The sequence below is a fragment of the Macrobrachium rosenbergii genome, chromosome 56 (genome assembly GCF_040412425.1).
Source record: "Macrobrachium rosenbergii isolate ZJJX-2024 chromosome 56, ASM4041242v1, whole genome shotgun sequence".
Classification (NCBI taxonomy): Eukaryota; Metazoa; Arthropoda; class Malacostraca; order Decapoda; family Palaemonidae; genus Macrobrachium; species Macrobrachium rosenbergii.
Window position 1 is genome coordinate 65,329,924 of NC_089796.1, and position 129,711 is coordinate 65,459,634.

Below are 129,711 nucleotides of genomic sequence, written 5' to 3' on the forward strand. Positions count from 1 at the left end.
GGAGGGCTCTTTAGGCAAGAGATTTTTCGGTGGTCGTCTCCAGTATAATTCCTGGCACTGATTTCCCAGCCATCAATAGGCACAACTCTTTGAAGGTCACACCGCTAGAATTGGAGAGGATAATGATGGACATCTAGCTTCATTTTTAAAATTCAGGTACACCCCACATGCCGTGATGAGAACAACTTTTAAATGTTAATTAGCTTTAAGTTATCAGGTAATCAGTCTCTGGATCATTTTGTGCCTCTAAAGACTTGCCCTTCCTTCAGCTTCCTGCCAAGATCTCTCAGTCCTATGTAAGGGTGTTTGACAAATTATCAATAGCAGACTGCTTGAACATGTACAGCAATCTTTCGTGAAATGGAAATCCCATACAGTCCTCCTACTGTATTTCGAATGAGGAAAGCACCCCAAGAATTTGTGGACTTGCTACGACTTGACTGTTAGCTCCAGTTGCTTCCCTTAATCTAGAGACAACTCTTCCATTTATGTTGAGTGTCATGTAACGATTAAGCAGTCCTGCCTAGCTGACAGACCTGAAATGATTTGCCAGGATAACGCCAAGATAACCAAGACTTCTCTTTTAAATTTATTATCAGCAAGATCATTGTAATTAAGTGAAGCAGACCTTTGCAGCGTTGGTTTCTTGTATGGATACACATACATACCAGCCATTAACATTTTCCTTGTTTGGTAGTTATTGTCAGTTGTGCACTCTGAAATTTCTTTTAAGACTAAAACACATTTTTCTTCAAGTTAACTGTTTCACCCCTCAACTTTTGAGAGTTGCTATTATGTTGAATTTTTGTAAAGGTCTTTGTATATAGTATGAGTTTGTGGTCCTTGGAGGAAGCCTCAGTAGAAAAAGAGAAAATTCTCGTAGTCTTTTCCTTATGGCCATTTTGTTTCATTAATTTTTTTACCCTTTGGAGAACCCAAGAGTTCAAGTCTTTTTATTTGTGAATTTATGCTTAGTCAAACCTGGGCAGGAGTGAAAACATTGTTACTCTGGTGATTTAAGTTTTGATTTTGTGAAGAGGTGATGGAACCTTCCCATTGTGATTGTGGAAACCTAATGAAACATTCTCAAGAGGTCAAAATCCTCTGATTGCATAAGAATAGGTGAGTGCAGGTGCCATAAGTGGTAAGGTTTCATCTCCACACATACCATAATGCCCAGGGTCTTACTCTAATATCTGTGGTCTTCCAGCAGTCTTCTCAATGTTATTCCTAAGCAGTAGAGTAGCTAACTGCTTGATAAACTAATCAAATGGACATAGCTGTGACTATACAGGGAATGAGTTTCCTTCCAAAGTAACTGGTGTGGTCATTATTACTGTCTTTTGTTGCTTTTGCACCTGGTGTATATTGTGTTGAAGATAAACAAAGTGTGTGGAATACCATCTGTTGAGGAAAGTAGTCTTTGTAACATCATTTATTTGATAAAAACTGTCAGTCTTTACCACTTCTGATTCAGTTATTTTGCCAGCATAGAATGGACTGTTATCTCCACCAATGGTGAAGAAAGCTCATGTAAAATACAGGTTTATATAGGTGGGAAGTATCAATGTTTTAAGATTTTAGATATTTCAATTATCTGAGAATAGACAAGAAATCTTAGGAGTTTCTGGGATTTTTATTTTTAGTTGATTGTAGAAGGAAAAGTTATTTCCTGTGATGTATCTTTAGATTTTTTTTAGTAATTTCTTGAAACAATTTTCTTTTTGTTTTTCAAAATGCTAGTTAAGCTTTTTCAGGCAGAAGATAGGTTATTTAGCATATTTTTAATCGATCATTTTAAGCTCTACTGAACAGAATAGAGAATTTGGATACGAGTCTCAGGATAAGGTACATCTTCACCAGAACTTCCAGAGAACTCGGTTAGATCCAGGTCCATTATCTGAAGGTAGTTTCCAAGAGAGATGACAATGTTTGTGTCAGAAATTGTATTAAACTGTGCTGCACAGGCGTAATAGTGCCTTCCCAAAAAATAAAAACTAGGATAATGAATTCAGAAGATAGCGGCAGATTTAGCCTGCAAATAACAGCCTACATTTTGTTCAGAAGTCTTATCCAGCTTTCAAAAACATATGTCCTTAATGACTACTGGTTTCCTGCTGTGTAACAGAGCATCTTCGAAATATAGAATTCTTGTAAGAACTTGGCTAGGGAATGCCACATGTTATGATGATAATGTTCAAGACATATCTAATGGAGTTTCTTGATCTAGCATGAGGTAGATGATAATCCCTATCAGTTCATTGTCTCACTGGTTCTGGATCTCTTCATTTGCTCTCTGTCACCAGATTTTTTCATGAGGAAATTTATTGGACTTTGCATATGCAACATATCTGAAATTGCATGTTAATCTAGTCATACAAGATTTAATGTGGTAAATATTTAATTTGTAATGACAGAGTCATGATTTAGGGCCTGAAAAGATTATTAATATATTCTCTTTTATGTATGTATGGGACACATTATTATGAATCAAGGGAATAAGAACCTAACCTTATATTTTTGAAGTATCCCCCTGACCTACCATCATGAGAGGATGACTGACCATTGTGTTAGTATGCTCTGACAGATCTTTCAAGTTTTCATATGATGAAAACTGAATTTGAGCCTTCCCATTAGGCTTATTATCTGGGAAGCCTTTCTCAATATCTTAACTTGAATGTCTCATCTTTTCATGCATGCATTTTGAACTGCAACAATGTATGCAGCAGACGACTCACTAGTGCTCATTTGCTAACTAGCAGGTTATCATATAATGTACCAGAGTTTATCAACATAGGGCTCAGAAAGTCGAGTTTTATAGCTATATGCCAGAATCTTTACAGGTTACAGTAATAACAGGATTCTGTAACTTTCATTTCAGAGATGTTTTATATTTAGCTAACATTGTTCTTCTGAAATCTATGCAAAGCCAATTCAGGAGGAATAACACTGTGGGAATTGTGCAACTTTGGAAAATAGCGCTGACAACCATAGTTTATAATCCCACAGGAAAGTACCTGGGGTATTGAATCTGGGTATAATTGTTTTCTCCCATTAATGCTTATTTGGTATTTTAAGATTTTCATGTGTATTGCACAAAATTTATTTCATGGTGTTCATTATTTTTTTTTTTTTTTTTTACATACATAGGGAATATTGTTTATTAAAGGCCTTGAATTTAATTCCTGTTTGGGGTAACTGTTTAGATGTATAGTGAGGTTTTCTGTTACTAATGAAAGGTCTATCTTCATTGATGTTAATGTTTTTATACAATTCATGTTGATCTTTAAAGGCACAAAAAAAATATTTCAAGTATAGTCCTACCTCTTAAATCTGGCACTCTGTGGTCTGGGAACTCCCAAGATCTCGGACGTTTTTGAATAAGCTTCCATAGTTCTTGAGCGGCGCTGTGTTTCAGTTTTTGGATTTCTTTGGATTTAGGAACTAAAGCTTGCTCCATAAATAAACAAGCACAGTTTACTTCCACCAGAAACATTGTGAAACTCAAAAACAAACATACAGCATACAAAAGAACCGTAATCTATGTACAGTATATGTACTCGTGTATCATGCGATCGTTAAAATTTTGTCCAAAAACATTTCATCATATACAGTGTGTATAGTGCAAGATGTAGTTTCAGTAGATTACACTAGGCTAGGTTTTGTATGCCTGTCTCAGTTTCAGTAGATACCATTGATAATGCATATTATATCTGAGTTAACTTTTAACCAAGAAATAGGCCTAGAACCAAAAGTTCATTAGGTTAAATGCAAATCTTCATACAATAAATCAGGCTCGCCAACCTTGTGACTTGTCTGAGAATTCATTACTATTTCTTATAATTAACAACCACTTACTACTGTGTGCAAGACACTGGTATAAATAACAAGTACTGACATTAACAATTGAATCAAGAAACAGCCGTTTGCCAATGTCAGTTACCGTAACTAATACAAGTTTATAAAGGTTTGCGTTATAGTTATCGACTTGTTACAACTTGCAAAATTTCCATGGTGACTTCCACAAATAGAAATACAATAAATTTTTATTCCCTTTATTCATCCTTCACGCAATGGAGAGGCAAGTGTTATGAAAGTATGCCACAAAATTGACGGTAGTAGCTTTGGCTGAAGAAATGAATTATGCGCAGGCCACAAAAATGTTTTGGAAGAGGCAAAAGCAACATCCGATGCTGGGAAAGTCACACCTTTACTTCATGTAATTTACTGTGTATTTCATTTAGCAACTAATTGTTATGATAATGTCGGTAAAATGCAATAAATTGTAATGTTCATAAATTATAATACGATAATAATTTGACAGTAATGCATGAAGTATAATTACATACATTACATAAAATAACAGTTTTATTAAAATTGGCATTATATTCTTAATACAACATTACAAGACTGCAAATGGTGCTTGATTGCTGTGTCCAAAAATTATAATGCGATAATAATATGACAGTAGTGCATGAAGTATAATTACATACATTACTTAAAAGTTTTATTAAAATTATCATTATATTCTCAATACAATATTACAAGACTGCAAATGGCGCTTGATTGCTGCATCTATAAATTATAACATGACAGTAATGCATGCAGTATAATTACATATGTCACGTAAATTTTTAATACAACTGTATTATTTGACTTGCAAATGGATATGTCAGTTTAATCTCTCTCTCTCTCATGTGAAGGCTTAAAGAATCAAAAGCAGCAGATTTTCATGTTTTTGTTGAAAACAAAAGCCAGAAAAGTGTGAAGTGCTGGAAAACATTGAAAGGTGCTAGATCAGAATTCAACAGTGCACTTAAATAGTGGTTTAAGCTCCAATGTAGTGAAGGTTTAAGCATTTCTGGGGAGATACTTATGCAGCAGGCCAGAATTTTCATAAGGAACTAAACCTAACAAATGGCAGCGATTACTGATGAGCTTTGTTCAACTTTTGATAACAACAATATATATATATATATATATATATATATATATATATATGTGTGGAATGAGCTGGCAAGACTGTTTTACAAAGGGGATTTTGTAGGGGTGATTTCAGTGATCAGGCAGTGGCCTTGTCCCAAGGGTACTAGTTTTAAGAGGTTGGACTGTATTTACTAATAGAGTGCTGTTGTGATTTCTTCTAAATTAAGGTTTTATGAGAATTTATCTGTAAGTACAACTGTTCAATAACTTGATTTCTAGGTATCATATATGTATATATTTTGTTATATTTACATTGATATATCCTTTATAATGGAAGCGTAGCTGAAGGGTGTAATGTTTATCCCTCAAAAGGAATAATCCAGGCATAGAATTAATATACTGTAACTGTAACACTGCCAAAAAAATGGTAAAATGTTTTTAAGGAAAAGTCAAAAGTTTTTAGTTAAACTATTTCATGTTTTTGTTGAAAAATATTTGAGTGAGAATTTTAGTTTATACTTTTTTCTCATTTCAAAAGCATCTTCATTTTCACCTTATCTTCAATACATCACCTCTGACTATAGACTCTTGTTACTTGTGTTGACTGTAATTTAAAACAGTTGCTATGAATGATCTAAGGATACAATGTACTCTTACTGCCCTCTATCTGTGTTAATACCAGTATGTCATATGATGAGATTGTATTTAATCATTGTCATTCCTTGCACTCATGTGAGTGATGCAACTGCTACAAAAACTCACTATAAAATTATGGGTTTTGCTGGTAAGCAGTGTATGTGAATGCTGTAGCAATTTGTGTTGGTAAGTGTATATGTATGTATGTAAGTGGAATGTACTTAAAAAAAAATTTATTATAAAACTTGATCACTGCCAGTGACCTCTCAGATTGTAGTTTGTATGTGTATACAGTGATTGGATAGATGCTTTTAGCACTGCCATTACACAAAGACACTGCCATACCAGGGCATCTTCTCCACACTTCACTGGAATCTAAAGACATTTAGACAGTGATAAGTTCATGAAGTGTCTGTGACAAAGTTTGATTTAAGTTGATGTAAATGTTAGAATGTAAGAGGTTTTTGTATTGCATGTTCTTTAGTATAGAAAATGTATTTCCCAAAATATTATGCCAATGTTTAGACATATTGTTGAAACAATGACCTGCAACATTTGTAAATTTTATTTACTTAAGTTGTACTTCGTAGGTTTTACTACTTCCATGCAGTTATTAATTCCAGATTCCTGCTTTGTTATTGCCAAGTTAAAATCATTGTAGTGTAGTACTGTGACAAATAAGTGATTTACCGTAAGGCTTCAATAAGATGAATAGTTATACAAGCTCTAGAAAGGTTAGGTCAGCATTATTTGTGAATAAAAGCAGTATTGTTTTAATAGAGTATGACAATATTCAAAACTTTACCTTTTCTTTTTACACTGCAGTGATGTCATTTTGTTTTAATATGAAAGATTAATATTGATGAGAAACATTCTTACCTGTTCTTATTCCCCTTCTGAATTATCATTTTTTACCTGTTCTTATTCCCCCTTCTGAATTATCATTTTTTTACTGTTCATTTTCCGTAATTGGATGCTGACCACACTGAAACTGAAAAAAATGAGTTGAAAATGGTTGTGAAGAACTAGAAAGTGGGTTAGCTGGGCTGTTATGTTTGTGCAAAGATATGAAAGAATCCTTCATGGACTTTGAGAAATGAGAAAATGCTAAGCCAAATAATGTGAAGTAAAGGTCACAAGATGTATGTGTAAGAATTTAATAAATGTGCCTGACCATGTAAACCAGCTGTCCAGAAGCATACAAGACAGAAGAATGACTGACTTGTTGAAGTTAACCCAACACAGAAGCAAAGCTGTGCTCTTCTAGCCAAAAGCTGAATCCAAAATTGGCATTGCTTTCATTGAAATAACAACAGATGCATTACAGGAAACCATTCTTGCCAAGCAGGCATAACATGTTCGAAAGTGAGGAGCAAATTACTTGAGTATCCACAGTATTAGGAGCTGTCAGATAATTGGGTAGAGCAAGTGCTAAGCTGAGGGAGAGATTGGACAGAACAAGAGCCAAGCAATCAGGCAAGAAGATAAGTTTAGTAGAGACCAAGCAGCTGTGGGAATTCACTAGAGAACTGGTGCTCCTGAACCTTGATGAGATGCCTTACATCCAGATGCCACCTGGTTGAAGCAGAACTCTTGTCCTTCCACTCCCAGTACGTACTCGTTTTCATAGCAAGTCCACTCACCAGTAGATCAGTCCCTATAAATGTTGCAGATGAAACCAGGAGAACATCACTGAATTTGGTAAATAACACCAAGTAGGTGAGGGTTTGTTTCCATCAAAGATTTGGAAATAAGATAGACCCAACCTGGCAAAGCCTCAACTGATTTGCTTTGGTCATACTTGTGATGTGATAAAACAGAAAGTAAACAGCTCCAATAAACAAAGAATGGCACAGTAAGTTCAGATCCAGTACATACTCTGTGCATCAGAAAAATAACTAATAAATATCTGGACAAAAACATTAATAATAAGTACCAATTTCAACCAAAAATTAAGCAAAATACAAAGAGAAATATTTAAGTAAGGAAGCAATAGTTATCCGATGAACTTGCTTTTTACTTCCAATCAGACTCAGCAGGAGTTACCACCAAAAGTGGTAATAATCCCAAGATTTATTGTAATTTGTTTCACAAAACAGATGAGAAATGTTTAGAATGGACGAATTACAAACCACAGAGCACAAGAAGGGAAGTTCAGTGACGAGAGAAAAAAAAAAAAGCCTGGAATACTTGCATTTCCAGGAAGACACCATCTGTAGGTAATCACTTAACTAATAACTTAATTTGCATTTCTGTTTCTTTCTCATTAAAGTAAGTTTAGTGAATGATCCTCCTGCAAACAGTATGACTTCTTCCTTCAAAGACAGCAGACTGGCCCTCCATGATTTGCAAACTTGATATGACAAACATATTCTTAATAGTTATGTAGACAAGAAATAAACACCACAAACATTGTCCCATTCTGCTCTCCAGCCTTACCTCATAAATCTAAAGCCTGTCACACATTTTTGTAATATTTCTGCATAATGCTTAATCAGTCAAAACTTCACAACAAATAAATAATGCCAACCGAAAGTAAATCACCATCAATAACAACTCACCAGTGCCTGGTCAAGAAGTAAACAACAACAACATGTACAGTTTAATTAAATGTACACAGCATGACAGATGGACAAACCCGTAGTTAATTAAATAACTAAAGAAAACACTGTTAAAGTAAAACATAACACTGTATATTAGAGAATTCAGTGTTCTGGATGTCTTGTAATGGTAAAAGGATGAACAATAAAACATTCTTCTGAATTAAAATACAAATCATTGGATGACAAGCAGCTTCATGTATAAAAAAAAATCTCGACTTGGCACACTTACACCAGCAGGATGGCTCATCTGAGGGCAGATATTACTTGAATACACTGACTGCATATGCCATACAATACCATGAGCTGCCTTACAAATGGGGTCTTATCAAAAATTATTTTTTTTTAAAGTTGATGTTTTACATCAGTTTATCTACATAAATAAATAAAAACTTTTCAGAAAAGTCAAAACATCACTTCTTAGTGTATTTCACGAATACTAAACAGATTTGTGAGATTGGTGTTGTGATGAAAAACTGTACAGTATATAAAAAACTAAAAACCATAATTACATTTCTTGAGACTACCCAATATCCTCACTTACCACTCTCTTACACTACAATACACTCCTCATATTAAACCTTTCTTTTTCTTGTATTCTTCTAGATTCAAGGATCTTCTCGGAGCAGAATTGATGGAGTTACCATTAGTGGCTGGACCTAGGCTTCCTCTAGATGAGACGGGTTCTGACGCTAGGTAGCATGGAAGAAGATAACCACTGTTAGGAATTGGAATATAAAATTTAGGCCAAAGGCCACGTGCTGGGACCCATGAGGTCATTCAACACAATGTTTAAAGAAATTGTTAGGAGAGGTGGAAAGTAAGATGGAAAAAAGTGAATATGAACTCAAGTACAGTAAAAGAAATTAAAGGGAGTTTGCAACTGGCGGCCTCAGGGATGCAACAAAAATGTACACCAGCAGAACTAACCCCCTCAGGAACAACTGTTAGGGTGCTACGAATTAATCTCTGAAAAATACCATTTATATCGGGAGTCTAAGAATGTGAGCATGGCATAATTTTATATTACCATTTAGAAAATTTCTCTTAACAAAAAGAAATTGGAAAAAAGAAGAATAGTCTTCTCACCTGGTACAGAAACATCAGTCAATTTTGACATCAAAGTCATGAGCAACAAACAGATCTTCAGCTTGTACTCTCTTTAGCTCCTCCTCTTTCCTACTTTCATCTTCCATCTTCCTTTAGCCATTTCTTCTTCCTGTAAAATATTCAATATATATTTGCAATTACACTGTACAAAAATTTTCTCTCTAAACTTCTATAAAATACAAGAGCACCTCTCTTAGTTGCAAGAACTATATTTACAAAACGTTAAGTAAAAATGACAAACTCTTGTAATTTTTATTAATATTAGATCAAATTCAATCAGGAAAACTTCCTTGCTGAAGGTGTGGTGGTAAAAAACCTGATACTATGAGGGAAAATCAACTTCGGAATACTCAAGGCCATATATGGAGGTGTCATAAAGACTCAACATTCAATTATAAGAAAAAAAAAAAAAAATCACAGCAACATCTCATGATAAAAATCGTCTTGTCCACTAAACTGCTTACTAATACAGGAAAAGACTTCACTTCTGAAAGATTCTGCCAATGTTTCTTTCACAGAAAAAAGTGGCCAAAATATTTTCATTCAGTGCTGGTTGCAATTACAGTGTATCAAATTGTACACTTCACTCCTTTCCATTATTAATCCTAGCCTGTGTAAATGTCTTTACCTTTTTCTTCTTGATTCCTCCATTTTATTTTTTTCACGCTCTGCCTCAACGAAAGCATCTCGGATGAAACGATTTCAGGTTCTTGGTTGGTTACCATAGTTGGTCTTGTAAGACGTCTAGTGAAGGGATCATCAATCTTCATCCTTTTTAGCTTCAATCTCTGCCTGAGAAAGCAAAACTGTTTATTAGTAAAGTAAACTTGAAATGATCTCTCAGTTACTGACATACCAACAGAAACATTCCAATCATATGGGTTACAAACAATAACATGAAAATACATTTTTCAATAAGTACAAGACATAAAATTTTTAAAAATGAACACAGATAAACATACTGAAAAATTTTTTTTTTTTTTTAAAGACTGAATTCTTACTAAATTACAGTCATCCCTCTGAGATAGGATTTGATAGTGCTGTAGTAGAACTGGAGAGCAACCTCTAGCCTATGTTAGCCTTCACCCAAAACTTGCACTTTACTTAGCCTACCATATGCAAACAATTCTTTCTTTCTTTAAAATCTTCAGCACAAACCCATATGGACAGGAAATCAGCCTGCAGAGAGATAAGTTATAGGAAAAGCGATAATATGCCAGGGTAACCCAATACACCTGAATTCAGGAAACGTAGCACAAGGCAGGAATGAATTTGCTTCCTTGTTGTGATTGGAAGACAAGTATTCCACAATTTGCATTAGGCAAACTATCCCATATTTTTAGGGCACTTCAACTAATTTTCAATTCCTAATCATCAGACTCCTTTCCTCATTCCATACTATTCTGCAAAACAGTCCCCAGTGTACAAAAGTGTCATTTTCAGTTTGCTTCAAAATCATCTCTACAATGATTCCTCGCAAACTAGTATTTTCCTTCTCCAAAGTTTCTTTATTGTCATTCAACTTCAAACTAATTCATTCATAAGCCGTTCAAAATATCACCCTCACTTCTCACCTCATGACCCTCCACAAATATTCCAGCAGCAATGTCAGCCTAATGTTATTACTCCTCATTTCTTCCCATGACAGGTATCTTCCTCTTCTTTTATTCCACAGGAGTTTAATAAATATTTCTGTAGGTTACCGTGACATACCCTTTTTCAACACAAAAAGGTGTCATAAATTATTCGAGTACAGCATAAGGGAATAAATTAATTAAAACTGTCAAACAATCAGCCTGTCATTATGACAAAAAGTAAAATCTCCCTTTCCACAGAGGCCTCTGGATCAACATGATGTGGAATGCTATTGAACACCCAATGGCCTGTTTTATTACTGAATTTGTCTGGACCACAATAAGGATAAAAGTAATGGGTTGGATATAAACAATTTTTTTTCACAGAAAATATAGTTTATAGAAATTACTTTTGCACCATTGAACTTGTACAGAATGTGAATACTTTACCATAATATTTTCAGCCTTTTCAACATTATTTTTTCTATTTCTTTCATTAATGTCTGATATGGCTGCAATGAGTCTAGTGCGCTTTTATCCAAGCTGTTTGCTTTCTCATGAAGTCAGCTTTTCATTTAGTTTTCTACAGTCTGAAATGGAAGAACATCTGCATTAAAACTCGGCTAACAATTCATTTTCCATTCTAAGAAAAGGAGCCTAAAAAGATATGTAAAGGTAAATTCTATTACACCTTCCAAATACCAACATTAACCGAATTAAGCCTGCGGTTTGCATTTTTGCAACGTGTGCATGCCTGCATGCTTTTCATCATGCAGCATGTATAAACAAATGGGAATTGTCTACAATCTCACCCAGCGTCTGACCAAGGACCGCCATAAACTTGTTAGATGCTGCTGAAGTATTATATCCTTGAACTAATTTTTTCAAGAATTGCCACTAAAATCAATAAATTGCTCCAAACAATTTACTGTATCAGTATACTGTATTTTGAATATTTCTCCTTTAATAGTTTCTCCTGCTTACAGAAGTAATTCATCAGCTCTAGAAAAATAATTAGTCTCATATCTTCTTTCAAAATAAAAGAAAATTGAAATTTTCTTGGCGAAGTGGAGGGCATCCCATCATTGTTGAGAGTTGCATTTTTCGCAATGACAGGAATATATGGCAAAAGATGATTCCGCTTTTGGCAGTATACAACTTTTTCAGTATACAACTTTTCCTATAACTACTTCACATTTTTATACAATTTCTGTTAACAATTACATAGTTCCCATTACAACAGGAGAATAGTGTGAAATTGTTTATGCAAAACTATTTATCATAATATTAAAGGCGTAGGCAGTGATGGTCAATTGTATGGTCAATGCTTCAATATATTAGGGATGATTTCATTTTTTTTTTTTTCTGGAATTATAGGCGGTTCCTGCATGATTATATATGGTGTCCTCATCAGCAGGACATCCTCTTAGAGAAGCACATGATACTCTCCCGCCATGCTCAGGAGGGCGCCATATATAATCACACCAGGACCGCCCATAATTCCAAAATAAAAAGAGGTGAAGTCATCCCTTATATTGAACTAATTGACCACGACTGATCATTGCTACCTATGCCTCCTGGAAGCCCTACATATTGGGAGAGAGAAGCCCAGTCTAAATACTGTACCACACAGGAGACCTTCTTCCTCTCGACGTTGGCACGAAAGGCAACAACCGCCAATGCCCCAGCAGGTGTACCAGTCAGGAGTGTCCATCTACTGGCAGCATTCCTCCTAGAACCACTAACCCCACCCCGGCATTCTCCAATATTTGCACATGGGAAAGGGTACAACCATCAGTGTATGGGAGAAGGCTTCTCTCAGGGATGATAATCCCTAGTGACCAATGAAAATTCAGTGCTGCTCTTGACTGCACGCTGACCCACTATACATACCTCCACCTGCACCCCTTACCTCCAGATTCATTCATCTATCTTGAGGACGACCATCGGGCTAGTTGGAATGTGAATAAAAAAAAAAAAAAGGAACGAATATAGGCAGTCCCTGGGTTACATCGGAGTTCCATTCCTGAAGCACAATGGAAGTCAGAAAATGACAAAAGTCGGAACACCATATTAAAAAATTTTTAAAAATAAAAAAGTGATTAATTCCCTACCTAAAAAATTTATAAAAATGAAAAAAAAAAAGAGAATTCCTTACCTAAACAATTTATAAAAATGTGAGAGAGAGAGAGACTGTCTGCCCAGCACCCTTCCACGTCAATATGACAAGTTAGGCCTATATCCCTCTTCAACTTATCGTACCAGAAAAAGACTGGGAACGCCACAGAATTATGCTAAAATCTGACCAAATTTACTATATTTCCCTAGTTATTGAAATGCAAAAAGTTGTAATTATAGCAAAGGAAAATATGAAAAAATGAATAACAAAATGTCATGTTTGCTCCAAACTATAAAAACAAATGCAACATTGCACATGTTACCTAAGCATAAAAATCTCTCTCTTATCTCACAGCGAGAGAGAGAAACTTATGTTGGCTAAAGGGAAAACAGGTTTTAAGCATTGCCCCTACCTCCTTGAGTGAACCTCTGGTGGCTGCAGCTACCTAAACCAGTTTTCTCACCTGTTTTATAGTACCTACAGTTATACCTTAGAAACTAGTTCGATCTTACTGTATGATGCAAAAAGACTGAAATAGCGTGACTTCAGAACACCTGCTGGCTTCCGGAACTGATTTTTATTGAAAATATTTGAAAGCACTTTGTGAATCGGAAGGACATAAGTCTGGTCGGCGTAACCCAGGGGACTGACTGTACCTTGAAGATTCAAATCCATCTGCTGTAAGTCTATGGGTTTATCACACTGTATTTCAATATGTACACTTGTACAGTAGACAATAAAGCTGCTGTTCCCGATACCATTTCACATATTCCTCTTTACTGAATTACAGACACTAGCCATTTGTTGACCAATATCAACAATGAAAAAAGTCATAAGGAAAATTGGGAAGACTCAATATAAGATTAATTTGCACAATGCAGACATCCTTTTTAACAAGGCATGCTTAAGAGACGGTCTACTTACTACTTATACTGTATACAGCAGATGGACGAAAGCTATAAGCTCTGTACAAATAAATTTTTAATATACTGTAATATACTGTTCTGTAACAGGAATTTCATTGTGGATTTTACCTAACATTTATGTTATATACATACAAGCACTTTTTTATATATAAAGTACATTTATAGTACATTTATTTTTTATATATATATATATATATATATATATATATATATATATATATATATATATACAGGTATTCCCCTACTTACGATGGGGTTAGGTTCCAAAAAACCCATCGTTTGTTGAAAAAAATCGTAACTCGAATATGGCCTAGCCTACACTAGGGTAATCAGTACCATCTATACATATATGGTAGCCTAGCCTACACTACACAGTATACTTTATACATATATGGTATAGTAATTATTAGTGTCAGCTAATTCTGCAGGTTCAATGCAGATTGACATGATAAGTCAGTATAAAGAGAAATTGAATAACAAACAAGGCCTAGCCTGCACTTTCGTATTTCATATACGGATGCGCAAATCCCTGGCATAGTAAATTTCTCACAATGAAATCAGCTGATCCTACCCACGCTTCTCTCTCGTATCTTACATTTTTTTTTATAAAATGTAGGATTACATTATTGGAAACACTCTTTCGTACCCTCTTTTTCTATAAATTTTTTAGTTCCTGTACTGTGCATGCGCAAATCCCTGGCGTAGTAAAATTCTCACAATGACATCAGCTGATCCCACCCACGCAGGCCTGGCAGGCCACACTTCTGTCAGAGACCATGCGTGCGAGGTTGGGTAAACACGTGTGGTTGTTTACATACAGTGACGTCAATAGAGAACAGTTTCCAACATGCTTTCGCAAAGTTTTTACGGTAAAACTAGCGGAAAACGCATTAGTTCATCACATAAGAGACGTCTGGATTTTAGACAGGGCTCTGAATCCCATTTTTCATTATTATATACAGTATATCGATATTTAGAGAATTTTGTTGGCTTTCTCATAAAAAATAATTCATTCGCCTAACTGTTATAGCTTTTGAGCTACGAACGATAATGTTGACAACGGTAACATTTTTTTTCGTTTCGAACAGCTTATAACGTCAAAATGAAACTGTTGCCATTACCAAAACCATTTTTCTTGACTCTAACTTTATTCCTCAACCTTTCCTCTACATTTTTGTATATTTACAAAGTAATTTCTATGAAAAATATCCGAGCTAGGGCTCTTCAAAAAAAAATTTTAGCGATAATTCTCACCGTATGCCGGGCAGCGCGCTCTGTTTCTTACCCTATTTTCTATCAATTTTTCACCAACTGGACTTATTCGTTTTTCATTCTTTTATATGTCGATTTTTAGAGAATTTTGTTGGCTTTTTCATAATAAATAATACATTTGCCTAACTGTTATAGTTTTTGAGCTACGAACAATAATGTTGACAACGTTAACTTTTTTTTCGTTGATCAACTTATAACGTCAAAATGATACTGTTGCCATTACCAAAGCCATTTTTCTTAACTCTCCCTTTATTCTTCAACTTTTCCTCTACATTTTCATATATTTACAAAGTAATTTCTATGAAAAATAACCGAGATAGGGCTCTTCAAAAAGATTTTTTGTAGCGATAATTCTCACCATACGCTGGGCAGAGTGCTCTGTTTCTTACCCTCTTTTCTATCAATTTTTTCACCAACTGGACTTATTCGTTTTTCATTGTTTTATATGTCCATATTTAGAGAATTGTGTTTGCTTTTTCATAAAAAATAATTCATTCGCCTAACTGTTACAGCTTTTGAGCTACGAACGATAATGTTGACAACGGTAACATTTTTTTTCATTTCGATCAACTTATAACGTCAAAATGAAACTTTTTGCCGTTACCAAAGCCATTTTTCTTGACTTTCCCTTTATTCTTCAACTTTTCCTCTACATTTTCGTATATTTACAAAGTAATTTCTATAAAAAATAACCGAGATAGGGCTCTTAAAAAAAAAATTTTTCTAGCGATAATTCTCACCAAAGGCCGGGCAGTGCTCTGTTTCTCACCCTCTTTTCTATCAATTTTTTCACCAACTGGACTTATTCGTTTTCCATTGTTTTATATGTCGATATTTAGGAATTTTGTTAGCTTTCTCAAAAAAAAATAATTCATTCGCCTGACTTTCATAGTTTTGGGTTACTTAACGAAAATATAAAAATAAGTAAAGATTTTTTTTTTTCGTTAAATAACTCACATTTTTTCGTATTTAGAGGGCTGGGACTCTTATTCTGACTATTCCACCATAAAATATAAACATTTAGAAAAAAAGGACAGCAAAATGAATGTTGTTGACATAAAATTTCTATTTTTGCTGAATTTTTGAAGTTATTTTTTCGCACTATCGAGCGGTCCCAGACACATTGGGACTCATGTACCCTCAGTGATGTGATAACTATACAGATAGGAAAGGGTTAAGATCTAAGTGCAAGAAATATGAAGAAATTATAATGTCCAGACATTGTTATTTATGAATCTGGTAAAAAGTGACCATTAGATCTATCTATCTATCTATCTATCTATCTATATCTATCTATCTATCTATCTATATATATATATATATATATATATATATATATATTGACAATAAAACTAAAATGAACTTACTTCATCATCCCCCTTCTGAGATGCCATATCCTTTTCTTTTAATAACAAAGTTTTTGCAACAGCAAAGTTAACTGGGTTGCTCTTAAATCGTAACTTCTCCTCCACCATCTGCAAAAGAAAAATTATATACAGTCAGTTACTCGCAGCAAATCAGTTTTGAACAATTCAAACCATTTCTCATTAACCACAACTAGCAATAAGTCAAAATTAAAGGCTCATTATAACAGAACATTTATAATGAATGACTAAGCTTGAGCCTATATCTATCTACCTACAATATATATATATTTCAAAAACCACAACACACAAAAGAATGTTACTGATGATAAAAGATAAATCATACCTTCTCTATGTCATCATTACTGAACTGGTAATAAAGCAGATCTTGAATGTCCTTTTGCTTCTTGTCAATGCTTTCCATTAATGGCAACTCTGTGCCATGAGCCGCACAGTCTTCAACCCACTTATTGTATTCGGATTCGGAAAAAGGTTTGTTGCTAACAAACTCCAGACGAAACACTCGCTCTTGTGACCCATGTCTGAAACAACAATATCTCCTCTACAACTTCTAGACAAACTATTTTTTAATATTTCCACAGAAAAAAATCTAAATTTCACCTTAAAAAAGCAAAATTAACTTAAGGGGTGATTTACCAGAGAGAGAGAAAGGGAAAGCAGCCAATAATTTAGCCACTGATCCACAATCTCAAGGACAATTTCTGGACTCTGCTGCCTCTCAACTGGTCTGTTTGCATCAGGAACACGAGAAGTATGACTTACTTTTCAAAAGAAGTTATGGTGAGTTTTTCCCATCACTTGGAAATTATTTTCATTATTATATTATCAGGAATAATATATCAGTCAACAGGGTTGACTGTATTTGTCCTTCTTCATTGTCTTGTTGAATTTACAATCCTAGACAATAATCCTTAAAATACATTATCTAAAGTTAGTGCAAATTATGTTGATGATAAAGTAGCAATGGATAGTGTTATTACTAGAAATGTAGTTAATTCAACCAAAAATAAGACTAAAAAAATAAGACTAGCACATGACTCACTTTAAACGCAGACCTTTGTTCGTCTTTGTGTTACCTAGTTGATAAATTTTTGCAGTTTCACACACTTCAGCAATTTCTGCAACCTGAAAGAATTCAGAGGGAGTCATGTCATCCATTTCAAAAGCAATACTAAGAACAGCAATATTGTACAAATCAAATTCCACTAAATTATTTAATCTGGAATTACTTTTTAAGACAATGCTTGATTTAAAACTGAAAAATATAAATTTTCATAATAAAATTCATTACAGTAGAGCCCTGGTCCTCAATGCTAATCCGTTCCAGAAGCGTCGAGATTTGATTTAGTCGAATTCTGAATCAATTTCTCCCATAAGAAATACCTGAAAATGGATTAATCCATTCCTGACCACCAGTCATTCCCTCAACCTTGCCTTTTTATATAAAACATTGCAAAAATTACAATTAAATAAGTTCAGAGTTAAATAACTTACTGTATCAGAAGCACTTTTTACATTTTTAAATGCATACTCTATAAAAAAAAACTGGCCTACGACCAATGCGGCCGTATTACCATTGGTAGACCGAGCGCCATAGGCTAGGCTAGGTAGCCTACAGGCACTACCAGAATGTACTGAAACGGGTACGCACAAAAAATGTTAATAATAATAACATTGAAAAACAAGCCAGTAAAATTAATAATACAGTATTAAAAATAAGCCAAATTACTGTATATCTGTTATCATAAAATTAAGAGAAATTTCCTAAGTTACGTCGGCACTCGGCATCTTGTGGCATGAGCGGATGTAAACAAACCAAAGCGCCACCCTGGTGGCATATCGCTGTATTAATTACATAAACGTTGTTTACGTTCAGTATTTATGGTAAATTTCATAGTCTACCGGAATAGTGTACAAAATCACTGTAAAACATCTTTCAATGAATGTTATGATACCCTAACATATTGGGACCCATGATTGGGGGACAATTCAGTGCAGAAAGCCAAAAAAATGATGATATACCTGTACAAGAGTGTACTTCTCCCAAAAACAGCAGCAGCGTGTGTGGGCTTTAATGCTTTTCAATATGCGTGGGAAGAACGCTTCCAACAACACCAACTAGCGGCGGCCAAAAGAAACTCTTTTTTTTTTTTTCTTTTTACAAACATTATATGATTTATCGGGTTGGATTCCGGTTTGTTGTTCGAGCTCCGACACAAAATTTACTTGACATCTTGTGTCGAAATCCAATTATGTCGAGCTCTGGTACGGTCAAGGACCGCGTTTCTGCTGTACTTGGATACTGAATTGAACTGAATATACAGTTTAGGCCAAAGGCCAAGCGCTGCGATCTATGAGGTCATTCAGCGCTGAAACGGAAACTGACAGTAAAAAGGTTTTAAAAGTGTAACAGGAGGAAAACCTCGCAGTTGCACCATGAATCAATTGTTAAGAGGGGCAGAAAGTAAGTTGGAAGAAAGAGAATATGAATGGAGGTACAGAAAAAGAAATGAAATAGGTTGCAGCTAGGGGCCAAAGGGACGCTGCAAAGATCCTTAAGTAATGCCTACAGTGTACTGCATAAGGTGCACTGATGGCACTAACCCCTCCCCCCCAAAAGGGTATTGGGATACTTACCCACTGTTAAGGATAGCTTGTATCTCCATGTTGATATGCGAGTTGGCATTCAAACAAAAGATCGAGTGGCTACCTGGATGACTGTCTAGTGCACCTGTTCTCCACCAGGTGTGTTTCAAATCTTTTAGTCACTGTCAGAATTCTTCTTGACAGCCACTAAGTTGTGGGGAGGCTAGGTGGTGTCTACTTTAACAGTAGGTAGTATCCACATATGTAGTTTTATTATGAAAATTTATATTATTTGGGATGAATCTTTCTTACTGTTAAGATAGCTGATTCCCACATTGAGAAGATGGTGGGTAGTGCAGCTAGACAAAATCTGCTCATCTTATAGAGCTAAAGGTTTCTTGCATGAAACCCAAAACATTCTTACCTGATCTGGAATCCTTTCTGGATCTCACTACTGCCAGAAGTTGGATTCCAATGAGGGAGCAAGGCTCTCATATGTGTGCAGCGAAGAGCAGCCATGAGGAGAAAACTGCTTCAATTCAGCCAGAATGCAACAGAGGTGGCACGAGGGGTACCCTGTGGCTGGTTCCAAAAGCTCTATAAAACGAGTCACTAAAAATAAATACCTTTTGATATACTGTACAGGTTATTCCTTTATAATATATGTACTTCATGCTCCTCAAAATATTAAAACAGGATTTAAACCAAAAAACCTAACAGATTGCTCTATCTTCGGTTCAGGAAAAGACTTTACCTGCTACTAGTAGCAGACTAAGGGCTTTACTGTTTTCAAACCTGATTCTGCATATTAAGGTAGTGAGCAGCATAAACCAAATTGCACTTCTACTGCCTCACATTAATCACATCCTCATGCAACAATTGTCAAAAATAAGTGGATTTGCAACAGCTCTCACATTATGAATGTTACCTTCAATAAAGGTAAAAGGTATGGAGCTAGTTCTCATGCACTAACTAGCCTAATAAAATACATCACAGAGAACCTCATGTTCTTTGACAAAGATGTTCTACATTTCTAAAACCACAAATAAAGGTTAACTTTGCCTCCTCCAAACTTAACCCTTGACAAAGACATTCCAGGTTTTCTAAAACCACAAACAAAAGGTTAACTCTGTCTCCTCCGGGAATAACCTTTCACAAAGGCATTCTAGGTTTTCTAAAACCACAAACAAAATGCTAACTTTGCCTCTCCCAGGGTTAACCTTTGACAAAAATATTCCAGGTTTTCTAAAACCACAAAACAAAACATTAAACTTTGTCTCCTCCAAGCTTAACCTTTGACAAAGATGTTCTAGGTTTCTAAAACCACAAAACAAAAGGTTAACTACTCTTCCAGGCTTAACCTTTGACAACGGCACTTTAGGTTTTCTAAAACCACAAAACAAAAGGTCAACTTTACGTACTCCATGGTTAACCTTTGGCAAAGACGTTCTAGGCTTTCTAAAATCACAAAAATAAAGGATAACTTTGCCTGTTCCAGGCTTAACCTATTGAAGTACGTTTTAATTGCCCCAACAGGACAGGGAAGTGTTTCCTCTTCTTTCCCACCAAAGAGGTTAAACTAAAATTCTTACAGTTCTCAGAAAAACTTAGCCATAACACCATTCTCAGCTCTAAGGCAAAAAGATAAAATAGCATTCCCTTTACAACAGCCTTACAGAGAGTGCTTTCCATAAATTTAAAAGAATCTGCATATAAAATTTGGACCTGTGTCTAAATTCCAGAGAGATTGATATAGAGTTGTAGGGGCTTCAATCTCAACTGATCTCAACACCTTAAGGTGCTGATCATGGACCACTAACTTTGAAAGTAGACAGCAAAAAACTCTTACTATATCTAAGAAACCAGAGAAAATTTTGATGTCTACTGGGGTACAGGTGCTGAAAATTCCTCAAGAACAGCATCCTGAGCAATACACAAACCACGGCTTCTGATACAAGGCCATGGTTGTTTTCCACATGATTAAGGATAAAACCCATGATAACTTTGAAAATCTTATTGGGAGATGGTTGAGCATTTCCATGTGGTTAAGTGTACAATGCAGAAGTTAGTGGCAGTGCATGGAATTCGGTAGTCTGAGTCGAATAAGAGAGACATCTACTAAGAGAGCTAGAAGGTCCAAAAATCAATTGCTCTGAGGCTAATAGGCCTCTACAGATGTCACTGAACAATTCTTGTACTTGAAATTTGCTCAATAATTTCCTTAGAGCAGATAAAGAGGGAAGGTTTGTGAGCATGAATTAGGCCAAACTTTAAAGAAAGACATCCACTGCTCAAGCCTGAGGGCCCTCAAAAGACTAGTAATCAAATGATTGTTCCTGTTCATCTGCATGCTAATACGTCCACATTTGAGGCTCCTCTAATCCTGCAGCAAAAACAGTGTCTTTCTGCAGAATGAACTATCACACAAATATCGTGTTATTCATTTCACTCAAAGAAGCAATCTTTCTGCTATGACTTAGTTTCTAACCAGGGATAAACCTACTAGGAACCTTCAATGGTCTTTCCACCACCCTAACGTCTTGTATGCTTTACCAGGTGTAGTGTTGACCATTCTATGGTGTATTGTAAGTCAGTGTAACGACACTTGTCAAAATTCTTTGTTTTGTGTTACAAGACAGAGGGAAAATTCAAAACGGATGTAGGTTTAAAAATAAAATAGTCAACTCTTAGTTTCAGCATCCCTCCTACAGAACCTGGCAACAATGAAGGTCCTGGATTATTCTGACAAATTCTCCAGTGAGGCCATGTTTCCTACAATGAAAGCTCTTACCACATAAACTTCCTTAAGGGATAAATTCTTCAAGAAGCAAGTGCCTATTGTTCTCTGACAGATAAGCCTTTGGAATACTGTCAAAAGAGTTGGCCATCTCGAACCAGTTGACTCAGTTGAAAAGAATTCTTGCTCCTAAAAGTCAGCACCATCTACATTCAAGGCCTATTATCTTCAAAACATGTTTGCTCAGGCTGTTGAGGCTACGTATAATGAGGACAAAGAGCTCAGAACTTTTTGGAAGTAATTAGAACTAATGGCAGAAGATTTAATTGAGCTTGCAGATGAGGAAGAAGAAAATGAAGAAGAGCCAGAGCAAAAGTTACGACAAGGACAATGGCAGAGACATTTGACTCAATTGAACATGGTATGAAACTGTTCGGTAAAATGGATGTGAATCTGGAACGATTTGCTAAACTAAAGTTGCGAGAGGACTTCAAGACGTTCTTGCATGTTACAGAGTCTTTTACAAAGAACAAAAAAAATATACTGTGCAAGCTACAATGGATGCCTTCCTTAAGAAAATGACTCCAGTGCCTTCTCCTTCCACCACATTTGAGCCTCAACCCTCTACATCTTATGAACTAACGGCCGAAGTAATAACAGCTGAAGAGGAGAGAATTGATGAACCTGCTGCTTATCATCACCATCCTTGGGGAGTACAGTACATGTCCATTTCTTGTTTGTGTTATGCAATTTCTCTGTTTGTATTACCATAAGTCAATCTGCACTGAACCTCCAGAATTAGCTGATATTAATAATTACAGACCAGTTAAAAATAAAAAGAATTAACAGTAAAATACAGTACCAGACATGTATAGTTTATATTGTGCAGTGTAGGCTAGGCTACCGTACATGTATAGATTATACAGGCAGTCGCCAGTTATTGGCGGGCTCGGTTACTGGTGATCCAGTTTTACAGCGCTTGTCTAGTGATGACGATAACTGGATTTTCGGCACCGATATGCGCCGATCTCCAGTTATCGGTGCTAATTCCCCGTAATCGGTGCTGATCCCCAATTGTCGGCAGCACTGATCCCCTTCAGTGCCGATAACCAGGGATTGGTGCTATCACTGCCGATTTTCAGTTATCGGCAATTTTCGGTTATCGTCACGCTGTTGGGAACGGAACCCCTGCCTATAACTGGGGACTGCCTGTATTGTATAGTGTAGGCTCAAGCTGACTCCGACTTACGATATTTACAAGTAACGATGGGTCCATTGTAACGCTTCCCCATTGTAACTTGGGGACTACCTGTATCTAGCTTGGAAACAACAGAAGATACTGTAACCATGGTAGGTTTGGAAATAGAAACATTAAGTGAGGCATAAGTAAGAGATTTTCCGACAGCCAAAGAAAAACTATATAAAGAACGAACACGTGCATTTCCACGGAGAAAGAGGAATAGGCTAGCAGACAAGGATTTAGAATGAGGAAAAGATGAAGAGATTGGTTACCAATCGACTGAGTCGACATAACATCACAATAAGTACAACTCACTGCAGGCACATTATAATTATAACACTGTCTATACCTATATAATTTGTCCTATTGGTGCTAACAACCTTATGCTAGGTACCAATGATGGTAGAAGTCACATACGTAGTGATGATTAACGTTTACCAAAACAATCTTTCGCTACCGCATTATACGAGACTCAAGAGCTTGAAAAACGGAGAGGCAGGTGACGGAGGGCAAAGAACAACATTGCCCCAAGAACCAACCCAATTCCCTGACAATGGACTCTTCCAACTGTCACAGACAGCTCTAGGCTCAGGCTACAAACTGGCGAGGGCACTGACACCTTACCTCTTATAGGGAACGCAAAAATGGTCGCGCACTGGGGGGACCCAGAATGGTTCCCTAGCCAATTCAGACAAACCTTGTACTGACCAAAATGGTATTTTCATGATAAAATTAAGTTTCATATATACTTACCAAGAAATGATATAGCAATGCTTTTTCACTCACGCAGCAGCTTAAATTTAAAAAATCACGGTAGTGCTTCTATTGTTTTTGTGTAGTGACTACCCAACCCAATATTGGGGAATAATAGGAACAACAAAACAGAAAAAGTCACTTCTTTTGCACTCTCATGTCCATGAGAGGGGAGGAGGGAGGGCTCCGATCTATAATTACTTGGTAAGTATATATGAAGCTCAATTTTATCATGAAAATACCATTTTCATATAAGTAACTTAACAAGTAATTACTGTATATAGCTGAATCCCACACTGATAGGAGGTGGGATCCATGGACATATTCTACTCAAAAAAATTCAGTCATGTTGTTTCCTTACCTGGTAAGAGAACTACTGCAGGTGATTACTACCTCTGGTCAGTGCTCATCTTGACCTCTAGTGACATACCAGAACAGCTGCAAGCCATCTCTACTTTTAAGTGGGGGCTTTGGAGTAAAGGACAACTCCGAATGCTCGCAAAGCATAAGAACAATTGCCCTTACCCTGGGTGCAGTACCAAAAAATAAAAACCAGACAATCCTGTCACCTACACTGCAATAAAGTTAAAAACCATCACCCAACCACTAAAGACTGGTGGGGACTCCAAGTACAAAGTACCCCCCACCTGCTCCCCAATGACTCGACACCCTACTTCAAGGCAAAGAGATCAAGAACAAAAAGGAATGCTTCTTACGCTTCCTCCCCCAACACCATGCCAGAGCCAAGGTACAGGCAGTCCCCGGTTTACAGCGATCCAGTTTTACAGCTCTTGATTAACGTGAGAACAGCGTTTAGGTGCAGTCCACGTTTATAGCGTGAGCAATATCTAATTACTGACGATGCTATAGGCGTCATTGGCAAATTGACGCTTTGGCGTGATGACTAAAAATCGCTGAAAAAGTGTCGAAAATCGCCGATTTTCGGTTATCATCACACCCTCAGAACGGAACCCTGCCGATAACCAGGGCCTGCCTGTACAACAATTATAAAAAACTGACTGAAGGGCTGCTGTAAGTGATATATTGTGCCTGAAAACATACAAGGTGGCGACCGCTATAACCTCATGAGCTCTCACCTTAAAGGCAAGCAGGATGTCCTCCTGGATTTGTGAGTGAGACTCTGTAATAAGATCCCTAAGAAAAAATGACAGTGTGTATTTTTAGATAAGGGATGAGAGGGACTTCCGACAGAGCACCAGAGATTACTGGAAGGGCCTCTGATTCTACTGGTTCTGTCTAGGTAATACCAAAGGGCCCTAACTGGGCAGAGGACCCTTTCCTCTTCTTCTGGACCAAAGATGTCTGTAAGATTCTTAATGGTGAACGAGCGCAGCCAAGGATCGGATGGTGTCTCATTCTTTTGCCAAGAAACTTAACATAATAGTACAGACTACGTCTCCCTGGGCGACACCAATTCGCTTGTCCATAGCTTGTAGTTCACTCACTCGTTTGGCAGAAGCCAAGGCTACAAGGAAGAGGGTTTTCTTGATTAAGTTCTTAAGGGACATGGAATGGAGAGGCTCAAAAGCAGGGCCCGTTAACTACTTTAGAACTACAGTAAGTATGTCCAAATTCCAAGATACGGAGTCAACTCCTGACTGCTTGGAAGTTGCAAAAGACTTAAGGAGGTCGCCAAGATCTTGGTTAGAGGAAAGATCTAGACCCCTGTATTTAAAACTGAACCCAGCATTGCTTTGTACCCCTTGATGGTGGAGGAAGAGAGCCTCTCAGCGGTCCTCAGGTATAGGAGGAAGTCCGCTATCTGAGATATAGAGGTTTTAGCAGATAAGGTGTTAAGACTGCTACACCATCGTTGGAAGACTGCCCACTGGTGAAGAAGCTAGCCTTGAAAATCCCTTCGCTCTGATGAGTCTCCAGACAGTCTGAAGCCTGTCAGAGCTAGAGGGGATAGTCCTTGATGGAATCTCCAAAGGTGGGGCTGTCTGAGTAGACATGGATCTTGCAGGATCAGTCTCGTTAAGTCTACTGAGAGCCTCAGGAAGTCTGGGAGCCACTCCTTGAGAAGTCAAAACGGAGCTACCAGGGTCATCGTTATGGTGTGGTGGTACTGAAACTTGAGGACTTCCCTCACCATGTTGAACAAAGGAAAGGTGTTAAGGTCCAGATTCGACCAATTTACAAGCATGGCATCTGTTGCCCATGCCCAAGGGTCCAGGACCAGCGAACAAAAAGGTGAAAGGCGATGATTTTTTGATGTGGGAAACAGGTCCACTGTTGGTCTTCCCCACAGCTTCCATATGTTGTTACAGACCATGGAGTTCAAGGTCCACTCTGTCAGAAGGATTTGTCCATGACTCAGCTCGTCTGCCAAGACGTTCATCTTCCCCTGGATGAAACAGGTGATTAGCCTCACCCAATTCTGGTCTGCCCAAATGAGAAGTTCCTTCGTGGCTTCACAAAGGGAGAAGGAATGGGTCCCACCTTGTTTCCTTACATGGGAAAGCGCCGTGGTGTTGTCTGTGACCTTTTCCGCAAAGGACAATAGACCTAGATGAATGGCTGTCAATTCCTTTACACTGATGTGCATTCTCTGTTCCGGAGACAACATCCCAGAAGCTTCGAAGTTCCCCAGAATGGCTCCCCAGCCTAGATCTGAGGCATCTGCAAAGGAGTCTAGGTCAGGGCTCGCCTATCTTTCTTCAGATTTCCACCATCGCAGGCCCGATTTTATTTCTGTTGTTATGGGGAACATCACAGAGTCCGGTTGCATCTTTCTGTCCCAACTTGCTCTCAGGAAGAACAGAAGGGCTCTCATATGCAGTCTTACTACATTCACAAACTGTTCAATGGGAGAGAGTCCCCAACAGACTCATCCATCGATTTGCTGAACAAGATGGGAGCGAGAGAAAGCTGTGTACTGTCTGTAAGCAGGACTCAACTCTCTTGGGGTACAGAAAAACCTGAAATCTCCGAGTTTATCCTCATCCCTAAATAGAGAATCTCATGAGTCGGAGACATCTGCGACTTCCCTAAGTTTATCAAAATGCTTGACTCTTGAGCAAGGAGAAGGGTTCTCTGAAGGTCCTTTGTGCACTGTTCCTGTGATGGTGATCAGAGAAATCAGTCGTCCAGGTACAGTCATATGTTGATGCCTAGAAGGTGCAGCCACTTCGCAAGAGGGGCTAGTACTTGCGTGAATACTTGAGGAGCTGTAGAGAGGCCAAAACATAGGGCTCGAAATTGAAAGAGACTGTCTTCGAAGACAAATCTCAGATACTTCCTAGAGACTGGATGAACAAGGATATGGAAACACGTGTCCTGCATATCTAGGGTGATCATCCAATAGCCCTGCTGAATGGATGACACCTACTGACTTGTCTCCATTTTAAACTTCGTCTTCCGGACAAAGAAGTTCAGAGTGCTGATGTCAGGACAGGTCTCCAACCCCAAGATGACTTGGGGACTACGAAAAGGGAGTTGTAAAAGCCTTTCGTTGAACAGTCTTCTACCTCCTCTATGGCTCTCTTCCTTAGGAGGTATGACACTTCCTCTGAAAGAGCCGCATACCTCTCGGAGCTTTTTGAGTAGGCTGTCAATGAGATCAGCGTGGGCACTAGTGGAGGGTACTCCTTTAATGGTATCGAGTAGCCCTCCTTCAGGATCTTGACTGCCCAAGGCTTCGCCCTTCTGACACTCCATCTCTCCCAGAAAAGAAGGAATCTGGCTTTCACTGGCACACAAAGGACTGATGGATCATTTCTTGGAAGATGGTCTGGACAAAGTCCTCTTGATAGACCTTGCTGTGAATCATATCTTGGAGTGAGTTTTGGGAAGGGAAACTCTATCTGCTTCCACGAAAGGGCCGCTCTTGCAGTGGAGAGACGGATTTAGTAAAGATAGACGAAAGCTCTTTGGGGCACTTCGATGACTGAGCCAATAGGTCCTGAGTTGACTTTTTCTGTAAGTCAGTCGCTATTTCCTTCAGTGGACTGGGGAAACAGATACTGCTGATCTAAAGGTGAATACAGTACAGTAAAGCTGACTTTTGAATAGAGGTCACTCCCTTAGTGGTGAAAGAGCACCACAACTCCCTCTTCTTCAGCACTCCTAGAGAGAAAAGGGCTGCAAGTTCCAAGGAGCCATCTCTTATGGCTTACCTGTGTACAATAGTACGCCCAGCCAGTCTGCAGAAAAGTCCGCCACCAAATCATTACAGTCCTCGATTTTCCCAGGAAGGGCCCTGACTGTCCAATCGAGGAAACTGAAGACTTCAAATACCTTGAAGATACTCTTCACCAGGTGGTCTAACTCCAAGGAAGTGAACATTACTTAAGCTGACAAGAAGACAGAGCGGCAGGCGGAGCCAATCAGACCTGAAAAGTCACCCTGGAATGAGGTAGCACCTACCAAGGATGAAGCTTCTCCTGTCGCCTAAGACAGGTATCCTGGCTGTCCATCTTCTCCTGTCGCCTAAGACAGGTATCTCCTGGCTGTCCATCTTGACGGTGGGAAGGCAAAAGTGCTTTTTTACCTTGCTCTCTTTTTACTAAGAGCATATCTTCCACTTCCTTAGGTGCTTTCCTTGAAGAGGAAGAAAGGACCATCTTGGGAAGACAAATGCTGGCATCTGTAAGGCTCCTCATAAGGAAAGTAGAGGCGGGCAAAACTGGAGTGGCTGGCTGAAAATGCGACAAAAGTCACTAAGAAGTACCTCAATAGAGAAGTGTATGCTGATGGAGCTGGATCTTGTGCTAAATCTTCCTCAACACAAGAGACTGGGGACAGGGATAAATCCTTGGTAGGCTTATTCCCAGCTGGAGCCTTTTGAAGTAAACTCAGGCCATCAGCTCTTCACTTTACACCTCCAGTTCCTCGTTGAACAGCTCGATACATCGTTCTCAGCTAGCACACTGCTGGGCCTGCCATTGAATCTCGACCGTTAATGAAGAATTAGAGAATTTATTTCTGTGATAAAAATTCATTTTCTCGGTATAATGGTTTGGATTACAATAAGCCGATAGCTTTTGTTAGGCGAGCCGGTGAGCTATGACTGTCACCGATGGGCGGAGTTCAATTCCTAGGCGGCTGATGAAGAGTTAGAGGAATTTACTTCTGGTGATAGAACTTTACTCGGCTACAATGTGGTTGATTCCACAATGAACTGTAAGTCCCGTTGCTAAGTAACCAATTGGTTCTTAGCCACGAAAATAAGAATCTAGTCCTTTGGGCCAGCCCTAGGAGAGCTGTTAATCAGCTCAGTGGTCTGCAAAACTAGGTATACTTTTTTTTTTTTTAATGCGAACTAATTGGTTCTTAGCCACGTAGAATAAGTGTAATTCTTCAGGCCAGCCTAGAAGAGCTGTTAATCAGTTAAGTGGCCTGGTTAAACTAAGGTATACTTATTTTGAAATGCACCAAAAATGGATCCACTACAGGTGCAGGAGAACTTGAAGAATGTAAAGAGGTAGACAGGTGCTTGACAGGTGGTGCCAAACTCTTAGTAATTTGCGCTGGCGCGCGGAGGCTGACAGTGGGCGCTTCGGAGCTGGTGCTGGGCGCTTGGTGACTGGAACTGGTGATAACTGCTCAGGAGGAAACACTGGGCGCTTGTGTGGACATTTAGACAAAGAAGAGGAGCATTTCTTGACTGAGAGGCTCTTGGGCACCAAATACTGGTGGTCTGAAAAAGGAACGCTCCGGAGAAAGGTATCCTGGGCTACGCTGGGTACTGCAAGACGGTTGAGGGCTGAGAGGAAGATCTCTAGCATGTTTACACGGGATAGGAGAAGTCTCGTTGCCGTAACGTCTCTTTAGGGGACAGGACTCACCAGGAAACTGCCAAAGACGCCTCTTGTCGAGGCTGGACAACTCCGAGTCTGAAGACAACTGATGAACAGTGAGGGAGATGCCCCTCCAACTGCTGTCTGACACTGAGTTTGCGACGGGTTCTACTGAGGGAGCAAATGCCTGTGGGTAAACCCCACCGACCTCCTTTGGACCTCCGGTATATCTTCTCCCAGGTTTAGGGGAGTGTGACAGGGACCTTTGTCTGGGAGAGTCAGTGGGACAGACAACCACCTACTCCACTGGCACTGGCACTACAACTATGCACTTGTGCATCAGTAGTCGGGCCAGAGGTCACCAGCGTGCTCCTCTCGTGGTAAGGCTGCCGAGAAGAGGAACACAGGGACTGCAACAAGGACTCATCAGTCATTCAGAAGACATCCAGGGCTCCAGAAGACTAGAGTCCTTCCTCGCTTGGATCCGCAAAGACCAGATAAGGTCAATGTGCCACAGCCTCTGTGTGCTTCTGAGAACTTAGTTAAGTACAGATCAATACAGGCAGTCTCGGCCATCATGGCCTGAAGTATCGCAATCTGATTTACAGGGATTGTCTACCAACAAAATCGCAATTGTCTGCTTATCCATACTTTGGCACCTGTATTACAAGTGATATTACCACAGAGGCGCCGATTTTGATTTTAGGTTATCACATATCAGCTGTGAATGTGAACTCTGCTTCATAACTGCATTCCTTTATTGACGGAGGCTGAAAGATGTTTGACTTTAGGTACAGAAAGGGTATCTCAAAATGGGCCATAGATTTTCCAAGAAGAGGGTAGAGACTCATAACCTCATTTCAAAAGGCCCACTTAGTCTGGTAGAAGTGGGATAGAAGAATGACATCTCTTCAAACTACATTATCGTTGTCTCGCTCATTGTGTTAGGCCCTAGAACTCTACAATAGGCAAAAATCTGGGCAAAGTAGTGAATTTATATTTATTTTATTATTTACTGTTTATATTTTAAGGCTTTATAAACCTCCCTATACTCATGAACCTTCCACACTGTTATTAACCTTCTCACACTGCTATAACACATCCTGGCACTTAAACACTTCTATATGGCTTGAATATACATGTAATAGTTCACGGAACAAAAGCATCAACAGTGATAAAATTCTCTTGTGTATGTAGTACATGTTACAATGATTTACTAATTTTCATATTAATATTAATATTAATATAAATACATTAATATGTTATTTCACTTACAGAATCCGGAGCGGCTACAGTTTACCGGGGCAACCCTATCTTCAACCAATTTTCTAGTCAGAACCTACCTCTAGCTGGCGGTATGCTCTGAAAGGAAAATTGGCGGAGGGACACACAACAAAAATGGCGACAAGACAAAAACTAATATTTATCACAAAATTTTAGCGATCATTTTTTACACATTTCTGATTTCAGTTTTGGCGTGGTGGAACAGCGCTTCACGCCTTATCCGCATTTTGAAAGATGCTTGGTGCTACCATGTTCTGTGGCGGTAATTTGAGCTGTCGTGCTTCCACAGGCTTACAGGGGAATGAAATTTTACTAACCTCCTAGTTACTCGACGATTACTCCCTAACCAGAGAATCCTACTGCAACTCCCTACATCATATATGTAAAAAACACATGTACCTTATTCGAAATTCCAACTGTCGGACCATTCTGGCAAGTTGATTCTTCTTTTGTCTCAGACAACAGGCACTGGCTGTTCTGTTTGTGCCGCGACATCCCATGTTTTATCTTTCACAAGACTAACTGTTCTTTCCTTACACTGTTCACAGACTAAAAAATCCTAAAAAGGCACTTTTCTGAAACAAACGCACTTACTTTCATTGTCACATAATTTAACTAAATATGTAGTGACCGGTTTGCAGCAGCACCATGAACGAGATGGATGGAAGATGCCATGTTAACAGTTTGAATTCTTGAAAGAATGAATGGGTCGCGAGTCAGGTTGATGTCGAACTTCTTACCTATGCAACGGGATTTGGTTATTGCGCGCGTTGCCGGTAAACTGTCAACTACCTCAAATCCATTTAGTATACTGTATTACTATTTTGATATGTTACCATCAGAATATGTATTAAAAAGATCAGCTCTACATTTGTAATAATGTTCACGTTCTGAGAATCAGCTGACTAAGCTGCTCACCTACCGAAAAGAATTAGAAAATAAACAACTTTATTAATGGACTATTTTAACCTTTTGTACTGTACATAAGTTTATGATACAGCAATCATACTTCATTAGAGAGAGAGAGAGAGAGAGAACTGGTATTTACTCGTTTAAACAAGTCTCAGTATATGGGCTTCTTGGGACAGACTAAGTCTTGACTTGACAAGTTAGAGGATGAGAGCATACAGTGACCTTTGAGTTGCTTATATGAAATTCGATTTTAAATATTTTCTGATTAGATGAAACATTAAGTGATAAATATTCTCTTTCTGTACTAGCCCATAATATGTGGCGATAAATCAGAGAAAGAAAAAATATGGCAAATTTAATAAAAACAGTTAAGCAGATGTGGACAATGGTTTCTTTTTATACATGTATTACAATAATAATATATCAATATAGTCTGTTCTGTGTTTAAATAAAGTTTTGAATTTTGCTGTTTTTCATTTAAAGAGAGAGAGAGAGAGAGAGAGAGAGAGAGAGAGAGAGAATCAGTTTTATGTACATTGGTTTGTGATTTTTGATTTTAATTTAGCATTCTAAATATTTTTGTCGTGCTTACAAAAAAATGAGGAAAAACACGTTAAAGAAGAAAGAAGACATTAATAATAATTTTGAAAAATGGTAAATCATTTTTTTATCATAAATATATTTAGTCATGAAAATAAAATTTAGTTTAGAAAATGCTTATTTCCTACCACAAAAATAAAAATAATAAATAAACGCAAACCCCATGATATGAAAAAAATCTGTGATGGTATATATATAAAATTAAAAAATCCACGCTGCAGTAAGACGCGATGGAGGACGCCGCTATATGGCGGTGACTGTAGTTTAAGCAATAAGTCTAGCAGAAAAACCTTGAACTGGTGCTTTCTGAAGCTTCGAAGGTTCCTTGAGGTGGCAAATAGTTCACAGACGATTGGGCCCATGGATTCCGCAGTTTCCGCCAAACCAGGGAATGTAAGGATGTACCTGCTGTCAGTTCGTCCGCAAAACCTTTAGACGACTTGAATGAAATCGCATCCTATCTGTTAACAGTACAGTACAGGTTCTCTGGAGAGAAAATGAGCCTTTCTTCTCTATGTATACGCTAGGAATGAAATCCTGTCTAGAGAGAAGTACCGCAGTCAGGGTGTAAACTAAGATCAAGAAGCAATGAAGCTCCCAAGAGAAATACTTACAGCTCTCTAACATACGTGAGAAGGATCTATCATCCAGGGAGCATGATCCGGAAAGTTTCTGGTTCACCTGTGGGTTCCTCGACCAAGATCCAAGGTGTAAAGTTGTAGACTAGGTCTGGGCTTAGAGGAAGAAGGGAGTTCCCTTCTTCATCTATGTATGTACAGCCACCATTGTAAGTCAAACTTTAATCCATGGTTATGGTAAAAAGGTGATGGTGTCTGACTGTGTTACCTTGTTCCAATTGTAACCAAAGTACTTCGAAAGTCAAGAGTGTCCTTCTAAGTAATGACTGAAGCAAAGTCCAAAAAAGAGGTTAAACAAAGAGGAGAGAGGACTTGTGAGAAGACGTTGAGTATTGAGTGGAGAGTAGGTGCCTGGCAAAGGGGACTGGTGCCGACTACTTGACAGCTGGAGCCAGGCGTTCCATTGGGAACTAGCGCCCACGAAAAAACAAGTGTTTTTAATGAGAAAACCTAGGTGCCGATCGAAAATTGTGGAGGCTTTACAAATTGTGTGTCATCCTTGTGCAGGGGCCATGCTATTCTCTGCACTGTTGCATGCTTCTGGGTAGTCGAAGTGTAGAACATTCACGATCTGCGCACCAACCTAGATCGTGTCATCCTTTGTACAGAGACATTAGAAGCTTCAGAAAACATCCCAACTTCTTAGTAAATGTGTACCTTCCAAGCGGAGTACTCTATTATATACATACTGACGGGCAAATACCACGACCGATTCTCGGCCAACGATAAAGTACGGTTATTACTTGTCACTTGTTGACACGATAAAGTACGGTTATTACTTGTCACTTGTTGACACTTATCTAGGTCCTGCACCACTTCCAGTGCTTGCAGGGCCTCCATTATAAAATTAAAAGTTTATTCATCAGATGTATTGCCCTGAGTATATAAATCAAAACTACATATTCCATCTACTATTTGATATTCCATATCACAGCATTGATAAATAATTCCTTTTGAAAGACTTCAAATCTCAAACTGCCTCAGTTCAAGAGGAAGCTTGCTATATAATCTAGGAGCTGCATATTACACCCTTCTCTCTTCTTTCTGCCCTTACTTTCAATTTCTCTGCAAAGGAAAATGCATGAGGGTTAGTATATTATTTGCTGATAGCTGTAGAGTATACCTGTACTAGGTTCAGTAAACAAAACATAAAAATGCAAATCTTTGGCCTAAAGGAATGACAAAACATTCAAAATTACTTTTAAGGCACTTATATAATGACAAACTGCGAACAGTCTACACCCTGTAAACCCTAATACGTAAAATCTAGACTACAGGAATGGCGTAAGATGCAAAATTACTTTTTGGGGAAAACTACATCAGCTGCTACTTAGAGTAGCCTAAACAAAAAAGTTTGGCTGGATTATTAAAGAATGACTAAACATTCAAGAATTACTTTAAAGCAATTATATCCAGTGGCTTTGGAGTGCCTATGCCTGGAACGCACCATCTGAAAATTAATTTTTAATTCAAAATTATACAGAAGGCTTGCAGAAGTAATCTGGCAAGATGCAGAATTACTAGGCAAACTCCATTGGCCAAAGGCAAAAAGGCTTTTGCCTGATTACCCTAAAGAATGAGAAACATTCCCAATTACAGGCAGTCCCCGGTTAACAGGGGGCTCGGTTAATGGCAATCGGGTTTTATGGCACTTGTCTAGCAAAGAAAAACGGCAATTTTAGCCACCGAAAATCGCCGATTTCCATTTATCGGTGCCAATAATTGGGTATTGGCACTGCTACATAACTAACAGAGGCGCCGATAACTGAAAATCGGCACTAATAAGCCCCAAAAATCGCTGAAAAAGCAGCGAAAACCGCCGATTTTTGGTTATCACCACACCCTCGGAACGGAATCCCCGCCAATAACCGGGGACTGCCTGTACCTTTAAAGCAATTATATCGGCAGCTTGCAAGTGCCTATGCCTGGAAAACACCATTTGAAATTTAATTTTAAGGCAAAATTATACTGAAGGCTTGCAAGTAATCTAGGCCCGGTAACAAACATAATGCAAAAGTTCCAGCCTAAAGAAATGGCATAACACGTACAAGGATTACTTTAGGGCAGAGTTGTTATGCTCGGCGCGGCTACTTAAGCCTAGATGTAAACAAAAGACTTATAGACAAAATTCTGTTGTTGAATCAACTTAATAATAACAAAACAAGGAAAAAACTCATCCTGAGATTTCATGAAGGTTACTAATACACGTTCCAGTAGATGCGTACACCACCAAAATCCAAATATTATATCTGGAAAATAATGAATACACCTGCCGCCATACTCACTGTTCACCCGAGCATGGCAGGAGCAGATTGAAGTTATCTGCTAAAGCAAGTCGTTCCTAATATTCCCACTAGTGGGCAGAACTGGTCACCAACACACACGTGTGAAGTATTACTTGAAAAATTTTGAATTCAAGCCACCGTGTAAGTGAACTAATAGCTATGTAATTACTTGGTAAGTTACTTATATAAAAATACAGTTTACATCCTATTCTAACTTCTCAATATGCTTTTCCTGAACTGAAAGGAGAGTGGAATGTGGAGCTAAAGAGGAAGTCTCAGTACTAACTAAAGCATTAGCAATGGAAAAGCCTAGACTGAGTATGAGTACCTATAGAAAAAGGACCTGGAGAACGGGGAGAAATGACAGGTTGGTGACCTCTCCTAAGTAGTTGCTTTTGCAATCTATCTACTTCTCTTCCCTACACTAGCAAACTTAAGCAGAACGCGCTTCAAAAATCCCTACTTCCTCACATCTACTCTCAAGATCACACTTTATACCACTGCAGCCAGTGCAAACAGTGTTATCTCCTAAAAAATCAGTACAAACAGTGTATCTCCTCAAAAAAAATCAACATCCTGCTAAGACAGTACAGCAATCATTTTTACAGAACCTGGTGTTCTTAGTCTTGATTCCAGTGGAAGGCATCCTAGGAAAAATAATGTACAGTACTGTGATAGCAACAAACAGCCATGAAATACCAACAAGCGCCTATACAAAATGGCGGCAAGGAGGATTCTGACAAGAGATAAAACACTCGAAACACACCTGGTGGAGTACAGGTGTACTAGACAGTCATCCCAGCATCCATCTGATCTTTTGTTTGAATGCCGACTTGCCTATCAGCGCGGAGATGTAAGCTACCTTTAACAGTAAGAAAGATTCATCCTAAATAATTCTCATGCTAAGAGTAGGCAATTGTAGTGTCAAAAAATTATTCAGAAAAAAAATTATAGTTTGTAGAAATACAAGTAAATTACTTATAATTAACACTATTGTGCCTAAAAAATGGTACCAGACAGCGGATCACTCTTAAAACAAAAGAAAATGGCAACTAGCCAGCAACATGGCATGTGAGGGCAAATCTCAGTCTTGAGCAGATATAAGTTTATTCATGTTGCCCAATCCATGAGCTATGAGAAATTAGCAGGGCTAGTAGGTGGCAACTCATATTTTGCAGGTTTATATGGAGATTTTGCTTTTAGAAAAACATACTGGCTGCTCAACTTAGTAAAACAGGTAGCCTAGAAAATTGGAAAGCAACAGCACGTAATTCAAAGCACATATGATTGTGAAAAATCATACTTCACAAAACCCAGTATATGATACAAAATAAAAAAGGCACTGCAATACCTGAAAATTCAAAGAAGTAATGCAGCACCCATTCCTTAAAAAAAAAAATTGTACTCACCCTATATACTGATCTCCCTTGATGAACACCGATGCCTACTCTGACAAAACAGCCAAGAACAGTTTTTCCAAAAATTGGCAGGTGGACAAAGCGTTCTAACTTATGTCGGGATAAGCGTACTTTTTCAAGGTCCTCTAGACAAGAAACATATTTTGGCCCTTCGTCTCGAGAACGATAACTGTCGTTAGATCTGCAAAGCAATTAACAAAGACCTGGTGAAACCACAGTTTAGAAAGAAGTAAATTATTCATGCTTAAATCCTCAAGTTGAAGAAATGGAATCTTTTCCCGATAAAGTGCTTCTATATATCCATGTAAGTGGTCAATCTGTTAAAAAATAATGCATGCAGAATTCCTCAAAGACTTAATCCTCCACACAGTCCACAAATTCTTCAAGTACTCTCAATGACCTGTCACATTACAAGATCCTAAAAACATAAATCACAACCGCATTATCAAATTTAATTTTAACCTACTACAAGTTGGCAACATAATGAAACATTATTCTTCAAGGGACATAAAACGTTGTTTATGATAATGTTCTAAACATTTTAAAAGATAACAAATTACCTCTTAACTGCAAAAAGGAAATGAATGCATTAGTAATAAAAATTAGCACACTACAATGGCATGCTTGAAATGGAGTTAAATTTACCAAGGAAAAGCTTAAATAAGAGTCTTAATAAGGGAATAACCTGCAGGACATAAAATGTTAATACCTACACATTAAAAAAGAATTACAAACTGATAAACCCTGACCTAAACCATGGACGACAAAGGAATAGAACTTGGTAACTTCCAATAAATATTTATTCTTAAGAATACAATATGCACTTACTTGTAAGCACAGTGCCTGTTAAGGTGTAATATATAATGTAAAACATGTTTTACCATCAATGAAAGCCAGTGTGAGTTGTAATGACTTCACTAGAATTATTTTATACATCAAAATAAAATATATAATTAGTGAAAGTAGTAAATAATGCAAGAATATAATACTAACTTCACATTGGTAACAATAGAATATCAAATTTGTAGTAAAGACAGATTCAAAGCATATTCATTTCACTTTTAGATCTATTAACGCATTTTAACCACTATCACATTACCTGAAACTAAGAAAACTAAAAAATATTAACATTTGGTTGAAAAGAGAAGTCCTTGGAAAACGTAGTGACAAAAATGACTAACTTTTCACAAAAGTCTGACCTACTCACACCTTAAGAGCTAAAACCTAAAAAAAATACTTTAGGAAAAATTACGAACACTGCTGATGGCTCCACGAAGCAACAAATTATCAAAAGCACAGAGGGACAAGCTACACATACAAAAAATACATTAGGACATTTATTAAAGTATTAAGATAAGCAATAGCCTAACAAGATGTGTGGTCCATGAAAATAACTGAAAAATATTAAGTTCTCTTAAACAGAGTAAAAGTAACACACTCGTTTCTGTCTTGATAAGAAAATCCAAAGTAAGTATTTGAAATAATCAATTTAGGAATGTAGGTCACAGCTTAGTTTCTGTTATTTCTTGTGTACTATAAGGCAACAAACTACAAACTAGCTAAGGTATTCATTCTCTTATCTTTGAAAAATACAAAACTGTTAACACTTTGAAATGAGTAGAATTTGTGTGAGAGAGAGAGAGAGAGAGAGAGAGAGAGAGAGAGAGAGAGAGAGAGAGAGAGGAGAGAGAGAGAGAGAGCGGGGTCCATTAGTACAAGATTTCAATAATGTGCTTCATTAGTTCAACTACAGCTGAACTGTTTCAAGGAGTAATTCACTAATTTTTCAAAGTCCAGGTTCAGTGCAGTTAATATTCAAAGTCTGGGAAAAATACTACTGTACTGTCAACACTTCTGACAAAATGTGAAATTCACCACAAATTTTCTGCTTATGACAAAAATGCAACAGTGTGTTGGTAAGTTCAAAGGGTCTCTGAGGCACATGCGGGGGAAATGTAAGCATTATCACACGCACACTGTTTCACTGCCTTGTGTACTGGGCAAAACAGCTTTTAATTTTTGCAAGATACTACCTGCCAGCTTTGAATTTCTTGGGAGACACATCACTGTCACTGGAATCGCTAAAAGACGAAGAAGAAGATACAGAAGAGGAGGAGGAAGTAGAAGGCAGAATCTTTGACTCTAGCACCTTTTTGGAGGGTACTTGGTCCACTCTTTTTGAGTTAAGTTTATGGGAAGTTCCACCATGCTTCAACTTGGCAGACTCACCAACACTACAACCAATAATGACCATCAAGAATCATTTATATCATGTGGGTTTACTGAGATTACTATTGAACAGAAAACTGAAAACAGGCAAAAAAATTTCAAAATAAAATGTATTTAAAATAAAATGTATTTCAACTGTGTAAAATTCTACATCTGAAATACAAAATTCTACATTTGAACTATCAAGTAGATAGTCTTGAACTCTGTAAAACCAAAAGTGAACTGTAAAAGCATATGCTCAGAGGTCAACTGAATAATTACATTTTCAAACAAGAGACTGTGAATCTTCAATGTTTGATCAACACCACTCATGGAATATACCTTAGCAAAGAAAAATTTGAGCAACTGAAGGTTTGCAAGAATAAATTCTGATAAGAGTTTATCAAAAGGAATGTAGCCAATCATATATATATATATATATATATATATATATATATATATATATATATATATATATATATATATATATATATATATATATATATATATATACTATATATATATATATATATATATGCATAACACAGACTTCTTTGCTACCCAACCCATCATTTATTAAGAGAAAGCACACTTGAAACTATAGGAATTAAAGTGGTTTACATAAGTACAAATAACAGTGTACACATTATATAATTTTCTTTAGTCTATATTCAAATCCACTGTGGATTACTATAAATAATGAGTTAATCAGACCCTGATTCATTCTTAAATCTCATATGGCTGACCCAAAGGGGTTTGTTCTTAATTATATTTAATCTTATTAAATGCACTGTGGAAAGTCAAACCTCTGGATATAACTGACAACAATGGACTAAGATTTGTATTCTGTTATAAGCAGGCCAAACCTTGAGAATTCTATCAAACAAATATCACCATAACATCAGCCAAGGTATGAGGCATGCTTAAGAAGGAAATATTTCACACTAGAAGAACAAAAATCCATGACGATGTACGGAGGGATATCGTTCATGCGTTTCAGACTTTTGACTATTCAAAATTTATGCTGCCAGAACAAAATGAACATCTAGAATGATTTTCTCAACTATACTTCACCCCAAATGCTTGACCATTTTGTCTTGATATATTTCTACAAGAGACATTTTCTAAAACTTTTTGTTTCAAATCTGTGCATTCATAGATAATTACAACAAATATCCAGAACCTGAATTACAGTACACTCATCAGTTTAAACAGAAAGCAATTTGCCTAAACAGTAACCCTTCTCCACCCACCGTCTTTTGGCATTTTCTTTGATACAAGCTGACTTTTCTATACATAAGTAGTATTTCAGCCAGTATTTACCTGAACTAAAGAGAAAAGTAACTCTTCTCAGACAGTCATGTAACACTAAACCCAATATAAATTAATCTGTGAAGATCAGAAACTCCTTACAAAGCCAAATGATGGAATTTATTATTTCCCTCAGAATTCCACTTTACTTGTAGGATATGTGAGATTAGCCTTTAAAAAATCAGCTACTATACTTTCTTCAACAACTGTCAGCATACAGGCTGGCTGCCCACTGGAAAACCTACTTCCACACAAGATTCTTCAAGTCATTTGGTGTTGTGTTAAAGGAAACATGTTCCCTCAGTCATCGTCAGATTTCAGTTTATGGCCTAAAAATGACATTGAGTATGATGAAGGAAAAATACATAGATAAGAAAGTTTATCTCAAGTTTTCTACTTCAAAATCAGATCTTGCACTAAATTCACTTATTCAAATATATTCTTGCTAACTTTACATTATGTCAATGAACAATAATCAATATTTTTTATTGTTTTATGTATAGTAGACATAAACCCACTACTTTACTGATGCTACTATGCCTGTTTACAGAAGCCTACAGTTATTACAAGTTGTCTTTTCCACCTAACCCTTAAGCACTTCTGTTAAGGCAGGTGCACTGGTTAGGTGGACTGCCTTCTACAATAATCACTCAGAAGAGAGTTCTGACCTGACAAACCAGTTAAGGGGCTTGCCTTGGGTACTATGGGAATTCCTGGTAATACCAAATGTCAGATTAATGGATTAAATGTTCAGTACTCTTAAACATCTGATAAAATGCTGGAGAGTGGTTATCTTTATATGAATGGTCTTTGTTTTTCTCCCTAGAAGAATTTTTTTTTGAGCATATTCTTCAAATACTGTTCAAGAAATCGTCAGCTGTGGTTCAATAAACAGCCTCCAAGTCAACTTCTCAAGACAACCTTCAGCAGGGCTTCTTTTTTGTTTAGAACAACAGACATTAATATTTTGACCTACATACAACAAACCAAATCATTCCAAGGAGGTTGAGGTCAGCCAACCAGTCAATTCTATGATTTTCCCAAGCAAAGGCCAACTAATTATTAAATAACCCTTACCTTTAAACTAGGAAGGAAAAGTTCTGTCCTTTGTTACAATAAACATACCCAGGAACACTCCATGGAGATACTAGGCTTTCAACCAGTGGCTTTTCCCGATGGGTTTGAAGCAAATGATGCACATACTAACTCAAAATACACCTACCTCTCAAGGGCTACTTCTGCAGATCATAGCTTGCCATCTCAAATTGCAACTTCTGGTATATCCTTAACAGACACAAGTTCTGATGTTGAACACAACCTCCAAGAGATTTCAAGCTGATCCTGCAAGTCTCAATCAGCCAATTGGGAGCTTTATAGCAGCTAGATCCTTCCACATACAGACTGAGGCTAATTATAAGTAACGGTTTTCTTTGCAAAAAATTTATTTTAAACTAAATTTACTACACAAACAACCATTACTTATAATGCAAGTTGCCAGTACCAGCCCTGCTATTTTTTATAGCTTGTGGATCGGAGTACATAAACTGACACTTTTGGCTATCCACAACATTGGGATCTGCCCATACGTGCTCAGCGAGAGAGCTGACTGTTGCTTTATTTTTCCAATGGATCAAATAGTCACGTGACTGGTTTTGCATCCAAAAAATATACAAAATATGATTTAATTCAGTCTCCACAATATTATGTAGGATTAGCACAGAAACTACCTATAAAATAAAACCGTTAGTGGAAAAAGTAGACCACCTTATTTGTAACCTGAATAACAAAACATCGCTGGCATAACTAATGAACCCAAAAATAAAAAGTAATATTGAAATGGCATCTTTAAAAAACTTGCCAATGTCAATTTAAATGGAAGGGCCTGTCAATTAAAATGGAAGGGCCTGTCAACTTGAGTAAAATGTCCCTGGAAAAATTACCACTATAAAATGCAGGATCTTGGTTCACCTCAGAAAATAGTTTTTACGACAGTATACTAAATTTAATACAGTAATATATTCAACATTAACCCTTAATGTACGGGCATCATCATATGATGATCTATAACAGGTTTTGAGTGATGGGCGGGCTAACTCATATGAGTAATAATATTAACCGCCATACGATTTGGATGAATTTAGCAGGAAAGATGTTCATATCACTTCAATGGTCAATAAATGACTTATGGTAAATGTAGTAGCTCAGCACAGGACTGAGGGGGATCAGTGTGCCTTGAGACTTGATGGGGGAATGTATTGCCCCTCTCTATCCCACGCCATCTTTTTTATTTATTTGCTCATAAATACACCCAGAGATTGCTGTTGGTTTTAGTTCTTATATTTTACGATAGTTGTCAGTATAATTGTAATTTTACCAAGAAAAGTGCAAAGAAATATTATAAAAAACATGTACAGTTGTCCTTTGATATATCGCGGTCTCAATGCATTGCAGATTTTTTGCTATACCGCAGGATTTTGCTGTATTTATTATTTTTATTTTTGTGGTAAAATGGGCATTTTATAGCCTAAAATTTTTATTTTTATGACTAAATACATTTTATATGATAAAAAAATTACTTACTAATTTTCAAATATTAATATTAACGTCAAAAGAAAAAATATATACAATGCTGAATTAAAATCCCACAAAATTACAAAACAGCTTACCAATGTACATAAACACACCAGTATACAATCTTTTAATAAAAAAACACAAAAATTTGTTTCAGAGTTGAAACTAACAATTTTTAACTGGAGCTTAAACATAAGCACTTAACTTTCTAGTTTGGATGTTTCCATGATTCTTGCTGATGAAAACAGTAAGGAGCACTGAACCATCATGCACGTAGCTTGCACTAGCAGAGGGTAATGGAGCTGGTCTTTTGCCTGCCCTGGTCGTACACAAGACGACAGATGCTCATGTGCAATAATCACTTCTTGCATTTTTTGACATAGGAAAACTGGGTTCAGCTTTGCTGAAGATAAGGGAAGTCCCCTCTTATCTTTGAGTCCATTATACTCTATTACGTGTCACAGTGTTTTCATTATGACACAATACCCGGCTATAAGACCAGGCTAGAAAAACATTTCTTTGATACTAATCTAGTCACCATGGAGCACTGGCACACCATGGGGGTTAACTCCTTGAGGACTCAAGAGCTACTACCAAAAATAGGTTTTTCCTACATCAAAACCTGTTATTTCACTTACAGAATAACCTGTAATATTAATCTATTATTACCGAATATATGTGAAAAAAAAAAAAAAAGACCATTGTCCCAACATCTGTGTTTCTACCGAAGGTACATGTTGCCATATTCTTTTTTCTGATTTACTGAACTGTGCTTTATTACAAGTTTAGTATAGTAGTTGATTGTATGATTATCACACATATAACAGTACACAAGAGAATGTTTTATCACTGTTGATGTTTTTACTATAATCATCATAAAAATATTTACAATCTAAATTTCATTTCTCATCCCCAGCTTGTCAAGTCAAGACTTAGTCTCGTCCCAAGCTACTGTGCTGAGACTTTGTTTATATGTAGTAAACACCAATTCTCTCTTCTCTCTCTGGGACAATAGTTATTTTTATAAATATTATGATGATAACAGATCAAAATAATAACACAGTACAGTCATACCCCGAACTTATGCGAGGTTAGGTGTTTTTTTCTTAAATTGGCCAACCTTAAAGTTTGCCCGGTCTGCGGGTGTGCTTAATATATATTTAGCCAGACTCTTAAGGGTTAACTTAAAAAAAAAAAAAGTCAGAAGAGCAATTCTGGGGTGGATACCTACCTCCAAGTTGGCTATACTTACATGGTGAAATTATCACGTATATGAAGACCTGCACATAGTAGCAACAATGGATACAAATAAATAATAACATTAATCAGTCCCTGGTCATACGAAAAACTATAAAAATTTAGAGAAATTCTCAATAAAAAAATTAATTTCAATTACCTTGCTGAATCACTATCACTATCGGAAGAGGAAGAGGATGAGGAGGAAGACGATCTTCGCTTAGGTGACTTTTCAGACTTTGTTGACTTCTCACTATCTGAACCACTATCATCAGAACTAAATACTTCGGATGCCTGAAAAAGAATCATCTGGTGAAATACAGCACTTTTTTGATAACAATGTGGCACCACATGAGAACACAAATGAATGATCTTGTAAAAAAAGGTGATCAAATTACTGCTACTTTTGATACTATACAAGGAATTGCAAGCTTAACTGGGATGTTTAATATTAAATTCTTTCAAAACAAATACATTTTTTAGATCATGTTTAATAGTAAATTCTTTCAAACCAAATACGTTTTTTAGATCAAAAAGCAAAAGATTTTGAAAACGTTAAATTGTTAGTCATGGTAGACCTCTCAGCATTTCTAAATTTTCACCATTGAAAACCAGTGAGCATTTAATCCTGAATGAGTGCATATATCTCTAACCAATAATAGTACACTTCACTATGTCTTATCTTATAACCTTAAGTACCAAGAGGTTAGCATTCATTGTAAAATGAACCAAACTTTGAATGTTGTGGTTGAACTACATAACTGTTTCATCTCCAAACTGAATTACTTCATTTGCTGGTTCACATGACACCTCTAATATGGGACTCTCTGCAGCAGCCACACTTGTAATCCCTTGGCTTTTGAAGCACTGCACAGAATGCAACACAGAAAACAATGACATCTTGCCCCAGGAATATTCTACAAAACTACTCTGATCTGCATTCTTGTAGAAAAAATGTACTGATAAAAAATGATCAACATACAGTACTTTGTTGTAATTCCATTAGAATTTTTGCACAATGGCACTTGAGACTTGGGGGATCTCTAGGCAATCAAAATTGTCAAGCAATTCTTAGCCCTGCAACCAAAATTTGACTCAGTTACACATTGAATGCTTTTTCTAAAAATAAATTTTGAAGCAAAATTGACACATGTAATATACCATAAAAAAATTAACCACTCACCCTTACTAAACAGAATTTAATAGACTAAAAGAATACTATCAAAAGACTTTTCAAACATCGCTGGCACTTGCTGCCAACTGATAAATAAGTTCCTTGTGATTTACTAAACCGAAAACAGCATTATAATCTATTTGAATTACTGTACTCAAAATCCTTAGCAAGGTTCTCTTGCAAATGGCATATCAAGTCTAAAACAGCATCGCAAGTACCTAACTGATTCTTGTGTGCATACTGACTATCAGCTAACAATCCTTTAGATTTCACATACTTATATACAGTAAACCCCCGTATTCGCGTTCTCATGGTTGGCGGACTCACGCATTCGCGGGTTTCTCTGTGGAACGTATCTAGCCATTTTTCGTGGAAAATTTGCCCAATCGCGGTATTTTTCAATGAGAAATATTCACTAATTACTGTATTTTCATATAATTTTCATGAATAAATGCACTTTTTGCGATACAACTATTAAAAGACTCAGGTACAAGCATTTTTACAGGGTTTTTCTTGGTTTAAGCTATCAAAATGGGCAGTTCTAAGTGTTTTTAGAGGGGTTTTAAGCATTCGCAGATTTGACCTATTCGTGGGGGGGGTGTTGGACACATCCCCCCCGAATACGGGGGGTTCACTGTAGTAGCTTAAAAGTAAGTTTTTCAGCAACTTTGGAGAGCACAGGGAGAATAGAGATCGGCCTGTAGTTACTGCAGTCTGCAGATATGCCACTCTTTGGACCAGGCACTGTATTACTAAGCTTGTGCTCATCTGCAAAGGTACTACATTGACATAACCTATAGAATCTACTACTCTTGGGAGACAACACACTAGAAACTTTTTTAAAAAACAAAGGGAAGAAATCATCAGGATATTCTCCACCCCTGCTATCAAGATTATCCCGAATTTTCTTAACATCCCTAGGGCGAAAAGCAAATGTTGTAAGAATAGGTTCAGGATGACAAGTATCAGGAAGAGGGACATCCTCAGCAGACTGCTTAGCTTCAAAAGCTTGATGAAATAGTTCCGCCTTTTCCCTAGGACCAGTAACCAATCTACCATCTCCTGTTAGTAGTGGTGGAATGGAAGATGAGCCTGACCCAAAGATAGATGATGCCAATTTGGTCCACCACAGATGAGGCTGAGTAATTCTTTCATCATCCTCTTCAATGAATTATTGTGATTTCTCTCAGCTGTATGGTAAGTTCTATTTGCAGCACTCAAGACTCAACAAAAATGGTGTAATTTTCATTTGAACAATTTTAGTCTCCATGGATTGAATTTGGCTTGTTTGTCGCTGTGGGATCTTCTACATTTATCATCAAAACAATGGATGGTCATTTGTCCTAAATTTGATGACCTTTCTAGGGTCATATCTTATTAAAATAGCCATCAGTATTTCATTGAACTTCTTGGGATCAGGATCAAATGTAGCTCTTGAAATATCACGTCCCTGACACGCTTCATCAATGCAAACCCAATTGCTTCTGGATTTCAGCCACACCGTTTTTTCCATGAAGTGATTAGGAATACAGGATACCGACTGACAGATACATCCATCTCAATGGTGCAACGATCAGAAGTGCTTATAAATTCACAGACCTTGGACTTCACAATAGCTGGAACATCTGTGAATATGAGGTCTAATCTATTACCAGAAATGTGTGTGGGTTCCTCAATTAGCCGGATAAAATCAGAGGATACACAGGACTCAAGAGCAGACCGGCCATGTTAATCTGTGGAATTTGAATTTAGCTAGTCACTATGCTTTGCATTACAGCCTCCACAAGTAATGAATGAAGCTTTTGAATCATGTGACTGAGCCATACTAATCCTTTCCAACAGACAGTCATATACAGAATTGTCGGCACTTGGAATGTGGTAAACAGCAATTACGTAAACATTGTAGAAGTTACTGAAAATTTTAAAACAAATTGGTTGTCTAGACTTAGTGTACACAGCTACACCTAGCGCTGTGGGAGGTTACGATGATAAATAAAGTCAGGGCCATCAAACCCCTCTGACTTGTTACTAGTGTGACATCGACTTACAGCAACATCAACTTACAGCAGTTTCGATCTTACGGCGCTGTAACTTGATATTGCATCAAGTTACGCCGATGTAACGGCAAAATTAGTCATCAAGTTCAAGGTGCTGTAACTTGATGCAACATCAAGTTATGGCACTGTAAGTGCTGTTAAAGCGCCAATAATGGTGTGAAACACTGACTTATGGAGGAAACCAACTTAAGGTGTGGCGCTGGAACAGATCTCCCGCCGTAATTCGAGGACCTACTCTGGAGATCAAGAAAGTTTGACCTTAAGCCCCGAAAATTTGAGTAAAGTACTTTGCAATTTTTCTTACTGTAATGAGTAACGGGCCCAAAGTTCAACTAAATGTCTCCCGAAAGAATTAAAATGATGAATATAAAATCAGTATCAAAACTAATACATAGACTCTCAACAATAGTTACACTGTAAAAATCAACAGAACAATAAACAACAATACAACTAACAACAACAGTATTTACATTATTTACAAATATTCTGTTGAGAGTATAAATAAACATCACCATACATCATTGAAAAAAGCGCTGGAAGCAGCTGGTCGACAAGGTGGGGCTGGCATATCTTGTAAGGCAAAAGACATCCGCCAGGTTTGCCACAGCGGGGGGAGGACAGTCAAGATGGATTTAGAAATAAAACACTCAGAAGACAAAGATTTGGTAAAGATGAAGACACTTTCTAGATAATCCACCAAGTAACTTTTGCTTTCTCATCAACCTGTCCTACACACCTTTCAAAAAAACAGGAAAGTGAACACAAATGAGGATAAATGCCTGATTGTACCTTCAGGCAAGGGAACTCAAATCCAAGGCCATGGAAGGTCATGGTACAATGGCTATGGAGCAGTCCAAGGTTGGAGAACAAGGTTTGGATTCAGAGTAAGCTCTTAGAAGGGTTGCCTACCAAGGATAAAGAGTCCCTTCTATCCTCTGGTTTAATTTTTGAGTGTCCTCTTAAAAGAGTTGCCTACCAAGGCTAAAGAGTCTCTTCTACCCTAGCTTGTGTAGGCAGGGATGTCACACCCTGAAGTGAATTCAGATATACAGTGGACCCCCACCTGTTTCCGGTTCCGGATTCACAGCTTCACCTATTCGCAGATTTCTCTGTGGAACATATACACATTCGCAGAAAATCTGCCTATTCGCTGTATTTTTCATACAGAAATACAGTACTCACAGATTGCTGTATTTTTGTGGGGGGTTGTGGTACGCATTCTGCTGATGTTCACATTCTCAATGACATCAGCTGATTGCATTTTACCAACATCATCACTGCCATTTGTGTTGATTAAAACTTAATTAGGTGATACATTTTTTTTGTGACTAATCAAAGCTGGGTTAAAAATGCATCTTATCTTTTTTATGATTGCAGTAAATTCTAAAATTAGTAAAGTTGTGATTTCATCAGCACCCAACACTGCTTTTGCCAATTCCAAAATGTTTTGTACGTCATTCATTTTTATTTTTTGCCAGTGCTTAAATTCAGTGCCATACTGTCCTAAGACCTTCTCAATTGAGTGAAAGATTAATAAAAGTCACTATTTTTACTAATGGAAGTCACCAATGACAACTGGCAAATTTTTAATTAATCAGTGTGATGAAACTTAATAAACATACGACAGTTACAGTAACTAACATCGGCAAACTGCTGTTTCTCGATTCACTAACATCAGTGCTTGCTGCTGTTCATGACAGCATTTTGTGTGGCATAGTAAATGGTTTTTAATTACAAGAAATAGTAATTAATCATTAGACAGGCCATCAGTTTGGTAAACCTGGTTAAATGTATGAAGATATGCATTTAGTCTAATGAACTATTGCTTTTACGACTATAAATTCATCAAACGCTAACTTACAAGTAATGTGAAATTGCGCTGGCCAAAATTAGTCCCGGATTAGTGATGGAACTGGATTAACAATAGCTGGATTAGTGATGGTCGACCTGTACTATATAAAGTTGAAAAGTAAATTTCAAATTTTATCCCTGTACGGTACTTGATGCTGTACTACTTTGAAAGGGACTTGTATTGTGCGTACTTTCTGGCAAACATAAGTGTGATACAATACACTGTCACACTTGTTTTAAAAATAAGCGTAATAAATGCAATGAGTGAAATGAAATGTTAACATGACTGATTAAAGGGACATCTACTACCTTGAGTTTATGTTTGGATTTTGAATCTTCTGCATCAGAATCTGAATCTGCCGTTTTTTCTTTTTCTCTGTCTTCTTTTTTCTTTCTCTCTTCTTCAGCCTTCTTTTCTTTCTTCTGTTTTTCTTCTTCCGCTAGACAAAGAAAAAAATTTGTCATGAAAATCTTACGATAAAAAAGTCAGCCTTTTGCAGATTCCAGCTTTGTCCCATATATGTCAGAAACAACACAAGGTCGCTCACCTTTCTGAAATTTGTTCTCCCTCTTTGCCTTCAGGGCTGCAAACTTGTCATTTCGTCCCTGAGCCCGTTCTTCCAACACCTTCTGTCTGTCTGATAAAACTGTTTGCTTCTTTTCCTGCAAAAGATAAAAGGAGAGCAATTACAAATGTAAACACTGCTGTGGCTAAAAGACCGACAAGTCATGCTGACACAGCAGGAGCATGACATAATGTGCATCCTATATAGAAGTATGTTTTTAGGCAGACATTCCAAGTTCACTTTTAACTTTGCAATCAGATAACCCCAACTACTGTATATCATTTTTATGCAAACTTATATAAACCTTTTATCATTCATTATTCTAGTACATAAAGAGAATACAGAACATCCTTATAATCTTTTTTAAATTTACTGAGTCCCTATATTTATCTCTCAGGTCTAGAATTTAAGATGGCTGATGATTCTTTGCTCCAACAACAGCTTCCAAAATTTTACCCTGTTTAATGGTTACCCCTTTTCCTATATATGGGGGCAGATCTGAAAATACCAACACCACCTAAATTGGAAATCATGGAAACCTGACGAATAGTAAAAGCAAAAGTAAATAAATAAATAAATAAATAAAAAAAAATAATGTTCACCCAGACACCTACCTTAGGTTTATCACCATCTTTTTCTTTCCTCTTCCTCTGCTCCTTCTTCTTGGCCAATTTTAACTTTTTCTCAATTTCGAATCTGGTCCTTAAAACTTCTCTTTTTTCAATACGGTTATAAATTTCCTGCTCACGTTCCTTTTCAGTCATTTGTTCTAAGCGGGCCCTGTCTTCATCATCTCCAATCATGTTTTCATCCAAACCATCATCAAACTCTTCGTCTAAGTCATCGGACTCGCTACTTGCGCTGTCTGATACTTCACCTATGAACAATCAGTCAAAAGTTAATAATAATATATGTATTTTACCACAAAATGTAATAAATTTTACCTGAACATATTCTAACAAATAAAACGTCTGAGATATGTCATGAACTGAGAAGTGCCCCATAACCTTTTTAAAATATTCATTTTTTTCCACATATGTGATTTGTATAGAGCGTGTTGGAATGAATCCAATCTGATATGCCACATCTATCAGTGAAGACTGACAATCACAGCCCTAAAACAATTACTTATATCTACCATTTCCACCAAGAAAATTATTCCCTGGTCACAAATCAGTGACTCAGGACATATGTCTACTGCAAGACCTAGCACATCATCCACAATTACTCAGTATTCCTGTGAAGTTGGCAACCATTTATTGACAAGCTGCTATGTACACATGACAACATGTACGCAAGATACTTGAGGAAAGCGGAAACAACCAAGTGGGTGCTGTGAGCAAGTAGGGATGATTGCATTGTTATGTGGCAAAAAAACCCAAAGTTATCACAGATGCTCAAGAAATGTACCAGATGTTGTCACAGATGCTCACAATTTCAAACCTGAAGTGGAGAAGAGGATTTCTGATACCAAAAGCTATTAGTGAAAAGTGGAATGAGAACTGTGCCATTGTGAAAGGGGGATGGACTTTGATAACTTAATAAAATCTGATACTGAAATTGAGAGGACAATAGGAAAATGAGCAGTACAGCCAGGTTTAAGTGGAAAAACGATATCATACCATTGATTAAAAAACAAGGCATCTGTAAAACCAAAATCTGCTATAATCTGCAGAAATGGGCAATTCAATGAAAACAGGGGAGGGGAATACTTTGAAATATGTCACTACAAAACTAGACATTTTTAAAGTAATTTGTATCTTTCCTAACATACAAACCTGAAGGTTTTTACATAGGATATTGCTCGTGAACGCAAGCTGGAATGGCCGTTAACTTTCAGAACTTGTCGGTCTGCACTCCACTTTGCCTTTTGGCTCAGGTATCAGAATGAGGGGTGGCAGAGGTGGGTCATAAATGTAAAGACCTTCATGTTTGTATGTTAGGAAAAATACAAATTACTTTTAAAATTTGCAGTTTATTCCTACACAAGTACAAACCTTCAGTCTTTAAATAGGAGACTTACCCTTTCGTGGGTGGATTCTGGGTGAATCTCTAAACCGACTGGTAGTTCTACTCACCTGGGTCTTTCATCCTGGTCTCTAAGAGCTGAAGAAGAAGTCCCATGCCTCTGATCTGTTGAACATATGGAATGTTCAACTGCCAGACTTCTGGGCCTTTTGAATTAATGAATTTGTGTCATTATTTTAAAAAATATCGCAGACAATAAAAGGCTAATACAACCAACAGGTTTGTTTTATTGTCAGCCCCTCTCTCCTTGCTAGAGAGAGGGGAAGCACTTGCACCTAATAATCTACTCTAGATTATAGACAGGTTACTCAGTTATCTAGACTCAACCTGCACGGCCTGCCAGTCCAGCATGTGATGGCTCGCCACCTGCCTCTCCACCCTAAGGGAGAGGGAGGTAAAAAGAGAAAAGGGAGGAGGCCAGTCACTCACACACACACACACACTCTCTCTTTGCTACCGCACACCTCAGGCGAGATGCAGTGGTTCCCAAACTATCTTACCTGACGCCCCCTTTTTGCTTCCAGTAGACCCATACGCCCCCACTCCTCTTTTTTTTTATGAAATGATTCTTACATTTATTTCTTAGCATTGTACAGGAAAACAGATTTCTGTTTGTATTACATTTAATAATGAAAGCCATTCAAACAAATAATAGTACATTCAGTAACTAAAAAATGAAAACATTTGGTTCAAAGTGAGCGAAAAAGTTTGAACATTAGCAAATTGGCAAAATTGAGTTGCAATTTTAAGAACAGATAATTTGAAAACATGGCATATAATATTTGGAAATACTTATGAGACTAAAGGCACAATTTCTGGTCAAATTTAGTGAGATGGATGCTGCTGCTTCTTCCTCACAAGATCAGAAATTCTAGGATTGAAGGATGACAGCGCACAACGCAAGTCATTTCCTACATCAAGTCGGTTAAGTGCTGTTTTGTTTTCAGAACAACAAGAGCTGAAAATCCTGTTTCACAAAGATAAAGTAGAAGAAAAGGGGAAGAATCACACAGTGCTTCTTCACCTACTTTTGGGTACATGGGAGATATTTCACCCCAAAACTCTTCTAACTTCATTGTTTCAAAGTCCTTTTAGCGCTCGGTCACATTTCAAATCGATGGCTTCCTCTTGCAGTGATTCCAGTAGCAACTCTACATCAGTATTAAATGGATTCTGCACCAATGTCCAAGAGAATTCTCCATTGAGACATCTGGAAAATAGTGTATAAATTCCCTCAACAAGGAATCCAGATGTGATAAAACCTCTTTTGTCACGTCATACTGCTCAATTTCTCTTCTCAGACAAGAGCTCATTCAGATGTGAGAACAATGAAAAGTTCCCAACTTGTACTTTTCTTTTCCAAAGATGATTTTTTCGGTGAAAGCTCTGATTACATCAGAGTGTGCAATGATGTTTGTGTTTTCTTCCTTGTAACTTCAAACTGAGGTTGTTGATAGCCTCAAAAAAAGTCCACAAGGTATGCTGGTGAGAGCTGAAAGTCTTCCTCTCTGAATGCTTCATACAATTTGTCTTGTTTCTGCTTCTGCAAGAAAATTTCCACTTCACCCTTGAGTCGTAAAGATGACTCAGCATGTTTCCCTTGGAAAGCCAGCGGACTTGATGTGAAACAGGAGAGTCTTGTAATCAGTGCCCAGATCTGTGCAAGGAGCTGCGAAAAGCCTAGAATTCAAAGAACTATTCTTTACAAAATTCACCACTTTTATTGCCAAATTCAGTGAACTGCGTAGATTACTTGGCAGAGTTTTGCTTACTAATGATTGTCTGTGGATAACAAAGTGAGTCCCAGTTACAGCAGGATTTTTTTCTTTCACCAGTTTCACAAATCCAGGCGAGATCAATCATTGCTGGGGCACCATCAGTACAAACACCAACTAATTTTTTCCCATGAAAGACCGTACTCATGGAAAAACTCATGCACCTTTGAAAAAAACATCAATGGCCTTTGCTGTTGTCTCCAGTGCTGCTGAGAAAAGAATTTCTTCTTTCACAGTTCCTTCATCCACGAATCGAGAATAAACAAGCAGCTGGCAGAGGTGAGCAACATCAGTACTTTCATCGCACTGTATTGCAAAGAAGCGAGATGCTTTTATTTTGTCCAAAACTTGTTCTTTTGTCTTCTGAAAGTTCATCAATGCGATGCTTCACTGTGTTATCCGATAAGAAATTTGATAACTTTCTTTGGCTTTCTTCCCCAAGCACAGTATTTGCAGCTCTCAAAAGGCAGGGCTTTACAAGAGTCTCCCCCAGAGTGAGGCTTCTTTGCAATAAGTAGTGACAGCTCGTAAGATGCTTCCACTAGTTTTCCACGTTCTTGATGAAAACACTGCTTGAGTCCAGCTTCATATGATTCAGCTCATGCAGTTTGGCTGTGAAGAACTCCTTTGGCTTTTCTTTAATGCTTTGTGGTTTGTGCTCAAATGTCCCTCAGACGACCAGGTCTTAAGGCGTCATTGCTGAGGACTGTATGGCATATGACACTGAGGGAGATGAATTCCATTCCTCTCTGCAACAGTGAAGCCATACTTGATATATTCATCAGAATACTTTCTTTCTTTTGCTCCAGAAAAAGTTAAGTACTTTCTTTTAACTTTAGCTCCAAGACTTATTTCGTGGCTAAGAACCAGACATTTCTGAAAGTGAAAATAGCAACAAATTTATAATCTGCACCATGGAACAACTAAGTAGTTATATAACATACCAGTATTCATACTGGCATGCACACCACATTCATATAACATAGGTCACACAAATGGAAATCATAAATCTGTAACATACCACAAATATTCAGCACACAACGTGGTTTATATCTTAACAATAATGACAATGAGAACAACAGCGGAAAATACAACGAGAAGAAGCAAACAATGTAAAACTACACGCACGAAAATGCTCAGTTATACAGTACACTTAATTTGTCACACACACTTAATTCGCCGCCTATACTGGAATCAACGCACACACTTCACCACATACAGTACATTCAAACTAGCATACAAAACTCACAGCGTATTATTCACCTTTCACACTTTCGATCAAAACGAGTATTTCACACAATCAACAAGACATTCCATACTGCATCGTTCTACCCTTGCAAATCGTCAAGGTTACAATGTCACTCATACACGCCCACATCCTCCCCGTTCACCATATCATATACTACACATAAAAACACATGTAATTTCAGTTGACCACTGCTACAACCACCATCAATACGCAACTGACAACAACCATCGATACACACGAACAAATATTTCAGATATGATGTAAGAATGTGCTGAAAACGTTGACACAATTATATGCAGCAGAACAGCCATTGTAATATCACATATGAAATCACAATAACCTCCATAATCACATATGGATTGAAAGAGTTAAATAAATCCCTACCGTGGACAAGGGAATATGTGCTCGGGTTGTGGGATGGAGTATTGGGAGTTTGTGGCGGAGTCCCTAAGTGGCGTCAGTTGGTTGGTATCAGTGACGTGTCCAAACGTGTTAAGAGAACTAGCTTAATAGAAAACGGGTTGGGTGACTGCTATAATTATACTTTGCATGTATGTAATGACAGATATTTGTTCTTTTAATGATTTTATTATTCTATTAAACAAGTAATTTCGAGCAGATGACTTCACGCCCCCCCTTGTATCGTCCTCACGCCCCCCTAGTGGGGCACGCCCCCCCAGTTTGGGAACCACTGCTCTAGGGGAACCAGGTGAGCTACACAACTTGTTGAGCAGCCACCACAAGAAACAAGGAAAACGTGTCCAAGGACCTGTGGGGAACATCCTGAAGGTAGAAGGACGTGAATGTGGTCTGTTGAGACAACACTCCTGCCCTTAATACATGTGGAACCAACAGGTTCTCCTGGAATGCAAGGGACGGACCAATGCCCCTAAGCTCGTGAGCGCCTGCTCATAATGTACTCCCACCCACCTCATCAGATGTAGAGTATGCTCGCTTGAATGTCTCATGAAGACAGGAAGAAATTGTTTTTGGACACCTCTTTCTTGGTTGAGCCAGTACTAACAAAGAGTCATCAACACCAAAGGCCTGAGATGTTGAGTCCTCTTAAGGTAGTGCCGCAGCACCCTACCTGGACATAGTACCGTACCTTCTCATACTGATCACCACCAACAAAGTCCTCTAGGGTGGGGATCAAAAAGGACTCGAATCTGGAGTCCAGGACCAATGGATTCTGAGTCTCCGCTATGAATTCCGGGACAAACTTGAGCACGACAGATTCCCATCCCCTTGAGTGTTTAACACTGAAGGTAAGTCCACATAGCTCGCCAACTCACTTCTCCGATGCCAGGCCAAGCAAGAACAGTCATGAGGGTCAGATCCCTGTCTGATGACTCTCAAAAAGGCTCAAAGGGCACACAGGGTAAGACTATTCGAAGCTTCTCAACAGCATAGAGATCTCCCACGAGAAAGAGATTGACACCTTTCAAGCGAAGGACTTGGCCCTAGGCAGGAATGTAGCCCTTAATAGCTGAGCCGGAGAGAAGCTGCTCTCTGCGAAGAAAGACAAGAAAGTTGGCTACCTGCTGAAGAGATACCCCGTCGACAACACCAACCACAAAAGATGGCCCACTTCCCCTGGTGCATAGCAGCAGAGGATTACGAAAGTATCCACACATCTCTGTTCCTGTGCGTCAAGAAAAACCTCTCGCTCGCAAGAGACGCTGGATAGTCTCCAGGCATGAAGTGACAGTCCTTTTCATGGCCTGGTGATGCCTCTCTCTGTGCGGCTGGCATAGCAGGTTGTGCCAAGGGGGAATCTCTCTCAGCACCTCAGGAAGTAGAGCTAGCAGGTCTGGATACCATTCAACGTGTGGCCACTTGGGAGCCACCAGGGTCATCCTGAGATTCGAGGAGGATCACAACCCTGTTGATCACCTGATGAATCAGACAAAACAAAGGAAAGGCGTAGGCCTCTAGATTGTCCCATGGGTGCTGGAAGGCATCTTCTAATACTGCCCATGGGTCCAGTGTGTTCAAGCAGAACACCAGCAGCTTCCTGTTTTGCTGGGCTGCGAAGAGGTCTATCATTGGGAGGTCCCAAAGATCGTACAATCTTTCCGCAATGTCTAGGGGTAGGGACCACTCTGTCCCTATCACCTGACCCTGGCGACTGAGCTTGTCTGCCACTATGTTCCGGTTCCCCTGAATGCACCTGGCTGACAGCTCTACCGAGTGTGCTGCCGCCCACTCCTGCACTCGCATCACCAACATGTGGAGCTGAAGGGAAACCAGTCCTCCCTGCTTGTTGATATATGCCACTACCGTGGTATTGTTTCTCATTAACACCATGGAGTGCCCCATCACTCGATCCTGAAACTCTTGTGGTGCTAAAAGAGCTGCCTTGAGTTCCAGGATATTGATGTGGAGGTGTCAGTCATTCCGGTTCCAAACACCGGAAACCAAAAACTTCCAGGTGTGTGCCACCATCCGTGTCGATGTACATGAATCCGAAAACAGAAGCATCCCGGGAGGGGGAGTGTTTAATGGCACTCCTGTTACAAGGTTCCTGTCATCTAGCCACCAGGCTAAGTCCTTCCTTGCTTCCTCCAAGAGAGGAAGTCAGAAAGAATGGGGAATCCCTTGCTGGAGACCAAAACTCCTTCATTCTCCACTGAAGGGAATGACGGTGAAGCCCCCCATGAGGGATTAGCTTCTCCATGGATGACAGGTGACAGAGAATGACTTTCCACCGCTGAGCTGATTGCTCCTGTTGAGACAGGAACAACTGTGCTCCCGTATCTATCAGCATGCCCCAGATACTTTACCCTATGCTTAAGTATTAGATCAGACTTCTCGAAATTGATCAGGACCCCCAGGTCACGACAAAATTTGAGAAGTCGGTCTCTGTCCTGGAGCAACTGTGAACGAGAGCTTGCCAGGACTAGCCAATCATTGAGATACCTCAGAATATGTGTCCCGTGTGAATGGGTCCAAGCTGACACATGGGGGAATACTCGGGTGAACACCTGGGAAGTGGTTGGGATATCAAACCCCCCACATTCGGCTCCCCCAGGAGGCCTAGGGAAGACCGTAACTCCCTAAGGCCCTCGGGCTCCACAACACCTGAAACATAAGTTGGGTTAAGGGAGGCACTCTCCCTTTGCCCCAAGGAGGATAAATCCCCCTCCGAGCGAATGGAGACTGCCGGAAAGGAGTCCTACTGGGCAACGGCCCCCCAACACTGACTCTCTACTGACGAAGCAGGAGGAGACAGCGAAGGGGAAACAGCTCCATTAGGAGTAGCAACAACAGGAGGAAGCTTGGCCAGGGGCAAGAAAGAATCAGAGAGAATCCTTAGTGTCACCAGCAGAGTATTGCACTCTGACACTACAGAAACTTTCTTCTCTCTTCTTTTTCTGGCCAAACTGCACTCACTGTTCGGATGGCCAGACCCGACACTCACTACATGGGCTTGAATGGTTGCAGTTATGCTTCCTGCATAACTTATCTATTTCCACAGATGAGAGGAAGTGATTACAGTTTGTTTATTTCTGAGCAGTGTCTCAAAATGGTTTCCTCTCCTCAGGCTGTTGTAAGTTAGGGGTTTGCATCATATATACATAAAGCAAACAAACAAACACTCATATAAACACAAAAAACAAAACAAAGAAAGTCAAACAGCAGTTGGGCAGAGAGCACAGCAGACAACTTCACACAACGGCAGCCGAAAGCAAAGTGGAGTGCAGACTGACAAGTGGGCGGGGCTTTCCCCTCCTACAGTCGGTAGCTAATGACCTTGTCTGAAAGATAATGGCTGTTCCAGCTCATGTTCACAAGCAATATTCTCTGTGAAGACATAAGGTTTGTATTTGTGTAAGGACAAATACTGAGTTTCACTGCTGGAGTATGCTGGCAAGATTGCATCACATAGAGGAAAGGAGATAAGATGTGGGGTTTTCAAGTGTGGAATGCATTTTTAGATTTTCATACAGCTGGCTCAAAAGCATCCATCCAAAAATGTAGGGCGATAACTGAAATAACGTTGAGCAAATTGATCAGTTACATGGATGGACAGAAAAGGGAATGGAAAATATTACAAGACAAAAAGTGACTCAGCCAAGGACTGTAGGAGAGTGACAAACAACCTTCAGTACAGTCTGCAGTATGCCTTGTTAGGCATCCCTTTCCAGGATGTAAGAAGACACAAAAGGTCATGGAGAATGGGTAAAAATGGGGAATTGATAGATGAGGGTACAGTAAACAGAACCTGTCAGGAATTTAATCCCATAAACGGAAAACCTAACTGAACATTGCCTTTAATGATGAGCCTCTACATTAAAATTCTAAACTGATTTAAGAATGAGATACAGAAAGCCAATAACCAACCTTCCTCAGGTTCAGATCCACTTCCTCTGGCTGGCTGATTTTCCTCTGAGTCACTGTCTCTGGCAACCATTCTCTTGTTCTTTGCTTTTGCAGCTGGTTTACCCTGAAAGAAAAAGCAGGTACTTCAACAATCATAAATTGTAAAAAATTCATAATTAGAACTTTAGCATTCTATCAGTGGCATATTAGCATAGTGTACCAATTACCCCTACATTTTAACATTACCATTCAGTACAGTCTGACCTCTTAAAACCTCCACCCATGGGACCAGGCCACTGCCGGACTACAGAAAATCCCGAATGATAGAAATTACCCCTAAAAAAAACCCTTGTGTAAGCAGTCTTGCCAGCTCATTCCACATATAGAGTTCTGTGTTATCAAAAGTAGAACAAAATTTATGAATAATCAGTCTTTAGTTAGGTTTAGTTCCTTAGCAACATTCTCGCCTGCTCCATAACCATCTCTCCAGAAACGCTTACACCGCTCCGTTGGATCTTAAACCTCTTTCTAAGCACACTGTCAAATTCTGGGTTCCTTGTTCCTGTCATTGTTTTTCAGCACTTCAAACTTCCCTGGCTTTCATTTTAGACTACTGCCCTGGTTAGGGTGTTACACTGACAGACATCCATTTGCAAAAGTCAAATAATACAGCTGTATTAAAAATAATGATAATTTTAGTAAAACTGTTGTTTTATGTACTGTATGCAATTACTATACATTTCATGCATTACTGTCATATTGTGGTGGGGTTTAGAAGTTGGGTTTGTATGATGAAATTTGTGTTTTTTCGACTGTTGTTCTGTATGTGTGTTTTTGTTCGTCAATGTGTGGTGTGCTTGAGTGTTCATGTTTTTTTTTTGTTACAGTTGAGTGATGGATGGTTGAGCTTCCCTTCACCTATAATAGATTTCCAAGGGCTTCGACAGGAAGAATCTTGGATGACTAAGCAGCAAATGGAAACGAGGCCTTCACTTGCCTTCTACCTGCTTGCCCTGCTTCACAACAAGTATTATCTATATACAAATTGTTGTGTGGTTATTGACTGGATAATGGTCCATATTGTAAACTCTGCATTCAAACCCGTTATGTGAACTGCATTATAAATTGTCTTCAAATCAGTTGTGGGAACCTAGAGTCTGATTTATTCAAGTTCCCAGTATGAAATCATAATAAAAAAATTTTTTAATTGATTGTTGTAGATATATTTCAAGGAAATTAAAAACGTTGTGAGATGAATCAGTGTGTGGATCAGGCTGAAAGTGAAGTTGTATACTAAAGTCCATGTAAAGAAAAACATACTAGTTCTCAAATAATCTATGCTGGAAAATCCCAAGTAGACTTGATAAAGATTTATCTTTCAAGCATTGGATGCGTTTACTTAACTGTAGTATCAAGATTGACAAATTAGGTTAAGGTTCTTTTCATAGTTGTAGGATAACTATAGGATTAATATTGATAAATTAGGCTAAGTATTACTAAGAATAGTTGATAAACTGCAGTGTTAAGGTTGATAAATTAGGAATGTAATAAGACCTTTCTTATTTAACCTCTAAATCTGTTCCCATCATCCTACACCAAATGTGTAAAGAAAAAGCCCCTACATAATATTTTGGCTCCCAACATGGGGCTTTGATAATAAAGTAAGAGTGGGGTACATGGTTTGAGATGGCAGAGGGAGCAGGTTTGGAAGGTGTTGGGTCAGGTGAAGTGGAGCAAGGTTGGAAGCAGAGGTGGGATAGGCTGACATGCAATATGATCAGCCTGCAGGATAAGTTAGAGGAAGCCCAGGAAAGAAAAAAATAGACTGGTTGCAAGGATGGAGGCAATGGATGAGAAAATGTGTGAGGTGGTAAAGAGAGTGGCCAAAGTGGCTGAGAATGGGCCTGGTGTTGTGAAAGAAAGTAGGGATGCAGAGGCAAAAGGTGCAAAGGAGAAAATCCCTAAGAAAAAACCCCTATGAAAGGGAAGGAGTTATCAAGTTAGAGTAAGGGAGTACCTGCCATGGATGAGGATGGTGTGAGTAAAGAGAATGAAAGTGATGAGGAAGAGAAAGTAAGAAAACAAAGTAAGAAAAGATAGGGAAAGTAAGAAAAGACAGGGAAAGAAGAAGAGAACATGAAAGGGGAGAGGTATGAAGAAAGAGGAGTCGAGTTTCCGGATTTGGAGGGATAGCTCGGACTCAGAAATTGAGAATGATTGGAAGAGTGAAAGTGGTAGTAGCAGTAGTAAGAATAGTGGGAGAGAAGTTAGAGAGTCCAAAACAGTATTCCTGAGGGAAGTTCCCAGGACTGAGAAATTTAACATCGGGAAAGAAAGTCAAATGCGAGTTCTTTGAAGAGTTCGAGAAGTATTGTGAACAAAAGTATGGGGGGAAAATGATAGTGTATGGGGGAAGTGGCTGGGAGAGCTCTTAGAAGGGCAGCTGAAATTGTGCTATAAGAGCATGTGTGAGGGTGAGCTAGGGTATGAGTCTTTGAAGGCTTGGGTGATTAAGCAGGTGAAGAGAATGAAGGGAAGTCTTGTGAACAAGAAGGATGATAGGTTTGAGGAGGCAAAGATGAAAGCCAGAGAGGAAGTGGGCTTGTATGCACATTGGTTGGAAGCTTTGGCCAGGAGGGAGTTTGGAGATGAAAGGATTGAGGAGAATAGGCACCTCATGGAGAAATTTTTGGCGACAATCCCAGAGAAAATTAGAGTGACATTGAACGAAAAGGAAAAAGATCGAAAGCGGTGGTCTGGGAAGCGTTTAAAATGGGAGGATGTTTTGGAAATCCTGGAAGACCTTAGAGTGGACAGTGAGAAAACGAAGATGTAAGCTGGGTCTGAGGTGGTAAACAAAAGAACATATAAGGACGCGTTGGTGAGTGAGATGATAGGTGTGATGCGAGCCTTGTTGGAGGAGTGTAAGAGAGACCAGGTAAAAAGAGGATGAAAAAATATGCAAGTGAATGTGGGGAATAATGGGAAAAGGTGCTGGAGCAGAAGCTGAGAGAGGTTTAGGAGTGAGAGTGTAAGTAGAGTGAATGGGAATGTGAGGGGAAGACAGATAGGGATGAGTATAGTAATAAGGAGTGTTAGATGTAGATGATTTTGCCATGTAAAGACGGATTGCAGATGGGCCATTGGCTAGTGTTTCAGCTGTGGAAAGAGAGGGCATATGTTGGTGGACTACCCACAAGTGAAAGAGTTGAGGTGTTTCAGCTGAAGAAAGGTGGGGCATCAAGTGAGAGACTGCCAGAGTGGAAGGGGAGTAGGAGTAAATGCAAGTCGTTGTGGAAATTGTGGAATGAGTGGGCATTTTGCCAGGGCATGTAAGAACCCTCGGAACAAGTGTGAAGGATGTGGAATGGAGGGTCATGTGGGGCAAGTCTGCCGTAGCAAACCCCAACCCCAGGGAAACTAAGTGTGAAGGGGTTTACTGTGGTGAGCCCTCTGGTATGGAAGGGATAGATGCATTGTTAAGAGATGGAAAAGGAGAGTGAAGAAATAGAAGAAGATACAAATTGGGGAGATCAACATCTAGTTTTGGTGGAATGAAAGAGAAGGTCTTAAGGAAGAAGAAGTAGAAAGATTAAGGTTAAGTTTGCGTGATGGGTTGTTTGATTTTAAGGGGTTTGAGAAGTCAGTAAGCTTGAGGAGTGAAAGTACCCTTGAGAACTGGTGAGCACAAGGAAAGCGGACGAGGATACGCAAGATTCGGATGGATTGGAAACAATGCCGAGTTGTGAGAAAGACGGCACATACAGTGTGTCTGAGTTTCCTTTGAGTGAAAGTGTTGAAAGAGTAAGTGTGGGAGTGAGTGTGAGTGAGAAAGAGTTAGCAGCACTAGGGGTTGTGAGTGGGGGAGTTTTGGGTGACTTGAGTCATAGCAGATATAAATTCAGGTGTAAGTGATATTGGGGCAGATGTACGTCTCCAGAGTTTGAATGAGATTGGTGTGAATGGTTCAGAACCAAGACTGGGAGAGTCTAGTGCAGTTGGAGTAGAAGTGAGTGAAGAAGAGGTGGTGAATGTGAGGCCATAGAAGCGAGTGAAGTAGAGGTGGTGAATGTAAGGCCATGGTCCCAAAATCAAGGTCCAGTTCCAGAGTATGAATGGGTGGTGAGAAAAGGATTTTGGGAGAGAGAGAAAAAAAAAAAAATTAGTAACGGGGAGTGTAGTGGCATTTAGAAGCTGGGTTTGTATGATGAAATTTGTGTTTTTTCCATTGTTGTTTTGTATGTGTGTTTATGTATATGAATGCGTGATGTGCTTGAGTGTTCATATTCGTTTTTTCTTTTTTTTTTTTGCAGCAGTTGAGTGATGGATGGTTGAGCACCCCTTCACCTGTACTAGATTTCCATTGGCTTCCACAGGAAGAACCTTGGGTGACTAAGCAGCAAAGGGAAACAATGCCTTCACGTGTCTTCTGAATGCTTGTCCTGCTTCGCATCAAGTATTATCTATAAACTGCTGTTGTGTGGTTATTAACTGGATAATGGTACACAATGAAAACCGGTGTTTTATTGCACATTCCTATTGGAAATATTGTAAACTCAGTATTCAAATCAGTTGTGTAAACTGTATTATCAATTGTCTTCAAATCAGTTGTGGGAACCATCATCCTGCACCATTTGTGTTAAGAAAAGGCCCCTACAATATTATCAATTATAAGTTATGGACATAGCATACATGCGCCATTTGCATTCTGCTAATGTTTACATTCTTAAAATCATCAGCTGATTGCATTTTACCAACATCATCACAGCCATTAGTTGCTAAATGAAATGCATTTTGGAGAACCATTTTATACACAAATTAGTTTAAAAATGCAACTTACTTTAGTTATAAATGCAGTAAATTAAATGAAGTAAAGGTGTGATTTTGCCAGTATCGGATGTTGCTTTTGCCTCTTCCAAAACGTTTTTAGCGTGCACATTATTTATTTCTTCTGCCACAGGTACAAGCATAAATTTAGTGGCATTCTTTCTTAACACTTCCCTCTCCATTGAGTGCGGGATGAGTAAAGATTTATTTTACTTTTATTTATGCAGGTCACCATTGAAAATGAGCAATTTTTAACAAGCTGACAACTGTAGCACAACCAATAATAAACATGTGTTAGTTACAGTAACTGACATCAGCAAATGGCTGTTTCTCAATTCCACTGTTTATGTCAGTACTTGCAGTTGTTTATGCCACTGTCATGCACGCAGTAATAAGTGGTTATTAATTATAAGAAATAGTGATGAATTCTTAGACAAGACACAATGCTGATAAGCCTGATTTATTCCATGAAGACTCGCATTTGACCTAATGAAATTTGGCTTATAGGTCTATTTACTGTATTAGTTAAAAGCTAACTCTGATATAATATGCATTATCATTGGTATCTACCAAAACTGAGACAGGCATGGAAAGCCTAGCACAGTGTAATCTACTGAAAATACATCTTGCACTTTATATGCAATATATGTGATGAAAGCATGTTTTTGGACAAAAATTAGTGATCTGAAGATACACAAGTATATATGCAAATTACAAATCTTTTGTATGCTGTATATTTTTGAGTTTCACAGAATGTTTTCGTTGGAAATAAACTGTGCTTGTGTATTTATGGAGCAAGCTTCAGTTCTGAAATCCAAAAAAATCCAAAACTGAAAAGTGTGGCACCACCCTTGTAACTGCTCAAGAACTAATGGTCCCAAATCTTGGGAGTCCCCGGACCACAAAATGCTGGATTTTCAAGGTTGGACAGTAGTACAATACTGGATACGGCTCAAGTCTTGATTAATAATGTGTGTATGTATGTAAGTATACATATGCTGTATATATGTATGTATATATAACGTCGACCCCGCCTATCCGTGGTTCTCATCAATTTCCGGATTTCTCTATGGAACATATAAACACATTATTCAGGGAAAATTCACCTGTCCGCAGTATTTTTCACGGAGAAATATTCACTAATTACTGCATTTTCTTATTATTTTCATGATAAATGCACTTTTTGTAATAAAACTGAAAATACTCAAGTATAAGCATTTTTAGGGTTGTTTTTCATGTTTGAACTATTAACCCTTTAACGCTGAAGCCCTATTTACAAAACGTCTCCGTATGCCGGCGTTCGGTGAGTTAAGCGCGAAGCAGAAAAAAATTTTCTAAAAATCGCCATATGCACGCTTAGTTTTTAACATTAAGAGTTCATTTTGGCTCTTTTTTTGTCATTGCCTGAAGTTTAGTATGCAACCATCAGAAATGAAAATAAATATCATTATCATATATAAATATTGGAATATATGACAGCAAAAAAAAACTCGTATATAATTGTATACAAATCGCTGCTAAATAAAGCAAAGCAGTTAAAGCTAATGACTTAATTTTTTTAGTTGTATTGTACACTAAATTGCGATGATTTTGGTATATAACAAATTTTAAAACGATCAAAGCAACACAGAAAAATATTTTCACAAAATGATGCATGAATTATAGCAGCGGATGTAAAAAATTTTTTTTCAAAAATTCACCATAAATCGAAAATATTGTGCTAGAGACTTCCGTTTGTTGAAAAATGAAGCTAATTGATTGAATATTACTAGACTGTAAGTGTTTTAAAACATAATTGTAGTTTTCGACCATTTTGGTCCGAGTTAAAGTTGACCGAAAGTCGAATTTTTCTATTTATCGTGATTTATATGAAAATATTTCAAAACATGATATTTTATGATAAAAATAATTTTATGTACATACTTACCGGCAGATATATACTTAGCTATAGTCTCGACGTTCCGACAAAAATTCAAATTTAGCGACCTGCGACAGGTAGGTCAGGTGATCTTACCCGCCGTGGGTGGCGGGAATAGAGAACCATTCCGTTTTTCATGTCAGATTTTTCTCTTCCACCTGTCTCTGAGGGAGGCTGGTTTGGGCAAAATCGTATATATCTGCGGGTAAGTATGTACAAAACTTTTGCTTTATCATAAAAATATCATTTTTGACCATTTACACCGTCAGATAAACTTGTGATTGGCACCCTTGGAGGAGGGCAAGAGACAGCTAAGAACTAAAAAACAGGAAAACAACATATGTTGTAGGAATAAACAAAAAACCATAGATTCTTACCTGATTGGGCAGAAGACTTCATGGATACTTCTCTATGGTCTGCATGCCTCAAAGCTTCAGCGAGATGACCCTAAAACTTTAGCCGACAATATCAAATCAAATGGGAAAAAACCCACTTACGACAGAGCCTGATATGGATTTCACAGTGGAGGTTAACCCACTTACAAGACAGGCCCTCTACCTGAATCATATCATTGTGCTAGGCTTCCTCTTACATGAGTTAGGTAATAAAAATACAAGGAAGGTAACAATAAACCGACCACCTGACCAAGCCTAATGTAAGTTTTGAGATGAAAAAGAGAGTTTTTTCACCTCTTTTCAGCAGTCAAAAACACAACAAACAATTAAAAAATAACACTAAATTAAATAGGATTAGCTAGCTCAAAACTGATTGCACCGAATCCAGCCATGAGTTATTTTCTAGTTGAAGCACTTCTCATATGTCACCTTTCTCTCCAAATAATAAAAGCAAACACTGATTATCTCCAATATAGAACAGTCCAAAAATTACGACAAAATAGACCAAGACTTGTGAAAGCTTTTAAGTAGCTATGGCTCTCCATCAGAGCAATTAACTCTTTTTCTGAAAATTCACCTTTAATGAAATATTGTCTTTGATAATATTGTTGCAAAATGAAGAACCTGTGCATTCTTGAAATTGCTCTTGAAGGATCGTTGACAAGGCACAAAGACTTTCGCGTGTTGACCATCCGGCTGTTTCAAGTTCCACGATAATGTTGAAGACTTTTACTGGACATTTGTGTGTTCCAGCTCCTGTCAAAGATCAATTTTACCTCAAAACTCCTAGGCCAAGGTTTTGAAGGGTTCTCATTCTTTGCTAAGAAGAGGGTTAAAATAGGCAGTTATAAGTGTTTTTAAAGCCTTCAGAACCTTCAAAGCTTGTTTAGCTCACTCTTTTGGCAGAAGCAAGAAGCCAAAAAAACAGTCAACCTGGTTAAATCCCTGAAAGGATGCAGATCTGTGTAAACTTGTTATACATTATGAACTTTAGGAATGATAAATATCAGCTGGGAGGTCTAGGGGACATTATTTTTACAAGTTTCAAAATACCTTATAATCGTGAGGTCTTTAAAAACAGACAAGGATGAGACCTCTGTGTCTAAAGACTGAAGACAATGCTCCTACCCTAATAAATCTTCCATTGCTCCTAAGGTATGGAACTGAAATATAAAATGAACAAGTAATGGAAACTAAAAGGGTTCTTAGATCGTAAAATCTCCCAAGACTTCCCACAAAAATAGAAAATAAAGGTAGAAAAATCTTCTGGCTCTGGCGAAGCCTACCAACTCACATGTGAAATGTTTAACTCTAATTGAGTCCTTCCGACAGTCTGAAGCTAGTTAAGGTTTAAGGCGGAAGGTTCTTGTGATATCTACTAAGTGGGAGGGACTGTTTGAAGATGGCTCACAGAACAAAAGCGACCTGAAAATCTATCATCATTCCATGTACCTCTGTTTAACCAGTCTCTGGATGGCCAAAGGGCGATCAGTTTGCTTGGTGCCCTTTAATGAAGAAGTTCCCGATTACTTCCCTCTTATCTTGAGCAAATTCTGTCTAGGCCGTCCCAATCTCTAGATGGCAGAAAATAGCCTACTGCTCTGGGGTCGAGATTGAGAACAGTGGTTCTCAACCTCTTGTTCCAATGGGTTGCTCAAAAAGGTCTAAATTCTCCCCAGGAACCACAGCCTTTTCAGAAACCTCCTGATGAAGGACCATTCCGTGGGAAGAACTTTCTTTCAAGTAAAGATCGGCTCTCATTCCTTTCTCCCTGAACAAATCTGGTGAGGCAAGCGTGTTTCTCTCCGCCACAACAAGGGTTCCTTGCTGCAAGGTACAGGGAGAAACAATGAGTCCTTTTGCTTCCTGATATAAGCCAGGGCTGTGGTTTTCGGAATTGACTAGAACTACAAAATTGACCAGAAGTTCGAATCTGGCAAAAGCTAGATGAATGGCTACCAGCTCTTTCATGTTGATAAATTAAATCCTCTGATCCGTGTCCCAGGTGCTCACTTCTTCGAGCCTAGTGTCGCTCAGGACTCCGGCTTCGTCTGAGAACAACATAAGCGAGGGCTCGGCGGTTTGTAAAAATTCCTAGACCCATTCTTTGAGGTCTAAATTTGCCATATGTTCCTTTACCTGTACATGATGATATGTGGAAGGAATCGGACAAGTCTTGGGACTTCCGATCCCAAAGATTCTTTCAGGAAGAAATGTTAGGTCTGAGTGAAAGCCTTCCAGAAATGTTCCAGAAAATGGGTCCCCACAGACTCATAATTCCTTAAACAACAGTCTTTCTCTAGAAAGTCTGTCACCTTTGAAACAGCGTTCCCTTCTTTCCAGGAGGAGTTTGAAAACCCTGTCCATCCGAATCCCCAACAATTTCCTGCTGAGGAATCATCTGAGACTTCTCGGGGTTTAAGAAGTCTAGTGTTGGACCAGGTTTAAAATATTCCGAAAAACTCCAGACAATTCTTGAACTGGACGAATTTAGCCAGTCGTCGAGATACAAGGAAATCCTCACCCCCTCCAAGTGCAAATGTAATACATTCTTGAGAATGGTTTGAACACTTGGGGAGCTGTGGAGAGTCCGATCACAGAGCCCTGAACTGAGAAGGTTCTGCCGTCTACCATAACCTTAGGAACTTCTGGAGGAGGATGGATGGGAGGCTTTTAAGTAAGCATCCTGAAGGTCCAGGGATTACCATCAATCTCCTTGCCGAAGAGGCGACAGAACTGAAGGTTAAAATTGCCAAGAACTTCTTCTTTACAATTTAAAGAGTTCAGGAGCTCATTCCAAAACCGGTCTCCACCCTCCCGAACACAAGAAAAGAGAGGTTTAAAATCCTGGAGTGAAGATCTTGCACCGTTCTTGGCAGACTTTTAATAGCATTTGTTCCAATTGTGAATAAAGAGGTCTTAAAGCACAGGATCCTTGTATTATAACTCCTCGGAGTTGATGTAAAATTTTTAAAGAGGCTTGATTCCTTCAACAAAACAGGAGAGGACTGTCGTCAAATTCTGTGCCTAAAGCTAGAACTTTAAGTCTGGCACCTACTGAGTCTGGAGGACTTGATTTTCACTTGGACTTCCTGGAAGGGAGTCCTGAAAGGTCTGGATCTTCTCTCAGGTCTCGCCTCCCTAGACCTGGATCCCACGAAAGGAGCTCCTGAAGGGGCTTATCCTTCTTAACAATAGGAGCAGCAGGTCTCCATCCTCTTCCACGACTGAGCCAGCATCTCTGATCCTTCTCAGACAAAAACAGACCTTCCTTTCAGTCTCTTGTGGGAAAAGATGGCTAAGATAGAGGAGCGTACAAGAGGAAGACCTCTGGGAAGGAGAGACGATTTGGAGAGAAGCACTGAATACTGACCTCTTCTGCCATTAGGCCAGTTTAGAACAGAATATCTCTTTCAGTGAGTTTGATTTCACAGCTTTGTCAGGCAAGACAACACACTGCTGAGACCTCCATACTGACTGAATCCTCCTCAAGACTTCTCTTGGCTAAGGCCCCAAGAGACCAGTCCATGAAGTTGAACACTTCAGCACGGAAAAGGCCCTTGAGAGAAATGGTCCAGTTCACAAAGTCCCAAAAGCCTTGGCCAAATTAAGGAGAGCCTTCTGGAAATAATTTTAGCTTTGAAAAGTCTGGCCAGCAGAAGAGGAGAGCTAACCTGATTGGCTCCTAGTCTCAGTTATGTTTCCCGCTCTTCCCGGTTTTAGAGGAGGCAAGGAGAAGACAGTCTTGCCTGCATCCTTCTTGAAGAGAGCCACTCTCGAAACCTTTAAGTGCTTTCTTCATGGAGATCGAGGGGCAGCATCTTAACAAGAGAGGAAGATTTGAAGCCTTGGTGCTCGAGCATAGAACCAGGAGAAGGAGGAGAAGCAGGCAGGGGAGATCTCCATACTCCTGGACTAGAAGAGAGCTGTCAACCTCTTGTAATTCAAATTGTGATATCCTTAGGGTTTATTCCTCCGATAAGCCTCAGGCCAGAAGGAGGAGGAGAGAACTTAAGTAGAGGGCATTTGTCAGAAGAAGACGCCTAGAAGGAGAGGAGCCTTTGTCACTGGAAACGAAGATGATCGGAGAGATTTAACAAGACTTGCTGACAGAAGAAGCAGCTTAACTGAAGAGGAGCCCTTGCTGGGAGAGGATTTAACAGTGTTTGTCTGGAGGCTGGAGGGAACTTCAACGAGGCGGATTCCAGGCGTTTGACTGTGGAAAAGTATCTCCAACAGGAGAAGACCGGCGGCTAGCGATGGCGCGCGCCTGGAGTGGCGCTAAAGGCGAAAGCGCCGAGGAGAGCCTTAATTTTCAGGAGAGGGCGCCTAAGGAACAGATTAACAGGAAGTGTTTCCTACAAGGAGTCTTGATTTTGGGCGGAGAGGCGCCTGAAGGAGAATTTCCTTACCAGGAGAGAAGCCTGGAAGGAAACCTGTTGCTGGAGAAACTGGAGAAATTTTGGCTAGTAAAGACGACTTGCTTTTAAGAAAGTCTCTTGGAGGACTTGATCGGAAAAGGCATCCTTCCACTTGAGTCTTGATTTTTGATAAAAAGCCAGCAAGAGCATCAATTGAGCCTAAAGGCCTACCAGGATCTGCTTTGGAATCCTGAACACCAGAAGAAGAGGAAGATCTCGGCTCTCTTCTTGAAACAGTTACCTTCAGAGCGCTCAGGGCTAAAAGTCAAAGCGTCTCCTCTGGAGCCTTCAAGTCCTCTTCAAAGGGCGATTCCTCAACCGAACTCAACCACGTTTAGGAGACAAGAAGCAGAAGAAAACACTTCTTTAAGATCCACTTTTCTCATGCAGATCTAAGGCAGCCTGGGAAATTAGACAAGACAAATAGGCGCTGCGGGTGTCTGACCGTTAATGGCGCTCTTCATCCCCCATGCGGCTGTCGACATTCCTCCTCCACTGGGTCTGGGAGTTTGGAAGAGGTCTAGGCCCTAGGTCACATAAAATTGAAACCACTTAGTCAGACGCCCCTCCACTACACTGGGTACACTTTTACATAATCACTTCTCTTCACTTTCTTTTCCTCCATAGCTCGCATCTTAAACTGCATCTTTAGGATCGAGCCTTCTAAGCAGCCATCTCCGGCGGTCTTCCACAGGTTGTTGAAGGGTGAAGGACTGAAACAACTGGAGTGACAGGAGAATCTGGAAGAGTGTTAGGATCTAAATCTACCTCCTTGGAAAGAGACCTACTAGCGCTTCTAAAGAAGCCTTCCTAACTCTGTCCTTCTCAACTTTGCATGTGAGTTTAACGCCTTCCATCTCCAGTTCAGTTGGATTCTATTCAAACAGACTTCTCAAAAGCATTCATTCTCATTTAGAACATACAGAATGAGGATCTACTTTTGAGTCTCACCTTACAATCAGACCTCACACACACACAAACACAGGTGCAACACTCTGATCAAGACATTCTATAAGAAAATACCAAAGCCGAAATCAAAAACAGTCCATAATAAAACGTATGCCAAGCCAAAAGATCAATACATTCACCAAAGGTCAGTCAAAATAATCCTCCTTGAGCGAAAAAAAGAAAATCAAAGCAGAAGGAACCAACAGATGTTGCCTTGGACCAGCGACAGAAAAATCTGACATGTTTTGAAGGGAATGGTTCCTATTCCCGCCATTCCAGCTAGTGGGTATGGTAGATTTTACCTGTGAGGTATGTGCAGGATAATTTCCTTGTCTTTCGGAACGATCGGAGACTATAGTTAAGTATATATCTGAATATAAGTTGCATGTACAAAATGATAAAAGCTACAACCATGAGTTATTTTTGTTGTATTGTAAATGAAATTGCGCACATTTTTTTATATAAACATTATAGACGACTAATATAAACACAAAATATTACGATTAACAGAGACGAAAGAATTTCTGAGATGTTGTGATTTTAGTACTTTCAGCAAGGAAAAAATTTTTTTCAGAAATTCACCATAAATCGAAATATTGTGCTAGAGACTTCCAGTTTGTTTGCAAAATGAAAGTACATGATTGAATATTTTTAAATTGTAAAGTTTTAATTTATAATTGCGTTTTTTACCATTTTCTCGAGTTAAAGTTGACGAAGCTTGAAATTTTGGCAGTTATCGTGATTTATGAAAATATTTTCGAAACTGATAAAAGCTACAACCATGAGTTATTTTATGTTGTATTCTACCTGAAATCGCACATTTCCATATATAAAACTTTATGTAACGACTAATATAAAACAGTGCAAACATTACGACAACGTGAAGAAGAATTTCTGTGGACGTAAGGAAAAGTTTTTCAAAAATTCACCATAAATCGAAAATATTGTGCTTGAGACTTCCAATTGGTTGCAAAAAAATGAAGGTAAATGATTGAATATTACCAGAATGTAAGAATTTTTAACACAATTGCGTTTTTCTATTTCAGTCCGAGTCAAAGTTGACCGGTTGAAATTTTACCATTATCTGATTTATATGAAAATATTTCAAAACTGATAAAAGCTACAACCATGAGTTATTTTCTGTTGTATTGTACATGAATTTGGACATTTTCATATATAAAACTTTATGTAACTATTAATATAGAACAGTTGCCAAAATTACGACAAAATATTCAAAAAGAATTTCTGAAATTTTCAGCAGGTTACTCAATTAGCATAAGAAAAAAGTTTTTCAAAAATTCACCATAAATCGAAATATTGTGCTAGAGACTTCCAATTTGTTGCAAAATGAAGGTACATCAATGAATATTACTAGAATTAAGAGTTTTAGCTTACAATTGCATTTTTACCATTTTTAGAGTCAAAGTTGACCCTGAAGGTTGAAATTTTTGTTGTTCATTTTATTTCGTCGTCCTTTGCATTCAACAGACAATTTTATGACGTTTGCATTTACGTCCAACAGGTGTTTATTGGTTAAAATAGGCAGTTATAAGTGTTTTAGAGGATTTCAATATTCGCGGTTTTAGCTATTACGCTCAAGTGTGTAATACAATCTCCTTCAAATACCAGGTCAACTGTGTGTGTGTGTGTATGTATATGTGTGTATATATATATATATGTATATATATACAGATAGATAAAATATACTGTATATACACTGATAAAACAACGAAAAAACATTTTAACTATACAGTATAAAATATCTACAATCACACCCACGCAAAGTAACAAGAGCTGCTGTTCACAATGAGCCATACACTATTAACTGGACCCTTGCTCATGTGATTACTGCAAAATCTTACCATTTTCTTCTTCTTCCCTTTAGGTGCATCCCAATCAGAGTCTGAGTCACTGGTTTCAGAGTCTGAATCAGAGGAGACTTTGGTACGTGCAGCTGCTGCCTGTTTTGGAGAGGAGCCCCCTGATGATTCACTTCCAGAGCGCTTTTTCTTTTTCTTCTTTGCCAATGCCAATAACTCCTGAAAAGCATACCAAACAATAAAAAGGCAATCCAATAACATTTGTACTTAAATTTAGAAAATCAAACATCTACTGTAGACCACTAGGTGAAAAAGCTATGTAAACAATTATTACATATACATGCTATAGTATTCTCGTTTATAATTTAACTGCATTTTCTTATTTTTCTTTTAGCTTTATAAACCAAATTATAAATGCAATCAAGTCCGTAAGGTATGTACATATGCACACACTCAATTTCTTGCTGCCGGTGAACTTGGTAAAGCCTGTTGGGTTTTGTCTTGCCTACATATGAAATAAGCATTTTAAATATTTTTATGGTGATTAGAGATGAAATATTCTCTTGTTTACTGTTATGTGTGCTAATTATACTTAGAATAAACTAAACTTGTAATGAAAACAGTACAGTAAATCAAGCAAAGCAAAAAAAAAAAGCTAACACATACTTGCATATGCATGCACTCACTCACAGGCGTATTGAACTACTTTCAGTTTCGTAATTTTTTATGTTTGTGATACAGTAATTCGTATTTCATTAAAGGATCTCGGGATTAACAGCTGTTTTGTGATTGTGAGGGAATTTACTGATTTTTTTTTACATAAAGTGTGTTAGTTTACCTTTGTATACCCATTTTACATTTGCAGTATGTTCAAAATTTTACCGATTTTTTTTTTAACATAAAGTATGTTAGTTTACCTTTGTATACCCATTTTACATTTGCAGTATGTTCAAAATTAATAATAATAATTCCATTAATACATTCGTTTCTTTTAGTAACTAAAAATTTATTTTCCTAATTCTTTCAGTAGTAGGCTGAATCTGAGAATCACTTTTTTGCCACAGGCAGGAAGATTTTTTTTTAATACATATATTACAATGATAATATATCAATATAACAATACAATATAGGATTCTGTAAGTAAAATAACAGATTCATTACTATTATCTTGATCTTAAATACAGCTGTAATAGCCTATCTGACTTCTGCAAATGGACACTAAGAGTGTAACACCTGGCTAGCCTAGGTCTATAGTTCACATATAGCTTAGACATTTTTATCTCATGTATGGTATCTACTGATAAGAGGTTGCCGTATAAAAATACATTAATGTTCACAAAACCATTGTAGCTGTGGCATAGTGTAGGCTAGGCTACCATATATGTATAGATTGTACTGTATACCCTAGCATAGGCTAGACTAATTTCAAGTTACATTTTTTTTTCAAGAAACGATGGGGTTTTTGTAATCTAAGCCCATCGCAAATGGGGAAATACTTATTTCTTCTTACCTGGGCAATGCCCTGAAATAAAAGGCTTCCTCTCCCCAGGCTATTGCAAGTTAGGGGTTTGCATATACACAAAAAATCAACAACAAAAGGAAAGCGAACAGCAGTCGGGCAGAGAAGCCCACACACATCTTTCCAAGGCGGTGGCCAAAAGCAAAGTGGAGTGCAGAACGACGAGAGGGAGGGGCTTCCCCCTTACCATTGGTAGCTAATGGCCTTGCTTGAGAGTTAATGGCTGTTCCAGCTTGCGTTCCCAAGCAAAAGCCTATGTAAAGACCGAAGGTTTGTACTTCTGTAGGTACAACTTACTATGAAATACATACAGGTTATAGCTTCATTATTTCTGAAGCACATTTCTTGTTAACAAATGATAGGTATTTTCACATACATTTTTTATACATCATGTCTCCTCTTCAGTAAAGCAAAAATACTACTTCAGTACTTTGTAATTCCTACTGGCAAACAGGAAGTAGAACTCTGCAGATACAATAAAGCCTTTTTAAGTCAAACTATACAGGGTTCTAACAAGGTCGAATTTCAAGATTTTCCATTTTACCAAAGAAAATAATACACTTATTTTTAACACTGAAGTACCTTTAAAGAAATACAAATAAAAACAACTCCGAGCATTTAGTATGAAGTAACTTATATCAGTGAAAGTCTGTGTGAAAATTTCACTGGCTATTATGGGGCAAGTTAAAAGCATTGCATATCAATTACCTTAAATTTGTAAACATAACTAAGGCACTCTTGAATCTCTAGTCAGAAGCTGATGGGGTGGGGAGGGGGAAGAGCTGAGAATGATAGGAACAGGTTCCACAAAAAAAACAAACCACAACTTTCCTAGAATGCTGTGTCCTGCCCTAACTAGACCATACCTTCCTAACCTCACTTAAGGCACTGTGGCCTGACCTGGCTAGGGAGGCTTTGTCAACGCCCACTGACATATACTAAACATTGGAAACACAGACTAAGCTTCCGTTTGGAGGTAGTGCTAGAGCCTGATCCCATTGTTCTGCAAACTACTCCGATGGGTTCTCAATTATTTACAAAATCAGGAATAAATGAGAACAAAATTCCAGACCCTCTATATGTCAGGCAATATAGGAAAGGTCATTCAACTTGCCAAAACTGGTTCGTTCAAGATAATGCTAGCAGAAAAACAGTCATGAGAGTGAGATTTCAAAGGCCTCCGCCAAGTGCTCATAAGGTACCAAAGTTAGGTCACCAAGGACTGGAGTCACCTCTCACTTTGGTGGCAGACAACCATGTTTGAAGCACCTCATGAGCATGGATAACTCTACATTGGAAAAAAAGATCCATATCTTTCAATAGATACACCTGGCCCTTCTCTGCAGGAATTGAGAAGCTTGTACTGATGAAGGTGGATGAGAAGTCTGTGTGATCTGCTGTGGAGAAGCTCCAACTGGGAGAGAAACCCTGTCTATAGCACCCGATCAAAGAAGATGGGTCACTTTCCTTTAAACAAGGCACCTGAGGAACTCTGGAAGCAGCCAGACATTTGGCAGGAAAAAGGCTGAGGTCTCAAAAACTGAGATGGTCTGGCCACTTGACGAGAAGGGTTGAGGAATAGATACTAAGAAAAAATAATACAGAAGTAGCAAGATGAAAAAACCATGGAGAATTGGATAGATGAAAAACTAAACTTGATGGGAGTTCAGGCTGACAGAAAAATGGGGAGAGAGCTTATTATATATCTAGCCTAACCCCATAAAGGGAAGAGCAATTTAAAAACATGCACAATGTTCAAGTCAGCAGCCTGAGCTATCAATCAAATCTGAGTAAAATAAAAGAAGGCCTTGGCTATGGTTTCTTTTGATAGTCTTCGGTATGACTCATGACTTAAATAGGAAAAGAATACTCTAACTGGATGTATGGAGGTTCCAATGATGACAATTACCTATGTGATTTTATTTATGATGTAGGCTAAAGCTTTTCTGATAGCTGAATCATTTCCCTGAAAAATATCTGTTTAACCCATTATACCTTTGCAAAGCTCAAGCAATAATTAGAAACAAAGGGAGAGACCATGATTTTAATGTCTGGTAGAATAACAACTGATAACAAAGATACCAAAGGCTACGCAGGCAAGCAAATATTCCATCAGTTGATTTATAATGCCTTAATTAAGCTGTAACACCCCAAGTTAAGGGACACCCTTAAATTTTAATTCTTTTACTGTTCCCAACCCCAAAAATACCATAAAACCCCAAAAACCAATTCAGACATATCTCAACACAGATGCATCCTAACATTGTTGTCCCTTAACCGAGCCTAGTCTACAGTGCTGTTGCCCAACTTCACTCCACCCTCCCCGAGACTCCAAACCATGACATCGTGTCCACAACTCTTCTGCAATAGGCTATTTTCAGAGCCAATGTAGATGGACAGATCACATGGTCTGGCCTAGGCAGTAAAGTTTTATAAGCTGCCATTAACACTCCAGCCAGCCATTTTTGCATGAAAAACCCAAAAAGGTTTTTCATGCAACAATGGCTTGGAAATGATAGGGCACTAAAACAACTTACAAATACCAACCTAATGTAACCTAGGGGATTTACTGGTTACAATTTTCCTGTATCAGCTATGGGGGGGGGGAGCAGTATTGCCTTACCTTATAAATTGTAATCTTAATAATTTAACATTTACACATAGTGTCTATGGGGTTCAAAATAACAAGAATGATGAGCTCTTTTAAAAAATGTAGGTTGCAATTACATGTCATGTATTGGCAACTTATAAAATAATATTGCCTAGGGTACCCCTCTACTATAGTAGGCATTTCTGACCTTACCTCTCATGCTGTGCCCTTACCTGGCCGGGAGAGTTTCTTCCCAAGGACCCCCACAGTAAGCCATGACTCCTCTTCTGTATATACTACCTGTTTTATCCTAAGGTAACTTGGATGGCCACATGAAGATATTTATTAATAGGCTGTAATTTTTTGCCTAAAAAGTACAGGAGAGAGAATCAGGAAAATCTAGACAGATAAATTTCTTTTTTTCTGCTTTTACTTCCATCCCTGAGGGGCTGATACTATTTACTTCCATCCCTGAGGGGCTGATACTATTTACTTCCATCCCTGAGGGGCTGATACTATTTACTTCCATCCCTGAGGGGCTGATACTATTTACTTCCATCCCTGAGGGGCTGATACTATTTACTTCCATCCCTGAGGGGCTGATACTATTTACTTCCATCCCTGAGGGGCTGATACTAAGAATGGGGACGAAAATAGAAGCATGAACAATAGCCTTGACATTAACTTTTTGATTAGGCTATCTTACCTGTACTGCTGTAGGTTATATAGGATACACCATTTTGTAAATTCGATATTAAAAATTATAACAATAAGCAATATCTCCATGTGCTTGTCTCCTTTACATTTAACGTCTGAGGGGTAATTCTAAGGACGCGCTTCGCACAAGGATACGCTACGCCTAGGCTTTTACTTATTCACGAAATATTTTGACTTGAAGGACACAAAAAGAGGGTGTATATATATATGACACGGTAAGGATGAGATAACTGGAGAAATGTACTGAAATCATGTGAGAGATTTACAACATTCCTAGGGGGCCTAGAAAGTCCCCCTTATAATATTGACCTTTCCATTTTAGGCCTACCTAAACAAACGGCACTTACGGAGTCTATGTCAGAGCCGCTCCCTCCTTCGTCGTCGCTATCTGTGTCGATTAAAGCCTTGATCTTTCTTTTACTCATGCTTCTGGGTCTCTCGGGGATTGGGGTTATGAAAATAAACACCCAACAACGGTAAAAACGGCAATAACGTCCGTAACGGGTGGGGTAATAGACGGTTCAACACCAGCACAACAATAACAGTCGAGGCCGCAAAGAATAATAACAAATATCAACAGACTAGAGCGTTGGTTCTTTGCCGGAAATGAGAACTCTTTTAGTATTAATTATTTAATTCCCAGACGCACTGAGCATTAAAAGGTAAGATTTTATGCTACTGATAAATCATTTAAATTCAACAATATTGCGGACATTCTTCAAATTAATGGGAAGCACAAATATTTTCCCCATCGTTTCCCCACAGAACTGTCCACCAGTGTTTGGAGCGGTCATTCCACGAAGTCAATTGCGCTTTGGGTTTACCATATTACCACTCTCATAGATCAATGACGGTGGGATGCATGACACAAGCTCTCTCTCTCTCTCTGTTAGAGCCAATGCTTCAGCCGACTGGTAGAAATCAGAGGCAAGAACGGTATTATCTAACGAATAGCTCATAAATAAAAAAAAATCTTTTAGCTAGTCTTACATTAGTCATTTATGACCTTTTCATGAAATTGAGGTATTGGTGGCTTTAGAACCAAAACAATCTTTAGAAATTTAATAAAAAAAAACATAAGTTGCGTAGCAAACGGTTATTTATCGTTGTCGAACAGCGGCGTAAGAAATCTGTAGTGCAAATATAGAAAAAAAATAAAAGTAAAAAGTCAACGAACAATACAAAATCAGTCAAAAGGATTTGAACATACTAAGAAATCTCGAAGAGGATAATAACTGAACTCAAACTCAGCTCTGTTGCCTTATCGTTTAAAACAACGCTCACCAGCTGTTACGTATGGGTCTATTCTAGACCCATACGTAACAGCGATAATAAAGAACTCTGGACTCAGGATTTTCCTGAATAAGGGTCTATTCACACTATGCCTGCACGTAAACGGACACGCACCTGATCTGCACCGGACCGTATCCTGCATATACATTCACTGTGCACCGTATACTCTCCAGCATTTACAGTCGTAGTTTAGTCCTGGTCTTCATACAGCCAGCATCTTAAGCAAGTTTGATATGTTTAAGAATTTTAGTACAAGTGACTTGGCAGTGATGGCACTCATTTTGGAAGAGGAAGAGGAAAACAAAAGGAAAAAAACGCGTTTTTGGGTGCATAAGTCTCAGAAGAAAAGGAAAAGTGAAGGAGAATACTTTACACATTATAAAGAAATAATGGATGACGAACAAAAAATTCATCAGTATTTTAGTATGTCGAGAAACCAAATTAGTGAATCTTGCTTTATCAAGTCAAATAACAGAAGTGCTAAATTTAAGTCTTGGTTTGTTTAAACTCGATGCCTTCATAATTAAAAAAAAAATGTTGATAAATATAAGCAACAAAATTAATATTCAATTTTATACAAGTTTTTGGGTTTTGTATGGCTAAGCTTCCGTATCTCTTATGTTAAGTCTATGGTTTTTAGTTAGTGACCGCGTGATCCGGATTATCCTGAGTCATCTCTTTATTAATACCCATTTGACAATTAACCATCTGGTATTCTTGATCTTTTTGTTTACCTTGAGAGAGATACATATATGTCCATATATATGTATATAATTATATACACATATTCATATGTGCCTATACCAACACATACGTACGATATACATATACATACTAAATATATACGCGCGCGTGTGTTATGTATAGGTCATTTACATTGATACAAATGACCTATGCAAAAGGTTACAAGAGCTTGTTTCTCTCTCGCGTAAAGACGTCAGTGTTAAATTTGAAGCTGTGAAAAAATGCCATAAGTATCGGTGCAGATCCCACGTTCACACTATCCACCAGTGACACGATCAGTACCTGAACGGAACCTGACAGTACCTGCAAAATGTTGTCGCCGAGAAACCCCACCGGCATTTGACGGTGCATTCGAAGGCGACGGTCCTAGCTGGTGTAATATAGTGTGAAAGCTACAGTGTAAGTCCCATTGAAGAATATTTTGCCGTTCCGCTGCGGTACGGTTACGTGCAGGTGCATTTACGTGTAATGTGAACAGACCCTTATTTGTCAGTTACACTTTCTTTTTGAATGACGCGTCTTTACTTAAATGTAGCCATGTCCTCAGAGGATATGTTCTTAGGTCCCGAGGAAACTTCTTAAACAGACCATGGGTGCCTTGCATTTAGGCTACCATTTTGCATCAATGCATAAGGAGAATTCTCGAGCTTCGTTGCTTCACTATTGTGAGCTTCATAAGTGAAGATGAATTTTCCATCATGTCAGTGTGAATAGTTTTCCTTTTCGTTAACGTTTAACAAGGCTACATAGAAACTCGAGTTTCATTTTGTGTCGATATACTTTGAAGTTCGATGATGACATTTTGTCTCTGTTATTGATATATTGTTTGTTATTGATATATTGTTTGTAAATTCCCTGAAATAATGTGATTTGATGCTTATGAACGAGAACACCAATTTGGTTGTAACTGATCAATATCGAACTTTGAAACTTGGAAATACCCCACAAATTGGAGAACAAATATGTTCAGAACCACATACAGTTTCGGATCGTCATGCTCACTCTTCAGTGTGGGAAGACACCAAAATCCAGTGTTCCCATAATGAAGAGGGAGCATGACGCTCCGAAACTGTATGTGGTTTTGAACATATTTGTCCTTCAGCTTTGATTGTTGATATTTACGAAAAAAAAAGCGACGTCTTTACGTGTAAACGGTTCATGAACTGTGAATTGATACGTTGAGGTTCTCTATGGACTTGGAGTGTTTTAGTATGGACCAATTTCAGCCATTCTCTTGAAGCGGAGTATGAATAACCAGTTTTATTTTAGCATAGATATAATCATATATGGATTATTTTTGTATTAGTGAAGTATGATTATGGTACTTCACAAGGCTTCATACTTAACTTTTGTAAAAGGAATTAAATTTTAATCTTCTATTACGTGGGTCAAGCACAAATGGTGTCTGATCTGATGCCATGCATGTATGTATTTATTTGTTACCATAAAGTCTTTTGATTGCACCTTTTGAATATACGTTCACATTAATTCAGATTTTGATTGCTGATAGTTTTTGTTCATTGTGTAATATTCAATTTTCTATTTATTTAATTGTGTTTTGTAACCTTAAGTTGCCACAGACTTTTTATCCAGCGTCCATATATGCCTAACAGTTCAACGTATAAACGCCACTTTTCTGTTGGTCGCCAGCAGGCAGAGTCCCGAGGGCTACAACAGTCCTCCTCCTTCCTTCCATGCCTAGTAAGGGCTATCGGTTATTATGTCGAACCTACAAGTGACAACTTAATAATTATTGAAACAAGTTAATTTTTAGAACAGTCAGCACTAAGCTAAATTGAACTTATGTATTTTCTTTTCTTCCTGTGGGTGTAACAAGATGTAGTTCAATAATACTTTTTCAATTTTCATCTATGGGACTATGTAAGTATTTTGTTTCATACATCCATTATATCTTTCTTCTCGACCAATTGTTGTTATTCTTACGAAAGTTAATCAAACTTAAAAACCATTCTCTCTATTCCAGTCATAGCTTTCTATACCGGATTAGTAGGTAGCACAGCCCCCTTTCAGTATATTTAGATTCCCTCATAAACCCAAACACTTCGCATCTACCGGAAATTATGCACAAATTGCATTTTCTTTTACCATTTCAATATGGGTAAATGACCTTTAATTTTGCCGGTCACTGAATACTTCCAAGGTCTATTTTTAAGTTAATTTACCGGAAAAAATTTCGTTTTCAAATGTTCTTGATGCCATTCCCCTCTGGGTCCCTTTTCGAGGACGTAACCTACATACCGCGAAGAAGAAGAAACGTAAACAAAAGATTATATTGGTAAATTCCGCTGACCACTACTGCTGCTACTAGTCTTAAGCTTAAAGATTATAAGCGTGTTAGATCTAATATGTTGATAATTACACAATATTTTTTCGGTTTTTGATACAGAAGTTACACCAAGGGTCTATTTAAGCCTATGTATGGTATGTAGAGCCATTTTATTTCATCTAGGTTAAGGCTGGCTTAGGCCTACTCGAAATAGAGCGACTGCAGTTCGAGGACCTATAGCCTAATATTGTTAACGGACTTATCATAACGGTACATAACTAAACCAAACCAAATGTAACTTACTCCATAAGCCAAATCGTTTAGATTAAGCTGTAGCATCAAGCCCTAGCCATGGGCTACGCTCCTGGTTGTAGTAGGCCAAGGCCATCAATGCATTTCATCAAAGTACAGTTGGAATGTATAATTTTGGCCAAAGGGTAGAGGCTGGGACCTATGAGGTCATTCAGCGCTGGGTAATTCTATGTATTAGCTGGTTTTTTCTACACTTTTAGGGGTTCTGATACTAGCGGTGCAACTGTTTGATGTCGGCCAAATGGAATGTCCCTTCGCCATGTTTAGTACTGGCCTGGGGGGGTTTGGTACCCATATGTTAACAAGTTATTGTGCTTGCCGGACAGGATATGAACCTGTGCTCTGTCTCGTGAAGATCACGTATGGAAACGCGTATGGACTTCAGGGGTTAATTACAGGTTAACGTATGGACTTCAGGGGTTAATTACAGGTTAATTACGCTCGAGCGCCAAAAATGAAAGGTAAATTCATAATTAGCAACCAAAAAACTGTAGAAAAAGTTAAGTTAGAAGGCAGTTGCCGCCGTGGAGCTACTATATAGTTCTACCAAGCGCTGAAACGGAAAGTGACAGTAAGAAGGTTTGAAAGGTGTAATAGGAGGGAAACCTCACAAGTTGCATTGTGAAACAATTGTTGGGAGAGGGTGGGGTAAATCTAAGCAAAAGCTCCGCACGGACTATTACCTTGAAAATTGGTTTTTCCAACACTTTTAGTGTTGCTGATGCTCCCTAATGACTTGAGATTACGCAGAACCATTCCATAACAGCAACGTGGCAGCCCGGTGTTTCTCCCATTGTTTCCAAAAAGGGTCCCCAGCCATGTTGGGTAGATATGAGGTTTATAACAACTGACCGGTAGTTAGAACTAAGTAGAAGCTTCGTGGCAGTGATTTCCCTCTAACTTGACTCTTTCTGTAGTTTTTTGGCTGCTAATTATGGATTTACCTTCAGATTTTGCCGCACGATTGTAATTAACTTGTAATTAACCACAGAACTTCATCCAGCAAGCTAGGGGACCTGATGGGAAAGCGGAGTTATGGGTGGGGTATACCTCCGGGGATAGGGTGATTTGCTCCCCTGCTTGTTATGACCCTACAATTTAGGGGACCCCAAGGGAAAGCGGGTTATGGTGGGGTAGACCGGCGGGGGTGAGAAGGCGACCAAACTTTACAATTGACTGACATACACAACACCACTTCCTTCATCAGCAACACTGAAAGTAAAGGAAAAATCAATTTCCAAGGTAATAGTCCATGTGGAGCTCTTGCTTAGAAATACCTTGCTGATGAAGGAGGTGGCGGTGTTTATTGTCAGTCAATTGTAATTAACCTCATATCTACTCAACATGGGGTTTTGGAAATGGGAGAAAGACCGGACTGCTTTTTGTTGTTATGGAATGGTTCTGCACATGTGCAAGTCATTAATGAGCCATATGTTTAAGAAGGGATTGGCTAAGGAAATCTATTATAAAAGGAACTATACTAACCTAACATAACACTAAATTAACCAAACCTAGCAGGCCGTGTTCCTTAGCTGGGGCCTCCACCCTGCAGACCTCCGTTTACTAAAAGCTCCCCTACAACACTGCGCATGTGCGATAGCATTCCAGGATGGCTCGCATACAACTTCTGAGGTTAATTATAGGTTAATTACAGTCGACCGACAAAAAATAACAGTAAATTCTTGATAAGGAACCAAAATACTATACGAAAAATCAACTTTTAAAGTAATACCCCATGCGGAGCTATTGCTTAGTTCAACCGAGGGTGGAAAGTCAGATGGAAGAAAGAATATAAATGGAGGTACAGTAAAAGGAACAAAAGGGATTGCAGCTAGGGGCCGAAGGGATGCTGCAAAGAACCTTAAGTAATGCCTACAGTGCACCACATGAAGTGCACTGATGGCATTACCCCCGTGGCAAATTACAATTAATCCTACAATAATGCCATGTAGCGTAGTGAGTAGGCTATATAATCTAGGCCTATCTGTCATCTTATGTTTTGGGGTAGGCCTAATACAGAAGATTTGCGCACATTAAGCAAAGGATGTTACTTAGGGTCGCGACCTGCGTACAAGCAGAGCAGAAACATATTTTAACAAGGATACATCCTAGCCTAACCTTGTCTTGACCTAATTTATCCTAGGGTACTGTGCTCTGAACAGGCCTGAGGGGTTTTACTTAGCCCCCTCCTTTCCTGCTGCCCCCCCCCCCAAATTATGCATACCAGGACGTGTACTCAACTATTCTGCAGCATTACCATGATTGACATATTATTTTTTAATTCCCACTTATGTACATGAACAATAGCCTTTATTTTTCTGATGGGTGGGTTATATTTTATGCTATGCATTTATGACCACTATTGTTGCTATAAACACTCCTTTGCACTCGAAAACCAGGGTCTAGGGAAAACCAAAAATAATGCAGTGTACTAGTGTGAAAGCTAGTAAATGTAGGAATCACATTACAGTCATTCCAAAAAGTAGGCAGTTGATGCATACAAACAGTAAAACCCACCAGAAATTTATAAAGTACAAAAATGTATCATTGACAGTTAGAGGGATGCACACTAACCTAACCTACAACACCAGGTTCTTAGCTGGTCATTGTGATGAACCCCTACCTAACTTGAATTTTTTTCAACCTCACCTTGCACACTGGGTCATAACTTCCCAGGGGGCTTACCTTGAACTGGGGAAATACTCACCTAGAAGGTACACATATCCTTTTGTCCAATTCCCAGTTCAGGTAATTCACTCTTTCAGGCATGATTTTTGAAGAGAGAGGCCTTTATCAGTGGAAGTGATTACCTTAACTTCAGATGGGTGGAGTTGTTTTACATCTTCTATAAAATAAAATAAATATATTAGATATCCATCAACACTTCTTACATACAAGGCAACCATTGTTAAGCTGAAGAAACTGTCATATGAAATGGCTGAAGTAAAACATCAAAGTACTTTAGTTTTGAAGTTTCCCTTGGTTGAAATACAGTATAACAGAAAAACGAAAAGCTAACACTCTTGTAAGTTTCATCCTTCCTCATCTTACCCCTCAAACAATTGGTGTAAAGCCTTGTCCTCAGGGCCCACTTAGCATGTCTTAAAAGTTTCTGAATTGGGTGCCATTGTAGTAGACTGGGCAGGAGTAATAGTGAAGGACCACCTAATCACCCATAATTAAACAAGTTTTTTTTGCAATTTCATGGTTCACGGAGGCAGTAAATAATACTTACTTTTATGGCTGGATGAATGAAGTTATCACAAACCAGAAATAATGCCTGCAATTGTAGGAGGAAAAAAAAAAAAAAAATGGGTGTACTGTATCTGAAGCAGAAGTCTCATTACCATGACAAGCAAAACTTTTTTTTTTTTGCAGTTGGCATATAATTGCCAGAGTTCATTAGTTTAACCATCACACATTTCGCAGTTGGCATATAATTGCCAGAGTTCATTAGTTTAACCACCACACATTTCCCAGCTGATGACCAATTTTCTTTGTACCATATTATTTATGATTTCCTAATGGACCATGCCAAAAAGTAACAAACTTCTGCAGAATAAACATTAAATTGTCATCAACAGAGAGAAAAGTGTCATCGAGTTGTACATGTTGCAGTATGCATATAAGAAAAGTTCTTTCCTGTAAGCATATGTGCCTCATAATGTATGGCAATACAAGATATGCATAGTAGCCAGGTAGTTGATGAATGTTAGCTGCTTAATTTGTATTCTCATATAGCTGCATAGCACCTCAGTGGTAATGATTAGTAATGCAGTAACAGTAGGCCTTTGTCTAAAGTTGGACTAATATCACAAGTAGTAATGAAATAGTTAAAGTATTTCTGTTTACATTTTCAGAACCAGTTTATGCTAAATCTACGTGTTGATGCTTATCAGAAGTGCAAACAAGATTCTTCCGGTTGCTCGAATAAAGATAGCTTTGCACCTTTTTAATGTGAGTACAGTATTCACTGTATGTGAATGTATGTTAACTCTAATAACTATATATATTGCTTGCCATTTGTTTTAAGGACAAAAAAAATTGTATTTTGTCCATATCTCGCTAACACCTAACCCATTCCTGCATTTAGAGGCTGTACCAATGGAGCAAGATTTCTGTGTTTGAATGTTAGTTTAAGCTTAAATAAGGGTGTGTTGTCAAGAAATGCAATATAAACTTTAAAGGATCCTCAATATTTCAAGTAAGTTGTATTTACTTCTAAGTCCAGAATTTAGCCTTCATTATTGTTTAAGAACACTATTTGTTTTCTATACAGATTCTTCATCATCGATGTCAGCAGGGGAAAATGCTTTGCACAAGTCACTCAAGCGCAAGGATCCAGAATCATATGATAATCCAGTGTAAGTGAAGTTCTTTGGTTTTATATGACCATTTTTCCTTGGATTATGTTTTCATCTTTTATACACATTATGTTTTGGACAAAACTTCCAACCTTCGTTGTTTGTTCTAGCAAGGTGTAATCTCGTATTGGCCAAAAATCACTCCATACTGTTGGTAGGGAAAACTGTAGTAGCTGAAAGGCAATGAGCAGAGAATATAATTAACACTGAATTATTAATATTACTGTTATTATTCAGATGAACCCTATTCGTATCGACTTGAAATTCAAGCTTCCAAAGAATAGTGTTCACATTAGATAGAAGTAACAGAAGGCAATGGGAAATGCAGAAAGAAGAGATCATTTATTAAAAAAAGAAAAAAGAAATTAAATTAATAAATATAAAAAAGTAAGTAAATTATTAAAATACAAGAACTGTTTTAAGGTAGTAATGCACTGTATCTTCGTTTGAGCTTCTGAGGTTCCAATTGTGTGACGTCCTCAGGGCGCATGTTCCACAGTCCAATAGTGTGAGGAATAAAGGCACTCTGGAACAGAGAAGTTCAGCAGCAAGGCAAATTTATTGCATATTGGTGCTGCTGTTCAGTGAACCTGGTTGCTCTTGGCAGGAAAAGAGGATCAAGGATCAATTGTGAATGTGAAAGATCTGTTAAAATATAACTTATGAAAACTTGACAAACAAGAAACTAACAACAGATGGTCCAAGTCTCCTCTCTCATGTGTGCAAGGAGCCCTTGGGCCTACTTTAGCATGTGGCAGCATCTTTAACTGCATGCTGTCTTTTTCATATACATATTCATTGTTCTTACAAATATTTAAAATCTATTTTCTTCGTTAGGTATACTGTATATGCTACGCCAATGACTTCTTGTCATTGGACTTTTGCATGTCTTTTCAGAAAACATTGCCTTTGTTGGTGTAGCTGACTACTGGTGGATTTGCTTTGCTGTACTATTAATTGTTAACTTATGAAATTAAAATGAGTTTCTTTGTTTAATAATAAAAGTTGTTTGAGCATTGCTCACCCTCAACAGTGTGCTGTTCAGGCTTAGGTTAAGCTGAACGAATCAGGAAATTTAGGCTATAAAGCCAAGCATTTGGGGTACTTTCGTCTACTCAGTGCTAAGACAGGGAAAAGAGGAAGCTGAAGTGGTTGGACAAAGGTGAAACCGGGAGAAAACCCCAGTTGTACTAAGTAAGTTATAGTTAGAGAGGTTGGACAGCAGGAATGGATGGATGTCAAGTGAAAAGGTGAAAAGTGGGTGGAACCAGGGGTAGAAGGGATGCTGCAAACCCCCTTAGTAATAGTGATTTATGTTTGAAACAAAACATTTTTAGATATATATAAAACTGCCCTTGTGTCACTATTGTTGATTAATGTGTAACATAAGTGAGGATATTTACAGGTGTGGGTCAGGTGAGCTAGGGCTAGGGCTCCCATCTATAGGCAATTTGAGCTATTTATAACCACCACTATTGTAGTTGCCCTTCAACTGTGCTTCACTTCTGAAGTCCCTGGTTGCATCTGCAGTAAGAGGGCTGCCTTAACCCTTCATGGAGTGACATTCTCTATTTCCTCCGCTATAGTTTCAATGCTTTTGTATACATTCTTTTGCAGTTGTTCACTGTATTTGTACAACACAACTGTACCATTATAAACTACAAAAGCGGCGATACAAAAATGTTGAAATAAGTAGGAAATAGAAAATGTGATTCCTTAAGAGGTTAGGAAAGCCCTCTTTTTGAGGATGGAATTCTAATCTTTCTTCCACCTTTCATATTTTAATGCTGTCAGTGCCCTTCCTATGGTACACTGTAAGCATTACTAAAGGTTGTTTGCAGTGTCCATTCGGCCCTTACCTGCACCCTTTTACGCTTCATTTCCAATAATTTTCTTCCATCGTGCTCGCAAGCACAGGTTCCCTCTTTTCAGTGTCTTAAGCACTGAATGGCTGAAAGTGCCCTTGCTTGGCTTATAGCCTAATTTTCACTTTTCAAGTAATTCTACATTTGCTGCTACTTTTCTCCTTACTCCTTTTCTGAAATGGCAAGCTTTTATTCTTAATACTGTGTTTTGACTTTTTTTTTTTCTTTTCCCTGGTTCTTGACTTGAATGTTTTTTTTTTTTTGTTTTTTTTTTTTTTTTTTTTGTCTCCCAAACTTCTAATCTCAAATCATTTCAACTCTTAGAAAATTTGTGTTGACTGATTTTGCACCAAGCCACAAACATTTTTATCATGAACTACCTTGAAGGTTTAAACTGATTTCCAACCCTTTTTTTTTTTTTTTTTTTTTTGTAAATTATAAGTTCACAATTTAAATGCTGCATTTCAATATCCTTACTTTTGATATCTTTGAAATGCTACTGATAAGAAGTAAGTAATGCTCCTTTTTTACCCCTTATACCCTTACTATTATTATTATTTTAGCTGTTAACTTATTAAAATTTCACTTAAATGAGATTTAAAGGCCTAACAATACTCATTTGTACATTACAGGTCCCTTCCCAGCTTTCAGATGAATAAGGAATTCTTGAGCGCAGAAGAGGAGTTGAAGTCTGATCACAAAGCTGATTACCAAATCTTCTTAGAGGTTCCTGAAGTTCATCCTGAATATGGAACCTATTACCAAATGTTTATGGATCAGTTCTCAAAAAGGTATGGTGATGATCCAGCACGCTGCAAGGAGCTATGGGAAGCGTTCTGGCCTGAGATCATTGAGGAAAAACAAGAAAAGGAATGGAAAATCAAAAGGGCTGTATTAATTAAGCAGTTTCAGATCCAGTTTCATGGAAATAAGAATGCAGTCAAGAAAATGAAGAGTGATAAGAGTACAGAATCTCCAAATGTGAAAACCAGTGGAATTACAGACTTGAAGGTTTCAGATTTGGCAGGCAGTGACATTTCACATCAGAGTGTAAAAGAAAATGGTGTGGAGATCTCATCATCCAGGGAATTTGCATCAGTAAAAAACAGTGCTTCAGTGCCTTCCAATCAAAATGATAAACACATGGAATTACATAGTGGTAGTACCTCTTTAGTGACAAAATTGGAGGAGAGTGCAGATAAAAATTCATCTTTTTTTCAGTCTTTACAGTTACTCGAAGACACTAGTGATGCTCTTGGGGACATATTTGGGTCTATTCTGAGGAGAGTTATCAAGAAAACAAAAGAACTTAAGGACCCTCAAGAAATGTCCAAGTTTTTGAAAAACAAAGACACTAAGAAACTACTGAGCTGGGTGTCTGGGAAACTGAAGAGACTCAGTGTTATGGCTGTTGGAGCTGAGAGAGAGAGATTGGTTCAGAGTAGTGACATGGCAAAGAATTTAGCAGAGTATGGTGTAGAAGGCGCACAGAATAAGAGGTATGGTGGACTGGACTTGAGGCAAGTTGCTGCAGCTACATACGATAAGGCCATACCCACCACCCTCGGAATCATCAAGGAAACTTTGAGGTTCAATGGGGATCCTAACCCATCAAATGAAGTTGTCAATAAGGTGTTTGGAGAAGTGGCCTCCTTACACTTAGAAATGGCATTAGAAAAGTAACTAGTGCTCCATATGAGAGTTTTAATGTACAAAAATTTTCAGCATCCTACAATGGAGTTTATATTTTTGTAGTTTTTTATTTGTGAGAAATTAGTGAAATCCCAAAATGTGCCAAAACAGTTTATACAAAAGTTTATATATTACTATGATGTATGAAAATATAAGGTATATTCGTCAATGAATACCATATTCTCTGGAAGCTAATTTTCAAGTCCGTGGCCCCTGTAGGATTGTTCCATATGAATAGAGGCTTATCTTCTGATTAATAACAATCAAATGTTTAGCTTCTGTTGATAAAAATCATTGATAAGCAGACTGGCTATTTTGTTTTTCTTCTTCAGTTTGTGGCTTTTGTTATTGCTGCTGCTGCTGCCGAAGCCTACGACAGCAATGGCTTAAAGTTTCGCATGTGAAAAGACAATGAAAGGTTGCTGGTGTCATCCCCTGACTTCCTAGATAGTGTTTTGACAGCAGTTTTTATTTTCACCAGTTAGATTTGAACACAGACACATTTAAGCTTTCTACAGCTATAGATGTTTTTAAATAAAATCTGACTAAAAATGGTTACACAGCACTTTGTATTTCCAAAAATACTGTCCATCACTAAATGAATCCAAACATTGCAAAGGGAAAAAAAGAAAAAATCTATGAACAAAGAAATAAGATAAAGACCAAGTCTTACTCTGGATGATTTTACTTGCCTTGGCAATAAGGTAATACCTTACATTGTGTAAGGCAACCCCACCTGGGATATGGGAGGAGGTTAGATCACAACCACATGAAACAAAATTTTTGTAAAAGCTACATAAATGGAATAATTTTACAATAATGCAGTGTCTGTGCTATCTATAAAATAGGCCTAATGGTGAAAATATGATTGAGGAGCATAATTTTCATATACTGTAATGCACAGTAAGACAGTCAAATTAAGTGTATATGAAGCATGGCACCACAACAATACCATGATAGCACACACAACATTGCCTGAAAGGCTCAGATATGCTAACTGCAACATAAAGTGAAAATCTGAATTATTTGGGATGAATCTTGCCTACTGTGTACGTTGGCTTATATCTCCGCACTGATAGGCAAGTCGGTATTCAAACAAAAGATCGAATGGCTGCCCAGAAGACTTGGTACTGTACACTGTTCTCCACCAGGTGTGTTTCGCATGTTTTAGCTTGTCAGAGTTGTTCTTGCCGCTGTTGTGTATGGGCGTTTATTGGTATTTCATGGCTGTTTGCTGCTATCACGGTACTTTACAGTACATTTATTTTTCCTAGGATAGCCCCACTGGAATCAAGACTAAGAGTGTCAGGTTCCGTAGGAATGATTACTGTGTTGGCAGGATGTTGATTTTTTACGAGATACACAGTTTACACTGGCTGCAATGGCATAAAGTGTGATCTTGGGAACAGATGTGAGGAAGTACGGATTACGAAAGTAATTAGTTAGGCCAGGTTATCAGCCTGTCATTTCTCCTTCTTCTCAAGGTTCATCTTCTGTAGTTATCCATACTCAATCTAGGCTTTTCCTTTGCTAATGCTTTAGTTAGTACTGAGGTTTCCTCTTTAGCTCCGACTTTCACTCCCCTTTCAGTTCAGGAAAAGCGTATTGAGAATTTAGAACAGGACGTAAACCTTATTTTGGTCAGTACAAGGTTTGTCTGAATTGGTAAGGGAACTGTTCTGGGTCCCCACCCCCGGTGCGCGATCATTTCGTGTTCCCTTATAAGAGGTAAGATGTCAGTGCCCTCGCCCATCAGAATCTATAGCCCAAGCCTAGGACTGCCCTGCAACAGATGGAAGTGTCTGCTGCCAGGGAACCGGGTCAGTTCTCAGGGCGATGTGGTTCTGTGCCCTCATTCACCTGCCTCTCCGTTTTTCACGCTTATAGTCTCATATAATCCGTTGGCCAATAGATTATTTTGGTAAACGTTAATCTTTGCTACATGTGCGACTTCTGTCATTGGCACCTAGTATGAGGTTGTTACCACAGATAAGACTAATTATATAGGTATAGACAGTTTTATTAAAAATAATGTCTCTAGCAAGTTTTACTTTTTCTGATGTTATGTTGACTCAGTTGATAGTTTAACTAATCTCTTCATCTTTTGCTCATTCTAAATCTTTGTCTGCTAGCCTATGTTCCTCTTTCTTCGTCGAAATGCACTTGTTCGTTCTTTAAATGCTTTTCCTTTTCCTTCAGCTATCGGTGAATCTTTTACTTCTGCCTCGATTAATGTTTCTCTTTCCAAATCTACCATAGTTACAATATTTTCTGTTGTTTCCAAGCTAGATATTATTTTAGCTACATAGCTTTCTAAAGATGTGTTGTATGGGAACACTCTCAAGCAAGTTGACTAGCTTTTGGATAGGGCAGGAGATTCATTGTAACTCCTCTTCCCTTCGCCTCCCAACATTTCTCATTTTCCTTTGGCGCCTTATTTTCTTTCACTCAGCTGTCTCGTGTGGACCCAGCTGAGTTGCCTCAGACTGTCTCCCTTTCGAGTCGTGGATGCAATGCAGTACTTGGCTGCTGTCGCCAGCTGTCTCTGCCTGCCACCCTCTGGCAGAAGAAGAGTGAAATGGATCTCCTTCGGTTTGATCAGCGTTTGCTGGAGCATTGTGCTTCGCTGTAACCTCACTTAGTTGAGGAAAGAGGCTCACATTAGAATAGGTCTTACTTGTCTTACAGTATTTTGGTGCCCTTGAAGTATCTGGAGAAGAGAACCCAAGCTTTCTCCTTCAATTAGAGGGCATTTTGTAAGTTTTCTCAAACTTGTGCACACAAAGCTCCCTTTAGGTCTGCCAGGGCTTGTCTTCTGGTTTTGTATGAAGTCGTGGGCCACTGCCTCTTGTGGTACAGGCACTTAAACCATCTTTGGTAGAAGATTTGGTTTCTTTTCTCTTTCCTGTGAAGAGACGAACTCAAGACCGACAAGTGCTTTGGGCATGCTGAAACGGAGTCTCAGTTTAGATTGTTAAAGTGTTTATCTTTTATTGAACTTTTGCACAGTGTATTGCCTCTTCTCTGCAACAACTTAGAGGTTGAGGAGCCAGCTTAGTGTGTTTTTGGTGTCAGCTTAAGGAGTTTGTGAAGCCAGCTTTAAGGGTTTTTGGCACCATTGGGAGTTTAGTAAAGAAATGTGTTAGTTTTTAACTCATTTCTGATGCTGCGGGCTAATGTTCTCATGCTTGTATTAACTCGGTTTGGAAGAAGTGAGAACACTTATGCTCCTATCTGTAGTAAAGGCTTATACTGCAAAGGTTAAAGCAATAAGGGAGAACATACTGGTACAAGTCTTGCCTTATACCTTTCGAGGATAAGCCTGATGGCTTGCTTGGAGAGACTTGGGAGCAAAACCTTAGGTGGTGGAGGCAGTGAATGAGAGTTATGATACCTTTTAGGTTACCCTCCACTGGTTTATGTAGTTTCCTATAGCTGATCCTTTGTCTTCTCCAGCAGAAGTCTTTCATTCTTTATTACGAGGTTGTAAATTAGAGAGAATGAAATGGACCAGGCAGAAATTCACTGGGATTTTACCTCTGACTTTTTCCTAGCTCCATAAGTAACTGGAGATTGATGGTTGTTGTTGGAAACATTGAGACTGAATAACTTTGAGTTGTCCCAATGGTTTTTGGTTTTTCCAGCATGGTTTTAGTGACTTTCCAAAAGAACGATCAGATTTTTGGTGGACGTGCAGGACACATTTTTTGATACCAGTACTGTACATCCTCAGTTCACGCAAGTTCCTTCAAGGTGTACTGCTGTTCAAGAAATATATGTTCAACACAGAAATGTACCATCAACATGCCATGGAACACATAAGACGGAAGGGTTATCACTTCATAATCTACACAGATGGATCCAAAAATGAAGCTGGAGTGGGCTCATCAGCCTATTCAAGTGATAAAACTATCCAAATGGGCCTTCCTCTAATTAATCATTAGTATTTACAGCTGAATTAACAGCCATACAATTGGCTCTCAAGATTATAACAAAAAAAGGAATTCCTTCAGCACTCATATTGAGCGACTCAAGAAGTGCAATTGAAGCAATAGGATCATTTAAATCAAATAATCATAGTGTCCAAAATATCCAACGGGAAATACATCAGTTAATTACAAACGGCCTTCAAATTCAAATTTGTTGGATCCCAGCCCATGTAGGCATTGAGGGTAATGAGAAAGCAGATAAAGCTGCTAAATTGGCTTGTACAATCCCCCCAACTACTATGAAAGCCCCCATATCAGACTGGCTAGCATCAGTTAAACCTTTAATTTATAGGGATTGGCAAAATGATTGGACAAATATAACCCCTCACAACAAACAAAAACAAATTAAGAACGAAGTTAATAAGGGGCATTCTTCTACCCAAAAGCAAAGAATTAATGAGGTTATTTTAACAAGACTCAGAATAGGACATTCCAGACTCACACATGGTCATCTGATGTTAACTCCGCACACAAACCCAATAACTTGTGAAAGATGTAACATCCCAATAACAATCAAACATATCTTGATTGACAGTCCCAGATGGCATCATGAAAGAAATACTTATTTACAAAATAAATCAATAAAGGATATTCTAGCAGAAGGTAATAACTTTTCAATTAATATCATTCTCTTAAAATTAAATTGATAAGTAAAATATAATCTTCCTTTTTTCCCTCCATTTTTTTTTCTCTCTTTCCCCTCTTGATTTTTTTTTTCTAATTCCCCCCCTTTTTTTATTACCGGTAATTATTTATTTAACTACTTAATTTTTTATGTACTCTTTCCCCCTTTTTTTCCCAGCCCGAGAAGAACCCTAAAAGAGTTCAGAGGTCTGGTTAAACAAATCATTTATAACTAACTAACTAAGGCGCTTTGTTTGGACTTGTGTACAGTGCCTCTATAAGTATTCACAGGGAATTTGTTGCCCATAGGTGGATGGCGTCGATTTTTGGGAGCAAGAAATCTTTTCTACCAAGGCACTGGTTCAAGTTAGCCAACTCTGTTGACAGTATTCCAAAGGTCAAGGATCTGTTGCTTCACCTGGCTCAGTCTCTGTGCATTATGATTTTCAGTTGACTTCCCTAACACCTCATTCTTATCTGGTAATGTGGGGATGACACTTGAAATTTGCTTGCTTGTCTGTCAGAAGACAAATAGGCACTTGCTTCTTGAAGAATTTTAGCCCTGAACAAATCTTCTTAAGTGGTACGGGGTTTCTTTGTTAGGAAACATGCCTTACTGGGGAAGTCAGAATAATCAGGCTCAATTAGTGTACAGTACAGTCTCAGCATAAGAGGTTACAACTTACAGCTAATGTTCATTAAATCTGTAAATAATCCAAGACCATCACTGTTGCCAGGTTCTGTAAGAAGGACTCTAACCAAGAGTTGACCATTTTATTCTTAAACCTAAGTCCAGGTTTTGTTTTTTCCCTCTGTCGTGCGACACGAAACAAAGGATTTTGACTTAGTGTTGTTACACTTTCATACAACACAGAATGGTCAACACTGCACCTGGTAAAACTTATTAGATGTCAGGGCAGTGGAAAGACCACTGAAGATGCCTAGCAGGTTTATCCCTGGTCAGAAACACAGACATAGTAGAAAGTTTGCTTCTTTGAGTGAAATGAACATGATACTGGTTTGTTAATTCATTTTGCGGACGGACAGTTTTTTTGGCGACTGGGGATCAGAAAGAACACAACTACCTACAGAGTGGCCATTACATCTGCAAGTTCAACAATTGCTGTGGGATTAAAGGAGTGCTCATATGTAGACTTATTAGCATGCAGATGAACAGGAACGACCAGTTGGTAACTATTCTTTTGAGGGCCCTCAGGCTTGAGCAGGGGATTTGTTTCTGCATCTCACACTTAACTGCTTGGAGATGCTTGACTGTCTCATCCCAATAAAGAGATTTTCAGGCATCACAGGTTCTATCCTTAATCAAGTGGAAAACAACCGTGCCTTGTGTCAGCAACAGCGGTTTGTGTATTGCTCAGGGTGTCACTCTAGAGGAATTTTCAGCACCTGGAACCTTGTAGACATCGAAGATTCTCTGCTTTCTTAGATATGGTAAGACTTTTTCGCTGTCTATTTCAACTCTGTATCAGTCTCTCTCTGGAATTCAGATACAAGTCCAAATTTTATCTGCGGTTTCTTTTGAGCATCTGGAATGAGTTCCACTGAATGATTTACTATGAAACCTTTTATTTAGCACTATTGGCAGTTAAGAGTAAATGTATTGCAAGCACCCTCCTTAAGGCTGTTGTAAAGGGAATGCCATTTTATCTTTTTGCCTTAGAACGGATAATGATGTTAAGGCAAAGTTTTTCTTAGAATTGTAAGAATTCCAATTTAACCTCTTTGGTGGGGAAAAAAGAGGAAACACTTCTCTGTCCTGTTGGGGTAGCTAAAACTTGGATAGGTTAAACCTGGAAGAGGCAGTTCTTTTGTTTTGTGATTTTTGAAACCTAGAACATCTTTGTCAAAGGTTAAGCCTGGAGGCAAAATTAACTTTTTGCTTTAGAAAACTTAGATGTCTTTGTCAAAGGTTAAGCCTGGAAGAGGTAAAGTTAACCTTTTATTTTGTGGTTTTAGAAAAACTAGCTGTCTTTGTTAAAGGTTAAGCCTGTATGAGGCAAAGTTAATCTTTTGTTTTGTGGTTTTAGAAACCAAGAACATCTTTGTCAAAGAACAGGGGGCTCTCAGTGATGCATCTGATTGGGTTAGTGCATGAGAACTAGCTCTATTTGCCTTCACGGAAAGTAAACATTCATGTGAGAGCTGTTACAACTTCATTCAGTGTTATGACAATTTGTCATTTCAGGAGGGGTTTAATGTGGTGCAGTAGAAGTGCAAGTTGGTTTTGCCCGCTCACTGCCTAAGTATGCAGAATCGTGTTTGAAAACAGTAAGACCTTAGTCTTTACTTACTTAGTAGTGGGTAGTCTTTTCCTGAACTGAAGAAAGAGCATTTAGGCTCTGTTTTAAATCCCAGGTTTTAATATTTTGGGGAGCATGAAGGCACATATATTGTATAGGAGCGTATCTTTATATCACAAAGGTATTTATTTTTAGTGACTGTTGTTTTATAGGGCTTTTGGACTCAGGCACAGGGGTCCCATCACGCTGCTTCTGTTTCATTCTGGCTGAACTGAAGCGGTTTTCTCCACAAGGCTGCTCTTCGCTGCACAAGTATGAGAGCCTTGCCCCCTGAATGGAATCCAACTTCTGGTGGTAGTAAGATCCAGAAAGGAATCCAGATCAGGTAAGAATGTTTTGGATTTCATGCAAGAAACCTTTAGCTCAACTGGCTGAGCAGAGTTTGTCTAGCTGCACTTCCCACCATCCTCTTCTCAATGTGGGAATCGGCTAACTTTAACAGTAAAGAAGATTCATCCCAAATAATATAAATTTTCATAATATAATTTATTATTTGGATATACTTACCTACTGTTAAAGTATACCTCACCCAGCCTCCCCTCAACTTAGTGGGCTGTCAAGGAGAATTCTGACAACAGCTAAAACATTCAAAACACACCTGGTGGGGAGTGTGTGTGCTAGACAATTATCTGGGCAGCTATTCGATCTTTTGTTTGAATGCCGACTTGCCTATTGGCGCGGAGATATAAGCTAACTTCAACAGTAGGTAAGTATCCAATTAATAAATTTTATTATGAAAATTTATACATTAACAACAACTTTGAATTGTACAAGAGAAAAATAGCAAATTATTCCCTGGCAAGAAATGAAGGAATCCATTTTGAGGGGCGAATGTGTCTCAATCAGTGAAATGGAAAGTTCCCACTAAATGGAACTCCAGTGAAAAGGGGGGTGGGGTGGGGGGGAAGCAAAGGCATGGTAATATTAATCTAGGAACTGATCTCTTCTTTCAAAATGCAATTATACAGTAATGGTCTGAACTGTTCTATACTTTGTATGAATGCACATTACATGTCAAATATAGTAAAATACAGTTGGCAACATAAATTAGTTTCACAATGCTATATTAAAAGGCAATATTCATTTTTATCACTTTGTCATGGAATTGCATATCCTACTGAAGAACAGTTTATCAACAACTGCTCAGGTTCAACCAAGGAAAAGTCTCGTACTGTATATAAAAATATGGACACAGGATTTGCAAAGTCACAAATGAATGGAAAATAAGAAAAGATAAACTAAATATCAATTTGACATTCATATGTCCCATTATATGGTCCAAATGAGTGGCTGAGTCAAACACATTAACAATGGTTCTATGTCATTTGGTAAAATTCTAATATGACTAACTTAATTTACAATCCCAACTTTCTTAATTTATTTACAATGTAAAAAATGTCTAAACAGTATACAAAATACTCTCTACTTGCTTTACTCTCCCAGATATATACATATGGGTATTAAGTGTGTTTACACAATCAACCAAATCCTCTTGAGAAATCTTTATTTAGATATGGGTATTAAATGTGTTTACACAACCAACCAAATCCTCTTGAGAAAATCTTTATTTAGATATGGCACTTTTAATACCAGCTATGCATGTAAGTATGGTATAAATAAAAGTACAGTTCAGTTTCTGAAAATGTACTACTGTTATTATTAAAAATATAAAAATAATTCACTCTCAAATTCCACTTACATTAAATAATTATCAATGTAATACTTTCCAGTCATAAATGCCCAATTAAAGACACAATAAACTTGTCTTTTAATGTCTAGTCGAGTGAGAAGTAGCAGGTGGATCAACAAGAGACACCTGTGGTGTTAATGCTGGACTGGATAAATCTACAACAAAAGACTGTCCTCCTTCATAAACAACCTGGGAATTATCTTCAATGCTTCCCAGATTACAAGAATGCTTGTAAACAGGTACGAGAGGCACTACCTGCTGTTGGTGAGCACTCACAACTAGACCTTGCTGGTGAACGCCAGATGCAACAGCAGAGGCATTTGACAAATGAGCAACAGAAACCTGTTGATCAGTGGTATTGGCTATTTGCTGGTGAGCTGTGATGGCTGGCAAATGCTGCTGAGGAACTGAACTAACATTCTGGTGCGCTGTTACGGCAACCATATGTTGTTGCTGCTGTTGCTGCACACCACTGCTGCTCTGATGAGCAGTCAGGATTGTTGGTAAAGTGTGTCTTGAACTAACAGTTGGTAACTGCAGATGGTTAGCTACTGTCTGCTGGTGGGCACTTACAACAGGCAACTGATGGTGACTGTTCACTACGTGGTGATGGCTTACACCTGTCAACAGCAGTGTGTTGGCAGTAGTGCTCAGCTGCTGAGTAGGGCCTGCTGACACCTGCTGCTGTTGGTGGGCAGATACTACAGGTAACATTTGATGACCCGAGGCAGTGGAAATCTGTTGATGAGTACTTGCAATGGTCAAATTCTGATGAGCTGTAACAGTGTTCTCTAAACTGGTTGGCAGTGGAGTTACTTGCTGATGTACACCAATACCAACCTGATTTTGGTGAGCATTTATTGTTGGTAGCTGTACGTGAGAACTTGATGTATTGTGAATAGCAGTAACAGATGGTAAATGTTGCTGTGAAGTGACAGCTGGCACCTGATGATGACTGCTAACTGCAGATGAATGTTGATGTGCTGGCACTGCACTTAACTGTTGACTGTGGGTAGGTTGGTTAGAACTTACTTGGCTTACTAAGTTTGTGGCATTCTGATGGTGTGCTGAAACTTGCGGAATTGCAGTCATACTACCTCCTGTTGTAGCGGAACTTGTAACTGATAAAGGTAATGCACTCACTGACTGCTGAAAGGTACTAGCCACAGGTAACTTCTGGTGGCTATTCAAACTATGCTGACTGACCATTGCCGAAGTTATTTGGTGATGATCCAATGAAACCTCATGCTCTTGATCTGCCACAAGAGGTAGTTGATGATCAGCTTCTACAACAGACATGGCCTGTGTTGGCAGCAATCTAAGAGTTGTCTGAGGATCACTGTTGTTTTGGTGCTCTGCTTCATGCATCTGCTGCCCTGATAAATCCATCACCCCAAGCTGCTCACTCTCATCTGTCAATGAATGAAGTCCATGCAAGGTGCTGCTTGGCACAGAATGTAGAACAATTCCATCTGCTCCAGAACTGAAGTTATCCAACATAACATGAACCATTGGAAGTTGAGAAATATGCTCATCTGATTCAGATAACCCTTCATGCTTCAAAGGGGATCCACCGGGAAGGTCTGAAGAACCTGAGTCTTCAAGAATATCAGATGCTTGTTCAAATGTTGGGATGACTTCCTTTTGATTTTTGTTTGACTGTTCTTCTGGCTTGACCTCCTCTTTCATTTGAGCAATTCGCAAGGCCCTAGTTTTTGAACGAGAAACTCTATCAGTTGGAGCTGCTGGCTTCCTGTTCCTATGCTTTTTAGACTTGTTCCAAGTAGGCTCCACACCATCATCACGGGGATATTTAGGAGGTCTACCTTTAGGTCGTTTGGGACGAGGACCAGAACACTTCAATTCATGTTTTACATAAAATTTTGCTGTTCGGAAACAACGGTCACACTTTTCGCATCTGAAAGGTTTTGAACCAGAGTGAGCAACTTTACGATGAGCTCTAAGTTCAGGCCCAGAGACAAAAACACTATCACATTCACGGCACTTGAATGCCTTTTCTCCAGTGTGACGTCGAAAATGCACTCTTAATTCAACACTCTGGCTAAAGGCTTCACCACAAACTTGACAAACATATGGTTTTTCCCCGGTATGACGGCGAACGTGGTTCCTCATGTGTGATGAAGTATAAAATGCCTCTCCACAAATACCACAAATATAAGGTCTCTCTCCAGTATGAGTACGCTTATGTCCAACCAGGTGGGATGACCTTGAAAATGTCTGACCACACTCGGAACACTTGTAAGGGCGCTCCCCTGTATGAATGCGATTATGGGCCTTCAAATTTGAACTCTGTATAAAAGATTTCCCACATTCTGTACAAACAAATGGTCTAACACCCAAATGAATTTTTATATGAATACGAAGGTTAGAACTATTAGTAAAGGTTGCACCACATACTTCGCAACAGTAGTTACGTTCTCGTTCCTCTGGCGGCGGCTTTTTGACCTTCTTTAACTTAGCAGGAATCATACTCACTGCCACAGGCACAGGTGTTGAAGGGGGTGCAGGAGTGGGAGTAGGTGTTGGAGTGGGAGTAGGTGTTGGAGTAGGAGTCTGGGGAGCAGCAGATATTACCTGCACTGATGGCAAAGTCACCTGCACTTGCAGTGGATGATTCATGATGACATCATAATTATACCACAAAGCAGGCTGAGCACCAGCTGCTTGTGGTATAGGTTGTCCAGTTATGTGGTTCATGAAGAACAATATTTTCTATGTTTTAATTCCATGTGGTGTTGATGGCTTCTATCTGAAATATGCAAAAAATTTGAAAAAAAATGACAAATAATGCTTGAGCAAATAATTAGAAGATACTGTACCAGACATCCTTGATCTCATTGAACAAAATACAAAATACTGTAATATTATAAAAGGTGCCTAGACAATTACTGAAAATGTTGGTTTCACTGAAAAATCTACAATTTTGCATTCTTGTAAACCAACCAGTGTCACGTATAAACCTTAGCCATGACACCAAGCATAGAAAAGGGAAATATGATTTTGTTTTCTATTAGAGATGTACATACAATTACCTGAATGGCACTAAGAAGCCAGACTCCTCATGTATGGTTGTATGAAATTTAGGGACATGGACCAAGTAATGGAACACAATGGTCACTAAACAATATTATATAATGAAAAAGTCACTTCATTCACAGGTTTCATTAACATTCATAAGCCTCGCACAGTCATTAATACATTTATGCTTATATTTAACAAAAATCAATGTTAGGACACCAAAAATTATATAAAAAATTAATACGTTTAAGAAAATAAGAAACAAATTCCCTAAAAATCTTGCATGGCATGGAATATGAAATCTAGGCCAAAGGCCCAGCACTGGGACCTAAGAGGTTATTCACTGCTGAAAGGGAAATTTAAAGGGAAAAAAGTTTTAAAAGTGCAACAGGATGAAAACCTTGCAGTTGCATTATGAAACAACTGTTAGGGTGTGAAACAATTGTTAGGAAACAGTGGATGGTACGATGGAAGAAAAAAGAGTATGAAATGAGGCACAGTAAAAGGAAGGAAAGGGATTGCAGCTAGGGGCTGAAGGGGTGCTGCAAAGAACCCTACAGTGCAATACGTGAAATGCACTGACAGCATTACCTATACTCTTACGGGATCTAAAAATCTTGACAGATTTAAAAAAACTGTTAAGTTCAGCAAAGTCTGAATCATCTCCTAAAATTTCTGATATAGATTTTCCATCAAGATGAACTCTTAACTGTTTGGATGGAAGACAACCAATGTCCTGTGTTGCCTCTTATGCTTCTCTATTTCTAATTGTTGGTTAGGAGAGGGGAAGACCATCTTATCTCTTGCTTACAATAGGTCACCTTACAGATCATGTTTTATGTCCAGGTGGGGAACTTTTCATCTGATATGTAATATCATGAACAGCATTTTTTGCATATTTATCAACTTACTCCTTTTCCTGAATCCCAATGTGGGCTAGGATCAAGCATAAACATATAAACTTTTCCAACAAATTACATGCAAAGCCAATCTCGAGCCTTACTTACAAGTGAGTGTGATGAATGACAGTTATTTATGGATTTTATTGTGCTTTTGCTCACCAAAATACCTTGTAAATATACAGTCGACGCCCGCTTATTCGCCGTTCAGCATTTGCAGCTTCAGTTATTCCGGATTTTTCTGTCGAACATACGTCCACATTATTTGCGGAAAATTCACCTATTCGGAGATTTTTTCTTAGAGCAATTACTGCATTTTCATATTATTTTCATGACTAAATGTTTTAAGATGATAGTTAACCCTAAATCGCACGATCCTCTATTTACAAAAACGTCTCCATTATGCGATTAATTCGGTGAGTTAAGCGCGAAGAAAAAAGTTTTTCAAAAAATCACAGCACGCTTTAGTTTTTAAGATTAAGGAGTTCATTTTATTCCCTTTTTTGTCATTGCCTGAAGTTTAGTATGCAACCATCGAAAATGAAAATATAATTATAATATAAAAATATTGGAATATATGAGAAAAAAAACTTATATAATTGTATACAAATCACAAGTAAGCACAACGGTTAAAGCTAATGAGGTAATTTTTTTAGTTGTATTGCAATTTTTAAATTGCGATGATTTTGGTATATAACAAATTGTAAAGCGATCAAAGCAACACGGAGAAAATATTATCACAAAATGATGCATGAATTAAATAACGCTGGACGTAAAAAATTTTTTTTTTCAAAAATTCACCATAAATCGAAATATTGTGCTAGAGACTTCCCGTTTATTAAAAATGAAGCTAATTGATTGAATATTACTAGACTGTAAGTGTTTTAGCTTACAATTGCAGTTTTCGACCATACGGGTCGAAAGTTAAAGATTGACCGAAAGTCAAATTTTTCTATTTATAAATTTATATGAAAACATATCAAAACTGATAACAGGTACAACCATGAGTTATTTTCTGTTGTATTGTACATGAAATTACATTTTCATATATAAAACTTTATGTAACGACTAATATAAAACGGTGCAAATATTACGATAACGAGACGAAGAATTTCTGAGATGTTCGGCCGAGTTACGGCTACAGACGTCAAGGAAAATGTTTTTCAAAAAATTCACCATAAATCGAAATATTGTGCTAGAGACTTCCAATTTGTTTGCCAAAATGAAGGTACATGATTGAATATTACTAGAATGTAAGAGTTTTAGCTTACAATTGCGTTTTTCGACCATTTCGGTCGAGTCAAAGTTGACCGGGTTGAAATTTTTAGTAGTCGACGATGCGGTATTTCCACCTGGCACCCAACAGACAATTTTAGTCAACGTATGATACGTCCCGTAGGCGTTTAAGGGTTAATAGTATATTGTATTTGAACTACTAAAATAGGCAGTTATAAGCAATTTAGAGGGGTCTTTGGCATTTGAACTATTAAAATAGGCAGTTATAAGAGTTTTTAGAGGGGGTTTTGGTATTTGTAGAGTTTTTGAGTATTTGCGGGTGGGTGTGATGCATCCCAAAATACACTCAGGCTAGAATATGCCACCTTCTCACGCAAAGTCCCGGCTGAATCGGACCCTGGGCCCCTAAAACAAAACCCAAAAAAGGACCTGCAAAGATTTCCTGAATCGCTGGAGGTAATACCATTACATGAATATTTATGCTCTAGTTTGAGAAAATGATACAGTCTTAAGTGTTGTCACAAAATCCTCACCGAAGAAGAATCTCTGAAGGCTCCTTGAAGATTCTTTCTTCAGCAGTATAACAAGGTCAGGCTGAATTTGACCCCTAGGACCCATAAACAAACCAAAAAAGGACCCTTACAAAGATTTCTCCGGAATCGCCGGAGGTAGCCATCATTACATGAATGACTATGCTCTAGTTTGAGAAATGATAGTCTTCGATTATGCCAAAATCCTCACCGAAGAATCCCTGAAGACTCCTTGAAGATTCTTTCTTCAGCGGTATAACAAGGGTCCCGGCTGAACTGGCGCCAAAATCCTCACCCAAGATTCCCTGAAGACTCCTTGAAGACTCTTTCTTCAGCAGTATAACTAGGGTCCTGGCTGAATTTGACCCCTGGGCCCCACAAACAAACCCAAAAAAGGACCCCTTGCAAAGATTTCCTCCGGAATCGCTGGAGGTGGCCATCATTACATGAATGACTATGCTCTAGTTGAGAAAATGGTACAGTCTTCGACAGGCGCAAAATCCTCACGAAGAATCTAAAGACTCCTTGAAGATTCTTTCTTCAGCAGTATAACAAGAGTTCTGGCTGAATTGGACCCCGGACCCTACAAAAACACAAAAAGGACCCTTATCAACGGATTTCCCTCCGAATGCCGAGTGGTCATTACATGAATGGACTATGCTCTAGTTTGAGAAAATGATAGTCTTCGTATTAGCGCCAAAATCCTCACTGAAGAATCCTGAAGACTCCTTGAAGATTCTTTCTTCAGCAGTATAACAAGGTTCCTGGCTGGATTGGACCCTGGACCCCCAAACAAACACAAAAAAAGGACCCCTTACCAACGATTTCCTCCGGAATGCGCGGAGGTGGCCATCATTACAAGAATGACTATGCTCTAGTTTGAAAAATGATACAGTCTTTGTATTGGCACCAAAAATCTTCACCCCTAGATTCCCTGGAAAACTCCTTGAGACTCTTTCTTCAGCAGTATAACAGGTGTCATTTTCAATTTCAAGGGTAATTTCTACCATTAATATAGCTGGTAGCCTTTCATCATTGGCACTCTGTTGTAGTATTCCATGTGTCATTTTCAGTTTCAAGGTTCCTGTAGCCTTGTAAGTAATGCAGGTGTCATTTTGAAATTGCAAGGTTCATATGTAAAATTAACAAAAACAACAACTTTGAGGTCCCATAGCCGAGAGGGAACCCTGCCACGGACATGAGGCTCCAATTAGAGCCTTTATTTTGATCCGTTCTATTAAAAAAATTCATACAAAACATCAATACGTTCAGGCCTTTGCTGAGTTTTGGATGCCTGAATTTTTATTGTATAAACTAAAAAATCGACTTTGAGGCCCCAGCTAAGAGGGGAACCCTGCCAATGAGATGAGGCTCCAAATACACCCCCAGTATTTTGGTCCGTTTCTAATCAAAAATTCAAACGCACATCAATACGTCGCTTCTTCTTGAGTTATGCACGCCTGAATTTCTATTATAAAAATTAAAAAAACGCATTTGAGGCCCCATACCTAAGATGGGAACCCAGTCACGGACATGTGACTCCTAATGCACCCCAGTATATTGGTCCGTTCCATTAAAAAAAATTCAAACCGCAAATCAATAAATCGAGTCCTTGTTGAGTTACGGATGCCTGAATTTTTATTAAAAATTAAAAAGACTTTGAGGCCCGTAGCTAAGAGAAAGCCTGCCCCCACGGACATGAGGCCCAAATGCACCCCAGTATTTTGGTCCGGTCTATTAAAAATTCAAACAGCATATCAGTAAGTCGTCGCTTTCTTGGAGTTATAGAAACATGAATTTCTATTATAAAAATTAAAATGGCGACTTTGAGGCCCGTTGCTCAGAGGAACCATACTACAGTCACCAGGCTCCAAATGCGCCCCAGTATTTTGGGTCCATTTTATTTGAAAAGCAAAGGTAAGATAAATAATTTGAGTCATTTTAGAATTATGGAAGTCTGAATTTCCATTCATCGATTTTTGGAAACTGAAAATATTGGCCAAATAAATTTTGCATCCCCAATATTAATAGAACTGTACTAACAAGGGTTAGTTAGGTCAAAAATTTTGAAAGTTCTATTTTTTGAGGGTTGGATTTTTTTTTTTTTACACTCTAGGTTTAAAAATGTGCCACCTTCACTCACGCAAGGGTCCTGGCTGAATCGGACCCCTGGGCCCCAAACAAACCCAAAAAGGACCCTTAAAAGATATCCTCCGGAATCGCCGGAGGCCATCATTACATGAATGACTATGCTCTAGTTTGAGAAAATGATACAGTCTTCGTATTGGCGCCCAAAATCCTCACCAAGAATCCCTGAAGACTCTTTTGAAGATTCTTTCTTCAGCAGTATAACAAGGGTCCCGCTGAATTGGACCCCTGGGCCCCAAAACAAACCCAAAAAGGACCCAATAAAGGTTTCCTCCGAATCGCTGGAGGTGGCCATCATTACATGAATGACTATGCTCTAGTTTGAGAAAATGATAGTCTTTGTATTGGCGCCAAAATCCTCACCCAAGATTCCCTGAAGACTCTTTGAAGACTCTTTTTTCAGCAGTATAACTAGGGTCCCGGCTGAATTTGACCCCTGGGCCCTACAAACAAATCAAAAAGGACCCTTACCAAAGATTTCCTCCGAATCGCTGAGGTGGCCATCATTACATGAATGACTATGCTCTAGTTTGAGAAAATGATACAGTCTTCAGATTAGCCAAAATCCTCACCGAAGAATCCCTGAAGACTCTTTGAAGATTCTTTCTTCAGCAGTATAAGAAGTGTCCTGGCTGAATTGGACCCCTGGACCCGACAAACAAACACAAAAAGGACCCTTACTAACGATTTCCCTCCGGAATCGCCGGAGGTGGCCATCATTATATGAATGACTATGCTCTAGTTTGAGAAAATGATAGTCTTCCGACGCCAAAATCCTCACTGAAGAATCCTGAAGACTCCTTGAAGATTCTTTCTTCAGCAGTATAACAAGGGTCTTGGCTGGATTGGACCCTGGACCCCAAAAACAAACACAAAAAAGGACCCTTTACTAACGATTTCCTCCGAATCGCCGGAGGTGGCCATCATTTCATGAATGACTATGCTCTAGTTTGAGAAAATGATACAGTCTTTGTATTGGCGCCAAAAATCCTCACCCTAGATTCCCTGAAGACTCCTTGAAGACTCTTTCTTCAGCAGTATAACAGGTGTCATTTTTCAATTTCAAGGGTAATTTCTACCATTAATATAGCTGGTAGCCTTTTCATCATTGGCACTCTGTTGTAGTATTCCATGTGTCATTTTCATTTCAAAGTTCCTGTAGCCTTGTAGGTAATGCAGGTGTCATTTTGAAATTGCAAGGTTCATATGTAAAAATTAACAAAAACACCAACTTTGAGGTCCCATAGCCGAGAGGGAACCCTGCCACGGACATGAGGCTCCAATTACAGCCCCTTTATTTTGATCCATTCTATTAAAAAAATTCATACAAAACATCAATACGTTCAGGCCTTGCTGAGTTTTGGATGCCTGAATTTTATTGTATAAACTAAAAATCGACTTTGAGGCTCCGTAGCTAAGAGGGGAACCCTGCCAATGAGATGAGGCTCCAAATACACCCCAGTATTTTGGTCCGTTCTAATAAAAAATTCAAACTGCGATGTACATAATCACGCGCTTTCTTGAGTTATGCACGCCTGAATTTCTATTATAAAAATTAAAAAAAGACTTTGAGGCCCCATACCTAAGATGGGAACCCTGTCACGGACATGAGACTCCTAATGCACCCCCAGTATATTGGTCCATTCCATTAAAAATTTCAAACCGCAAATCACGTCGAGTCCTTGTTGAGTTACGGATGCCTGAATTTTTATTGTAAAAATTAAAAGACGACTTTGAGGCCCCGTAGCTAAGAGGGGAAGCCTGCCACGGACATGAGGCTCCAAATGCACCCCCACTATTTTGGTCCGTTCCTATTAAAAATTCAAACAGCATATCAATACGTCTGTCGCCTCCTGAGTTATAGAAACATGAATTTCTATTATAAAAATTAAAATGGCGACTTTGAGGCCCGTTGCTCAGAGGTGAACCATGCCACAGTCACCAGGCTCCAAATGCGCCCCCAGTATTTTGGTCCATTTTATTCTAAAAAAGCCAAGGTAAGATAAATAATTTGAGTCATTTTAGAATTATGGAAGTCTGAATTTCCATTCATCGATTTTTGAAACTGAAAATATTGGCCAAAAAATTTTGCATCCCCAAAATTAATAGAACTGTACTAACAAGGGTTAGTTAGGTGGAAAATTTTGAAAGTTCTATTTTTTGAGGCAGGACTTTTTTTTTTTTTTTACACTCTAGGTTTAGAATATGCCACCTTCACCACGCAAGGGTCCTGGCTGAATCGGACCCTGGGCCCCACAAACAAAACCCAAAAGGACCCCTTATTAAAGATTTCCTCCGAATCGCTGGGAGGTGGCCATCATTACATGAATGACTATGCTCTAGTTTGAGAAAATGATACAGTCTTCGTATTAGCGCCAAAATCCTCACAAGAATCCCTGAAGACTCCTTTAGATTCTTTTCTTCAGCAGTATAACAAGGGTCCCGCTGAATTGGACCCCTGGGCCCCACAAACAATCCCAAAAAAGGACCCTTACCAAGATTTCCTCCGGAATCACGGAGGTGGCCATCATTACATGAATGACTATGCTCTAGTTTGAGAAAATGATACAGTCTTTGTATTGGCGCCAAAATCCTCACCCAAGATTCCCTGAAGACTCTTTCTTCAGCAATATAACAAGGGTCACGGCTGAATTTGACCCCTGGGCCCAACAAACAAACCCAAAAAAAGGACCCCTTACCAACGATTTCCTCCGGAATCGCCGGAAGTGGCCATCATTACATGAATGACTATGCTCTAGTTTGAGAAAATGATACAGTCTTCGTATTGGCGCAAAATCCTCACCAAGAATCCCTGAAGACTCTTTGAAGATTCTTTCTTCAGCAGTATAACAAGAGTCCTGGCTGAATTGGACCCCTGGACCCCACAAACAAACAAAAAAAGGACCCTTTCCAAAGATTTCCCTCCGGAATCGCCGGAGGTGGTCATCATTACATGAATGACTATGCTCTAGTTTGAGAAAATGATAGTCTTCGACATTACCAAAAATCCTCACCTAAGAATCCTGACGACTCCTTGAAGATTCTTTCTTCAGCAGTATAACAAGGGTCCTGGCTGAATTGGACCCCTGGACCCCTGAAACAAACACAAAAAGGACCCACTTACCAACGATTTCCCTCCGGAATCGGAGGTGGCCATCATTACATGAATGACTATGCTCTAGTTTGAGAAATGATACAGTCTTTGTATTGGCGCCAAAAATCCCTCACCTAGATTCCCTGAAGACTCCTTAAAGACTCTTTCTTCAGCAGTATAACAGGTGTCATTTTTCAATTTCAAGGGTAATTTCTACCATTAACCCTTAAACGCCGAGCCTCTATTTACAAAAATGTCTCCCGTATGCCAGCGGCGTTCGGTGAGTTAGCGCCAAAGCAGAAAAAAAGTTTCTTTCAAAAAATCACAGCACACTTAGTTTTTAAGATTAAAGAGTTCATTTTTGGCTCCTTTTTTTTGTCATTGCCTGAAGTTTAGTATGCAACCATCAGAAATGAAAAAAATATCATTATCATATAAAAATATTGGAATATATATATGACAGCGAAAAAAAAACTCATATAATTGTATATACAAATCGCTGTAAGCACAACGATTAAAGCTAATGAGTTAATTTTTTTAGTTGTATTGTACACTAAATTGCGATGATTTTGGTATATAACAAATTGTAAAACGATCAAAGCAACACAGAGAAAATATTATCACAAATGATGCATGAATTAAACGTAAGGACGTAAAAAATTTTTTTTTTTAAAAATTCACCATAAATCGAAATATTGTGCTAGAGACTTCCCGTTTATTGAAAAATGAAGCTAATTGATTGAATATTACTAGACTGTAAGTGTTTTAGCTACAATTGCAGTTTTCACCATTTGGTCGAGTTAAAGTTGACCGAAAGTCAATTTTTTTCTATTTATCGTGATTTATATGAAAATATTTCAAAACTGATAAAGCTACAACCATGAGTTATTTTCTGTTGTATTGTACATGAAATTGCACATTTTCATATATAAAACTTTATGTAACGACTAATATAAAACGGTGCAAATATTACGACAACAAGACCTAAAGAATTTCTGAGATGTTCGGCGAAGTTACAGCGCAGACGTAAGGAAAATGTTTTTTCAAAAATTCACCATAAATCGAAATATTGTGCTAGAGACTTCAATTTGTTGCAAATGAAGGTACATGATTGAATATTACTAGAATGTAAGAGTTTTAGCTTACAATTGCGTTTTCGACCATTTCGTCGAGTCAAAGTTGACAGGTTGGGAATTTTTAGATCGGCGTACCCTGGCACCCAACACACAATTTTAGTCGACGTATGATACGTCCAGTAGGCGTTTAAGGGTTAATAGTATATTTGGTATTTGGACTATTAAAATAGGCAGTTATAAGCAATTTAGAGGGGTCTTTGGCATTTGAACTATTAAAATAGGCAGTTATAAGAGTTTTTAGAGGGGGTTTTGGTATTTGTAGAGTTTTGAGTATTCGCGGGTGGGTGTGGTACGCATCCCCCCCAAATACCAGGGGACAAATGTAAAGCACTCCCCTACTGCTAGCTTATGAGGGATATACAACAAGAATGTTGTGACTGTTCAAAATGAAATAATTTTCCTTGTAATATAAATACAAATGTTCTTATACACAGGCAGTCCCCAGTTATTGGAGGTTGTCTAGCAAAGATATTCAGCGATTTTTGGCACCAATTTCAACTTATCGGTGCCAATAGTTGGTTACTGGCACTGACACATACCTAACAGGAGCCAATCTCCGGTTATCACCGCTGATAAGTGTCGAAAATTGCAGATTTTTGGTCACTGGCGATTTTTGCTTATCGTCACACCATCAAAACGGTACCCCCGCTGATAACCAGGGACTGCCTGTACTGTATTTATATACAAAATCTTTACCTTATAATCTTCTCAAGCAGGTGCAGTCAATGAAGCTTATAACAAGCAACATGAGGCTTAACATTTATTAGCTTAAAGTAAAAGCACAGTATGTTGAAAGAATTTACCAGTAAACCCTACTACAACAAGGATATACTAAAGTGGAAATTTTTTAATACAATGCTCTTTTATGAGTTTCTTTAGAAATTCACACTTGACTTTTTTATGCCAAGTAATGTACAAAACATTTTCAGGTTTTAAAGATTAAAATGTTCTTTTCTTATTTATAATACCTATGTTGTCAAAATTTTAATCTTTATTCTATTGGAGATGTCAGGTACTTACTGCTTTAATAAAAGTGTAGGCTAACTGTGTAATAAAATGTTATGTATTTTTCATTTTTTTTTTCTACTGCAGTATTTTGTTTAAACTTTATCTTATAGTCTCCCTTGCGTACTTGGTCAAAGGAGGGTGAAGAGCGATGCCAAACGTACTTTCCTCATTGTGCAAATAAGGCTATTGGAGAGAAAGAAAGAAAAAAAAAAAAAAAAAAAAAACTCATTATAACTGATGGAAGTTTTATGGTGATAATATTGTTAGAGAGAGAGAATATGAAAATATCAGTTAAGACAATGTGACAGCGCTTTCCTCACATGCTGCCAGATCTGTGTTTACCCTAAGGCGATGGTGAGGAAGAAACAATTATTGTTTTGGGTCAGTAGCCTTGGATTAACCCATCCTATTAAAGGACATCTAGGTCAACACAAGGAACAATGGATATCTTCCCAAAATGAAGCATCAGTCCTCAAACAAAGGAGGTTACATCTCCAAGGAAGACTACAGTGTATAATAACATAAAATAATGAAAATGAAGTTTTCATAATAAAACTAGTATTGTAATACTTACCTGAACACCTGAATTACATCTCCATAGCTTTTACCCACTAAGTGGGTAATTAACTGTCAGTGTTACCAATGCTTACAGGAAAATCTTGTCAAATGAGTTACCTGAAGTACCGTTGGCAACACTGCTGCAAGTCCCGGACGAGTGAGGCCTAGATCCCCAATCGCGTTATTCACTATTCAAATTGAAGTGGGGAGGAGGGTGGGAATCATTCAGGTGTTCAGGTATCACAATATTAGTTTTATTATGAAAAGTTCATATTGCAATACACTCCCTGAACACCTGAATTAGCCCGATTAACAAAACTTTAAGGAGGTGGGATCAATCTAATTCAGCCCGACCTGCCAACAGGGAAAGCAGGTAACTCGTTATTCGCCTACTCTGTATAAATGGTTATCCCACTCGGCAGGTGAGAATGCCTGTAGAGAGAGTACCCCCGACATCAGTCTCATGCCTAGGTACTGTCTGAGTCGAGCTACCTCTCATGTGGTATTCAAACCTCCTCATGGATAGAGAGTAGCAAAATAGAAAACCAACCTACCATGTGGCTAATCACAGCCTGCCATGAGTAGTGGAGAACGACGAACCTCCCACGTGGCTAATCAAAGCACTCTCATGTATGGAGGGGTACGATGAACCTCCCATGTGGCTAATCAAAGCACTCTCTGTATGGAGAGTGCATGTCCCATGTGGCTAATCAAAGCACTCTCTGTATGGAGGGGTAGGATGAACCTCCCATGTGGCTAATCAAAGCACTCTCATGTATGGAAGGGTACGATGAACGTCCCACGTGGCTATTGTAGCCTCTCATGTATGGAAGAGAAGTTGAGTGTGCAGGATCTTCGAGTTCTTCGCCGCCTGTTGCCGCCAATGTCTGTGCAGAAGAGGTTGAAGAAACCAAACCTGTCCACTGGATCTGCCTAACTTCACAGTACTAATGCCATACTTAATACTCTCACTATGAACCCCGACCAACAGAGAATCCAAAGTTCCTTAGACTACATTCATTACCTAGAGTTCCCCCCACCCTTGACATTACTACGCAATTATAAGATCAAGTTGGTTGCCACAAAGGGACCCAGCGAGTAACTCTTCTCCGAAGAAAACTGAATGTCTCTGAGGTAGAAAGTCGTGAAAACCGACACTGACTTCCAAGTGGCCGCCTCTAAGAACCTCCGCACTAAGAGAGTACCCCCTCAGCTAAATGAACGCACCCTTGATAATAGAGTTAGCCGCTACACACGGACTAAGAGAATAACTCTCGTGTAAGGAGGAGAACGCTGAATCTCCAAAGTGGCTATTCAGAGCCTACCCAGTATGAAGGGAATGAGGTAGTGTGCCAAGCCGTTAACCCTCGGCCCTGCAGGTCGCGGCAAAAGCCAACGACTGACGAGCGAAGAAGTATCTCTGAGCTGACGAAAGAGCCTAGGCTAGCCTACGAGAGCACCTGTTTGGACTCTCATGGGGAAACCATCAAAGACTAGGATACTTAAAACGTACTGAACTTAGTTCATGTGATTATACTATCACTGTTGCTTAAGATTCTAAAGCCTAAAAGGAATTCCTGTATCTGGTTAACCTAATAACCACCGCACTACGTGAATACATCCTTAGCTAAACGAGCGCACCCTAGATAATAGACTTCGCCGTTAAACGTGGACTAAGAGAATAACCTTCTGAGCCTTTGCACTAAGAGAATACCACCTCAGCTAAATGAACGCACCCTAGATAGGAGAATTCGCCGCTATACGCGGTGTGGCGAATTGAACGTCTCTTAAGTAAAGGAAGAAAACACAGACGGACTCCCATGTAAACTGCTTCCAGAATAGAAGACACTGAACAATTCCTTAGAAAGGAAGATGAAGTGGACATACTTCGAATACTGTGCAGAAAAAAAAAAAAAAAAAAAAAAACTGTTAAATGCTAAATATAATGTAAAGTCAAAATTAAATTGTATTCAAGGGCATAAAGCTTGCACCTCATGAGAATCGTGTAGTGTGCCCGCAACTGGGTTTGTGGAGTGAGCGCTTATGAACCGCGAACTAGGAACCCTCTCCCCAAAGTAACTAATCGCATTCTTTGACAGCGGACAGGAAGGATTCCGTGGAGAGACAAGAAGCGTACACAGAAGCAGATGGAGTTTCTCAGCCTTGATAAATAGACTTTAATATTCGCACCGGACATAAAGACATCCCCGCTTGATCACTGGAACCGAACACTTGTAGATAAAAAACCCTAAACGAACGAGGCAGAGTTTTAGCCTTCGACTCTGTCTTCGCCACGAATTCCGGAAGAGAAATACATATTTCCCGCCTAGGAAACCAGTCTAGAAAACTTCCTAAAGCTCGCCCACCCTCCTATCCGCAGCTAACGCCGAAAGAAAGAAAACACCTAATCAGTTGTCTTAACGTTAGAACTTCCAACAAATCTCACGAAGGAGCCCGAGTCGGTAAGACCGGACATTAAACTTAAAGGAACGTAATAAATCATAGAAGATCTCATTACTAAAAATTTTCGGGAAGATGGAAAAATGTACTGCTAAGTGTTGAGTGGTAGCTAGCAGTAGCGAAAATGGAAGAATCTTGACTTTCCGAAGGAATAAGAGAAAATCGGCTATTTTGGTTATGGCAGGCCTAAAGACGGAATGACCTTCCTTACGACACCGACTTCCACATGTCCAGCTGACATGGTAAAGCTTACAGGTTGACTTTCTCAAGCTGAAAGAAACACAGTCTAGACATAGCTTTAGAGAGTCCAGTCTGTCTAGCTGTTTGCTCAGCAGTCACCTGCAACTAGGTTCACCACGCAAGAGTTTGGATGATAATGGTGAAACTGCTGTTGTCTAAATCTTCCGCATGAGAAAGAACATTGGAACTTCTGTAAGGAGCATTTGGAGTTCCGGAAACCAAGGGCGTTAAGACCAGCAAGGAGCTAGGGTCAGAGACGTCTTGACACTCCTGCAATTCTTGATTACCTGATGAATGAGACCGAATGGCAGAAACCATACACCTCTAAAGTTCTAATGATCTTGTTCCCCCCGAGTTCTCAGATAGGACATGGCAGTTACAATGTCGCAAAGCAGACCCACTACTGTGTTGCGCACTAGGACTGAAAAACACCTGAGGGGTTCCTTTACAGCCCCGAATTCCCGAAGATTATGACTCCTCTCGTTCCCGATCCCTCTAGAGGCCCGAAGCCTGGGTTCCTCCAAGGTTGCTCCCCAACCTTGATATGAGGCATCTGAGTACAGATGAACGTCGGGAAGGGGGGAGACTATAGACCTTCCGGATGTCAGATGCACTTCTTCTGACTATCACAGAAGATCCAACAAGCGAGAATCGTTCCAGACTAAACCTACATTCTCATTGTGGAAGTCCCAGCAATTCCTGAGACATACCTGAGGAGAAAAGCATGCGGAGACAACAAGACTCTGGAATTAAACAGAGAGAGACCACTAAGAGGATTCTCCATGTGGGTACTGGCTGTTCCCTGTTGGACAGGAACACCTCTACTTCAACATTTTGTACCCTCGACGATGCATAATTGCCGACACTGGAGACATGAGTTAGAAGCAACAAGTTCGTTATACTAGCCCACATCCCCTGAACCCAGAGCAGCCACACTAATCATAGCCTGCTGTGGCGCTACTGCTGGCAGCGGCTGAAATTGACCATGAAGGAGATATCCTCCTCCCTAAAAGACTGCTGCAGATTGCAAAAGGCGCCCTCAACAGAACCCTCTCCAAATATCTGGGTAGTGAGGCGGAAGCTTTAAAAGAAGTCCCTCCTCTTCTGCCAAAGAACGTTGCACAGTCAGGCAAAATGTTAACCTGGTATGTCAGCCCAATTGCTAAGTGACAAGGTGTCAGGCAGTACAGGATCGGAGGGAGTATATCCATCTTGTTTGAGAAAACCCTATCAACCTGGACACATCCACATAGAGTGGGACAAGGCCTCCAGGATAAAGCTGAAAAGGTGTCCTCAGATACAAGCCTCCTAGATGAAAATGAGACCAAACAATTGTGAAGGAACCCGAGAGAAAAGAGCCTCAACAGATGGGTTGAGAGGAACCCTGACACCTGAGGGTTACCACGCTACCTTATTAAAACCCCTCTGAATAAGAAGCAGGTTGAATCCTGCACTTGACCCTATCAAAGCCACTAACCTCGTCTGCCTCCCTCAATGCCTGCCCGACACAGCCAGATTCTTTGATGATTGAGCAACTACGGTTCTGTACGCATATAAGCGACTCGAACATCGCTGATTTAGTGAGTGTGAGGCTCCTCCGGAACAGATTCAGGGTAAGTGTGGATGAAGTCTACCATCCGTATACTCATTCTCATTAGCGGAAAGAGAACTAATATCCGGTATCGGATCACCTTCAAATGAATAATCCCTGTCAGACTGGTCTGGCCAGGCGGAACAGGGAAAGAGGCAGGCCAGACCCTAACAAGCGCTGAACTGAAAACCGGAACTCGCCCACACCTGGGTGCCAGGACAGACACCTGGCGTGCCTCAATCGCCGAACATACTGGGCACCAAAGTAGGTTCGCGCCAAACCCACCACCACCCAACGAGATGGCGCAGCACCTGGGCGGCCACTGGGCGGACAAAAGCCCCCTCCTGAGCAAAAGAGACCGCCTTGCACCAGACCACTCAAATCCTGATGTATCAAAACCACATGAGAATGGGAATCCGGAACTGAAGACCTTGAAGACCAGGAATCAACCCTGAACCCTACATGGATGCCTGAGCGGAGGACAGAGAAACCTGCAGGAAAAGTTGAGAAAACGTAAAGGAGGGGAAGAAGGAGAAGCCACACTTGGGTAACCACGGGGCGCCCTAGCGTCGGCGTTGGAAAGATGAAGGTCCCAACCGACCCGAATCAAAGGAGTTTGAAGGAGTTACAATGCAGACAGGTAACAGAGGAAGGCAAATTACCAGCTACCTGGAAAATGGAAAAGCTGAGGAAATTATCGGTGCTGATACACTGACACTAGTGCAGTACAGATGGAGGATACATTTCGGTTAGGAACCCGTAAGAATGAAAATAAGGGGTTGTTGGCGCCTCCATAAACACCTGAGAAGCAAGTAAGATCGGATGCCTAAGAAACTACAGGATTCGCAAAGGTGATAAAGATAATGGATCCATTAAAAGTACCCCTTCTCTTAACCCCAAAGAGAGGGAGCCGCTGAAGCTCTAATATCACAGGCTGAACCAGGGAAAGCCTTTGCTCTGCTGAGTTAAAGCCAAGAAAACAGGATGAGCAACAAAGACAGAAGAAGGCGGACTGAAAAGAAGAATGAGAAGGGCAATGGAAGAAGGCTTAGAAAAAATGGGGAGAAACAGGGGAAAATTCTGTAAAAAGGCCCAGAGGCCATATATTTCAAAGAAAAAGATTTGGTTCTGTTCCCCGCCTGATAATCTTGATAGACATCATTATCAAATTCAGAAAATTCTTTAAGACATGATCATGAATATTGGAAAACTCGATCGCCAGAATTACCACCATCACTAGATGAAAGAAATTTTAACCCCTGAAGGAAAAGGAACTCCGAAGAAGGAGTATTCAAGGAAAAACAAAAATTCAGAACCAGATATATCAGAAACCAAATCTGAACAACCCTCCACGGATCTGGAAACATTTTGTTGCACAGAGCATGAAGCAGGACATAAAACAGCGACTGATCTAAAGCGAGAGACCTAAACATTATGACCCCAACCAAACCTGAACCAAAAGAAGACTGCGTTCAACTACTCTTCCCATGAATACTTCCTAAAGTAGAATTCCTACTCGTCTGAGTGATTCCTAATTCTAAATCCACCTTAGAACTTATGCTTTTAGAGGGGAAGGGGGGAAACTGCCCAACACTGCCTGCTCCGTGCCAGAGGGGCCAGCGGATCCTACCTTCCGAGGTTTGCGGTTCTCCATGGCACAGCACCTGTTGGGGCTGGTTCTGGAACAGGCAGCAGAGGGCTGAAAAAGAGCGATTAGTATCTACAACACTAGTACTACTATCATATCTCTAGTTTCCTTGAATTTAGTATAAAAAGCTAGGAAAAAAAAAAATAGACTAGACATACTAGCTGGTAACTTGTCCTCTAACTTTTGAATAATTCTTCCATCTAATCTGACCAAGACTTCAGTCACCTATCAGCTGATGCTACACTGCATCTTCCTACATAAAATACAAACAGAATGTCAATCGCATTTGAGGTACTCATCCTACGCTTGCAGGATGTGTAGGGCGATGAGCGTCAGCGTCTCAGCAGTAGAAGCTCTGTCGTCGAAGATGTAAAGCCGAAGTGGAAGTATCGGCGTTAGCGAGCGGCGGCGTCTTCTTGTCTGACTTATCAATCGGTCAAAGTACCGATCCCAAAAGTCAAAATCAGGAGAGAAGTTCCAAATCCTATCAATAAAGTATCCATCCAGGAAAATCGTTGAAAACAGTCCAAATTGTGATCTGGTGTCCAAATTCTTAAATGGGGGTCGGGCTAAATTACCAAAAGTTTGCCTGATGTGGGACACACCCAGACAGCACGGCGAACAAAAAGCAATTGGGGATCTCGGCCAGGACTTACAGCAGTGTTGCCAACGGTACTTAAGGTAACTCATTTGACAAGATTTTCCTGTAAGCGTTGGTAATGCTGACAGTTAATTACCCACTTAGTGGGTAAAAGCTATGGGGATGTAGTTCAGGCTGGTAGGTGACCATTGCTAATTCAGATGCTCAGGGAGTGTACTGCAATACCCTTATTTATGTGCGAAGACTACAAATTCAGTGTCTTCTGCTTACACATTAGTAGTGGGTCTCATACGGACTTGAGTATTGAGTATTTCATTGATCTTTTGGACAAACTATCGTTAAATAAGGTTTGAGCTTTGTTTCAAGGCCAGCAGTATTAGTGTTGGTGTAAGGAAAAATTGATACTATGAGTATATGTTATTCTACCGATTAATTTACTTTGCTGATCTGGATTAAAGTCCCTGAAGTAAAGGGCAAGGTAAATGTGTACCTATTACTATTATTTTGATTTGTTCAGCTGTATTTAATCCCAGTTGTTGTATGTCCATATAACTGGTTGATAATTATGGCTGTGGTGGACTATATGTTATTATTGCTATTGATAAGCATATTTCTTTGTTTGATTAGAGAAAGTGTAATGTTATAAAGGAATATATATACAGTATATATATATATATATATATATATATATATATATATATATATATATATATATATATATATATAATATATATATCATTCATATATAATATATATATATATATATACATACAGTACATATACACACATATACACACACACACACACACACACACACATATATATATATATATATATATATATATATATATATATATATATATATACAATCATACACACACAAGTGTATGTGTCCTTCTTTGGATCATAGACCCTAAGGTTGAAAGGGCAAGAAAATACTAAGTACATATGTATATGTCTACAGTACATGATAATGTCTAATCTATTTTGTATATATTTCTGACTATTCTCTTATATTGAATTGCAGGTACAGAGTAATTCTTTTGATATGCAAATTTCATTGCTTGTGTTTAGTCCCTAATCATTAAGTAGTTGTAGAAAGTTGATGTGTGACTGAGTTTGTATCTGGTAGTTTGTCTTGGTAAAAAGAAAAGAAGGAAAAACTACAATGATCATAATGCTGTACCAGCATTATTGCACTGAGACATTTAAATGTGTGTGGTGAACCAACCATAAAGAAAAAAAACCATCAGCTCATGAGCTTGACGTGTTATATTTATATTTTGTGTTCAAAATTTTGACAGACAAAATTGGGCAGATCTTCCAGGCTGGACAGGTTTCAATGCTGGGAAATATGGGAACTTTCAATTTTCATTTTTTTGTTGCTATCTGATACAGTATTCAAAAAATATAAATAAAATTATATTTATGCATTTCTAAAAATTCTGGTGTTATTTTACTTTAAACTAGTATTTGATATTGGAGTTTTTCTGTTGTGACCCTAAGTCTCCTTAACACAATTAGCATGAAACTCAAGATCAAATCCATCACATATTTACTGTTACCAAAATTTTTGCTGTCTTTTACTTATGTTTTTCTGTCCATTCCAATGGGACTGGTACTGGACATGGCACTCATGGGAGTTGTGGTGCTGGGGTTATATTTACAGCAAATGAAATGTCAACTCGGGACTTGGGGAGATTTGCTTTTCCATTGTAAAACTGGTGGTCAATGATTTTATGGAAACTGACCCATGAAGGAAATAGCTTAGTCTATAGGCTGGGTTCATAGTTCTGCAAACTGCCCAAAACGAACATCAGAAACGTTCAAGGCACAGGGGTGAGTAGAGAACAATGCAAACGGGTTCCGCAGTCAAAAACAAACCTCAACTTCTCTGGAATGCCGTGTCCTGACCTAATCACACCTTGCCTTCCTAACCTCACTTAAGGTGCCATGTCCTGACCTGGGTGGTGGGGCTTCGCTCCCCCGTGAACATCTCCCCCTTGCAAAAGTAACACTAAACATATGAAAAAAATGGACTAGGTTAAGCTTCCATTCGCAGGCAGTGATAAGCCTAGTGCCCGATCCCTCCGTTCTGTAAACTGACCTAAATTAAGTCCAGGCAGCCCATTTCAAAACTGGGCCGACATGTGACACTACCATGCGTCATGCTACGGTACTGTACGGTAGGTTACGATAAGAAGGGCTAGATCGTGCAGCTAGCCCACTAGCCTAGGCTATGAAGAGTATTTATATTTCCAAGAAATAAAGAAATTAACATGAATCTTGAAATCATGCTGTACATTAGCTAAAACCAGAACCTTATAAGTTCTGCTTTCAAATTTATGGCCATCGAAACGTGATCATGACGGACTACGGTCACTAGGGTACGGCACAAGGGAGGAAAGACGCTCATATTTCCTTACGAATTACACTGTGATTTATTTCCCTTTCACGCACAATTTAAAGAAAAACGTCTAAAGATTAGATTTCCGTGAAAAAAACACAACGAGGGCCTTGAGACCCGTGGAATTTGAACGAAAATCGGCATACCTCACCTTGCACATTCAAGGGCGACCTTGAGACGCATCAAAGCTCCACTGTCAACAACACACGGTGCTAGTGTTTATCAAAAGACGATCGGCTTGCGCCTTTTTATTTATTCCCTTATTTTATCCTAATACACACACACACACACACACACACACACACACACACACACACACACACACACACACACACACACATATATATATATATATATATATATATATATATATATATATATATATATATAGTATGCGTGTTTTTATTTGTCTATATTTCATTCCATTTCTCTATTTTGTTCAGTATGCGTTTTATTTATTCTCTTATTTTATTCAACTTTATCTACTTTATTCAGCCCTCTCTTTCATATACTTCTTTCAGTATGTGTTTTATCTACGCCTTTAATATACTCCATTTTATCTACTGTTTTTAAGCATGCGGGTTTCATTTATATCTTTATTTTATTCCATTTTATCTACTTTTTCTGGCCTGCGTATTTTTATCTATGCCCTTATTTTATTGCATTTCCTCAAACTTATTTTTAGCACGCGGGTTTTATTTATGCCTCAGTTTTATTCCATTTTTTCCATTTTCTTCAGCATTTTTACTTATGACCATACCTTATTACGTTTATCTACTTTTTTTTCGTGATTCGTATGTTTTGTTCGGCTTGCACATACATATCACGGACTTTATATATATATATATATATATATATATATATATATATATATATATATATATATATATATTCTCTATATATATATATATATATATATATATATATATATGTATGTGTGTGTGTGTGTGTGTGTGTGTGTGTGTGTGTGTATGTACATATATTTTGTTCTATTCTGCTCGGTGACGTATCTTGCTCATACGTATTACGGATTTATATGATCTGATCTGACAGTTTTAAGCTGAATTAGCCACGTTTAAAACTGGTGGGCTGACAGGGAACAGCAGCCCATACAGAAATGGGTAAAGCTGAGGACAAAGATGATTTAAATAATGGTAGACGCGGCAACTTTTCACAACCCGGAATCACCGTTTAGCTGTTATAGAAGTCTATTAATAGGATGAAGGTGAATAAGGTTAAAACATAAATAACCTTTTTATTAATATGCCTACCCTCCTTATCTAGATGGGAAGGTTTGGAGCATCCGTTCGAGAGTAGGCCAACGTATGATCTAATTTTGCTTTTGGTAAATGCTTAATGTTTTCAGTCGCGTCTGTGGCGTTAAGGCATCTTTTTTCAAGTTAAAAGAATTACCGAATTTTTTGTTTTCCTGCTACGAAGGATGGCTGCTCAGACGAATAAATATTCACTGCAAGACTGAACGGTAGTCGAACAGCAGTTTCTGAACGACTGATTTCGATCAAAATTTGAAAATGATACAAGATATGAGATAAATTATTTTGTTAATAAACCAAAGCGACTAGGCAGCAGGTTTTCATTTCAAATACCCCAGGCGAATTGAGCTACAAAATACATATCCGTATAACTGCACCTCATTCAACTGGTAGGCTATTTGTTAGTTTTGTAAAGTCATCTGTAAAGTCATTTGTGAAGTCTCTGCTGAACGTGTTGTTTGTAAAGTCTCTGCTGAGCAATTTTTGTGGTGACATCCCATTTTCTTTGCCTCTACAATTAGGCTACGTTCACACAGGGCCTTAGTCACGCCTAACGTGCCAGGTCATAAAATTCAATCATCTAAACTATGTATATAATTGTTTACCTGTTGTCAATTGTGTATCATGTATTTCTTCTTTCACAGGCATCAAGATTGTATTCAATTTCAGTTCTGTCTATTTTCACATTGTAAAGTGTACTCGTTCGCTGTATTTATTGTTAACTATTATCGACCTCAGTTCACTTATGCTCCCATTGTATTCCGCGACACGATGTCAGTCTGCCGCTATATAAACCGCCTGGATCATGAATAAATCAGCAGTACTCTTTTACCTGCTCGTTTTTTTTTTGCACCTCTTAAAGTTTGACAAACTCCTGAGTTTCCCGTGCATTTGTTCTCGTTAGCTATTTTTTATAAAAGGGATACTATGTAATTTATATTTGGCTTCATGTGCATATTTTATTCTTATTATCCATAGTGTTAAGAGCGTAGAGACAATTGTATATGACTGTTTTATTACAAAAAATGATACAATGTAATTTATGTTTAGTCAAAAATATATGATACATATATATATATATATATATATATATATATATATAATACCTATATATATATATATATATATATATATATATATATATATATATATATATATATATATATATATATATATATAACAACCATTTGACTTGGATTTAGATGTAGCGTAATTCATTACATGTTTACTTTCTTTTAAGTACAGACAATGATGAATTGATTGATTGATTTCACGAAATTCAGTGAAATATATATGCACTGGGCCTATCCTTTGCCACACTCTTACATACAACTACTCGTTATTTCTATCTCCTTCGATAAATTTTCTGGGAAGTCTGCAATTTCACATCTCCATATATACAGACTAGTGCATCTATATATATTCAAGTTAATTTTACTTGTTTTCATTATAAAGTAAACATTTTACTTTTAGTATAGGCGACCGATGGTTTAAAATGAAACCGTTTTCTGTAGTTATCAGCTGACCTTATGAATGGAAACCAAGTATCAATGGGTAACTATTGTCATCATGCAAGCGATATTAACGCTAATATTACATATAATTAAAGACCCAGAGATTTAAAGATTGGAATACAATACACGCTGTAGTTTCAGAGGGGATGATTTGAATAAAAAATATCGTTATTGTAGTATAAATATTGTATAAAAGGCTAGGATACTGAGGGATACTAGCGAATACATTTTTATCAACAACGGCTATGTAATATGCATTAAGTGCGACTGTGATTTGGTAACCCAGCGTTAATTCCTCAAACACAATTGCGTGCACACTCACTTCTTCGCCCGTCTTTTAAAGAATTATTTAAATGTACTTTGTCAGGCAAGTTTAAGCATTTTCCATACAAAAATAAACCTAACTGTAACAGACTTTTTTTCGTACACTAAGAACCATCTTGAAAATGCAAATTTCACTCAAGTACATACGGTAGTCTAAAAACGAAACACCTATTAGAAAAAGAATCAGAACAAAAAATGAACGAAACGCATTTTGTAATTTGAACCGAAAAAAATGTTCACCAAAAACATGCCTTCATTAAGAACTGTACAGTTTCTGTATTTTCATTTATTAGGCCTACGTCCATATCTTTATTACTATAGTTATCTTCCATATTTGAATAGCCTATCCCAAATATGATTTTTTCCAAACATCACATTAATTTTGTTTTGATTTGCATTTATGGAGATCTCTCAAGAGTCTGTTAGTACTCAAGCTTTATTCTCAAATCTAATACATCTTTTAGTCCATAGTCTCAGTATCAGTGCCATCAATCCGCACTGGGAAACAATTCGAGTTATATTTCCTTAGTTTCAATCCATGATTAAAAATTTATCTTTCTTTTACTTATTTATTTTAATTGGAAAAGACTAAAGCAACTTATCATGTTTTTTTAACTTAATTTTGATTCGCTGTAGCGCACAGCTTGATAAACTTGGTGAAAATTACGGTGTGTGTGTGTGTGTGTGTGTGTGTGTGTGTGTGTGTGTGTGTGTGTGTGTGAGAGAGAGAGAGAGAGAGAGAGAGAGAGAGAGAGAGAGAGAGAGAGAGAGAGAGAGAAGAAAAAACTTCGATATCAAGCAAAAAGTCTAAACGTGTTTAAGGACTAATCTTTGTTGAGCAACTCTAATGGTCTGCGGATCACTTATAAGTTGCAGAAAGCACCAGATGCTGGCGGCAAAGTTCAAGTTTACTGAAAGCGTTTTCAGGTCGCTTGAGAGAGAGAGAGAGAGAGAGAGAGAGAGAGAGAGAGAGAGAGAGAGAGAGAGAGAGAGTATTTTCTTCGTGCTTTTGTTATTTTACTCTCGTTAGTTAGTTTCCATCAAGATTGAGCTGCATAAGAATTTGAAACCACACGTCCAATCGGCCTCCTCTCTCTCTCTCTCTCTCTCTCTCTCTCTCTCTCTCTCTCTCTCTCTCTCTCTATATATATATATATATATATATATATCTCTCTCTCTCTCTCTCTCTATATATATATATATATATATATATATATATATATATATATATATACATATACCTTCGAAATTTTGACAGCGTGCATTGTTAACCATAGTAAAAGCTTTTGGAGTATATCGAAGGCTTTTGAAGATATCTCGTAGACAGACAGACAAACAGACGGACAAAAGAACAAAAACGCTAACAGACGGACAAATAAATGCAAAGACACCACTTCTGTCTAACTGCGTCGCCGGAGGTAAAAGAAAAATAAAAGAATTCCTGGCGAGAATCGGATCCTCGCGAAGGAGACCAGATGTTGTCAAAGTTTGCCCGGAGTTGTGTTGTGGACTCACCGCCAACAGCGTCGAAAGTCGCTTTCTGCGAAAGAAAAACAAGCAAACATGATGGAGAATATCATTGTCGAAAGATGCATCAAGGAAAAGAAAGTGACTGATATTGGAATGGAAGGGAATATCAAATTGAGGCCAAAGGCCAAGCGCTGGGACATATTATGATGAGGTCACTCAGCGCTGAAACGGAAACAGAGTAAAATGTTTTTGCAGAGTGCAACAGGAGGAAAACCTTTTGCAGCTGCACTATGAAACAACTATTCGGAGAGGGTGGAAAGTAAGATGGAAGAAAGAAAGGAGTTACAGTAAAAAGAGTGAAAAGGGTTGCAGCTAGGGGCCCAAGGGACGCTGCAGAGAATCTTAAATAATGCCTACGGTGGACCGCGTGAAGTGCACTGCTGGCACTGACTCCCTACGGAGATGACTAATATTGACTCGTTTTATATTTTAGTTTGGCGCTTCTTCTTTGAAAAGCTCTGCCAGTGGATCAAGAGGACTGTCTCCTCCCGTGTTTTCATTTAGATTGTAAACTGTCATCGTCCTTAAGCCCTGTCCACACTAGTGGGCACTGCTCGACGGGCAAACGCTGTTCCCATAACCAGTTCCACTATATTGACAGACCGAGTATGGAGCCAGAATGATGCGATTGTCTGGTAACACTGCTTCAGAGGCGAGAGAAAATATAAACAGCTGGAGTACTGACGGCATGCTCCCCCTAGTGTGGACAGGCCATTAGACTCAATTCTGCCCAACTCAGAATTCCGAATGGTACGAACACTCCTTTGCAACGGCCCTTCTTCGGCCTAAGGCCTCAGCTCCATAGCTCTCTGCCTTTTACTTTTCATCCATTCCCCTTGGTCTCTTTCAACCTATTAGGCTGTCCGATTTCTTGCCTTGATCCAATTCTGAACTAGAATGTCAGAACAATTCCTTTGTGCCAGCCATAGAAATACACTAAGTGGTCTCGTTAAGATAATAATAATAATAATAATAATAATAATAATAATAATAATAATAATAATTATGGGAAAAGACGTCTGGGGAAATAAATAAATCATTAAACAAACGCACACACACAAATATATTACGTCGAGCCGGAATCTTCAGACTGAATTTTGTATTATTGTCTGGACATTTCCTGCTGCCCTAGGAAGTCTCAATGTTGCTCGACCCTAATGTACCGTATCCCAATAAGGTTAAGTGCCTAGTTGGGAGTTGTGAACCCCTTAGGGATGGAAAATAAGCCTCTCTTGAAACCGAGAGTGGTAATAAGTGGTATAACCTGAATATTGCAATCACAGGAAGTGGCAATTGTTTTGGGGGTACAGACTGCATTTTATGGCAGATGACCTTCTGAGGACAAGGGAATGCTGGGAAGAGGAAACGATGGTGTTCTCCCCATTCTACGAGGTGTGAAAGTCACCAAATGGCCCCTGCATGGGGTTTGCAGCCCCACACTTTATACTGATATTCCCCCCCACCCCGCCCCCACAAAAAAAAGATATCTAAAACGAAAGGTCTTGTGTTTTGAATGTGTGTTGCTCTGGTGCAGTTGAGGGAAATGTTATATAACTGACTTATTACAAGAGAGAAAAGTGGATGTTTTGGCATTTAGGGAGACAAAGATGAAAGGGCAGTGTGCATGCAGGAATGGGAAAAACAAAATGTGTTTGTGTTTTGGGAAAGATAAAAATCATGTAGATGTAGAGAAGGGTTAATACTGGTGGTATCACGAAGTCTCCATGGAAAGGGAACCAAATGTATCAATTCAAGGATTATGTTGTAAAGACTAGCATTTGACAAAGTCGATATGGAAAATAAGAAATGCGAGGGGAGTGACAGAGAATGTTTTTTTTTTATGAGAGTCAGAGTCTGTGCCTGGCAAGGTTTGGAAAGAATGGTTTTGCTAAGTGATTTCAATGAAGAGGTTGGTAAAAGAGAATGACATTCTACTGCAGAGAGATAGGGAGTTCCTGAAATACATGAGAACAGTGGACATCTTGAGGAAATATGCTTGGAAAGGGGTCTGATTGTTGGAAATACAAGTTTCCCAAGAGAAAAGTTAGTCATGAGTATACTTGGCATAAAGAAAATAGTGAGGAAAAGAGTTTGGCAGATCATATTTTTGTGCAAGGGAGAGAAAGTGGCTGGAGATATATCTGTCCATTATTAGGTTGAAGTAATAGTTAAGATATTTGTAAGTTGGAGGGGAATAAGTGAAACTCTGGCTGGTAAATGAAATTCAAGCAAATAAGAAAAGGAGGGAGTTAGGGGAACACGTAAGGAGAAAATGGAGGAACACGGGTACATATTCCTCCATGTAATGAAAACAAAGTCTAGTTTGCCTTGTTAATTTTCTCATCTTATTTAGAAAATTAATGACATAATCGAAAACTTTCTGAATTCATCCACCGATATTAAATGAACACTAAACATAATAGAATCTCGTGAATATTGTAAGAAGCTTGTTTTCTTTGACAGATGCAATGTGTTTAAATACATCAGTTCAGTAACGCTTCGTCTTCTGTTTAACGATAAAAGGAAATATAACAATTATTGCGTACCAAAGAGGAATAAATGTAAGGCATGTCGTTTCTCCATCAATAATCACGCTGACAAACAAAAATTAATACTAATGACATTCCAGTGTAAATCTTCCTCTTGGACGAACTCGATTGCGCGAGAGAGAGAGAACAGTGAAATCAACGGGTCGAGTTACACAAGATAACAGTCCAGCAACACCCCTTCCTCACAGAAGAATAGGCCTCGCTATGTGTGTGGCTTCTTCTTCTTCTTTATATGACACTATTCTCAACTTCCTACGCCGTTGCAAAGGCATAGGCCCTTTTCCTGCTACTATGACTACTATCACTACCTCTACTGCGTTCTATTGGTCGCTGTTTGCTCACACGTTTGAAAGGACCTTCTTCTTCTGCTTCTTCTTCTTCTTCTTCTTCTTCACTCCTCTCTCTTTCCCTCTCTCTGGCTCCAACTTTCGCTTTTCCCTGGGAAAAGATGAACTTCTGCGGGAGGAAAAAACA

At 38.6% G+C, this 129,711-nt stretch overlaps 3 protein-coding genes and 1 pseudogene across 9 annotated transcripts; 1 reads left to right on the plus strand and 3 right to left on the minus strand.

The window, feature by feature from the left end:
* Nucleotides 1-9,901: 9,901 nt before the first annotated feature.
* On the minus strand, nucleotides 9,902-78,845 carry Rtf1 (RNA polymerase-associated protein Rtf1). 3 transcript variants are annotated; one of them, XR_010852335.1, is made up of 13 exons: nucleotides 78,618-78,845; nucleotides 73,487-73,663; nucleotides 59,137-59,239; nucleotides 50,352-50,614; nucleotides 49,720-49,834; nucleotides 49,481-49,611; nucleotides 44,250-44,383; nucleotides 36,755-36,944; nucleotides 17,591-17,673; nucleotides 16,874-17,069; nucleotides 16,531-16,638; nucleotides 11,297-11,436; nucleotides 9,902-10,064 (listed from the first exon to the last, which is right to left on the minus strand). XR_010852335.1 is itself a non-coding variant. In XM_067099919.1 (12 exons), exons 1-12 carry the CDS (start codon nucleotides 78,693-78,695, stop codon nucleotides 16,516-16,518), a joined length of 1,794 nt encoding a protein of 597 aa, XP_066956020.1. In that variant the 5' UTR covers nucleotides 78,696-78,845; the 3' UTR covers nucleotides 16,490-16,515. The 3 variants fall into 3 exon arrangements, 2 of the variants coding, with proteins under 2 accessions (XP_066956020.1, XP_066956021.1); XM_067099919.1 differs by lacking the exons at nucleotides 9,902-10,064; nucleotides 11,297-11,436 and adding an exon at nucleotides 38,797-38,997 and having other exon boundaries at nucleotides 16,490-16,638; XM_067099920.1 differs by lacking the exons at nucleotides 9,902-10,064; nucleotides 11,297-11,436 and having other exon boundaries at nucleotides 16,490-16,638.
* Nucleotides 33,524-33,622, minus strand: LOC136836793 (U6 spliceosomal RNA; annotated as a pseudogene).
* Nucleotides 78,846-80,646: 1,801 nt separating the features above from the next.
* On the plus strand, nucleotides 80,647-91,385 carry LOC136836276 (uncharacterized). Of its 3 annotated transcripts, none has more exons than XM_067100314.1 (4): nucleotides 80,647-80,706; nucleotides 86,767-86,863; nucleotides 87,186-87,270; nucleotides 89,768-91,385. In XM_067100314.1, the coding sequence occupies exons 3-4, from the start codon at nucleotides 87,200-87,202 to the stop codon at nucleotides 90,816-90,818; spliced, it is 1,122 nt and encodes a 373-aa protein (XP_066956415.1). In that variant the 5' UTR covers nucleotides 80,647-80,706; nucleotides 86,767-86,863; nucleotides 87,186-87,199; the 3' UTR covers nucleotides 90,819-91,385. The 3 variants fall into 3 exon arrangements, with proteins under 3 accessions (XP_066956415.1, XP_066956414.1, XP_066956413.1); XM_067100313.1 differs by lacking the exon at nucleotides 80,647-80,706 and adding an exon at nucleotides 82,514-82,603; XM_067100312.1 differs by lacking the exon at nucleotides 80,647-80,706 and adding an exon at nucleotides 82,570-82,749.
* Nucleotides 91,386-98,680: 7,295 nt separating this feature from the next.
* Nucleotides 98,681-122,321, minus strand: LOC136836275 (uncharacterized). Of its 3 annotated transcripts, none has more exons than XM_067100309.1 (2): nucleotides 122,198-122,321; nucleotides 98,681-102,221 (listed from the first exon to the last, which is right to left on the minus strand). In XM_067100309.1, exon 2 carries the CDS (start codon nucleotides 102,167-102,169, stop codon nucleotides 99,530-99,532), a length of 2,640 nt encoding a protein of 879 aa, XP_066956410.1. In that variant the 5' UTR covers nucleotides 102,170-102,221; nucleotides 122,198-122,321; the 3' UTR covers nucleotides 98,681-99,529. The 3 variants fall into 3 exon arrangements, with proteins under 3 accessions (XP_066956410.1, XP_066956411.1, XP_066956412.1); XM_067100310.1 differs by having other exon boundaries at nucleotides 122,193-122,276; XM_067100311.1 differs by lacking the exon at nucleotides 122,198-122,321 and adding an exon at nucleotides 103,560-103,625.
* Nucleotides 122,322-129,711: the final 7,390 nt, after the last annotated feature.

What these genes read in the sequence shown, in the direction of transcription:
- LOC136836275 (XM_067100309.1), bottom strand. Translation starts at nt 102,169, where the DNA reads ATGAACCACATAACTGGACAACCTATACCACAAGCAGCTGGTGCTCAG.
- Rtf1 (XM_067099919.1), bottom strand. Translation starts at nt 78,695, where the DNA reads ATGAGTAAAAGAAAGATCAAGGCTTTAATCGACACAGATAGCGACGAC. An exon ending in GCGGCTCTGACATAGACTCC is followed by an intron (nt 73,664 to 78,617) that starts GTAAGTGCCGTT and finishes TATGCTTTTCAG; the next exon opens with GAGTTATTGGCATTGGCAAA. An exon ending in AAGGGAGATCAGTATATAGG is followed by an intron (nt 17,674 to 36,754) that starts GTGAGTACAATT and finishes GAATTCTTTCAG; the next exon opens with GTTGCAGAAATTGCTGAAGT.
- LOC136836276 (XM_067100314.1), top strand. Translation starts at nt 87,200, where the DNA reads ATGTCAGCAGGGGAAAATGCTTTGCACAAGTCACTCAAGCGCAAGGAT. An exon ending in GAATCATATGATAATCCAGT is followed by an intron (nt 87,271 to 89,767) that starts GTAAGTGAAGTT and finishes TGTACATTACAG; the next exon opens with GTCCCTTCCCAGCTTTCAGA.